The sequence below is a fragment of the Perissodus microlepis genome, chromosome 5, assembly GCF_051167445.1.
Source record: "Perissodus microlepis isolate ML-2025 ecotype Zambia chromosome 5, ASM5116744v1, whole genome shotgun sequence".
NCBI classification, from domain to species: domain Eukaryota; kingdom Metazoa; phylum Chordata; class Actinopteri; order Cichliformes; family Cichlidae; genus Perissodus; species Perissodus microlepis.
The window spans coordinates 32,629,899-32,763,969 of record NC_140465.1 but is presented as its reverse complement, the minus strand read 5'-3'; the positions used below and the strand labels follow the sequence as shown (position 1 = coordinate 32,763,969).

The 134,071-nt window shown below is 38.6% G+C and overlaps 2 protein-coding genes across 3 annotated transcripts; both read right to left on the bottom strand.

The window, feature by feature from the left end:
* Nucleotides 1-10,274: 10,274 nt before the first annotated feature.
* Nucleotides 10,275-25,332, bottom strand: inka2 (inka box actin regulator 2). The gene is made up of 2 exons (XM_084929442.1): nucleotides 24,637-25,332; nucleotides 10,275-13,486 (listed from the first exon to the last, which is right to left on the bottom strand). Exons 1-2 carry the CDS (start codon nucleotides 24,706-24,708, stop codon nucleotides 12,242-12,244), a joined length of 1,317 nt encoding a protein of 438 aa, XP_084785568.1. The 5' UTR covers nucleotides 24,709-25,332; the 3' UTR covers nucleotides 10,275-12,241.
* Nucleotides 25,333-34,464: 9,132 nt separating this feature from the next.
* LOC146387665 (A-type voltage-gated potassium channel KCND3-like) lies at nucleotides 34,465-125,585 on the bottom strand. 2 transcript variants are annotated; one of them, XM_084929440.1, is made up of 8 exons: nucleotides 125,178-125,585; nucleotides 123,137-124,296; nucleotides 58,201-58,363; nucleotides 47,305-47,406; nucleotides 42,040-42,135; nucleotides 40,904-41,005; nucleotides 40,314-40,567; nucleotides 34,465-38,625 (listed from the first exon to the last, which is right to left on the bottom strand). In XM_084929440.1, the coding sequence occupies exons 2-8, from the start codon at nucleotides 124,237-124,239 to the stop codon at nucleotides 38,388-38,390; spliced, it is 2,058 nt and encodes a 685-aa protein (XP_084785566.1). In that variant the 5' UTR covers nucleotides 124,240-124,296; nucleotides 125,178-125,585; the 3' UTR covers nucleotides 34,465-38,387. The 2 variants fall into 2 exon arrangements, with proteins under 2 accessions (XP_084785566.1, XP_084785567.1); XM_084929441.1 differs by lacking the exon at nucleotides 40,904-41,005.
* Between the last annotated feature and the right edge of the window lie 8,486 nt (nucleotides 125,586-134,071).

The following is a 134,071-nucleotide window of genomic DNA, read 5'->3' as shown; positions in this document are numbered from 1 at the left end:
ATTGCCGGGAATAGGCTGTGGTTGTGATACCAGACAGAATAGGGTGTAGTATTCAGTGAGCCCTTCCCTTGAGGCCACATGCTGAGCGAGGAAGAGACGATGGGAAGAAGCAGATAAGCGGTTATAAAAATGATGCCTTCCGTGTTCACCTCTGTTGGCTATGAATTATCTTCACGTGTAACATTTAGTCCTGGAAGTGCACGAAGTCCTTTGATGTTCAAGAAGAAATGTGTATGGTGGTGTGGCAGGTAACATCTTTCTAGAAATGTTTAAACATTCATTGTAGGAAAATTGTAGCAATAACTAAAATACACTGTATATCAAAGATAGACAACGCTTCTACGCTGATGTTTCTTTAATCTACAGTTAGGAGAAAATTCTCTGGTTGCAGAAGAAGTTCAATTGTTTAGCAGTATGAGAAACCTGCCCCTCTCACTTCATTTATTACCTTTGCACTCTTAACACTTCTCTATTGTTACTTTTAAGTCTTCTTCAGTGGACCCGAATCCCTATTTAGTATATTATGGTCCCATTTAGACTAAAATAAATGATAAAACATGGTATGCTTTAGGGTGTGGCTACCCTAATTGGCAAGGCCCTGGCTTTGTTCAGTGTTTAGCTGTTTTAAAAGACTCTCTAAGTAACTGGACAGTCTACATTTTATTTTAAGCCTGTTTTCGTGGGTCAGAACTAGCAGTTCATTCAGTTTCACAGTAAACAGGAAAACAGATAAACCGTGATGACTATGGTAAGCTTAGTCATCAAAGCTCTCATCCAAACATGTTCTGTACACGGGTTAAAACAAAACAAAAACAACAAAAAATACCAAACCCAAATCAAATGGAAAACAAGGATAAGCCTCAAAGCCGCTCCTGTATGAAAACTAGAGAAGAGTTGTAAGGCCTGTCAGACTTTCCAACTGCTTCACCAGCACTGAGAGTGTAGCCTAAACCGGATTTGACGGTTACAGTTAAGAGGAGCTTTCAGCCACTAGCACAACTTACAGTTTATTAAATACTTGTAGCTTCACACAGTACAAGAAAACTGTACACGTTTATGCAATTAACACAACAGCAGTGACTTGGTCAGTTATTTATAGTCATCTGTCATAGCTAGAAAAAAATCAGTGGTGTTGCAGATCTTGTCAAAATTGACAGCGTTCAGATCGATAATGTGTTGTGAATTACTTTTCCTCTAATTAGAGATTTGAGAGATAGATAGTGGGTTTCTCACCTACAGCGTATTGGTTGTCACTTTTACCTTTTCTCCACACACTTCAAATTCAACCAAGTGTAAAAGAAGATTCTGACAGACTGCTTCCCTGTTCTTATTATCATACTGATGCTACACTCAGGATGTTTGTCCTTCAGCTGTTATCATGTAGAAATGTCAAACATGTCTCACTGGTTGGAAATCATTTGCTGAGCAAAAAGGTTTTATATTCCTGTAGAAGACATGTACAGTTAGCACGGGGATCCTTCTCACTCATTAACCAGCCATAATGAAGAACATTAGAAAATGCCTAGATTTAAAATCCATGTGCTTAAAGTATCAAAAATACTGGCTGATATATAGTTGCAGCTATATTTAGGATCTTATGGTTTAGTTAACCTAGGTTACTCACGAAACAGCCAGCTTGTTCTGGGGCATGAGGCAAAAGGGTCAGAACAGTCACAAGATAAACCTGAGCAGCTGTGACAACCCTTTTCCGATTTGTTGACATTTTTCAGATCTTCGCCTTTCTGTGTGAACACAAAACGTTAGCTCTTTGACCTAGAACTGATGTGACCATGTGAGAAGTTTAGAGGGGATTGTCTCCTTTGTGGAACTGCAGTCATGAAATGTGACACGTGAAGTGCTAAACTTACAGACTGGAGGCTGCTGATTTAAAGCATTAAATATAATTCAAAATCCTAATATGTGAGTATCTGGAGATATATGTAGATGTGAGGGTTCTGCAGTGGATGTATAAAGGACAAAAAAGAAGTAGAAGTATTTGATAATTTCTCTGTACACTTCCCATCTTTTCCACTTGAATGAACTGCACCACAGATCCTTCTGTCCTTTATGAGCATATGGTTTTATCATGTGTATGAAAGGCATGATTATTAATTCCGCTTGAATGTGAAGCTCCTATTTGTCTTCTCCAAGGCCGAGGTCTTGCGTCTAACTGTTGAACTTCAGTTAGATAGCTGTGTCACTATTTGCCCCTCTCTATATTTTATACTTGTCGTCTCTTGTGGAAAATAAACTCCGACCCTTTGGTTTGCTTTTATTGATACCCTCGAAGAGACTGTGCTTACTGTTCTTCTTGCAACACTCACCTTTGGCCTGGATACTATATTCTCTCATACAGAAAATTATGTTTCGGGAAAAATGTCTTCTGCCATTGATTCAGACATGGAGGAAAATGTGGGGAGACAGCAGGGGCAGTGAGTGGAGTCTGGGGACTGCTTCAAATGTCAGATAGTGAAGATAAGCTTCAGAACAAACGGTTGGAAAAGAGTGTCTACAAATGACTTTCATTTATAAAAACCCCCCAAACATCCTGATAAGAGAAATACAAAATGGCCACCACTGCTGCTTTACGTTAAGTAACATGAAGCGGTGTTAGATAACTCTGTGGGCATGAGTCAAAACTGGAGATTTGTGTTTAATCTGGATTGATGATTATGAAGAGCCCCCATTGGTTTGCAGTGTATGACTTAATGAAAGCAGGACCCCCTGGGGTGATGTGGGTGCCTGAGTGTGTGTTTGTGTGCAGGAATGACAGAAATAGAGGGGAAATTAATAGAGCAAAGGGTGGAGGAAGGTGGGAGCGGGCATGCCCATCTGTGTGTGGAGTCTATTGGTGTTTAACGAGTACGAGTGCAAACAGCCACTTCATGAGAGCAACACCCTGCAGAGATAAGACCGGCTAAGTACGAGGCTCAATTATTCGCTGTTTGAGGGGTTTAAGGGGCTTCATGAAAATTGATGCTTTTATTGTTAGGAGGGTGGTGAAGTTTATATGGAGGCCGCTGAGCTATTAGCAGGGGTCACCTTTAATCTGAGTGCATGGTGGCCATGTTGGTGGTGGAAGAGTCTTTCCCTCTGACTGCGGAGCGACTGCCATGACTGGCAGCAGGAAACCAGCTCCTGTGTAATGATGAAGAAAGATCTGCACTCATGAAAGGGAAACAAAGCTCCACGCTGCGACTCTGCAGGCTCTCAGATCTGAGGCTGCAGCAAAGGGATGATCTCTTAAATTGTCAGTGAGGAGCAGTGAATAGAAAGTGCGACAGGGGGAAGGAAAAACTCCCTTTTAACAGGAAGAAACCTGTTAAAGGGGAGGGATTGCTTGGCACCGATTCTCTGGAACTCTAGTGAAGGGAAGAACACTATCCATCCATTTTCTTAATTAAGGGTCACACGGTGAGTGAAGCCTATCTCTATGTCACTGAGCAGGAAGCAGGGCACACCTCGGACAGGTTGCAAGTCTATTGCAGTGATAATGTGGAGCGAGAGTTTAGAATCACCAACTTAACCTAATAAGCATCTCTTTGGGTTGTGGGAAGAAGCCAGATTACTTGGAGTAAACTCACACAGCCATGGGACGAACATGCAGGCCCCAGCTGAGTGGAGGGTTCAACCCTTCTTCCTGTGAGGTGACAGTTATAACTTCAATTTAACAGTTCCAGTGCTACATAAATCAAAACAGCCATATACTCACATTTTGCAAATCAAGGTTACTGTGTTTTCTTTATGAGACATTTTGGACACAGTATTTCACAACTGTCAAAGTTCCCCAAATTATGTGGTGGAAATTTCTGTTTTTTAATTGTATCACAACCTAAAAAATAAATAAATAAAAGTCATGAATGAACTGGTAAATGGCACCCAGCAAGTAGGCCAGCAACTTTTGATTGTTTTATATTTTTGGTTATTCTGATATTTCTTATTCTTTCCCAAATTATTCTCTTCTAAAATGTCAGTAAGCAACCCAGGATGATGCTTTCTGGAATAAATCCCAGATGTATATTGAGGCGCAGGATGAAACCATCAGGTCTTAGCTGACCCCCCAAGTAGATTACATGTGCAGGACACAGCAGGAGTCAGAGTCGAGAGCCCTGAAACAACAGCCGTGACGGCACATCTGCCAATCTGTGGTAGAGCTAGAGCAACGTCAGACTACATTTGTACAAGCACACTTGAATTCCTGAGACTTTAAAAACGACTGAAAGTCAGTAGGAAGATCAAAGCATTGGAACATTCCTGCGCATTAGGTTCACCTGTCAGAGCACCTAAAGATATCATCCATGGCTTCGGAGGAGGGTGGTCTGCTGGGAGCTTCATGGTGCTGTCTAACCCCCACCCCCCAAAAAGTTCTCCATGTGTCATGCTGAAATATTCAGCATTTCTGGGATCATTTGGATGAGTTCTCAAACTTTTCCAGCCTTAGTCACTTAATCACATGAGAGTGTGCAGTGGGTCATTCTATAGATTTATGATACTGCTGAGTAATCAAACTAATTGTCATGATCCTGGGTCCTTTTGACCCAGCGTTTTGTGTTTTCTCTTATTGCGATTTTGGTTCTGTTCTTCCTCTGTTTAGTGTTTACTCTGTTCTGCCCGTGTGTTCCTGTATCTAGTCCGCGTTTCTTAGTTTGTGTCCTTTCATGTGTAAGTTCCTGTTTTATTGTGAAGGTCTGCGTCTTATGTGAGTGTTTTCAGTTGCCTCCCTAGTCTCGTCATGTTAATCACTCCCAGCTGTGTTCCCCACCTGTGTGTAATCTCCCTGTGTTCTCTGAGTGTATTTAAGTTGTCTTCTGTCCTAGTAGTTGCTGGTTCGTCTGTGTTGTTTCCCCTCGGTCTCCCTGCATCTCTCCATGTGTATTTTCCCGGACCTCCCTGCATCTTCGTTTCTGGTTTGTTTTGTTAGTTTTACCCAGTTTAGGTTTCCGGTTTCATGTTCACCCACCATTGCTGTTTGTACCCACTCCTGTAAATAAATACTCACCTGCACCAGAGCTGCCGCCTTTTGGGTCCTTTCTACAACTCCACACGTCTGCCACACCGCGGTCGTGACACTAATATACTAAAATTAAAAGTCTGAACAATAATTCTAATATTTGCATAAATGGTAAGTTTGAATGTTGAGACTGTACAATACACACATGTAATATTTACCTGCAAAAATATGTGTTTATGTATATATATCACTTCCACTGCATGTTATGTACATATGTAAAGTTCTTTGAGTGTATTTATAATACACAGGAACATAGTCATTAGTAGAAAGTGCTTTGTATACTTGTAACTTGTGAATTCCCCCACTAACTGTGCATGTACAATGAAACTGTAGGTGTAGCAGTGTTGTGTGAACTATCTTGGAAAAAGTGGGGGATTAATAAAGTCTATGTCCACGTCTCCGGTTATTCCACATTAAAAGGTGTCAAAGTTAATTTTGAACCAGTCTTTGCATCTAATAAATATTAATATTTGACATTTTTGTTTGAGAAGTGACTAAAACGTCAAACTATAGACATTGTTTCTACAACATCTGCTAAAATGAACACTTCTCATTTCAAACTCACTTGATCACCCTATATTCTTAACAATAACTTTATATGTATCTACTTGAACATGTACTTGAAAGGAGAAGATTGAAAGCATATGCTCATTTGCACATTTAAGTGCTATCTTCTGAAGTGTTATGAATGCACTTTTTGAGTAATATGGTTCCTCTAGCACAAGCCCGTGTTAATAATGTTTAATGCAACATCATTTCATGCCTGTGAAGTTCCACTTTGCATGCATTAGCAGACTAAGAGAGGGCAAGACTTATCTTCAGCTATAGGCGCTGCGCTGCAAAGGGGCCAGATGTTAAATCCCTAATAGTTCGCCCTAGATTTAACTCTTGCATTTATCTCTCTGCCAAATCTGGCTCTGCTTTGTGGTTTTAAGATGTAGTCTTTCATTTCCAAAAGTTCGGGGTGTTTATGTGCTACTACAAATGACCGAGGGTTTCACTAGCTTCAGCATGTGTGACTGTGTATATAAAGAAGTCTCGTGTTTCTTGTGGGAACCTGCGGATAGCTGCACTGAGTGACGATTCTGGACTTTTAGTTGCTGACGATTATAAAAAGTGAAACGTGAGCGCATTCCTGAGGGTCGAGGTAGAGCTGTGGGGCTGCACAGCTGAGGGGTTATTGAAAGACAAGTGCTCAGCAGGAAATTAGCCTGCAGTAGGATGCAGAGAGGTCACAGAAACAAGCATGCACACACTAAAGTTCATGGTCCACACTGCCTTCCCGATTCACCTCCCCCACTCATAAAACCATCCACTTATCTCAAAATGTGATCATCATGCAAGCCATTATATTGAAGCATTAAATCACAGTTGACTGTTGAGTTGTAACATGACCCCGTCTTTGTGTTCAGACCTCTCCTGAATCTAAGCGCTGCACATTCTCTGATTTGGAACGTTACAACATTACTGTGCTGCACTGCATTGCGTGCCCCAGATTTGCGGTAGAAGCTGTGTTGTGAGGCAGTGAAAGAGCGACAGCTGACTATCTGGGACCAGAAATAAGAGGGGTGGGTGGGTGAGTGGGGCTTGGGCAAGAGGAGGAGGAGGTGGCAGTCAGATAGTAAGCGTCCACTGCTGGGATCCCTGAGGAAGAGACAGACTACATCTGCAGCTGTTGCATGAGCACATGCACACGTGTTTGTGCACGCACACGCTAACACACAGAGTTTATTCTTTTATTTCAAATGTACCTGATGTCCCCTTTTTTTTTTAAATCTATGATGCTCACTGACCTGTTCGCAGAGTGTTGTGTAATGTTCTAATGTGTTTTGGGAGATGGCACTAAAAGAAGGGAGAGATAATATTTATTTAAATTTCAATCAGACATAAAGATCAGAGAATAGCTTTTTTGTTATTAAGAAAAAATGTGATGAGAAGTAATTTCAAATGGAAAAAAAATCGTTTTAGCGCTACATATTAATTTAAATTAAAGCAAGGATTAATTTTGTAAATTGTGTCATAAAATTAACAAAGAAATTGGTGAAAATGCCGACAACCAATGACGATTTCTTGAAATAGGTTTTGACCAGTTGGGAGTTCAAAAATAAGCACAGTTAATTCAATTTAATTCAATTCAATTCAGCTTATTTATCTAGCACCAAATCACAACAACAGCTGCCTCAAGGCACTTTATATTGTAAGGTGAAGACCCTACAGCAGGGGGTCCAACTCCAGGCCTCGAGGGTCGGTGTCCTGCAGGTTTTAGATCTCACCCTGGGTCAGCACACCTGAATCAAATGACTAGTTTATCACCAGGCCTCTGGAGAACCTCAAGACATGTTGAGGAGGTAATTTAGCCATTTAAATCAGCTGTGTTGGATTAAGCACACATCTTAAACCTGCAGGACATCGGCACTTGAGGCCTGGAGTTGGACACCCCTGCCGTACAGTAATACAGAGAAAACCCCTACAATCAGATGACCTCCCTATGAGCAAGCACATTGCCAACAGCTGTGTAAAAAGCTAAAAGTGTCATATTTAAGAAGGTGTAACTAGTAACAATTTTGCCATTTTAGTTTTAGATTTGACTCATTTAAAACTTTCAGTGATTAAATCTGTTCTGCTCTGTGCTCGTAATGGTGCATCAGGGCTATTACGACACTTTCTCAGTTTTCTAGGATTACAGTGAGGAAAAATGTAATATCCTATAAGATAATAAAGTGGGAAAAATGCTTAATAAAACAGAAGCGGTCATTTGTTTGGCTTGAATCAACAGAATAATGTTCAGCCACAGAATATCATGTAAGAGAGTTATACTATAAATAGGATATAAAAGCCCAGGACCGCAGTCGCAGTAAGAACTGCTTTCTTTTCTTGGACAGAGTGCTCGGGGACAGAAAGATAAACTGATTGATGCAGTTTGATGTGCGTCTCATAAAAAGCATCTCAGGGATTGAGCGTTGTGAAGTGCAGAGCAGCAGAGTTCATGTTAACTTTGCTTATTTATTGAACAGGCTGATGGAGTTATGGTCTGAATTTAGAATCAGTTTGGTGAAGAGTTGATGCTCTGGCTGGAAGTGACTTGCCGGCTTTCCCCTTAGTGAACCTGTTAGACACACAGCACCAACTTACTGTAGTGCAGATGTAGAGGTAAATAAAACCAAATCCCAGAAAATCAGTTCTGTTAATCTTAATGTACCATTTTCAGTGGGAGAAACATTTCACCACTCATATGACGTCTTCAGCCTACATTTTCAGACTTTCTGGGATTTCCTTACTCGGATTATTGAACATGCATCAAGAACTGTTTTCTTCAGAAAATGGACATATAAATAAAATAAAATAAACATATATTTTAATGGTAGCAACAATCAGAGTTAAAATGATGCTGTTAGAACTCACTCAGGTGAGCAGACAACGCATATCCCAAAAGGCCATAGCAGGGACCCGTGTTTGAGTCAAGCATTTACAGAAATATAAAGAATGCTAACTATTTTTTTTAACATCAAAACATATTGTTTTAATATAAAAGAATATATTAAGGGGTTCTATAATATGATGTTATACAAGATTATATGACAATATTATATTTTATCAGATGTTAATTGTCATGGACCCTGTGTTCTTTGTCTCAGTTATTTTATGTTAATATTTGGGTTCTTGAATCAGTTTCATTGTACTTATTTCAGTCAAGTTTGGGTTCCTGCCTCATGGTGTTGGTTGATTTCCTTTTCATATATTTATATAACGCAGATATTTCCTAGTTGATTTCTTTATGACTATATTCTCAGATTTTGTCGGGGCGATCGTGGCTCAAGAGTTGGGAGTTCATCTTGTAATCGGAAGGTTACCGGTTCGAGCCCTGCCTCCGACGGGCTCGGTTGTTGTGTCCTTGGGCAAGGCACTTCACCCGTTGCCTACTGGTGGTGGTCAGAGGGCCCGGTGGCGCCAGTGTCCGGCAGCCTCGCCTCTGTTCCCAGGGCAGCTGTGGCTACAATGTAGCTTGCCATTATCAGTGTGTGAATGGGTGGATGACTGAATGTAGTGTAAAGCTATACAAATACAGGCCATTTACCATTTTGTTAACCTTTGATGTCCAGTTTCTATGTGTGTTAGAGTTGTCATGGTCCTGGGTCATTTTGACCCAGTGTTCTTAGTTTTCCTGTGGTTTTGTATTTTGTTCCTTATGTTCATTGGATTGTTTGGTTTGGTATTTGGATCCCCCCTGTGTCCATGCTGTTATTGTGGTGTTTGTTCTGGTACCGTGTTCCCGTCCTTTGTGTTCTGTGTTCTCCTCATCCCCTCGTGTATTCATCCTTGTTCTCTGCCTCTCTCTCTGTACTCATCTCTGTGTACTGTGTTGTGTTCAAGGTCCACATCTTGGTGTCAGTATTTTCAGGTTCGTGTCCTCCCCGCTCTGTCACGAGTAATTGTCCTCAGCTGCGTTCCCCGTGTGTTCCCACTTCCCTCATTACCTTCTGTGTATTTATGTCAAAGTATCCCTTTGTTCCGTGTTGCGTCGTCCCTCTAGGTTGTGTGCATTTACTGTGTCTTCCCAGCGCCTCAGCTTTATTTGCTCCCAGTATAGTTTTTGTATGACTTCTTATGTTCCTGTTAATAAAGACCTGCCTTTGAGTTCATCCCCGTGTGTCTAGAGCCGTGCATTTGGGTCCTCTCTTGCCGCCGCCGCATGACAAGAGTTGTAATTTTACTTTAAATCTGATTGTGTGAGTTTTAGTTTATTTTGCCTCCCCGTGTTTCCTTATTGTTAACTTTCTGTCTTTGTGGAAAGGGTTTCCTGTTTTTATTTTGGTAGTCATTTTTCTCTCGTGTCCTCTATTTTAGTTTTTATTGTGTGCCATTACCCTAATTAATTTCAGCTGTATCTAGTTTCCAAGTTGTCTCCGCTTCCATTGTTGCCTATTGTGTCTTTCCAGATCGAGCTGGTTAGTGTTCTTGTGCAGAATGTCTGTAAACTTGATCATGTTTACCTTTCATTAGTTTGATTTCTGCTGTTTGCTTTATGTTTTGGACAAATTAATGCCTCTTGAATCTTCCATTTGTTTCCTCTTCCTGCGACACACCCTTTCATTAATTTCCTTGAATATATTATAACTACTGTGTCATAATGTATTAGTTAGCATTACAAGAAAAGATTTACATGGACTGTAATTATATTGCCCAAACATGTCTAGTTTCCGTGTCAGTTCTACAGTAGAGAAAGATGTTGCACAAACGAACACACTGATGCACAAAAGCAGCATTTCATTCTGAAAACAGATTTAATTTACAAAGAGTCAGTGACAGTTTTACAGTGCACATGACACAAGATCACCACTGAAGGTTCGCAGAACCTCGATGAAAAATATCAACAACAGTGCTGAGAATTACACTCAGAAGACAGCTTTAATAGGAAGAAATAAATGTTACAGTTACATATATGTACTACGTGTCATGACATCTCAGACTGCACTTTCTGGCAGAAGAAACTGTCTGTGTGTGTTGAACCCTCAGACTGTGCAGTATATGTATTGACCTGATTACTGAAACAGAGACAGCACCATATGGATCAACCGGCCAAGACACTCAAAACCACCTCTGAGGCCTAATCCCTGCTGGCTAAGATTATTGGTCTGGTATCACATCAAAAACTGAGTGAAAATAATGTTTTTTTCCTTTAATATTAAGTTAAGAATATCAGATTGTCCTTGCATATCAGTGGTCCCTTAATAATAATAACAATAAAAAAACACGAATCAAGAGTGGGCAGTGTCGTCTGTGACCTGAGGGAGTTTGTGAAGGAAGCTGTAGTTTGATTTGAACTGTTATGATTCTGCTTGAAATGAAAAATACTTAAACTGTTTATTATGGTACAATAGAATAAATAATGTAGATTAAATATGACCTCACTGGTTTGTAGTTTAAGTACAAGAGCTGTAGCAATGTTTACACAATCAGCTGTTATGGTGACATTTATCTGCGCAGAATAATGAAAATCATGCGATGGGATATTACAGTAAATGAGTCTTATTGCTGCTGTTTGATGACAAATATGTACAATGTTCTGTACATTTAGCCTGTTCAGTTTGTTGTACCTTTCACAGATTATGGGTCCTATATCTGTTACAGCCCTGTAATGCATTCACCTGCATATATACAGTATATAACACAGTCAGTTAATTCACAAAGCTCTGGGATTAAAGAAGCCTATTTTGCATCTTTAAGCTTGTGGCGAACATACTTTACATAATGTCTGAGTACCAGATGGCTGTCAGTTAGTCAGTACTTGGGGTTGGCTGTGCCATCTTTACCCCCTCCTCTCTCTGCATAGCAGCCCACGAGGACTTTGGTTGACTCAACATTTGCCATGTCTACATAGCAGAGAACTAAAGAGAGTGCTTCCAACATGACAGCAACCACAGCATTTCTGATTACGAGGGACAGATCTCAAAGTTTAATGTACAAAGTTTGAACTAGTCATGCACCGTATTGCTGTTATGCTTTTAAAGCAAGACAAAAAAATATATACTGGAAACCCATTCTGAATGTGGCAGTGCTTTCTCCTGTGTGGCATTCGCTCCCTGAGCAAAGGTGAACAAGAAGAGTTCATGTAGTCATGAGTTTCCAGGTTGTTACAGCCGTTTTGGAAATAAAAGGGAAGCTGAGGACTCTATAGTGGCAGTGCGTTCAGTAACAGCTGTTTGTAGCATCATTTATAAAAACAGTAACCATGCAATTCAACAGTTGGTGTTGCTATTTATAGATGCAAAGAAGTGCAAAGAAGTGTGTCCTGTAGAGCAGAAGTGGAAAAAGTCTGCATTAAAAAGATTTAAATTGATAGTGACATTCTGAGAATGGTGTACCGTCTTTTAGGAGAACATGAAAATCCAGTCATACATGCACACGTGTGAAGGAGTTTGAATAATACAAAAGTTGCAGCATAAACCCTAAAAAAGTCTCATTCTTTCTCAGATGTATCGCAGCATACACTCACACGGACACATCAAGCGAGGTCTGGGTTTTTGGATTGTCAGACGAAATGTTGCCCTGATAATCTCTCAGTCGCAGGAGAAACACGATGTGGGTGTGAATTTAGCGGTTCATTTTTGGAAGATAACTGTGTCCAAGCCTCTCGTTCATTCACGCTCCTTTATCACAGCCAAAATCCTACAGCACCTGTCACACGCTCAATCTGGCGTCACTGTCAGTCTGTTGGCCAGAGACTCTCTGTCAGACCCACACAGCTGTGTTGTAGTCAAACAAGGGCTGCATTTTCTCCAGACCAGTCTCTGGCTGCCTTCTGTCTAAATAAATCCCTGCAAATGGCTGCTGGTAAAACTGGTGCAAGTGTTGGTGGTGGTTCCTCTCTGTCTCTGGAAGATGCATACATGTGCTGCTTTTGCCCTGCTGTCCATTCGCCCAGAACGGCAGGTAAAAGCTGCCTTTTGAACTTTTGGGAAGCAATTTTTTCGGCCTTTTATAGAGGTCACCCTCTGGAAGCTCAGGAGCCACCCAGCCTGGCCTCTCCTTGAGCAGCTTGTCCCGGTCAGGCCGGACACTTCGCAGGAACTTCTTGAAGATGTTTGTGGTGAATGAGAACTTTTTGCAGATCTCCTGTGAGCGGCTGAGGCGTAGAGGGTGAGCTGGGGTGTCTGGTCTTTCTGTCCCACCATCCATTCTCTCCTCTCTCCTCTTTGCCCTTTCTTCTTCTTCTCCTTCCTCCTTGTCCACCTCAGGCAGGTCTAGCCAGTTGCCCACAAGGTCTGCAAATACATTGTCCCCCAGAACTAATGGTTGACGGTTACGACAGCGGCTCATGAGCGAAGAAGTCCAGTCACTGGCGTCATCTGTGCTGTCTTGGGAGTAGTCGCTATCTAAGGAAGGACCCTCTCTTGAGAGACTGTACAGGATTCCAGGCAGGTCCACTATCTGTGCACGACGGGGACGGGGATGGCTAGGGTAGGTCTCTGGTGGAGGATTTCCCACAACTGGTCCACAGAAGTCCACTTGAGGGGCAGTATATCCTGACCACCTTCTCGGTATAGACTCCAGGTCAGTTTCGCTTCTTGCATTTCTTGAGCTCCGTGCACTTCTTTGACTTATTTCACTCTCGCTCTCTAGGCTGGATGACGAGGAGGATGAGGTTTCCAGACTGCTTCTGTTTTCTGATAGACTAGTCGAGTTTCTGCTTTCCAAAGACTGCCTTGAACTCGGCATGTGATTCGGGCTGGGCTCCTCAGACATGGTTTGTCTGAAACAGCAGCTCTGATCCTCTCCTGAAGCTGATGCTGCTGCAGCTGGTGGTTCAGCAGCAGCAGTTGAAGCCGTGTGGGGCATTCCCCGGTTAATAGGCCGCCCTGAAATGTCAAGATTTTCTAGTGCCGTCTGGACCTGAAGGAGCTTGAGTTCCTGAAGGGCTCCCATCATTGAATTCATCTGAGCATGGAGGCCATCTCCAGCTTCTTTCATGGATAACTGCAGAAAGACAGACAGAAAAATAAAGATAAAGGACTGATAGCGGTATTCACATTTACATTTGTGTTTCACACACACAGACAAAAAAATCTCCTTGCACAAGAGCAACTGACAATAGTCATTCATTCCAGCAAATATTAACAGTTATTATCCCTGGTAAAAAATTTGCCAAATTCAACATGGATCTATCTGCTGCGATGACCCCTTATGAATAATGGAGCAGGGTAAAGAAGCTTATTAAAAAGATAAGTTATTGTACTAAGCCTGTTTTTTATCTCTTCACTTGTGGGTTTTAGGGTATGTTTAATTATGTGGTCATGTGACCTAGTTTTGGATGACAGGCTGGGGTCCCATATGGCCAGCGTATGAGAGAGAATCCAACTAGTGACAGCTGTAGAACACACTTGCTTTCATTTAAAAAAAACATCTATAATTTCCTTTTTACTTCCTTTCATTTGATTTATCATATCGGCTTTCTCCTCTGAGCCCATTGTATTCGTGTGTTCTACTCTCTGTGCAGCAGTAATCATCCTCTCTGCTTTTAACCTCCTCCGCCTCTCTTCCTGTTCTCATCTGTTTGAAAGCCTGCGTCACGTGACCTGGACTAACTGTCTTCTCCTGAAGGCAGCCACACAACCCAGAGCCAGCACCCTAACCCGTGTCTTAACTTGCAGCCTTGAATCACTGCATGCCCTCTGAATAACTGTCTTAGATATTATAGGTTTCTCTGCTATGATTTCATAACATGCTACTGATTGATGAATGAAAAATAAAGCATCTGTGAAAAGACATGAGGAAGCATGCAAGGAATTTTGAAAAATTAGTTCACGGGAAATTTTGGTGAAAATCTTGCAGAGCACACCTTCAGATGAACATGACTACACTTCCATAGAGGATGCTCTTAGCCAACCAACAAAAACAAATACCTTTAAACTAAACTTTAAATCTTCAAATAAAATAAATTGCTACTATGAGAATAAACAGGCAGCTGTAATAAAAACCTACACCTTACCTTAAAATAAAATTTAAAAAAAGCAGCAGGTTTTGATCCTCCTGGCTGCACCTCAGTCAGCCCGTCACTGTCTCTCACCTTTCAAAGGGATCAGTCTGACTGCCTCTATATGTATCCCTCTCCAATGGAGGGACACCACTGGGTGTGACAGCCAATCACCACTGCCCATCTAGACTATAATCCCCAAATACAGTGTGTGTGTGTGTGAGGGGGGGTGGATGGGGGGACTCACTCAGGCGGAAAAGGAATAACAATGAAAAGAGCGAGAGGGGTGGTGAGAGTCAGCCATATGAGCAGAGATGGAAAGGGTGGGGGCAAACGGGGAGGAATCCTTTGCCATATGTTTAGATGTCGAAGAGAAAACTGTTGATGGATTCAATTATGAATGACACCATTAGAACATAAGAAGGGGATGCAGAGGGCAGGAGGTTGGATGTACGTGCAACAAAATTAGGCTGCGATACTTAGATCTCCAGGGAACAGTGATTATGCTGATCCTGGGTGGGAAAAGTTGCTGCATAGTGCAGTTGGCATTACAGCATCGTAATCAAAGCTTCTTATTACCGTGTGAGAAGGGATATGAGGGTTTTTTTAATGTGGGAAAATTGACAAATGTGACAAATTCTTAGACAACATTTTGATTTAAAAAGTAAAACACGAGGCATAAAAATGTGTGAAATGTATGGAAAAGTCAGAATTGCTAGCTCAAAATATGCTAAAGTTTTGCCTTTTTTTTAAGGCATATAGTGTTGCTCACTTTGTTAGTCCACTACTTCATCCCAGAATGTGACATCAATTCCTGGCCATTCCTCTGGCACCATGTTTACATTTAGAGAAATGTCTCAGCAACTATTGGATTGATTGTCATTAAATCTGGCACATCATTTACTTCACAGGATGAAGTTAATTACTTGCAGAGCTACCAACATGTCAAATTTTTAATATGCCCTGGTTTTATAACCAAACATGCCACGCTGTTCACATCAGCCTCAGCTTTATAGAGTATGTTCACTGTTAATTAAAAGCTTCAGAAAACGTTTTGAATGCGATTAACATTTAAACCTACTGAACATCAGCATGTTGTCACGGAGCGCCTGTCCGCATGCCCCATTTAGCTTAGACACCACTGTGTCCAAGTGCAGCATCTTGGAGTTCCAGTGACCATGCAGACCCTTAAAGGAAGTTCATGGTTTCTGCATGTCTGTAAATGTCTGCAACACAGGAATTTTGCTGTCTGCTCAAGCAGAAACGGAGCAAGTTCACCAAAAGTGCATGTGCTAGACATTTTTCATGCACAGAATAAATGCACGGCAGCATGGTGGCATGGGGGTCAGCACTGTTGCCTAACAGTAAGAGGGAGCTGGGTTCGAATCTACCATCTGGCTGGGCCCTTCGTGTCTCCACGAGTTCTCTCCGAGCCCTCCAGTAATTTTAAATTAGACCAATGTGTGAATGTGAGTCTGAGTTAAGCCTGCGACAGATTGGCGACCTGTCCAGGGTGTACCCCACCTCTATAATCAGAAGAAAATGAATGGATGGATTATAAATATGACAACATCTGCTCTGCTTTCATTTAGCACTTGCACAACTTCAATAATGAATTTACAAAATTTAACCATATCAAAACATTTTTAGAGAAATTTCATATGTCACACAGATGCAGTGATTTAATTATTGCAAACTATTCTGCATATTGTGTTCTTAAATTATTAATGAATATATAAAATAGACCAACTTTCCTTTTCTTTCTTTGCTAATATAGAAAAGAAAGAAAATAATATTTCTATATATATAATATATAGAAATATTAGCTCACAGTGTCATAAAGTTTAAAGAGCAAAAGAAAAATCTCTTCATTGAAAACACTGGTTTATTACATGTTTGTCATTCATCCAATTTGGACTGTCTACATACACTTGAAGCACAGTGACCTGGCTTTGACACCAATACACTATCCTTTACCATCAGCAGTAAATCTCTGCATTAAAACACTTGGCTTATCACGACATATGGCTGAGTAGATGCACGCGGGCGTGAATAACCTCTAAGATCAGATAATAAGCCTATCAATGCACATGCAGGGATGACAGGCCTCTGAGCTTCCCGCTGGCTCGCTAAATTAGGAAGTGAAGGTACATGTAATTAGCACAATCAGGTTGTCTCTTGTCTTTGTGCCTTTCACATATGGCTGACTTCATTAGCTGTAATTGTCTGCGTCCTGGGAAAGGCCGGGAAAGGGTGCATAATTATGGTTTACTTTCTGACACAAGAAAAATCAACAAGACTTGAGGCAAAAGGGGAGTTATGTATTTATCATTGCATTTTTGGAGCCTTCAGTAAAGTTTATCCCAGGATCAGGATTACTTTAATGTATTAAATTTGCTTTTGTAATATCATCTTCTAGGTATGCAGACTCAAAGAGCTGCACCTGTTTACACACGCTAACCTCAAACACGGCAGTTTAACATTCACGTGCAACTTTTCCATTATCCCTAAAATGCAGACACTCCCCACAGTTATTTAAAAACATAGTGTTGTTTACTGGCATTTCTATTCTAAGGCAATATTAATAATTCATACTATGCTCTGGGGAACAAACAGGGGAACAGCAGTAAGCCAAACCCTATTATTCTACCTTTAACATGCCAACTAACTCCAGGCACTCCGCTGCCATTTCAAAGCTGAACTTTGTGGCCCAAATATGTCAGCCTTTTCATCCCTCATCCGATATCTTACTCAGAATGCCAAAACTGACTTAAAAATGTTGTCCTGCGGCGGTTTCTTGTTTAGACACAGATGTTACGGAAATCCTAAGATGTCTCACTTTTACAATGTGTGAATCAGCCCAGGGCCTGGCAGACCTGAGAGGACCTACATGTGCACCTTAAGGGTTTAAGGACAAAAACGGAGATGAGAAATAATGTCTGTCTAATCTAATTTAACAAGAGAACTGGGATGAAATTGGTGCTGCAGGGAATTGTTGTACTGCCCAGAAACACTTTAATCATTAATGCAGTCTTGTGAAGTTTGGTTAAATCTTCTTTTTTCCCTTTATTTAATCGAGAGAGTATGCACTTCTTTGAGAATTTGAAAAATCTGAAAAAAATAAGACAAACATTTAATCCCCCCCCAAAACCCCCTAAACCCTCTACTTTCTCTTCTGGCTGCAGTGATGTTAGCCAAGGAGACATAATTGCCAATCAAGGGCTGAATGCTTCAGAGTTTAAGAACAAAGGCTGGCAGCCTTCAATTAATACTGAATAGAGGCTTATTAAAAAGTGGCGGGCTATTTAATTAAGAGCTTTAAAAAGAAGTTTATAGGTGATTCTTTATTTCAGAGCCACATGTCAGATCTTTCTAACTGTGAAGTCGCTTCTAGAAAACCATTCAATATACATGCAAGTGGATTAAATACCACAAAGTATAAATAAATCAGTGCTCCTGCTCTGCTGTCTGTCAAGATCAAGTTCTGCCTTGATCATGGTTTCGGTATTACCTCATGTCAGTTATGGAGGGAAAAATAAATGCGCTGTGCAAACACACTGAGCTCACACATCCACGCAAGTCCAGACTTGCCTCAGTAGAACGAAGTCAGTGTACTTTTTTAGAGCATGGATGCTGTGTTCAGATTATTAGGAGGAAAATAAACCCAAACAAGTAATCAAACAAACTAGTGCTCTATTCTGCCTACAAAATGCAGGCTATTCACTGTTGTTGTTTGTTAGTAGCTGAAGGGGGGAGGCCAAGGTTATCAGACCCAAAAGGTCTTCCTGTTTGGAAGGCGCTGACCAGCAGCAGCATCTATAGTGTGTACTCCCCTTCCTCCACCTCCACCCCTAATTAAATATGAATGGTGATCTGTGTGGGTCAAGGACAGGAATGGGTTCTCTGTCTGGGGGATACACACAAGGTCTCTGTGGCTGAACTGCTGTGGATGGCCCCGAGGTCACGATAAAGAGGGCAATAAATCTGCACAGCATTTAGTGAAAGAAATAAATTACTATGCACATGGCAATGAATGCCTCTTTGACAAAAAAAAGGTTATATGGTGACTCTGTTTGGCCCGTATGTCCTCCGGGTCGCATTCAGGAGACGAAGAAGTGTGAATGATAAACATAAAAGCCTTCTTGTACTTTAATTTTAGAAGATGTTCTCATTTTTAGGAAAATGTTTTGCTTCTCCTCCCTACTCAGATAATAGAGCTGTCTCTTTATGGTTTAACGAAACTATCTGCAACACTTAGGGGTAAATGAAAATGGGGAACTAGGTGAACCACAACTTTTAAAATGAACCAGTCGAGAGCAAATATAACTGTTTGTAGGTCCTGCTGGCCAACAAAGACTCCCTGATGACCTTTTCAGAAAAAGGGAGGTGGTTTAATAGCTTGTTTCCTGCTTGAGCTCATTTATGCTGCCGTGGGAGATGTAGGATGATTAGGATCCATATCATCATCTTTGGCAGATGATATCTGGAAACGGTCTGGGACCCAATCTGTTGTTGTCCTGGCGGGAACTCCTCACTGGAAGCAATAATCGTCACGTAGAAGCTCGATAGCACAGGAGTTGACGTCAGCACCTCGTGTGGGGGCAGTGAAAGTGCTCATCCAATTCTCAGCCCCCCTCTAAGATCAAAAGGAGCGCTAAATCACACAAGCCTTTCCTAAAGAAAATAAATGTGTTTTTTTTCTGTGTGCATCATCTAGTACATTTTTCAACTGAAAGTGAATGGCTGTGCAAAGCCTTTAATGCAGTGTTTTTTAAGCCATTTAAAATGTGCAGCTTATTTACAGTTTTTCAATTTGGAATTTGAAACATTTTGGATATTTATACTTGTACTGTATTGGATTGCTAAGTCATAAATGCCTTTTTGATTTAAAGGAATTCATCTTCAGTATTTTTTATATTGTATTTTCATTTTTAAAATACTGGAAATGCTTATAATGACCGACTTCTGTAATATGAAAGTGGATCTAGAGAATTCTCCAAAAGTTGATTCTGTTCATCTGGACGTAGCGTATCCAAGTCACTTGGATGAGTGACGAAACATTTCTCCCACAAAACGCTACGTCCAGATGAACAGAATCAACTTTTGGAGATTTACTTACCTGGATTATTGAGCATGCATCAAGAAGATCTAGAGAAGTATCTCTTAAATCTTGTTTTTAGCTTTTGGCCACTTTTGACCCAAAACCCTTGGATAAACTTACTCTACTGAATGACTGTCAGTGTTACTGGCTAGACAGTAAACACGGAAAGGCTAATTGCTGCTGAGGGGAAGGTCAAATCCCTCAGGAGATGGTAAAGATCAAAACAGGGCTGAAAGATGAGCGAATGTATTGGAGTTACTTTTATCTGGAGGTCAGAGAAAAACAAAATCTTAAATTCTAATATTGAGGTGTCGGCTGTTGTTAAAATGAACAGCTGTTTGATAATAGATGTTTCAATTTGTGGTTTGTTCTGAACCCTCAGTGCTGTATATATGTTATTTTTAAAATAACATATATACAGTTTTAGGCCCTCTTCTCTTTATAATATACATCCTCCCTCTAGGTACCATTTTCCGCAAATTTGATCTTCAGTTTCACTGTTTTGCTGATGACACCCAGTTATATCTCTCTTGCAAACCTGATTCCTCCCTCCGATAGACATTCTTCCCTTACAGAATGTCTATCCGAGTTAAAATCCTGGTTTACCTCTAATTTTCTAAAGCTCAATGAGGATAAAACTGAGATCCTCCTTATTGGCACCAAATCCAACCTTTTGAAGGCAAACCATTTCTCACTCACCATCGATAACTCCACAGTTTTCCCTTCTCCTCAGGTTAAGAGCCTTGGTGTCATCCTAGACAGTTCACTTTCCTATAAATCTCACATCAATAATCTCACCCGTTCTGCCTACTTCCATCTACGTAACATTAACAGATTGCTTCCTTCTCTTTCCACCCAGTCTACGTCTATTCTTGTCCATAGTCTTGTTACCTCCCGTATTGACTACTGAAATTCTCTTTTGCATGGTCTCCCCCAAAAATCCCTCCGTAAGCTTCAGCTGGTTCAGAACTCTGCTGCTCGCATTATCACCAGAACCCCCTCCTACCAGCACATCACCCCTGTTCTTCAGGAACTTCACTGGCTCCCTGTGAAATTCCGGATAATTTTCAAACTTCTTCTGCTCACCTTCAAGGCCATTCATAACCTCGCTCCTCCTTACCTTTCTGACCTGTTAACCACCACCTGTTCTGCCCGTTCACTTCGCTCTTCTTCTTCTATCCAGCTTACTGTACCTTCCTTCTGCCTCACCACCATGGGAAGCAGAGCTTTCAGCTGCTCTGCTCCCAGGCTGTGGAACTCTCTGCCCCCAGAAATAAGAAACATTGGTTCTCTCCCCCAGTTTAAATCCCAACTCAAAACTCAAATCTGCATATTCATTGTGAATCCACTGTTTGTTAATTTTATCTTGTGCTTTTATTTTATTGTTCTTATTCTGCCATTGTTTTACTAAGTGTTTTATCCTATTGTAAAGTGTCCTTGGGTGACTTGAAAGGCGCTCATAAATAAAATTTATTATTATTATTTTTAAAAAGAACAAATTTATAAATATAACTTCAACAGTGTCAGACAAGATGTAATGCAAAGGTCAGAGCATAGAGAATACTGATCTATACCTCACACATTGTTTCCAGTGAACGTATAAGGTAAGGAGGTCAGGACTTGATCTTACACTAACAGGATTGCACGTGTGGTCACAACAGCAGCATTAACTTAACTTGTTCACTCTGCATCCAAGAAAAAAAAGGCCAAAATAAATCTGATATCTTGGGCAGTGATTTCATTTTCCATTCTGTGAACCATGAAAAAGCCAGTTACGTGTGCAGAGTCATAATGATAAACAGGCTTTGTTAAAGGTTTGTAGCTCAGTCTCAAACACAATGATCACCCACGCAAACCCCACAGCTGCCACCAAGAGTTGGTCCAATTTTAGCCGAGGGGAAGGAAGGGCAGTTTGGAGAACGGGAGCCACAGGGGGAGACACAAAACAAACGGGCTTAAAGTTAAGCCACAACCCTGCTTTGTGTACAGCTTTCAGCTCCAACGCCCAAAAGGTAACAAAGAACTTTCCAGAAGACACATCAGGCTTGGCACTCGGGTGCATTTCTCTCAGATTTCATGACTTCATGGTTGCTGGCTTTGGTGTTGAATTCCAAGGTGACAGTCATGTTTGAAATTCGCCTCAGGTGTGAAAGAGAAAAAGGGGGCACGCTGCATGTGAAGTCGACTTCAGCGGCGATGATATGAAACGCTCTGATTTATGTTTTAGTGTCTGATGCTGCTAACCAGGTGTGAACCCTACATTTAGACAATGTGAGTCAAAGACGTGTCACCGTTTGCATTTTCAACATCAAGTAGGCAGGAAGAGCTTATGTTTTCTTTGTCATGTCTGTCTGTTTGCTGCACCAATCATGAGTCATGCATAGGCTTGAAATGATTTCATTGTTGTCATTACTGTCTATCCTCAGGATTTCAGAGGACTCTTGTATTTCTTTTAAAGAATAAAGTTAAACGACTGTTTTCAGTTTGAGTCACACAGGAAGACAGATGGTGCTATATACCTGACTGTCAGGTTTGATATTTAATGGATTTGTTGTGATGGACATGGTCAGCAGTTGAAGAAATTAGACCCCGAGCTTTTCAAGTTTGAGGGTCAAATTTTCAAGTGTGACCTGTCTGTACCTCCCACAAGGACCCAGACCCTCAACTGCTGACACAGTGCCCACACTTTCATATCACACTCCTGTTGTAGAGCTGACAGGACATCAGGGTTTGGGTTTCAGTGTGTCTAACGTGAAACACTGAAATCATGCTGGCATTCACGTGACTTTCGTATAGCCTTTGAATGCCACACTCAGGCTTCTTTGTTGCTACAGACACAAACAAACTCAACTATGTAGATTTTCTTGTTTCATTGTAACTTTTTAGTCAGGAGTATTAGAATATATCAGGTAAAGGTTTAAAGGACTATACTATTATTTTTGCTCCTTCCATTCAGTAACGTTCACTGCATGCCATTTTTCAAGACATGCACAATCAGCTCAAGCTCTTACATGCATTTTTCTACCAGCTTTTGCCTATTTTCATTCATATCTATAAGATATGACATACAGCTAGCAGACATTTAAAACTTAGCCTGGTTCCAGCCCTCATACAACTGACATTTGTGCTCCTTACCAACTTTTTTCTTCCAATTCCAGATGGAAAGTAAGAAAAAAAAATGTAAAATGGACACAAAAGGCTGATACTGCTAAACACAACCCAACACAGAGAAAGAGAAATGGCATATTTCTTTGACTTATGTGATAAAAGTAAACTCTGCAAAAAATATTACTACTGGCCTCTGCTCTGACTGGACGTAATGTTGGCAAGATGGAAAAGTTACTCCCTGCTGAATGGTTGGGATAAAATCTAAACTTCTCCCAACAGAAAATAGATACCATAAACACAGAGGCTATAATTAAGTGAAAGTGATATCTGGCTTGATTGGAAAGCTACATTTCTGTGCTGTTTTTGAGTAAATAGTGTTATAATTGAGTTAAATCAGTCTGCACTGCATTGCGTTGCAAACAAATGACAAATGTGAATACGAACTTGTTGTTGATTGTGATGGATTGTGTAGCTTGAGTTCTGTTGCTTTTATGCTGCACGGAAATGAATGAAAACACAGCAGGAAAAAACAAAACATCATGCAAAATGGTTTTTGGAATGATTTAAGGTCATGCTGTTTGTAGTAAGTGTTCCAAAACATGCGTAACTGGTATGGTCCAAAATTGCTGACTTCAAAGCCACAAATTCGCAAGAGATGTCCAGGAGACGCTTGACTCGGCATCACAGCTGTAAGTCGGCTGTTAGATGTTTGTGATCTCTGTGTTGCTGATAGAGCCGGTTTTACCGCTCTCCACTGAACACTGGATGAAAATCAGTCACAGTGGAAAGGAAAGTGACAACCTTGGCATAGACACCCCTTATTTCTGAACAACAGATTGCATCCCACATGGTCTTGAGAGCAGGGGGAGACTGCCTCAGCTTTTTAACTGGCATCTGCTCCCCGTTCTCCTGTTTGATCCTCGGCATGGCATGACACTTTTTCTATTATGTTACCAAACTGCGATGTGGCAGCCCTAACACAACATGTCCTTCTGGCATCAACGTCAACTCCCCTTAAATCTCAAGTGCCACTTCACAGACGTGTGGCTAATTTGGAGCAGCAAATCATGAAGTCACAGAGCAGATTAAGCTGCAAAACATGCAGCCACGCAAGGCCTTTCTGCAGGCCAGTGGCTGGACAAAAAGGGGGGAAAAAATCAGTCGCTGCTTTGAAGATGATTCCAAATGAAATCTGTGCCAGTTAAGGCTCCTCAGAAAATGGGTCTACAGTGTGTCACTGCCAGATGATTTTGGGCACGAGGGTGAAGCTTACAGATTTTGTTTTTACATTTCAAAGAAGAGGAAAGAAATGGCAGACTAAATGTACTCACATCAAACATGGTAGATGAGAGGAGACATGAAAATATTAAATAACGGAGTCTAACAAATTCATTTAGAGCATGGAAACGTGATGAAACTCAATGTGACTGCCAATTTCACTCACTCCCCTGTGAGAGCTGGAGCTCCGAACAGTCTGTTGCAACACATGATTAAATTTACTACAAGGCACCAAGAATAGTGTGAACCTTAAATCGCTTTCTTTCAAGAATCCATAACCCAGCGCAGAGTATTTATGACAAGAAAAAACCGTCTTGAGCTCATTAAGCTTAAAACATCTGTCCCAGATGCGTGGACAGAGAGGAGGGAAGTGTACACATGCCTCTGGTGTGCTCAGAGCTTTAAGCCCACACAGATTAATGCGATTTAAAAAGACACACATGCACCCTCAGCTGAAAACTAGACTCCAGAATATTAGACTTGGAAATGTAGAAATGTTTCAGGACACATAGCGCGCAATAAAGCGACATTTCTAAATTTAAAATGTGAAAATTGTTAAATATTTAATTTAAAACGCGTATAAGCGGTAAAAATGCTCAAAATACACACGAATAAAGTAAAACAGCGGTCCAGGGTAACAACACAAGAAGATACAACGGAACCTACCAGCTCTTGCTTCAGTCGCCTCAGACACGCATCCATGTTTTTGCTTTCTTGTTTGGCGAGCCGCTGTTCCATTTTTCTTTCTTTCTTGCTTTTTTCTTGAAAGACAGGAATTCAGCTGAACCGCTTCGCCAGTCCCTGCTCAAACATGACTATAGACGCTTTAAGAAGAGCAGAAAACAATTGGCAATTGAAGAGGCGCAGATCCTGCCGAGGAATGCGCGCGCGGCTCAAAATGACGCGAATCTCGTGGTTTAAATCCTGATGACGAAAATCTGTTTACTCCAAAAAAATTAATAAATAATACAAAAATGATAATGTGGCTGCACCAACAGACTGGGTCCGGGTTTCTTTCTTTCAGTGGCCCCTGCTTGGCTGCTGTCAGTGTCGTGTGTGTTGCTCAGCCTGTTTTTTTCCCCCTGCTGCTATTTTCTCATTCAAGAGGAGCGCTTACGTTGGCCATCCAATTTCCTCCAATGAGCGAGCCTCTCAGGGCGGACTGAATCTCATTCAAGCCAGGATAAAACGCGGATCCATCATTTACTATGTGCGAGCAGAACTGTCCACAGCAGCTCAAAAGAGAGACCGACCATCTGGAAATATCCAAATAAAGGCTGAAAGATAAGATAGTTGGGTTTGCTGAAAGAGCGCATTTTCCATAAAACAGACAAATATATTCAGCAGTCCCTGTTGCATTACAATGGACTGAAAGAGGATGTGTTTAAGAGAAACCATACGCGTCCATAGGAACAGTTTCCTGGCCACCTTCGCTGCGCAGAGAGGAAACACCTGAGCTGTGGGGTTTTGTTGCAAGACACGGGTATGATTAGAATAAGGGAAGGAAGTATTGCACATACAAAGAAGCAAATGTGGAAGTTGCTGTAAACATTCCCTGCCTCGCAGAATAGACTGGATTCATCTGAAAGTTTGCACATGCAGCTCGTGTTCAATTTGCAATCTAGAGATGCCAAGAAAACTTGATGAGGTCTCCTTTACTTCAAAATGATTTACTTTATATGACAACTACTATACCAAAGAAAGCAAAAGGAAGAAACTTTAGGTAAATTACATTAACAATAAAAAATAAGATTATTTATAATGAGGAAGAATTACATTCCTCGTAAAATCCCAAGAGGATGCTAAATGGTGCATGGTGTCACCAGCTGTCATTAATTTTATTTTAATTCAGTATTTCCCCCTGTGTGATTTAGAGAAATACTTTCAAACAACTTCCCCCAATGAATAAATAAATAACAATTAGAGAGATACTCCGTGATTTTGAGTTTGCGTGGTTATAATGAGCCAGAATTGAAAGAAAATCACCAGTCACCCGTTTTGTTTTCTGCCAGGGATGAGCTTTGCCTGACATTCAGGAAACTTTGTGCCCTCTGACCTGCTTTCGGTCATGTTGAAGGTTCAGTTCAGTGTATCTTGCATGATATTGGTGATGCTTCCCAGATGGATGCAGAGAGAAAGGGGAGGAAGCAGCTCTATCTCAGATTCCAAAAGCAATGAAACTCAGAAAATAAATAAATCATCTGAGTCTGACTCAACATCTGAGAGAAGAGCTTTTAACTGACTTGTATGTTTTATTCTCATATTCTTTATAAACATTCAGTGTCTGGAAATGATAACAGAGTCTTCTTCTGTGTTTTACAGCAGATTTATTACTCTGTGTCTGTTCAGTGTCATTTTGACAGCAGATTTAGACCTTCATTGATTTTTCAATTAATAATAACAATAAAGAGCAACCTATTCCAGATACAGGATGTGATCCTCACCGTTCTCACTCTAATCTGGAAGGAGTGTTGAGAAACAGTGTTGAATCCAGTTTCTGTGAGATTACTAAAAGCCTCTTTGTGATTTCACAAACATCTAGCCTGTCTCCTTCTGACCGACATAACGCAAAATATTGTCTAGACAGTCCTGATGACTAACTTTCAAAACACTCTCTTGGTCTAAAAGTGAACACACGATTGTCCTAACAACACTTTCTAATTCAGTTCAATTAAATTTTATTTTACTATGCCAAATCACAACAACAGTCTCCTCAAGGTGCTATATATTGTAAGGTAGACCCTACAATAACACATACAGAGAAAAACCCAACAATCATATGACCCCCTATGAGCAAGTGCTTTGGTGACAGTGGGGAGGAAAAACTCCCTTTTAACAGGAAGAAACCTCCGACAGAACTGGGGTCAGGGAGGGGCGGGGCCATCTGCCATGGGAGAGAGAAGGAAGACAGGATAAAAGACGCTGTGGAAGAGAGACAGAGATTAATAACAAGTAATGATTTAATGCAGAGAGGTCTATTAACACATAGTGAGTGAGAATGGTGACTGAATAAGAAATACTCAATGCATCATGGGAATCCCCCAGCAGCCTACACCTATTGCAGCATAACTAAGGGAAGATTCAGGATCACCTGAGCCAGCCCTAACTATATGCTTTAGCAAAAAGGAAAGTTTTAAGCCAAATCTTAAAAGTAGAGATAGTTTCTGTCTCCCGAATTCGACCTGAAAACTGAAGGCTCTGCCTCCCATTCTACTTTTAAATACTCTATGAACAACAAGTAAGCCTGCAGAACAAGAGCGAAGTGCTCTAATGGGGTGATATGTTACTAAGGTCACTAAGATAAGATGGGGCCTGATTATTTGAGACCTTGTATTTGAGGAACAGGATTTTGAATTCAAGTCTGGGTTTAACAGGAGAAGCCAATATAGGAGAAATATATACTTTCTAGTCCCAGTCAGGACTCTTGCTCCAGCATTTTGGATTAACTGAAGGCTCTTCAGGATCCTGATAATAACGAATTACAGTAGACCAGCCTAGAAGTAATAAATGCATGAACTAGTTTTTCAGCATCACTCTGGGACAGGATGTTTCAAATTTTAGAGATAAATTTTTAACAATCTTGTATGTCAACAAAAAACTGCAGGGACAGCACTGTTGCATCACAGCCCCAGGAAAGGAAGACCAAGAGTCACCTCTGCTGCTGAGGATAAATTAATCTGAGTCACCAGCCTCAGAAATGACAGGTAAACAGCACTTCAAATTAGAGCCCAGATAAATGCCACACAGAGTTCCAGTAACAGGCACATGTCTACATCAACTGTTCAGAGGAGACTGTGCGAATCCTTTACGGTCAGACAGCTGCTAAGAAACCACTACTAAGGAAAAGCAACAAGCAAAAGAGATTTGTTTGGGCAAAGAAACACAAGGAATGGACATTAGACCAGTGGAAATCTGTGCTTTGGTCTGATGAGTCCAAATTTGAGATCTTTGGTTCCACTTGGCGTGTCTTTGTGCGACACAGAAAAAGTGAATGGATGGTCTCTGCATACATGGTTCCCACTGTGAAGCACGGAGGAGAAGGTGGTGTGGGCTTGCTTTGCTGGTGACACTGTTGGGGATTTATTTAAAATTGAAGGCACACTGAACCAGCATGGTTACCACAGCACTCTGCAGCGACATGGCCATCCAGTTTGCGTTTAGTTGGAGCATCATTTATTTTTCAACAGGACAATGACCCCAAGCACACCTCCAGGCTGCGTAAGGGCTATTTGTCCAAGGAGGAGAGTGATGGAGCGCTGCACCTGATGGCCTGGCCTCCACAGTCACCTGACCTAAACCCAATCGAGATGGTTTGAGATGGACTACAGAGTGAAGGCAAAAGGGCCAACAAGTGCTCAGCATCTCTGGGAACTCCTTCAAGACTGTTGGAAAACCATTTCAGGTGACGACCTCATGAAGCTCATCGAGAGAATGCCAAGAGTGTGCAAAGCAGTAATCAAAGCCAAGCGTGGCTAGTTTGAAGAATCTACAATATAAAACATGTTTTGAGTTATTTCACACTTTTTGGTTTTACTTCATAATTCCAAATGTATTTATTCATATTTTTCATGCCTTCAGTGAGAATCTACAATGTAAATAGTCATGAAAATAAACCGTCCAAAGACATGCAGTTTGTGAGGATAGGTTAATTGGTTAATCCAAAATTGCCCATAGGTGTGAATGTGAGCGAGAGTGGTTGTCTGTCCCTGTGTGTTGGCCCTGCAACAGACTGGCGACCTGTCTAGGGTGTACCCTGCCTCTTGCCCTATGACAGCTGGGATAGGCTCCAGCACCCACCGCGACCCTGAAAAGCATAAGTGAATGGATGGATGATCTGAGAGCACTCATCATTAAGAGTTTTTTTTTTTTTTTTGCAGTACCAGATTAAAAGGGACTTTTTCTCCTGCATGCCAGCTTTAGTCAAATGTTTCAGTCACATGGTAAAAAATGACTCCATCAAACTTTCTTTGTGCCTGCAAACTAATTTTTTTTTAAAGGAAACTCATATGAGAATGAGTGTACTGTCCTCCTCAGGACTGATATGATGACACATGTGTCTATTTAACATTTAGCAGGCTGGTTCGTGATCAAGCAGATTCATAGCAAATGTGATCCAGACCTGCAGCTGTTTCTTGTTCACGAGCCTACTTCCTCCCAGCTGTCAGCATGAGCATACACTAGATAAGGCAGCGTCTCCTCAGATCACTCAGCACGGCAACACAGGCTGCACAGCGGCAACTGCCTAACTGCACATCAGCACAGAAAGTTTTATGATCCTCACTGTGACTCACTTACTGTGATGACTTTTTTGGTTTTTGCGTTCAGGCCAAAAAGGAATTTAATCACTGAGAAAAGAAAAAGCATAACAGTATGTGGATTGTGACTATTGTCATTAAAAAATCAGAACAATAAGCCAATTACAGAGCTGCTCTGCTGAAAATAAGACCCTAAACCATGAAGCTAAAACATACTGCACATCCATTCATCCATCCAGTCCAATGCAATCATGTGCATCTCTTCATTTTAAGTGGCCAGAGACTTGTTTAGCAATGAAAGCAGTGAAAGATGACTTTTGATATCTCTAGTTGCTTTGCCAGCATCTTACCACCTCGAACAGAGCACTTATGTGGAAAGCTACGCAAAGGCTACTGCACATGTTACTACAAGTTGCGCCTTTGGATTGCCTTTAACCAAATGTACAACATTTGAACAAGTTTGGCTAACAAGCTCTCTACATGTGCATGCCAGTGTGCAAAATCCTGTAGGACTCAGACGTTAATCACACTAATCATCTTTTCTTTCAAATAGCTTCTGATAGTTTTTAAGAACCCCTACGCTGGTTGAAATCCCACTATTATCAAAACATAAGATGTAAAATTACTTGCTGAAGTCAATCAGTGTAAACTGAGGGTTAACTGTGCCATCAGAACCAGTCATCTCGCTTCAAAGCTCAAATAAATTATACACCTGGTCTTTTAATGGCGGTATTGTGTGTGTGAGTGCGGTTCTCTCCGTGTGTTAAGTTACTTCATTTTACTGAACTGCACAAAATGCATGCTTTCATGTTTTGCATTATAAACAGCAGGCACAGGGATGATGTAATATCTGCCAGTTACTGTGAAAACCGGTAGAAATTTAAAGCTGTTGTTCTAAAACATGTAATAAAACCACATCGGCGCTCTGAGCTGACAGGTTATTTCTTTGGACCGCGGCACACAAAGGAGCTGATGAATGGTGTGTTTGTGAGAAGATTATGTAACTTGCACAACTTCATAATAACAGTAACAACAGTACTTGCATAATTTTGTTAGTATGTGGTAATTGTGATGTTTTTCTTATCGATGTAGAAGACAGTTTTTTTTTTATTCAAATTTCACTGGTTCAAAAGCCTCACAGAATAACAAGTTGATTTTATCTGTAGAAAGATTTCATTTTTCATGTTCCCAATTACTACTTTAGTTTATTATCAAAGTTTGCAGAAATATGGGAACTGTTAAATGTGAATTATGTTTTATGAACACATCAGTGTCTTAATTAGCAAAATAAGCATGGAAGATTTATCTAGTTTAATAAAAAGGACATCAAAATGATTACATTTTATACTACATATGATCTAAATGGGTCTAAATTAAGGGCTAATATGTACTGTGATAACCAACCATTTGGTAGTGTTGCATGGTCTACCAAATATTTTAGTGCACTGCCATCTAAAGGCTCGAATGGATAATTACAGGGCTTGCGGTAATCATGGTTAAAATTAATTAATCATGATCTGCAAACGATTTGGTCCAAATAGTTCCACAGCTCCGTTCTCAGTTCTCCAATCCAAGCATTAAAAGGTCACTTTTCCAAAACAGCTTTATGTCAGTGCGATTTGATATGAAACATCAATTTTTATTTTTATGTCTTAATATTTTCAAACGTTTCTATAAACTGTGCCAAAGACATCATCAGTCACTGGATTAAAATAAAATAATAACATGAGAATAAATTAAGTTCTCACAGGAGCAGGGTGGTGATCAGCATTTAACAGCAGTATAACACACTGCTTAGATATTCAAAATAATTCTGCTGACTATCTCTTTTTAGTCTTCCTCCTTCCTCTTTCCTCTTTCCTCTTTATTCTTTTGTCTCAGTCTCTGTGGAGTTACCAAAGAGTGAATGTACCAGTAAAACAGATTTTATAACCCAATTAAAGGCTGATATGCATCACTTTATAACAATATTCTGATATGAATATGAGGTACTGCTGGCCATTGAAGTGCAACATCCCTCTGACTCACTGGAGCTGTACTGTACTGTTAAAGTAATACAATTAAAGTAATAAAATACATTAGTTCCTTGGCAAATAGCAGTATGGCACCAGACTACTGAATAAGAAAGCTAAAGTTAGCTCATGGTCTCTATCTAGCATACATTAGCTAACTTTTTGGACACTATTTAAAGATCAGATGTACATCAGAAGACGTTTTTCACATCACAGCAATTACCCTGCATTTTAAGAACAATTTGCACTTCAGCTTGCAAATGTTTAAGATAAAATGTGTTTAAAATTAGCCTGTGAAATTACATCTTCATCCTCTTTCAGCAGCAAGACAGGTCCTATTTAACAATTTATGTTTTAATTTATGTTTACATCATGACAGTGAGAAAACTAGGCATTTAAACCTGATTTCCTTGTAACCTTTACCTTCTGCAAAAGTTGAGAATATATATAAAATTAGAGCCATCAGTCAGAAAATAATATCAAAATACACTATTATTGCTACCATACCTTAGTTATTTTTATGGGTGGTATGTCTCCTCCTTGAATCGCTACCTTATCGTGGTGGAGGGGTTTGTGTGTCCCAGGGATCCCAGGCTTTTGCCCCCTGGTAGGGTCTCCCATGGCAAATTGGTCCTGGGTGAGGGACCAGACAAAGAGCGATTCAGAAGACCCTTATGAAAAGAACATCGAGGGAACAGTTTACCCTGCCCGGGATAGGGTTACCGGGGCCCCGCCCTGGAGCCAGGCCCGGGGAGGGTGCCCGAGGGCGAGCGTCTGGTGGCCGGGCCTTAGTTCATGGGGCCCGGCCGGGCACAGCGGAGAGGAGACATGGGCCCATCCTCCCGCAGGCCCACCACCCGCAGGAGGCGCCATAGGGGTCGGGTGCATTGTGTGCCGGGTGGCGGCCAGGAGCGGAGGCCCTGGCGGACTGACCCCCGGCTGCCAAGACTGGCAATAAGGACAGTATCTCGGGGTCTTGTTCGCGAGTGATGGGAGAAGGGAGCCGGAGATCGACAGACGGATTGGGGCTGCAGCTGCAGTAATGCAGACGCTGCACCGGTCCGTCGTGGTGAAGAGGGAGCTGAGTGTAAAAGCGAAGCTCTCAGTTTACCGGTCGATCTACGTCCCTACCCTCACCTATGGCCACGAGCTGTGGGTAGTGACCGAAAGAACGAGATCGCGGATACAAGCGGCAGAAATGAGCTTCCTCCGAAGGGTGGCTGGCCTCTCCCTTAGAGATAGGGTGAGAAGTTCGGCCATCTGGGAGGGGCTCAGAGTAGAGCCGCTGCTGCTCCACATCGAAAGGAGCCAGCTGAGGTGGTTCGGGCATCTGACAAGGATGCCCCCTGGGCGCCTCCAGGGTGAGGTGTTCCAGGCATGTCCCACCGGGAGGAGGCCCCGGGGCAGACCCAGGACACGCTGGAGAGATTATATCTCTCGGCTGGCCTGGGAACGCCTTGGTGTTCCCCCGGATAAGCTGGAGGAGGTGGCTGGGGAGAGGGAGGTCTGGGCCTCTTTGCTTAGGCTGCTGCCCCCGTGACCCGGCCTTGGATAAAGCGGATGAAGATGGATGGATGGATGGATGTTGAAATTTAGGGGTACCAGAAAACAGGGTCTAAACTCACAACAGCCTGTACCTAGTGCAAAATTTTACCAATCTAGTAATGCATAAAACTGAAGTGGCATTTACTTTAATATTTTCAAAGCAGGTTTGTAAAGATGTGTTTGTTGGGTATGTTTGCGTTTACTTCAAGCAGTGTTAGTCATTGAGTTTGAGTCATGCAGTTCTTCTGTGTGCTGACGTCAGTCACACAACCACTAATGGCAAATATTAAGCTTCAAATGGTTGTCAAGACCACACATGTGGCTGAGAGTAAGCTGACATCAAAACACTCGTGCACACATGAAAGAGGTGTTTTAGAAAAATAACATGACTCAAACAGCATTTTAACGTAATATGATATGTAATTTATGCAGCGTTTAAATTCTGTTTTTCAAAGCATTCCTATCATGTCTGCTGCTTTAAGTGATGTGTTTACTTAACTGGGCTAGTTTTATCATTGAATAATACATCATCTGATTGCTACAAATTAAATTCTGTTTCATAATGAAGCACCTTCCCTGCTAAAATCACCACATGCTGAGTAACTGGCTGTTTTATAACAAATAAATCCTAAGAAGTGCATTAAAATAAACGAACTTGTCCTCAATTACTAAAAGATTTGTTAACATGAAAAGTTTTCTGTATCTGCTAAAACTCTGCAAGATTAAAAGAACATTAAAATGTTGTTGTATTAAAATAAATGTGGTCGCATGATCTTAGATACAGCCTACAACCTTACCCATTGAATAAATTGCATTAGTTTTGGTGATAAAATATTTAATGTGTGTTTGGTAATATGTTTAGTAAACACAGTGGCATCGATTCCACAAAGGCTGATTCATACCTTCATCTCGTGAGGCATTTACTAATGTGCAGACAGATTCATGTTTGTGGTTATGTAAAATATTGAAGGGTGTAACATTTTGGCAATGCTAATCCTGCTTTTGAGAATATGAAGCGTACATGAACAAACATTCAGTGGTTTTTAAAGCTCTATTTTATAGTCACAAGAAGAAATGTGGTGTTTATTCACAACAAAATAAATGTAACTGACACAATAAAAGATTCTGCAGAATATTGGGTTGAATAGACTTAATGGATAAAAGTATCCGGGCACATGACGCTCTGTTTTCAGTCCTATAGCCATGCAGCTATGCAGTCTGCTTTCACGAACATTTATGACCGAACAGGCCGTTCTCACTACATTTGAGTAATACCACACTAGATATTACATGATCAGCTGTGGTATTATTGCAAAGTGGAACCAGAGCAAGTCAGCCATGAAGTAGCAGACCACATAAAGTTACCGACTTTATGCGGGGTCACTGTGCCAGTGCCGAAGTGAATATTGTGCAAAAGTCTGTGTATGTATGATGCATACATGGGCTCCGCTTGAAGTCTGTGAAATACTATGTCAGTAATTCCACTTTTATAAAGCTCGACTTGAGTTGGAGATTTAAGTGTAAAATATAAGAGATGATGTGATTTATTCCTAAATTTAAACAAGATTGGGCTCATCTTGAAATTCCAATCTGTGTAAAATGAAACAATGAAACCAAAATAAAAATGCAGATTTCTATGCAATGCAAAGATACTGGTGACGGGAGCGAGAAGAAAGACAGCGTTTGACTGTTGTGGCAGAGTTTAATTTTCTGACACTTCATAGTTCTTATAACAAACAAACTGACAGAATACCGTACACACAGCAAACAGACAGAAAAAGCTCAGTTCAAAAGATAAAAAGAATAAGAAACAACACAAACAGCAATGCCAAGACTTTTAGAAAACAGACCTCAACAACGCCTTTGAAGTAAAGTCCATCAGATAATCACAACAAAAATCTTCATATATGAGTCACTCTGGTGTGAGAAAGGTGATTTCTCTTAATATACATTTTTAAAAAAGGTGAACGTGGTCTATGATGCTGCAAAAAAGCCTTAATATGTAAATACTGTTTTAATGGTAACCAAGATCCAGCTTATGAACACCACGGCCGGGCAGATGCTCAATATTTCCAACAATAACGAGACAAAAAATGTCTAAAGGGTTTGTTTTTGTAAAGCAGCATAAATAATACCACTACTTTGTTGTTCTTACAAAGGACGGAAAAGTGACCATTTTCACACAATACTTTCACCTCGTTGTTAAAACGTGACAAAATACAGAAATGCAACACAAAAAATACCAGTACAGCAAAAAAGACCTCACTTGGTACCTCATGATTGAGAAGCACATTAAGTTAAATAATCAAGTTCCACGTTAACAAACCAAACCAAGAGACAAATAAACACATTATGTAATTGATACAGATAACTATAGCACACTTGGCACAAACTATTCCAAACACGCATCTACCGACTTCAAATGTGCAACAGTGTGCAGCTAGTAGATTTAGAAATGATAATCCAGTGAGGAGTAAGGCCAGAAATCAGTCCTACGGGGCTCAGCTCATTTTGATTTAGTGTTAGAAAGTATCTCTGCTGCCATCCTGTGAGCATCTCTGAGACTGACCGACTTATTAGCTGCATATTCTTTAGAATGAGTTTGTTTTTGGCCTTAAAAACAGCAGTTTGACAAAACTATGCCAACTCCAGGGTCACTTACATGTGCTGTTTATCCTGCTCAGAAGCTGGTATAATATTGGTTTAACTGGCTTTCAAGATAAACACATTTAATGTAAGAAAAAAACATGTTTAAGGTGGAAATCACTGAAAACATTAAGGGGATTAAGTTATTTTATTTTTCTAAACGTTTTAGAAGATATGAGTTGTGCTTAGTGTCTTATGAACAGCACACAAATATTTCAAGACATCAGTGAAATCACATCTTTTCAGAGACATTTAGAGAAGAAACAGAGGGCTACAAATATGTCAAAAAGAAAGTAAAAAAAAAAAAAAAATCAACTAAAATTTTTAAGGTAAGACAGAATACCTGAAAAACCAAATAATTTTTAGCTCTGGGTATTTTATCTACGCTTAAAATATTTTCAAATATTCAGCGGATTTCGTTTTAGTTTTAGTTTTATAATGCCGAACCGAACACAGATACGTTCCATTCCTGTAATTGTCCAGGTCGAGTGGTACTCAACCTTCATGGCATTCAATACCCAAACATTCATGATGAACATGCACAGTATTATTTTCCATTTCAGTGTCCTGCTCAACCTTCAACCTGAGTGGCAGCAGCACAGTGGGCATAAAGCGTCAGTGCGCTATCAAATTCATACAAGCACTTAACCACAATTTATTTTTTAATATGAATTTTGTAGGTTGTTTGTCAGGATAAGCCCGGCAATATTCTCTGTTTCTGTTCCATAAGATGGCAACAATGTAACAATGAATTTAACCTAGCCCAGTAATCCTCAAAGTCTGGGCTGCAGCCCACTTGTACCCACAGTATAATATAATAAATAAAGTTTAACCTTATTTTTAGTTACAAAAAATTAAGATTTTTTTATGATGGCTATTTAAATGTAAACATCCTATCAATTCATGCCATGTATGTGACCTAATTTGATCTGTTTCCCCAATGTTGCCAATGGCAGGAAAAAAGGTGAAATGCAATGATTTAAAACCGGCAAATCAAGAGACGATCAAAGTGAATCTGTGCAAACACAACGATTTCCAATCTTAAGTTGTGAAAAAAAATTTGAAAATACTTTTTTTGATATTTGAAATTAAATTGTGGTGTTATTAAGATTGGAAATTGCTACAGTCACACCAGGAAAGAGTGCTTGGAGAGCATGACACCAAAGATATTGTGAGTTTGTGCAGTTGACTTGGAATCTTGCTTCCTTCAAAATGGCTTTTTCAAAGATGGGGACCAGGTCTGCAACCCCAGTTACTGTCTTCAGTTTGCTGTCAGTTTGTGACAGAAGGGGCTCCAGTTGGCAAATTGTGAATCTGTTGCTGTCTGTTGCAAATCTGTTGCTATCTACATACACAGAAATTTACATTCAACAGAAATTTAAATGAACTACTTACATTCAGAGTCCAGTTACAACCTCAACCTCGTTGCTGCAGGACAGCGAAATGATATAGATACAGCTTTGCTTTTATTTAGGAATACAAGCAGTTGGCAACAATTTGTGTTAAAATCAACTGCAAAGAGATGAGGCACAGATGAGTCCTGCACAGACTGACTCAGATTGATTGCTACTTGTTGGCAATCTGTCTACATTTATAAATTAGACGGTAATTATTTGCAAGCTTTAACCAGTCTGTCTGAGAGTGACTGGAGTCGGTTTGAGTCAGACTGTTTGGACACAGGTTGCCTCGGAGCACGTAACCTACAAAATCCCCTTACAATCAAAATTGGGCACCCAGTTAGTTTTTGAAACTACCTGCAATCGGTTGCTGAATGCAACAGTTTTACTGTAGTGTGACTGAGCCATAAACGATACTTCATTCTGGGACACTGTCGATACAATCATGTTATTCAGTATCCTGGCCTTACTAACACTTGCTGTTGTACTGAAACCAAATGTTGTAGTATTTCCCCTCCCAAAATATGCCATGTTATATACCTTTTATTATTATCACTGTTTCACTGCATGGCTTGTTTCTTCTTTACATTAACATGTCAGAACCCTCGTGTACATTGTCCTTCTGCTGTACAAACTACTGCAACACATATATTAATCTGCAGGAGAAAATTATTTAAAACAAGTTATTTTCCTGTGTTTTTGTAACACAAACAGTTAAGATTAGGATGAATGAATTTCAACTAATCAAGTGGTTGGTTTTGGTCTTTTCATGGGATGTACTGTAACCTCATCCTTCAACATTAAATTACACATTTGCTTTATAGTAATTCTCCGGTCAGCTCAAGGCTGAGAACCACTGCTCTGTTTCAATGCAGTACGAAGACCGTCAGCCTTCAGTCCACATTCAGTGGGATTTTTCAAATACAACTAAAATCACAGTTTGGTTTGAGGAATCAACATAATGTATCGATACAATTATCCAACGAAAACAAAGAAACGCTGTTTCCAGTCTGCAACAAATGAAATACACATTTCAGGGATGATATTAGCAGCATCAGGCATGGCGACTTTAAACTAAAACAGTTTATGTTTCTCAAAATACTATAGACAATCACATAACACAAACATGACCAATCAGATTCAACAGCTTTGTTCTTCAGTATTTAATCCAACAAATCTTCTTTTTCACTGTGAATTCACGTCAAATTTACTGTGAATTTGTGATGGTCAACAGGGTTTGCTGATGTTTCTGCCAGTTGCACAATATCATCAGTTATTTTCCACCATCTCCACTGCTGTAGGAAACGTTTAGAAATGCAGCAGCTCTCATCGTATCTACAGTACATACACGACATGACACGAGCGTGATTCTCAGGTCACATATCTACAGTCCTCTACCTCAATAATGTCTCCATAACTGGTGAGTCCTCTGGAGTACACCTCTCTTCTCACTGACCCTGTATTAGGGAACATGGTACGTCCATGAATGTAGTGTTACCTGCTTCCTCCTCCTCTTCTTTTCTTCCCCCTGTTGGGGTGAGTTACATCTGTCAGCCACACAGTCACAGAGCCGAGACTTTGACGATGTTGGCGCCAGCTGAGCTTGTTGTGGTCTGAATGCTCAAGGGTGGTGGGTGACTTGGAGGTTGGGGCGGCCTCCGCTGTGGGGGCCCGTGGAGCCCGTCTCCATCAGGGGTTAAAGCAGGGGGTGTTGGGAGGCTGATGATGGCTGTGGTGATCCGGCCACTTCTGCAGTTGATCCTGCTGCTCTCGTCAGTTTTAAGGTTGAGGTTGGAGCGGCTGTTAAGTATAATTAAATGTGGTTAATGTCTAGTACAAACAGTAGTAATTGCATATGTAATTACATCATTTTTTAAGCAAAACATGTTCTGTAATTTCTATAATGTTTTTGTAAATTTGGGCAGGAAATGAAGATTCTGGAGAAATTTATATACCAAAGTTTTATCAGTTAACTGCACTCACAGTCAGCTTTATTATTTATGCCTAAATAAATCTTTAAAACAACACTTTATGACTTTATGGACAGAAGTACTGGGCCACCTACACATTACACCTACAGGAGCTTTTATGACACCCCATTATAAATTCATAGGCATTAAAATGGTCTCCCCTTTGCAGCAATAATGGCTTCTACTCTTCTGCGATGACTTTCTACAAGATTTTGAAGTGTATCTGGGAATTCTTGCCAATTCAACCGGGAGAACATTTGTGAGGTCAGACACTGATGAGGGGTATGACTCACAATCTCCACTCTTGTTCATCCCAAAGGTGTTTAATGGGCTCTGTGTGGGTCACTCAAGGTCTTCAGCACTATCAGCTGATCATAATGTTATGGCCCATGCTTTGCGCACTGGGATACAGTCATGCTGGAAGAGAAAAGGGTCTTCCCCAAACTGATTTTTTCAACACTGAAGCATAGATCAGTCCAAACCAGACCAGACCAATCCTAAAAATAAACAACCCTATAACGTAAAATTCGGTGGAGGAGGGGTCTGGCATTTGCCAAACCAAGACTAATCCGTCATTCTGCCTGGAACTCCACAGAACATATTTCCACTGCTCCAGAATCCAGGGGCAGTGGACTTTACACCACTCCAGCAGACGCTTGGCATTGTTCTCACATGCTGCTCTCCAGACGTGAAAACTCATTCCACGAAGCTCCCGTCAGACAGTTTCTATGCTATCCCAGAGGAGGTTTGGAACTCTGCAGTTATTCAGTCAGCAGAGCATTGGTAAGTTTTAAGCCCTGTGTGCCTCAGCACTTTGTAACTTTACGTGGTCTGACACTTAGTAGCTGAATTGCGGTGGGTCCTAAATGCTTCCACTTTGCAATTTGCATACCACTTACAGTTTATCGATGAATATTAGAACGGAAGATATTTCAGACAGACTTGTTGCAACAATGGTATCCTAGTACCGTACCGTGCTCAAATTAATTGAGATCTTTAGAACGACACATTCTTTCACAAAGGTTTGTGAAGGCACAAGTCTAAATGCTCGATTTTATACATCTGTAGCGATGGGACTGAAAACACCTGGACCAAATACCTTTGTCCATATAGTGTATCTAGTGATGCATTTGAGAAGTAAAATATGAAACATGTGAGTCCTTAAAAGACCTTTTATTTTGAGTGGAATTTGTGTAATAAAGCTGTACAAAACTAAAATGACATTTTTAAAAGTTAATGTACTCTGTTAGTTAAAAAGTACAATTAATTTCTCAAAGATATATTTTATTTAATTAGATTATTTAAATGCAGCTGGATTAATGTTGACAATTGTCTATTCAGATCCATCTATTAAATGTCTAGAGTCGGGTGAGGGACTTCAAAGTGTACCCCAGAGATGTGTTTTGGAGTGAAAGATTAATGCTTGCACACATAAAACAGTTTCAATGGCCAAACAACAGGAGTTTGAAATTTTTGCCAAACCTCTGATGCTTGCCCCTGCATCTGTTTTTGTTTCACCTGGCGGTGTGCGACAGTGGGTCACCACACTGTATGTGGATGGCACTGAGCTCCTGCAGCGGGCCCTGGTGTGTTGAATGGGTGATGGGCAGGCTGGTGTTAGGCAGAGGAACATTTCTCTTTCTCTTTCGACTACAACAGGTACGTGTGGAGCTGTCATGGCTGGATACAGAGGGACTGCGTGAGGGATAGGTCTGCAGAGCCGTTTCCAAACAGTTCTGCTCGTATATCTGCTCGTCCACAAACTCGTGAGCCTGGAGAGAAAAAGATGAATGAAAAAAACATGGGGATAGCAAAACAGGAGAGAGGAAAAACAGCAGTCTGTAAAAAGGCTACACAACAGAGTTATAGGACTTGTTGCCCAGTTGTACTTCACTTATAATTTTACAAAAGGAACCACACCAAAACAAATATAATTTAAAGAAATTATAAAAATAACCTTCATCTTATCATACAAAAATCATGCACCTGGCTGATTTCCTTTATTGGCTGCCTGGATAACACTGTCAGTGTTTAATACAGATCTTAGCCAACATCTTTTGCAACAGTAGCTTTAAAGACTTTACAGTGGATGCAGATTTGAGACAAACCTTTACATGATGATCTAAATCCTGTCCTGTCCTCAAACTGTAGTACGAACCAGTGTCTTCTGTGTCTTGTTGCACAGGTCTGCACAGGTTACCATAGCTAAACTTTAACACAAGTATACCACAGACCAGGTTTAAGTGAACTTAGGGGTAGTTACGTTTAACAGATACTGTGAATATTCCTTTAATATCATAATTTAAGTTCAAGAGTAGTTTCATCCTCATACAGAGACTAAAGGAATACATAAATGTCCAACATTATGATGTACAACTGTTAGCTTGAAGCCAGAAAGTTCTAATTCAAGCTCGACTGACTATCACAAGTATAAACTGACGTATTCTGTCTAATAGGGAACCTTAAATTAAATGTGATTCAGTACTGAAAGGAAACTCATTTAAATGTTGAATCTTTACTTCATTGTCATGCCTGAAAATCTGAACAACTGTGTACAAAAACTCAGTTTGAATAAATATAAAACAATATAGAAATGTGAAAAACAGTGATAACATCGCAAAACACAGTAATACATTACAAGCGACAACACAGAGAAAATAATAAAAGAGAGTATTCCTCTGTCCAAATACACACTGGTGTGCCGTCAGTGACGCCTCATCTGTGTGAACTGCATGACAAAATTGTGGTGGGCAGTTCAGAAACCAGGTTCACTGCAGTGTAGCTGATTTGGCATCGTAATATGCCAAATGTAGTTTATGGTGCAGCTGAGTTGTAAAACCCTGCAAGTTCCAGTTTTTACAGACCCACTCTAAACCCCACACCCACAAAGTCCCATAACAACTGTCAACCTGGCGTGCAAACATTATGACATTTTTTTAAATTTATTTATTTTACCAAGAATGTGTTTTTTTGCTTCCAGCTGAACTCAAACCACAGATTTGAGAGCAAGGAACACCTTACTGTGACAATGACAGACATTTTTGGCAATGCCCTAAACACCTTTTTTCATCTGTTTTGGGGGAAGTTGGCAGCTACATGCAAAGTCAGTGTGAAGAGCAAGCATTTGGAAAAGGTAACATTTGGAAAATCTAAAAAAGTTTTATCGCTAGCTTCATTAATGTTAGCCAAGTTTTCAGCCATAGCTATACAGTGGACATGTATATTTATAACAGAGTGCACTTACTGTTGTTTTCTCCAGACAGTGCAGTAGGTGGTGGTGTTGGCTCTCTAACAGAGAGATGGACTTCTGGGTCAGCTTCTGCTCATCCTCTTCTGTACCCTGATTGTACACACACACACACACACACACACACACACACAGTAGATATTAGTAGGTATTATGAAATTATTCAGGAAGTTGCCCTTGGACATAAATCTCTAAACATAAAGACCCAGATGCTGAGATTACTCTTTGATATTTACTCAATACTTAATACTTTGAAAATGAACTTTTAGTAATGAAGTAGTAATAAAAAGCCAGAGGTTCTGCTTCATGGCATTCAGTTTCATCTGAACTCTTCTTGTTCATGTTTGATGAGTTTCTCCTCATTTCAGTTATGAACAGGTAGACAACAGCTCCTGCCAGTTGCTTTCAAATAATTTACTTGTTACATAGTGAACCACATTCCTGTTTAGAGTGAATTGATCCCTTATCTTTAGGTCTGCTTAGCAAGTGGTTTGTCCACTTTCTCCAATTTGTAATTTATTTCCTATTTTGTAGTTTTTTTAAAAAAAAAAAATCCGCCTACTGTTTTTCTTTGATTTGTTTCCTTGTTTAAGCAAGCAGCAAAATAACTTCCAATTTCAGTTTATTGAGCAAACAACATACAAATTATAAAACCGTGCTACTACGAATCCTCTAACTTAATTGTCTAAGTAGGTACTGCTGAGTGTTATTTGATGCTGGAGGCAGCTAAACAGTTATTGATGTCAGAAGCTTCAGAATGAAGAGAGATCACAGAGTTTGAGGAAGGGAAAAAACCCCCACAGAAGCAGAAACTTATGGAACCCTTTCTTGGTATTTTTCCTGACAGGCTTAGTTTGAAATTCAGCCTTTAATATTCCTTTGTCTCAAAGTAACTGCAATTGCCAAATAACATGAAAACTGAAAATGGTTAATTCTCTCCCCACACTGTTCATTGTTACTCAGAGGATTGGGGTAGGAGGCGAACCAGCCCAAGGACTCTCATTTGGATTCCAGGAACATGAACAACACAGTCACGTGGGCACGTTTTCCGATCGCTGGATTTGTGCATTTACCCTCTGGCAGAGGACCTATACACACATAATATAGATACAGAGCGAGATTCAATGGTCTTTCATGTAAATAAAGAAGCTGACTTTGTGTAGTCAGTAAAAGGAAGCTGATCACGATAACCGTGCTGCCAATGAATGATAGGACAATAACTAAATGTGTTTTTTCCCAATGTATTTGTAATAAAAAACTCCCCCTAAAGCAGTGGTTCCCGTATTTTGTTATATTTTGTTTTCAAACTCCATTGCATTTAGTACATTTAGTAAACAACTAAACAAATACAAGTAAACTGCAGTAAATTACAAGTAGCAATGAAATAAACTACTAACTGTTTTACGTCCACATCTACACGGGTATTTTTGAAAACGCAGCTGTTTCTACGCGTTTGGGCCTTTCGTCCACACGTAAGTGGTGTTTCGAATCACCAAAAACTGAGATTTTTTTAAAAACTCAGGCTACGCCCACATGTACACGGGTATTTTTAAAAACACCGATTTTTCTATGTGTTTGCACCTTTTGTCCACACTTTGGGAACCTCTGCCCTAAAGTATTCAGTGTTATTCATGTGATGTCCAAAACTATAACAGTAATAATGAGATGTGTAAAATTATATGAACATCTCTTTTTGAGGGACTGAGTAAATGAAATAATCCAAAAATTAATTGTCTCGATTAAAGATGTATTCAGGGATGCAGGACTCTTTTTATAGGTTATTTTATTAATTTTGTTACTTTGTAGCAACTCAATTTATTTATTTCGGATTCAAGAAGGTCTTCTACTATCTGGGCATTTTTCAATATCCTCAAAGTGGATGTATGACCCAAATGTCAAGTTCCTGGAGATGTCATTAGAGGGCTGTGATTTGTCAGTCTGGCCATCGAACTGATGTTGTAACTGCACTATTCAATCACATATTACCGAATCAGTTAGAGAATGACATTAATGCTCTTTATCCAGTGTTAAGTTACTTCTGTATTCTGGGGCTGGCCTGGCCATTGCCTCAATGGAAGTGTGAAGGGTAATGTCAGTTAGTTTGGCATTTAGCTGTGAGTCCAGGATATATAGAGTGCTATGTGCTGTGGCCTCAGTCACACAGGCCTAGACCAGCTGGTCACCATCTGGCAATCACTGGTCATGAGGATTAAATGTGTATTCCTTGAATACGCCTCACCTTTGTCACAAGGTGAAATAAGTCACAAAGAGGTTACACTGAACACCTGCAAACACTTGCCAACTGCTCTCTCCAAGTGGTAGTGAAAACAGAGAGTTGTACCTCAAAGTAAAAGGCATAACTTGATTTTGAAGGCAAACTTTCTCCATTTTTGGTAATAGTTAGGTTATAATTGCAGACAAGATTTTCTATACAGAACACAACAGCAGTTGTCTCAAGGCACTTTATAATGTAAGGTAAAGACCCCACAATAATACAGAGAAAACCCCAACAATCAGACGACCACCTATGAGCAAGCACTTGGTGACAGCGGGAAGGAAAAACTCCCACTCCCAAAACTACCATAACTGTGGGCGGCCATGGCAACCTGCTAACGACCAAAGCCATCCGAAAGAGGTAATCGGTGCAGCATCGTCTTTGCAACCAGTTTCACCAAGTGACTCATAATAACCTCCATGCACCCAGTTTTCCTGGTGAGCTGTGGATACCGGATCTCTAGGCCTTTGTGATTGAGGTCTAAGCTAGCTGTTGAATCACTACAGCAGTGCCTCCCTTTAAAGTTGGGTCTGCTTGTTGTCACTGTTTGTGCAATTATACATATGTTGAATATAAATAATACAATTGTGAAGCTTCCCACCTTTTTTCCTTTCATTTGCTGAGTAACCAGTGAAATAATAAATATAGTTTTATTTAAGCTGATGTCTGAGTTGTTGCATACTTCTATAGCACATTGATCAAGATAGCACCTAAACTCAGATCTTTTTCAAGATTCAAGATTCAAAGTGTTTATTGTCATGTGTACAGAAGAAATAGCATTTCTCTGTGCAATGAAATTCTTCCTTTGGTGTCCATACACAAATGCCAAGTTAGGTAAGGGTTAAAGGAACAAGATAATAAAGATAAAAATAAGGATAAAAAAATAATGAAAGATAAATAAATAAGTACAAAAATAAGTAAGTGAAGACAAGTGAGGTATGCATATGTCGATGTAGATGGATGTACAAAGGAGCTTAATGTGTTGTGTTCAAAGTGTGCTGATGTACAAATCGCAGTTGGGGTCGGTCAGCTGTTCAGGAGTTTTATAGCATATATTCTGGATGTATGCTGCTGTTTGAAAAAAAGCCATTGTTTCTTAATAACAATTAAAATAAATATCTTGTGTTTCACCTTTTTGAGCTGCCAGACAGATAATTCAGACTTATTTCAACAGACTTATTTATGTATCCTTACTTTCTGTAAAAGGAAAAAGTTCTTTATTTATTTTTTTCTGAAATGGAGAACCTTCAAAAATAAGTGGGTGACATAAGGTATAATACCTATGAAAAATTTGATTTGGTCTAAGCGCATTATCAAGACTAGGAACACTCAGCTCCTGGGGCGGAAAGTTGATCATTTTGGAAACCTGAAAGTGTGCTAATGCATAGCTGATGGCATGGGAATGCAGGAAGTACAAATATATGTTTATATACATATTTCAAGGCTTGATGGCATCAAGTAAATGAGTGATCCACTCATTTACTTTATATATATTGTCCTATTTCACTACAGCCTTCTTTTTTTGCGTTCTTGTATGTGCTGATTTTTGTATAAGTGAAGCTGGCTTTTATGGGTGTGTGGCTTCTTTCTTTGTTTCTTTAGTGCATGACGCACCATTCCTCTGTGATACTGTTTTGAGCAGTTTTTTATAGATTTAAATGACTCCTGGAAAAAAGATCAGATAAGAGATAAAGCTGTAATGCCTTCGTATGCAAGATTACCATAAAACTCAACAGGATTATCAATACCCGTGATCTAAGTAACAAATGAAAAAAGCCAAGATGCAACCAGACCCCGAGTGAACTTCTAGTCTAACTAATGACTGTGACAGAATCAGTGATTTTTGTCATATATCTCCACTCACTCCTACCTCGGACCCACGCAGCGTCACCGACTGTCAGAATTGACACCATCGTAATTTGATGCGCCAGGACTCTGGCAGCTTCATCACAGACACGAAAAGGAAAGGGGGGGTGCTCAGTGCTCACAGATGGCATTTATATGATAATTCTAACCACTTGCAGACACCCATGAGCTTTCACACTGGACTCTATTAGGTCCAAATGGATTTTAGTAACCATCTGCAAGGAGGGGAGTGTGTCACTGAAAACACGAGCGATGGTCTAGATGGATGGGATTCAGGCAATTTGCTCACACGTTACCTAACACATTTTTCCACGGTGGTTATAAAATATATATATATTGTATAAAAGAGATGAGTAAATGTAGAGTGGGGGATGATTGATTCAAAAAGTAGAAAGTTCTGATCTTTACGCGCAGACATGCATTACAGTAGAGTAAATAATTATTTATGTCCTCTGAGAAACAGACTGATGCATGTTGCAGAAACTGAATTTCAAAACTACTTTCAAGTTAATCTCTATTGTCTCCACTGTTTCATTGTTCAGTGGCTCCGTTTTGCTTTGAAGCCTCCTTTAATGCACTAACAACCTAATTATCACCAAGAGCGACTCGACAAGCAAGTAAGAACAATCTTACATCCTAGATAACCTCAGCTTACTGTTTTCACAGACACGGATTAAATCAAGTCTCAGACTGATGAACAACCAAAAAAAGCACTTTGTGTTATTACACAGATAACACTCACATGGGGCATTATTAGCCTCTGCTATCACCTCTGCCCTGCATAACAACAAGAATGTAATGGCTCCAACTTCTTTTTTTATAGCCTCTAAATTACTTTTAAATTGTTCTCTGTTTATTTGACAGTAATTGTTGCCACTTTGCTTGTGTTTGCGTACTGCAGATGTGAAGTTGTTGCCTCCAAGCAACTGAGTTGCAGTGAACTGAAATAATTAGTACATGGGCGTTTGACAAGGAACAATATGATTAATACTGAATTACAACCTGCTGGCATTGCACCATTTTTAATGAGCACACTTCATTAAAACAGCTTCCAAGAAATCATCGCGCCCACTTTGCTGTTGGTGGATCTTCGCATTCAGAGGGTCAGGGGTCTTTCTCACCGTCAGCTCCAGCAGTTCGTTGAGAAGTCCGTTGCGTTTGCTCTGAAGGAAGGCGTTGGCGCTGCCGGACTTGGCTATTCTTATCCTGGCCAGTCTGGCTTTCTGGGTGTGGGAAGAAGAAGAAGTCACAGCATCAGACAAGGTAGGCGGGAGGTCGGAGAAGATGACTAATACCTATTTAATGATGAGAATCTGCCAACTCATCACACAAACTCTGTAGTAATTTTCACAGCTACTACATGACTGCTCTTATCTCTGCATTTTCAAGTTTCTCTCTTTCATTATATATGACAGAGACTGCTGTCATGTTCTTGTGTCTGTAACATGCTGCTACTGAGTATGTCTGTAAGTCGGCACCCAAACAATACACTCATTTGGGATTGCTGAAAATGTAATTTCAAGTCTGAAATGAGCATAAATATGTTGCTATCTAGCTGCTGCAGATTTTTGCTCACATTTAGCTGAAATCCCAGTAGTGATGTTGGGCGATAAGGCCTGGCTCAGTTTCCAGTTTTTCCCAAAGATGCTGACTGAGGCTGAAGTCACCAGCTAGAAAAAGGTTTTAGACAGCAAATTCTACAATAATGGCTTGTCTTTGTGTTTGGGGGAAACATGATAGGATTTCAAGTTACTGGAGGCTTATACCAACTCTAGATTAAAGGTGTGCAAGAATATGAGGACCTTTAAACAAGTTTAAAACAGTTAAACAATATGTAAATACTTTGATCAGTTTTTAGTCTAACACAGTGCTCTTTTTAAATATATAAAGATCTCTTATGTTTTATAGAGAAAACAACAATCAAAATCATGAAAGCAATTCTTGGGTAGTTGTAGCTTTAATTGGGATGTCTAACAACAATTTTGCCAAGGCAGTGTAGATTGAATCAAAAAGCTTTTTTTTAAATGAATGTCTTCTTTTAACTTGTTATTCTTTCATCTGTAACTTTAGCCCTTATATTTTCTGATTCTTTACAGCTTCGCTTTTTCTAGTTTTTCCTTCCAGTCCATTGATACCGAGTTTTTTTTAATTTTTTATAATTCTTTTTATTTGGATCCTTGGAAGAGCAGCAAACTCTGACTAATCATAAATAAAGAATGAAGAATCACAATGATCTCTTTGAAACTCCAATTTTTGGCAGAAAGTTGTGAGACTTTTGAGTCTGAACCCTTCAGATTGATTTTTCTAAAACAGGATAAAACTAAAGAGTTGGTCCACCAAGAAAAGCAACAACAACAAAAAATGGGCTCAAACTAAGAAAAATATAAATGCAACATGAAGCCAAGTCTTGCATTTAATGGTGTTGCAAGCACAAATTGATAATTTGCTGCATTAGTGCCAATTATTCCCATGAGAACCTACTGAGTTCACAACATTGCAAAGTCTGTTTGCCAACATTTATCAGTTTATTTTATTCCCTTTCTGTTGCAGCAAAAAGATAAAATTGCTTTAAATAACAGATAAAATAATAGAACAAAGGAGACAGGAAATGAGAGAGACATTGCATTTAGGATTTCATAAAATGAAGAGGATATTATGACAACTGTAAGGTGAGCTTTATCTTTAACCTCACCCCACTGTGCTCTCTCTCTCTCACCCCCTTTATATACATTTAAGAAACAGGATATACTGAAGAACATCTGCTCTCCAGACATGATTCAAAAGTAATATTTAGACGCTTCAAAAACTGCCTGTCAAACTTGTGAAGTTGTATGAAAAGCTGGAACCTGAGAGGTAATAATAGTGCTTGTGTATGTACGTGGTCAGTATGTGAAACAGGGGTAAAATGGGAGGATCATTGACTGCTTCTTTCTGCAGCTGAAGAGTGAATGAATTAGGAACCAGTGAAATTACCGTCACAAGCTGCCTGGCTTTATGATTGATCAAAAGTACTACTTGACACAAGAAAGGGAAAAATATGAAAGAATAAGCGTCTCTGATTCTTCTGTAAGTGCAAAAGGTTGCGCTGAGCGTCTGTGATGAGCTGCTGAGCCCAAACAGTTCTCTAAGAAACTTTTACTCTAAACACATGAAAACTCCAGAGGTGTGATTGAGTCTCATTTAGTTCAAAGTTAAAGACAGTGGAAAATATTGAAGCAGATTAAGTCAAACTGGTTTAAAATCAAGTCCCTGAATAGTTAATAAAGGTATCACACATGGATCAATATTTGTCTAGCTGCAATAAAAATGATTTGTTTTCCAACTGAGCACTGTAGTGTTCATTTTTATGCTGTAAACCATTGTGTATGCTCTTGAACGAACTGCAAACCAGGCCTTTTAAAGGTCAATTTGCTTTTGATGGCCTTAAAATCCCATTGATTTAAAAGTTTGTCTGAGCCCCAGAAGGACTGAATAAATCTTTCATTGAAATATTAGTGAAAATGTAACTGAAAATTCTCTACCAATGATAATGAATTTATTGTTTTGTCCTACAAAACTCATCATCATGAAAATGCCAAACAGAAAAATTATGTTTGCCACCAAATAATTTAAAAGTAAGTAAAAAATGTAAATAAATAACTGAAACAAACCGAGGAATTTTCTTACGTCAGATCAGGGGCGCCCAATCCCAGTCCTCGAGAGCTTCCCAGTCCTCGAGAGCTACTGCAGCTTTTAGATGCATCCCTACTCCAACACAGCTGAATCAAATGGTTGGATTACCTCTTCAGCATGCCACCAAGTTTGGCAAAGGCCTAATAACAAGCCATTCATTTGATTCAGGTGTGTTAGAACAAGGATGTATCTAAAAGCTGCAGGATGGTAGCTCTTCAGGACTGGGATTGGACACCCCTGTGTCAGATTGTACCCATGTTCACCACAGTACCTGTCATGGTCCTGGGTCTGTGACTCAGTGTTTTGATTTTGTATTATTATTTTTAGTAGTCTGTAGTCTCTACTTGGTTCATGTTTACTAGTGTTTTGGGTTCTGTATTTCTTGCTCTTAGCTTTTGGTCTCTATGCCCCTCATGTTACTGTGTTCCCTTTGTTCTGTCAGTGTATTTCCTGTTTTACTTTGAAGGTCTGTGTCTGATGTTAGTGTATTCACTTTGCATCCTCCTTGTCTTGTCATATTCATTAGGTTCAGCTGTGTCTCCCATCTGTGTGTAGTTTCCTCCTTGCCCTCTGTGTGTATTTATAAAGTGTGTGTTCTCTTGTGCGCGCCACGGGTCCATCCATGTTAACTCCGTGTTTTCTCCCTGTGTATCTTACCCCGTGTTTGCTCTGCTCTCCATCTCCTTCAGGTTTCAGATTTGTTTGTTTGATCCTTAGTTTTTCTAGTTCAGGTTTTCTTAGTTCTGATTTTGCCTCCCTTGCTTTTGTTTAGCTTTTGTTATCGTAAGTAAAGCTCAGTCGCATCAAGTAAGTGCCTGTATTTTGGGTCCTTCTTCATAACTCCACGCGGCTTGCCTCGCTAGCCGTTACAGTACCCAAGTTCATCATGAAAAGAATGTCTTCAGTTCGTTGTGCCTCATTAATGTATACTAAGAAAGTGTACTAGGAAAATACTACTGTATATTAGGCTTTGGCTGCACAATTTGCAAGTTTAAAAGTTCAAAAAAAGGTAAAAAGAAAAGAAAAGATGGGCATTAGTAAGTAAGTAAATCTCACTTGAATTTCTTTTTGTGCATAATAATTTGTTACTCTTTAAAAGAAAAGATACAACATGTCAATCTTGTAATCAATGCACAAAAATGTCCGCTGTTACTGTAGCCAAAAAGCTTCTGTCTTTATCCTTTATTCCAAAAAGTCTTTGCGTACATGTTAGCAAGCTGCAGTTTTACTCTAATGTTCATTTTGGATAGAAAGAACTTTTTAATGGCAAGCTTCACATGCAGGTTAAGCTTGTGATTCTCGTTCAGACTATAAATGTGTGCATGCTAATAGCAACAGGTGCAAGCATTACCTGCACATCCTGTAATGAAATCGTACATTATCTGAGACTTCTAGTCTAGCCCAAGACAGACTGGCATTTTTTTCTCATGTTGTTGAAAATCTTTTCTACTTCTAGAATATTTTCCTTGGACTGGAATGGTTAGTTTTTTGTTTTGTTTTTTTTACCTCAGTACCAGATTCATAAATATCCCAAAGGTCTCAGTAGGGATGGGTATCGAAAACCGGTTCTTGTTGAGAACCGGTTCCCAGTGTTTCAATTTCTTGGAATTGTTTGCCAATTTTGCAAACGATTCCCTTATCGATTCCAGTTTCCCCGAATGATGTCACCACGTTGCGGAGCGTCATTTACCTGGCAGGAAACATGGTGGCTCAAACGCTCAAAAGTATGGTTATACTTTTCGAGAACTGATGACAACAGGGCAACTTGCAATACTTGCAAAGTAGATATTTCATTTAAGGGAGGAAACACTACGAATATGCAAAAGCATTTGCTCACAAAACACGCGATGACCTTAAATGAATGTCGTGTTTTTAATTCCGCTCCGGACTCGTGAATCTCAACCCAGCAGCAGTGGTAACGTTTGCACGTCCTCTCCCGTTAATGCGGCAGGTAAATAATCAACTAACAGTGCATATTGTTAGCACGATCTGCCTTATTACAAAACCTGCCATTACTGTGCATTTAGGTGACCATGATGAGAGAGACAGACAGAGTCTGGCTCAGATGCTGGCAGTTCTCGCTGCAGTCTACCGGTAGTGTCTCCTTTCAGGCCAGGATAGACGAATGGAATGGAATCAGAATCGTGAAAATCTTATCAATACCCATCCCTAGGTCTCAGGAAGCTCTTTAGATGTAGGCATGATGATGCTACACATTTCAATAACAAAGAGAATAGAAGACACTGGATGTTTGGTGTCACATATCATTCCCTACGGAGAATCTTACAATTGGCACCCAAGCTGAAATGTGATTGATCTGTTTTAACTTCATTTAACCAGGAAGTTCTACTGAGATCAAATTTCACAAGGGATTCTTGACCGAGGAAGCAAACATTAAATACAACCTCTACAACACAATGTATTGCATACAAATACCCACAACATGAAGCATAAAACACAAGAGAAAAACACCCACAGCTCTAATTCCCCATATTCCCTACAATGCTTTTAAATTCACTAGTGGCCTCTTAAAGTGGCCACGTTAAAAATCCATCAAAATCCCAAAAGTTGAAATTCACTAAACTCAACTTTAGAAGTAAATGCCTCCTAAAGGGTGATGAATAAGTATTTCATGGCTGGGGAAGTTCTTTAAGAAATTACTCTAAAGTTCGGTGTGCCCCGAACGAGCCTCTTCAACATCCTGACTAAAACCCAGTCATGATTGTGGTGATTTTACTTCATCGGTGGTCTCAGTTGACCACACAAATCAGACCTATATGCTCCAACATTACCACCCACAGTCTGACAGTCAGACAGCAGAAAGGTTCAAAATGTTCACCTCCAAGACAAGTGAGCCTTGAAACTACTGCTATATAGAGCCCTCTTCCTGTTTTTTCTTTCTTCTACCCCAATAAGACCTCTCTTACACTTCCTCCTTCTGCTTCCTCGGTCTTCTTTTTATTCTCTTACTCTTTTTACTCTTGTCAGACCTCCATCCCTCTTTCCTCTCTTGCTCCCATCGTCTTGTTTTGCCCTCACGTCTCTGGTCTCAGGACTTTTTTTCCTTAACAACCTGCCATCTCTCAGTGTGGCTCCACTTGACTTTGCTGTCCCATTACCGGTGTGACCTCAGTCCATTTACTGCCTCAACACTTATCGGCACTCTGACTGCACTGTGCTGCAGTGCTGATTTGCTGAAGGAATATAAGAGGAACCTGTCTTTGTCATCTGCACGTTTGGTTTTCAAATTATTGGGGAATTAGGAACATTAGTATCAGGGCAGGGGTTGTTTCTGTGGCTAGTTATATCCTCAGTGGGTTACTGAACTTCAAGACAGACTGTACTTTGCACTGAGGCATACACTCCAGTAGTTAGCAGGCAATAACTATCATTAAGCCCAATTTGGTTTCTCTACTTTCTATTTAATGACTGAGAAGCTACGATGGATACACGAGAAGACCTTTTTGTAAAATCAAATCCCCTGATGACTACATAATTGTAATAGGAGCCGAGAGCAGTGTGTGGTTATAGAAGAATGAAGACGAATGAGATCTGGAGAGAAATGGGAGGCCAGAACATATAAAGTAATTAAAGGAAAAGGAATTTTTGAACAGAGTCAACATAACAGATATTTCCCCTTGATTTTTCTTCCTATTGTTTTAAGTTATATTAAAGGCAGAAGAAGAAGAAGTTACTTCATTAGATCAAAAATAGCTCACTGGGGGACACTGTACAAAAACCATGAGCAGTAGTCCATAATTCATTTATATTTTGCTGGAAAAACAATGAATTGTTTCACTGGTTTATTGAAACATGTGCCAGCATATATATACAGCCATCTTTATTCTTCAGTACAGACTGAACTCTAAGAGGGAAACTTTCCTGTAGTCTTCAGGAATACCCCCAACCCCCCAGAACATTTAAATCTCTTGGCTGCCTTTTGTTCCCAGACTGTTCTAGTTAATGTCAGGGTCCAGGCTCTGGGCAGGCTGGTCTACGACTGTTAGTGTTGCTTAGTTTTTCTGCCCAGATCCCCAACATCACCTTTGACAAGGTCCCCAACGCCACTTGCTGAAATGAAGCTGCAAACCAGCTGCTGTGTTTAACAGATGATTGTAGACACTCTTGTACCTCCTTTGTACATATTGACAATGAAACAGACAAAATAAACTCAGCTATGTTCCAACCTGTTTCCTCTCCTGCCATTATCTTGTGAGTACAAATTGTGTCTCCTCTTGTCCTTTGTCATGTCCTCCTTCATGTTTGTGTGTCCTCCTACTTTGTGTTTCCTGGTGTTTAGTTTTCCTGCTCCTGCCCTGCATTTGTGTTGGATTTCATTGTTGTTTTAGTTCATTCCTGTATTCAGAGTCCTGCATCTGGGTCTGTGTTTTTTGCCTGCTATAACCGTCATATGTCAAGAGGAGCTTCTTGACAGCCACCCTTCCACCATTTCTAATGAGGCTTCGGTGAACAGTAGATGTATCAATTGAAGGGCCAAATGCATCTCTCAGGGTTGGTGTCGGTGTCTTGTGCTATTTTCTAAGGACATCACTTTGACATACTGTTCATTTGCTCTTTTAGGCCTGCCACTTTTTCTTTTGTCCTCCACTTATGCACTTTAATCATTTTGTTACCGACACACTGCACACTAAATAATCTAAATATTCTAAATCAGTGGTCCCCAACCCCCGGGCGTTTGGTACCGGGCCGCGAGAGTTGAGGCTCGGGTGTGAAATGTATGGTTTTCAGGGTTTTTATCAGTTTTTAGCGTTATTTTGTTATCGTTTTTATCGTTAACTCTGTTTTCCTGGGTCTTTTCACGTGTGTTATGAATAAATCTTCTTTTTTTCGGTACCGGTACTAGTTTTATTTTGTTGTATTTATCTGCGACACCTTAAAGGCCGGTCCCTGAAAATATTGTCAGGCATAAACCGGTCCGTGGCGCAAAAAAGGTTGGGGACCGCGATCTAAATAGCAAAAACACTATTTTATGCTAATTAACCATGTTGTTTTTAGCATCTTTTAATAGATTCAACTAAAGAAGTAGCAAGAAATTATATATTTTTGGGATGGGTTCTTGTTTCTTGTGCCTAAAATTTATAATCTAGAACTGGTTTGTTGCTAACATGTTTATTAGGTGTAAGCACAACACTGGCTCATCCCTTGAGTTAGGTGCCTTTTTTCTGCTTGAATGATTCACAGGTCAGTGTTAAGAGGCTTAAAAAGCAAAAACATTCCTCTGAAAGTGGTCAGATAGAAAGACTGGAAAAACTGAAAATGAGTGAAAAAGCAGACAATGACCAAGATAAACTAAAGCTTCACAAAAACACCAACGTGTGTGAGGGATATTTTTATTGTGTAATAGGATTAAATCCATTTAAAGCCATGACAGAATGTAGCTTGTCATGTTGAAATACCAGAACAAGTTATTTTTTCATTTCCTATTAATTGCAAGGTAACAATTTTTTTTAATATATTACCAAGTCCAGACCTACGTTCTTTTTTTAAAATTTGTTTTATTTACGTGACACTTTAGATACAAACATTTATGCTAAATTACTATATTAAAGCCACCTATAGACCTTAACTCTAATTGCTGAATCAGATTTCTTTCTAAGCACTTTGGCACTTCCGTGTTTGCTTACATTTTGTTGTCCTGTCCGTTGTTTCAACTTTGAACATTAGTTTTTAAGCCTTTAAGCTTTTAAAATGTGAATAATGGTTTACTTGCATCAGGGATTTCTATTGAGGGAAGATCCTCAACGACCACCAAAATGTTATTTCTTTTTAATTATCCTTTAACAACTTAATAATGTTTTTGTAAATTAATTCCTCATTGAGAGTGGGCTATGTTTCCCAGAGAGCCTCCTCACTGCTTTAATAGGCACTATAAGCCTGAAAAGCATCAAAAAGCTAAAAGAACTTCATTAGTGTGAAGAGTTTATGGTCCCTTTGTGGTCTAAAAATGTTTTACAACCACTGAAAGATGATATCTAAAAAAAAAATCCTTCAAGATCAATATAAAAAGCAACTTGCACAACAAATGCATGGAAAAAAAAGCTGCTGGGTCATGGAGTATATTTGGTCAGCCCTACTGTCAGTCGCTGTTGCTTAGCAACAGTACGACCATGCCCACTTAAGCATGTCAATATCAAAACAATAGACATTCTGTCAATGAACAAGTAACTACGCATCTGTTATGAAAGTGTTACAGAAGAAGTGCTGCAGAGGTCGTATTTTCTGTATACCACATCAGTGGGAAACAGTGTTTTAAAGTAGCAATGACACAATAAAATAATTTAGTGCGTCATATTTTTATGAAACATACACAACTGGGCAGCCTTTCGAAAATATTATGAAACCAGATGTAAGTACACAAGGTTTTTCTCAATTTCTTGAATGTAAATATTACCAAGAGTGACTGAGGTTTGATCTAACAGGATGAATCCAACTTCACCAGTTCACCAATTCATTGCCTCTATCAGACCTATTTTACTCAGAACTGAGCCTCACTGGACTCAATAAAGGTGCGAGAGAGCCCATGCTGTTGTGTTTGAACTGATTGAAATCAGTATATTAATTAGAAAACCACACACCTAGGATTCTAATATCAGTAAGGATTCAAATCACACTTTTCCCTCCTCAATTAGCTATCAGCAGCTGCTCTCTAACTTAATAGCGCTCTTATCTAGCCCCATAGAAAGGTCAAGCCTACTGGGGGAATTGTAGTGAATGGCTGGCTAACATTTGGTACTTAGTGTGTGTCTAAGAAACACACAACTTGTGTGTGAGTGTGTCTAAAAGTATGTTAAGTTAATGTGCATCTGAAGGGCAACACATTTCTTGTGTGTATGATGGTGCTGAAAAATGTGGGATGAATTATGGTGAAGGACATTCATTTGCAAAGCAGTTGTACAGTTCCAAATTGGGGTCAGTCCCTTTCACCAGCACCTTTTTTTAAGTTGGTAAAATACCCGTGTGCCTTCCATATGAACGAAACTCATCTGTCATCAAGATCTTTAAACTCACATCCATTATTTTAATGATGTGAATAAAACAAAAGGACTTTCAAACGTTTTTATTCCCATTTTAGGACTAACTATTAGTACTCATCCAAAAGTTTTACTCAACATTTCATCCTCCCATTTATTCTCATTAACTTAATAATGTGTCATATTGCACTACAACTTCGGCCTTTTGAAAATAAAGAGCATGCACTCCTCTGGTAATATTTGCACATGATTTAACACAGCCACTGATTTCCTTAGGGGTGCAACAATATTCATATCGATATTTAACCATTCGATACAGTGCTTTCGGTTCGGTATGCATATGTATCGAACAACACAAAATGTTTAATTTATTTTTATCAACTTTCCTTCTGACGATGCTGTCTGTGTTGAGCGCTCAGTGGATCTGCGCTCGACAGTGCAGCCTAGGCGGAGTAGTCGAACGCAGATTCACTGACCGCAGGGCAAGCTAGCGAGACAGAAGTTAAGCTCTCGTTGCAACAGGGCAAATTGAACCTCCCCCACCCTAATTCAGATCTGGCGTTTGGAACTATTTTGGTTTTCATGTGAGGTATGACCCTGAAGGTAAGCCCGTCATGGACAAAAGTAAAACAGTATGTCGGATGTGCCACGCAATGCTCAATTACATGGGTGGGAACTAGTGCGTTAGCGCAGTTTGCTCGTTAACGTGTTGACGCCGTCCAGCCCCACGCACGGGGCGATCCGCGGTAGCTCGTTAACGGAGATTTGCCGTGTTGTGGCGTTAACGTCATTTCAACGAGATTAACGCTGACAGCACTAGTGGGAACACAACGAATATGACTGCACATTTACGCCGACATCATCCTAGTGCAAAGACAAGTGGAAGCAGACAAAAACAACAAGCACGCATGCTACAAACTTTACCCGAGTCATTTAGACAGCCATTAGCACATGATTCTCCTTATGGGGACCTGTTTAATATGCTGCTGAGAATATAGCCCAGAAGAAGCGTATAGTATAGCTTTTATTTTGGAAAGAGCCATTTCTCTGTAATAAACGGTCTTTTCCAAAGATGAGTAATTTCTTGATCAGATAGATTTATTTTTTTATTACTTTGTTGTTTCAGCAACATTAAATTTAAAAACTGTACTTTTGAGTTAAAATATATATTTATAATTTTAATAAATGACAAATTAAAAAGGCATGAACATTTTTTTTTGTATCGAAAAAATATCAAACTGTGTCACCAAAGTATCGAACTGAACGGAACCGTGAATTTTGTGTATCGTTGCACCCCTAATATTCATTGTTGAAGACTGTCGAAGCACATGAGATAAAGACACTAACTTGTACCTTCTGAGCACGCCGTTTATCTGCTCTCTGGTTCTGGTGGTAGATGCGGCTGAAGTTGGAGACAATGACAGGGACGGGCAGAGCGATCACCAGGACGCCACTCAGGGAGCAGATGGAGCCAAAGATCTTTCCAGCAATTGTCTTTGGCACCATGTCCCCATACCTACAAAAGGAGATAAATGAGAAAGGTTAGGAAAAAGATGAACGTTGATGCATAGTTTCAAATGCACTTTACTGTGTAATTATATGCACCTATTTTAATGTGTTTTGAATATGTGCATGAAGAAACGAGAAAAAAAGAAAGAAAAGAAAACACTTTGTATAAAAAGTCCTTGCTCTTTGACTGATGTGAAAAAAAGCTGGCATATTAAAAGAAATGCTATAGTTTTTGAATACACTTGATATTGTGGTGCTTGCTTCTGCTACTGTAGACAAAGCAGCAATTCACACTGCCTGCCACTCATCAGAAAGGTCAAAAAATACAGAATAAACACTGCAGTGGAAAACTGTAAGGACTCCCTTTTCAAGTCTGGACTTTTGTTACACATCACTATAGCAGAAGCAAAACTGAAACAAGGCACATGAGACGAGGGACTGACAAAATAAAACAGGAAGTAGCACGCATACGACATGCAAGCGTAAAATCGGGATGGGGATAAACAAACATGGGCACATGAGACAGGGGAAACACGAAAAAGAACATGGGGACAGGTAAGGGAGACAGAACACCAAGACTGTCCTGGCCCCTAGCCCTGCCAGTGTAGCAGAAATGATGACGGATGATGATGGCAGCAGCAGCCGTTCTTCTCTGGGCGAGTAGCTTAATGTTGTTCGTATGTAATTTACGTTGAGTAGGCTAACCACTAGAGGTGGGAATCACCATACATCCCACGATACGATATTATCACAATACTTAACGCACGATACGATATTATTGCAATTTTTTAAAATATTTTGCGATATTCAGATTCTGTACATAAAGGTAAACTTTATCAATATTCATTTTATCTAATATCAAAGTCTCACACTCAGTCTTTCTCTCATTTCATCTCTCAGTTTTATTGTTGACAAACTGAACGGTTTGTATTACAGTCTAGTCCAACTTAACTGAATGCAACCATCTGGTACAATTATAGCTATTCTGAACTATGCAATTTATGAAAACTGTGCAGCCCCTTCAGCAACTGAAGAATTTGAAAGTAAATTAAAACAAAATATAATTTTACATTAAATAAAAAAGTTTTAAACTTAATTAAAATAAAACATGTCTTAAATTAAAATAAGTAAACTGTCATGTTTATTGCTGCCAAAAAAAAAAGTTAAACACATTTGGACAGTGAAGGAATGTCAGGATTCTTGCTCAGAAAAAGGATCAACATGCTCTGAAGTCAGAGCATATAAACTTTTTTTGTAACAAAATATCGATTTCTGCTGTCCCTGTATCGATACATTATTAGCAAACAAAATATCACGATACTACACAGTATCGATTTTTTCCCCCACCCCTACTAACCACATTATTACATTAATGCATGTAAGGTGAACTAGCAAACACCGTCGTAGTTACATGCGGCTGTCTTCTTGTTTGATGGCAGATACTCCCTTCACCCTGGCCAAAAAGGCTAAAATGACCAAAGAAAAAGTGGGAAACAGCTAAACATGAGAGGTTTTTGGACAAAGTTTGTTTTTTCCATTGTTTAAGCACTGCTTCCAGCCAAGAGTGATACCATATATGCCCTCTAGCTGCAGAAAAGGCTAACATTGTTATCTTTTTACAAAAAAACCAGCTAAACATAAGAGGTTTTTGGACAAAGTGTGTGTTCTCCATTCTTTAAGCACCGTTTAAGCAGCGGCACCGTTTCAAAAGTACCGGTTTGGTACTGGTATCAGATAAAACCTAAACGATACCCATCCCTAACCGAGACATGACTGGGATGAGAGAGGGCGAGGGACACTGCGATGAGAGGGGGAGACACAAAGAATAACAAACATGGAAACAATAGATTTAACATGGAAGATGCTGAGGACAAAACATAAAGACAGGTGTAAGAAAACAGGAGGAAAACACTAAACAAGAAACACAGAGACAGGACTGAGGGAACAGGAAAATAAACTGATGACTGATAACCTAAAGTAACTAAAAAAGAAAACCCAACATAATAACATCCAGAAATAGGCCCAGTTCTCAAACTCAAAATGAATTTAGCAAAATTAAAAAGTCTAAAACACAGAACACTGGGTCACCGACCCAAAACCATGACAGTTACATCCTGTCAACGAGCTTAATGAAGGCCAAGTTTTTTTTCATGGTAGTAAATAAATAAGCAAATTGATTTTCTATTTTCCATTTTGTTTCTTAAAGAAATTTGCTCACAACTGAATTATGCACCTTGAATGCAGTGCAATTACTGGCTCCGCATTGCAATTCTCAACCTTGAAAATTGAATTGTTAAGGCAAGCGCCAGAAACATTCTTGTCATGCTGTTATTGCTTTGTCTGAAAGCTCTGCATATTTATATCATTTATCATTTAAAATCGTAGTTGTGAGACACTACAGTTATCACTGAGAACGGAAAATTGTCAATTTCACTATAATAGTCACTCATGGTTAAAGTGGGATATATGCTTTAAACACACAACTGATATCACCTTTTAAGATGCAGTGATGTATTGAAACATGGGCAAACATAAATCGAAACACAGAATATAAGACAAAAACAAAGTCTGTACAATTCCAATAAGCTTGAAAGTCAGTATTTGGTATGACCAGCTTTGTTCTTCAACACAACCTTCTTCGGGAAAAGTTCTCCAGGCTTCTTGAAGGACATTTGAAGCTCTTCTTTGGATATTGGCTGTCTTTTGGTCTGTTCTCTCTAAAATCACTGTTAAATATTATATATAATGTTGGGGTCCGGGCTCTCAGGAGGCCAGTACATGAATGGTAGTGCTCCATGTGTGTGTTTTCTCTCCAGACACTCTATGCTTTTAAGGGATAGGCAGTGTTGGGGATCATTGTCATGCTGAAAAATGAAGTTTTCTCTAATCCAGCATTTTCCACATATAATTCCATGGTGGATCAAAATCTGACAGCACTGTTCTCTGTTCATAATTTCATCAGTTTTAATAAGATCCCCACCATTTGCTGAAATGCAGATTCTATCTGTTATAGATAGCCGTAGACACTGACCTCGGGACATATTGACAGTGACTTGAACCACAAATTTAAATTTTAGATTCATCACTCCACAAGACGTGTTCACACTGATTTTTTTGTCTTGCTTGTGAGTAGTTTGGCATTTCCTCTTTTTTCCCCTCAACAATGGGTTCTTCTGGCTTCGGAGATTAGTCAGAACAGCAGTATAACAGTGAGTGTTTTCAAAGCCATCCACACGGTTCAAATCCACTCGCTGCTGAGACCTTCTCTGTGGCGGCTAGCTGTTCTCTCTGTGCCTTTATGGGTTCCCCCCAGGTATTCTGGCTTCACACTTCAACATGGATGTTAGGTTGAATGATAAATTAGCCATAGGTGTGAACGTCTGTCTCCCTGTTAGCTCTGTGATAGATTAGTAACCTGTCAAGGGTGTACCCTGGCTTTTACCCTATGACACCTAGGATAGGCTCCAGCCCCGTCATAACCCTGAACTGAATATGGGGAAGAAAATGGATGGAAAATGTAATCAGTGGGCGTTCCATTAGTATGTAATTGACCTTGAGAAAAAAAAGTAAATCTAAGAACTAACGGGAAAGACAAGTTAAAGTATATGAGCTACAGCTAATTTTAAAGCTAAATAAACCTAGAATACCTCAAAAAAAAAAAAAAATCAATTCAGCTATAATTATGAAAAATCTGCTTTTGTCATATGTTAAAAATAACACAACCAGTGCTAGCTAAAAGTCCTTAATCACATCATTGTTGCTGCTCTGAACCTTAACTCTGTCCTTGGCCACAAAATGAGTGGAAACAACATCACATGCATGCAGGAACATTAATTATTTCTGTCTTTACACTCATCAATTTTCAGATAAATTATAAATACTTATTATTAAATAAAAAAAAGTACAAGAGTACTGAGCTCTGTACAGCTAAAGGGAAATTAAAAGTCAATTGTTCTTTGTTGGTTCATTGCTTCTGGTCTAGGTATTTATTACTGATTTACTACATCAATAATATGCAGTTATATAATTTTGGACATAGCATTGTACAGAAATCTTTGCTGCTTCTCCTTTCTTTGTTCCCTATTTTAATGCCTGTTGTCGTCTGCTTCTTTTGGGCCCCTGATAATTTGATTACACAGGTGAATGACTGCTGTGACAGGTGGACAGAAGCAGAAAGATAGGACCAGTGCTATCTATGTGGCTCAGACCAGGCATAACAAAGCCTTGCCAGTGGGCTCTGAGGCGAGCAATAAGCCAAGGTGTACTCTCTGGTGAATGCTGTGAGCCATGATGGCATTTGGGGCAACAAATTGATTTAATAACGGACTTCAAGGACGTGCTTGTAAGTTGGCGAGAAGAGACACAAAATCATCACCTGGAGAGGATACTTACATCGACTTTAAGTACTGTGACATGAAACGATGTTCACCAGTGTTTGCTTGTGCACTTTTTTGTGTAAGAAGAAAACAGAGAGGACTATGCTGCATATAGTACCTCTGACCTTGGTCAACCCATTTACATAAGAGTCACTTAAAAAAGGCTCAAGAACCGAGTTGATTTTAATCCTCTAGGCTTCACTGGAACACTTGCACTTGTCAAAAGACCCTTTTTGCTTCCTCTCTGACTGTTTGGCTTCTTTGGCTCCAGAGTTTCCTCTCCACTGCATTCTCGACACCAAGAGACCTATGACAGGTAAGACCCATGCACTGTTGACCACTGGGCCTCTTGAGGGATGCTCTTTACCTATCCACCTTTCTGACTCTTGTTTTTTTGACCTAAAGCTTCCACCGTGGCCCGCTCTCCTTGCCGAAGAGCAGTATAATACCAGTCTTACCCACCTCCTGCTCGCTACCCACAGAATGAAGAGATGAGGGATTATCACAAACGCAGCCGTCTGCTCTGCCTGAGTCAATGTGCGCAGGTAGGGAAGAATATGTTTCTCAAATCCTAATTCAAAATGACTTTCCATTTTTTTCTCTACACAGTAAAGACGAGGACAGATGATTCAGACCAGAAATAACAGAAGTAATGTCAGAAATAATGAAAAAAAGAATTGAACAGACTGCTTTGATTATCTGCTTTTTTAATGAAAGATTTATTAACCACACTGAAATAAATTGGGAAAAACAAAGTCAATGTAGTCCATGCCAAGTTTAGTGATTTTGCAGAATTGCCATTAAAATTTTAAAATTCATCATGCAATTTACAGTACGTTTGATTCATAGAAAAGGATGTGGTGATTTAAACCAGTTTCTAGAGTTCATGGTAATGAATTTTTAACCCTGCTTTGGTCTACCTGCATGTATCTAAAGTAAAGGACTCAGTGGTGAAAAACCAAAGAATACTGAGCTTGTGTTTTATCCATCCCTGTCAAAATAGAAAACTTCAAAGGCATAGCAGCATGAAAGTAGGGGACAGGTTTAGCTATCATCAATTATGATGGCTCCCTATGAATTATTATTTATGTTCACATAAGAAGAATAATAATACATTTTTGTTGCTCTTCATTCACCAAACTGAATTTCGAACAGCTCTTTTTTTCTTTGAGGAAAACTTTCTCTCATGATGTTTCCTGGCAGGCAGGTTGACGCGTACTCCAAGCAGAGAAGAGTCAGAAAAATGAAGGATTATTAACAAACGATGGAGAGATGACCACAGGGCTTGTTGTTATTGTTGCTGAGTCCTGCTCCTGGCTGCCAGACAATGAGACAAATTATTTCACAGTTCGCTTCGCGAGCTGTCTGTCAGCTGATGAGAGACGACATTCTCCTGGCTGTCTCCGACTGCTTTGTTGTAATAATGTTTGACGCTCCTTACCCGCTACGATGTGTCAAATATCATTACGACTGCGAACTGCATTACCGTGAAATATTCAAAACTTAGCTCTCTGCGGCGAGTTAGCTCACATCAGGCCGTCATGTTTCAAAGAGAGATTGGTGCCTAAAAACTTAATGAATTAAGGGTTGTGGTTACTTTTGTGCTGGCATCAATGGATTTTGACCTCGCTTTCATTATGGAGGCACCCCTTCATTCACAGTGATGACTGACTGCTGTGCAAAATAGAAACGTACTTTGTAATGAAAAGGTCCATTCTGGTGGAAATGTTTTTTTAAACTTGCTTCCAAATAATTGCTGATGATTTGACTGGATCAGTCTGGGGGTGAAAAATTATCTACAACCACAGAATGTTGCATATCCTCATGTGCCAATGCTCCATAAGCTACGTTTAGAACAATTTTATCTGTGTGTCTGTAAAAACTGAGCCACCTTATTAATTTTAGTGAAGTCACTTTCTTCTTGTGGGAGATGGTGCCAATACTGTACAGAAGTTGTGCCTAAACACTCAAGGCTGCAGCAGATGAATTTGAAGGGAATGTATTATTTTTCCTGTTTACTCTTGTGATTTTCAGGCATAAAACAACTGCCAGCATGAAAAAAATCCTACCTAATGTTGCAGTATTATAGAGAGTTTTGGTGTTTGAATAACAGAACTGTAATTTTTCAGTCTTTTCTGACTGGATTTGTTCATATTTAGTTTTTCATATTCTTATTCCTAGCGCTACTACAAGGATAATTATCTCAAAGGTCAATCAAGAACTACCAAAGAACATAGTATTTTCTCTCATCTGAATCCCTGTCTAGAGGAATCACATGACTTCAGTAATAAACAGTATATCAAAAATGTCATGTTAGGCCTCATTTACACAGGACTAGAGACCAGTCAGCAACACCTTGCAACCTTTGGTTAGGCCTAATATTTGTATTCAACCACTGCTTGGTGGTTAGGGTTGCTTGCTGGTCGTTGCTTTCACTAGGTGAAAGTGGTTGCAAAAAAGGTGCTGCACCATCATTGCTTTGCTTACTGGCAGGCTACCATGGTAACATGTAGGTGGATGGAAGACGTTGACTTATCTGCCAACAGTGGCAAACTGCTCGCTGAGCGATAGTGAAACTTGGAAAAAGTGTGACACAAAGCCGAATGTAGAATGTTTGCCTTCGGTTACTGCATTTCTACTGCTGTAACTAGCACATTTCAAAAGCCATGATTCACTTCTGCTTGGGGAGTACCTGGACAGTTTGCACAGAGCATGCACACTATGGGCAAACGCTGCAATCTGCTGACAAAAAAGCAATTGCAAGGAGGCTTGTGGTGCAGCACCATACACCTGTATCCAACCAATTTCACTTAGATGCTGCCAGTAACGACCATTCGCCAACTGGCCAGTGAATAGACATGTTTCTCCAGTGTGCAGGGGTTGCCAAGAGCCTGCCAAGCGATCTCTGTGGCCTAACGCTTCACAACCTATTTCTGAGATCATGTTGTAAGCATAATAGTTTGCCAAGCAAGACAATTTAAAACACTAATGTGGCTGGACTATCGTAATTAACTTTTACTTGGTTATCCTAAAAGCCTTTAGTTCATCCAAAATACTACAGAGAGAGTACTAACAGAGACTAGAAAAAGAGAGCATATTTCTCCCATACTGGCTTCTCTTTGTTGGCTCCCTGTTAAATCCAGAATTAAATATAAAATTCTTTTCCTCACATAGAAGGTCTTGAATAATCAGGCCCCATCTTATCAAAATGACCTTATAGTACCGTATCACCCCAATAAAACACTTCAATCTCGGACTGCAGGCTTACTTGTTGTTCCTAGAGTGTTTAAAAGTAGAATGGGAGGGAGAGCCTTTAACTTTTAGGCCCCTCTTCTATGGAACCAACTCCCAGTTTGGATTCTGGAGAAAGACACTCTCCTTTTAAGATTAGGTTTAAAACTTTCCTTTCTGATAAAGCATAGGGCTGGCTCAGGTGACCTTGATTCATCTCTTGGTTACACTGCAATAGGGCGAGGCTGCTAAGGGTGAAGATGATGCATTGTTTCTTTTCACTCACTATGTGTTTATATACATTTCTGCATTTAATTATGAATTATTATTAATCTGTGGCTCTCTTCCACAGTGTGTCTTTCCCCCCTCTCTTCCCCCCAACCAGTGGCAGATGACCACCCCTTCCCTGAGCCTGGTTCTGCTTCCTGTTAAAATTGAGTTTTTCCTTCCCACTGTTTCTAAGTGCTTTCTCAAAGGTGGTCATTTGTTAGATTGGGTTTTCTTGGGGTATTATTATAAGCAACTGTTGTTGTAATTTGATGCTGTATAATAAAATTACATTAAAAAAACAGAAATTAATATGTCTTTACTTTTAGCATTTGAGACATGTCTCAATTTCCATGGTTGTTTCATAAAAAGTTGCATACTAGCAAAGTTTCACATCTGAGTGGAGAAGCAGACTGGGAGCTAGAAATGTGACAGCTGCAATTCCAAATGTTGTAAGTTATAAATCTCCTCACTCAATTATAATCAATTAAACATCCAACTCAGTCAGAAAATATACTTCCAATGGTGTACCGGCCAGGCAGGTGCCTATCTGCCAGATAAGCATTCATTTTTGTTTTTCTTCACCTGTTAAAATGAAATAAATGAAGATAAAAACATAAATAGTGAACTGATCAGTGACAGGTTGACTAAATGGTGTAGTGAGGTACAAAACACAGCAGTACAACCTTTCTTTGGTTAATGGACATCTGCATCAGAAGGACTCATTTCCTTGCTTTGTCCTCCTGCCTCATTTTAAAATTAAGACAGTAGCAGGTGGGAAAAATCATTTATTTAGTCTTGTGTTTAATCGTTTGAAATTGCTTGTTTTGGACTTTATTAAAAGAAGCTGCTGTTGCTTCAGCAACGTGTGACAGGAACAACATGATCCAGATAGTTATGATGGATATAAAATCAAAGAGATTCGAATGGACAAGCTGCAAAAAGCCACTATTGTTGGTGAATGGCTTTGCTTATGAAAAGCAGACTTTGGCACAGCCAAACCTCCATTTGGAGGTCCAACATTGTTACAGCTATGATAAAGAACATTTAAAATCATTATCACACGAGGAAACAGGCCAAAACTAGTTCTTAATTATACAGGGCCTGTGTTATTCTTGGTTTGACAGTTTACTCCGAGCTTACACTTTAATTTATCATTCCTATTTTCTATTCATGAAGATTAATCACCTCTATGGGAGTATCTAGAAAAATACGCTGAAAATCTGTAAAACAACCATTGTTGCTGGTCATCAATCAGTGCACACACTCTCACATGGGCCACTCTTAGCAAATGAAGCCAGCACCAAGCGCCAAAGCAAAAAAAAGTACAACCCTGCAATTCTCTGAAAATTTCCACTTTTGGAAGCTCCCTTCAAAACCAAGTCACAGCTATAGAGCCACCAGTAAATAATTAAAGCATCTTATCTGTCTGTCTGTCTATATCTATTTATATATACACCACACACACACCTCAAACTAACAAAACTCTTTGGTTTTAAATCTCTACAGCAAGAGAAGCAAATCAAAACCACCTGGAAAACACCCAACAGATGCAACTTATGAAGCAGTGGAGAAAGTGGCAGATGGGCGGTCACTCAAGGATTCTAATACTACCTGCAAAGTGATGTAAATTGTTTCTAATACTGCAGCTGAAGTGATTCCCAGAACTGATTTAATGGACTACTCTAAACTAGCAGCATATAATAAATAAATTACACCTTGATGCTGCAAGACTGCCGAGTCTTTTTATATTGTGAGAGGAAAAATTAAAGAGAAAAATGAACTTCAAAAATTTTAAAGCCCATTTTTAACTAAAACTCATTTCGGTGCTTGTAATGACACAGAATGCAGCACTTGGCAAAAAAGGGCTCTAAATTTGAGTTCATTATTATTCAAGAAATTCATTACACGTTGTAAACAGTGAAATGTCTCTGTTGTCCATCTGGAGCAATTAATTTAAAATTAACAAGTCATCTGTCAGCTTATAAACAGTTTTTCAGGTGGTTTCCATGGATGAAAAGACATATTTTATAATATAAGTTTATTTTAATTCCACAAAGTGAGACTGAATTCATTTTCTAAAATAAAGTAGCAATTTTGAAAGATAAGGCAACAGCTATTATTACCTTATGTTAAACACTGTCTTTAAATCTGCCACATGCACATGTAAAGTTTTGAAAACAGTAATTTAGGTGGATTATCCTTTCATGTCTTTAAAGGATTAACTATAACAAATTTATATAAATCTCCTGCACATTTGCTAAGCTGCTCAATCCTGATTGCTTTTGGTAAGAGGCACACATTTGCTGTGTGACAGCGCAGGTTAACACAAGATCTCTGCATGATGTTTATATAATCTGCCTTGAATCTGAATAGCCCTAACAGTACGCTACAAGAATGAGTGTTGGATAATCTCATTGTAGATACAAGTACACAGCTTAGAGAATGTCAATCCACTTTGTCAGGCACTCCAACAATCGCCTAAACAAAGACACAATGAGAAGGCCCTCTTTCAAACACATGAAAGGACCAAAACTTTGTGTTAAATAAAACAAACTATCCTGTCATAACTGATGCACTGCGATAATTGGACACCAATTGGAGGCTGGTGTAGCAGGTCAAAGCTGAACCAGCAGAACTTTTCTGTAAATCTATTTTTTCTGTCTTAAATTTTGCCATTTATTTTTATGTCATTTGATTATTTTAGTCAACAGCTGTTGCTTTTTAAGTGCGCTATATAAGCAAACTTGAGTTGACTTAAAAAATTATTTTTTTTAACACTTTTGTTTTCTTTTTCTCTCAGTTTGCCAAATGTCTGTATATTAAAAAATGTACTAAAAACAAATTTATAATTTTGCTTTTGGTTGATTTTTATTTTTAGGTTTTAGCTTCTGTGAAGCACTTTGTGATTTTTATCTTGAAAGGTGCTATATAAATAAAGTTTTACTTTACTTTTACTATAATAATCTGAAAACATGCTTTACTCGTTAGAGTATGAGCTACAACTGTGCGAGGAACTTAAAGATGCTAACGTTAACTCTAACACTGCATTAAACACAAACTACACAATGTCAATAGGCACAAAAACACGCTAATATTTGCTGTATGAAATATAAGATTGTATAAGAGTTGCCCTTGGGCTTTTTATAACCTTTCAAGTAACACTGCTTCAGTGTTTGAGAACAGATCATGAAATAGCAAAGTTGCATGAATAACTTAAAACACTGCTGAGAGATGCTGTGTACTGAGAATGAGTAAAATTACCGCAGTTTTCTTTCCCTGCAGCTAAAGCAGCATTCACAGGTCAAACAGCACCCTGCAGCTCCACCATGTTTGTTGCTCTCTCTTTCACATTTCAGGACACATTTACGACCCTTTTCTTTTCCCCTCATCAGTGCGGGGCCAACCCTGAAACCAATCTGCCCTACTAAATCTCACAGAAGTGAACATGAGAAATGGGTGACTTTACCATCTATCCAGGAAGGACTGCAAGCTTATACAACCTGCCATACTGATATTCACACACAAGCTCACCTTCCTGTTTTCTACTAAAGGCAAACAGGAGACGGTGTGATAACAACGGAAACAAGCACTAGGAATGAAAAGGGAAAGGGAGGGGGTGGAATGGGATTAAAAATGAGGAAAAGAAACAATTTCATGTCTGTTGTTATACACACAAGCATGTGAGAGATGTGGGATATTAGTTCGTGTGACCTCCTGCCACTGGAAAGAAAACACCATCCATCATGACCTCTGTGAGCTCCTTTTCAAATTAGAGGCTGGTTCATTTTAACAGGGCAAGTTAACATTGAGGACAAGCTAACCTGCCAAAGTGGGCTGATCTAAATGGCCCCAACAATAGTGAGTTTATTTAAAAGCATGAATAAAGAGGGTTCAACCATAGTTCAGTGTTAGCAGAGGATGATGTATGAGATTCCAAAAGCTGCACAATAGCTAAAAATGAAAGTAGAGAATTAAGCGTTTTGTTAAAGAAAAAAAATCTACTCACAGAAAAACTTCCTAAGCAAGTACTAATGTTGATTTGCACTACCCAGTAATGTCACTGTCCTTTTCTTTGTTGTTCATTTGTTTTTTCTTTCCAGTATTCTTCTGTTGGTTTGTAGTATTTGCAGTTATAGTGGATTTTTACAGCACACCACAGATTTACAGCTGCATTTTGACATACTATGAAGACGTAAATCACTTAGGATACAATCTGGGTTTTTTCCCTCTTGATCTCATCAAAGCCTTACAACTACACTGCCCAGTAAATAACCTCTGACTAATTATTCAGAGATTCAATGCAAGTGGTAGAGTACAGTAGTCTGAGACAGCCTGAAAAACGGATAGTGTGGGCTACAGAGGTCGAGCAAGCTCATTTCTTACTCTGAACCACAAGGTATTTTAATTAATTTAGCATTTCACAAAGTTGCATTGCATAAGAACATAAGAAGAAATGCTTTGCTTTAATATTACAACCCTATAAGGCATGCCCAGCTGTACGCCGCAGCCAGGTTGTCAGTCCAGGTCTAACACAGAAAGACAAAAAAACATTCACACTCCTATTAACAACCAATTAAGGATCACCAGTTAAACTACCACGCATATTTTTGTGCAGCGGGCTAATAAATCAAAAATGTCAATTCATGTGAATTATTCCCTCCCACAAAGGAGGCTCTTGAGTCAGGGACCACTAAACCGTAATGACAATCACACACTGTTCTCTTAATTTGAAATGCTCTTCTTACCAGTGCACCAATCACTATTAGTTCCTCCCACAAGAACTGAGCAGCACTATTGAGTGATGGTTTCCTTTTATGTTGCAGTGACAATTTGATGCATCCAAAAGACTAATCCACATTTGGAGAACAGGCCCCAGGTTGTCACTGTCCTCCATCTGCTTCCTTCTTTTTCATCCGCTCTGTTATTCTTTTTTCTCATCAATATTTTTCAGTCACCATTGTTACTCGAGACCATGCAGTTCTGAAAAGTAGTATTTCAGTGTGCTCAGTCAAGACATTGCCTTCATGCTTAGTGGCCATGCTTCAATCTAAAAACGTACCATTTTCAAAAAGACTGGAGAAACAAACACTGACTTATTAACAAGGCCCAGGTAGAATTCTGATTGTTCCTAAAAGATGCTCTACACACATTTGTTACTTTACTATTGGTAGGTTTACTGATTATGACGGTCATCCCATTCTCTTTTTTGTCTGGGAGACTTACAAAAATCTAACCAGCATTAAATACGTTTTATTGTACAACTTAAACAAGTGTAGCATGAAACATATATTTTGTGTTTCTCCTCCATCCTAAAGGACTATATTTCTGAATCCTATATTCTCTGTTTGTTTCTTCTTGTTTTAGACTGCACGGGCTTCTTTGTGGAGTTCTCCCTGCACTTTTAGGGAGGTCTCATTGACAATTTTAGCTACACAATCATAAGAAGAAATGACGCATGGTGTCCTGAGGATATGACAGGAAATTCTTATTTATTTTTTATTTTTTTGTATTTCACTCTGCTGTAGAAATGCAGAACTGTTTCCAGCTCTGAGAGGTGCTCAGTCAGTAGAACATTCTGAATCACTAGTGTATCAGCGGTGGGCAAGGGAACAGAATTTGTCTACTTTCATTTACAATGATATAAAAAGTCCACACAGAAACAACATAAAGCCGCTAAGCCTTGAAGAAACAGAAGATCTTTTCAGATGTCTAAACATGCACATAAAGCACGATGTCATTCAGGAGGCTCTACTTTAACTGGCTTTCATGGAGTTCTTCCTAATGGTGAACTGAGAGTTTGAACTATTGCACTATACAGTACGAGTGCAGTGAATGACAGACATACTTACGAGTGCCAAATGATTAAAATTTCAGCATGTTTTGGATGCTTCAGGATGATGAAATACTGGGCAAAAACCAACTGAATGCTTGCAAAGACTTTAAGTATTTTAATCAAGGACTTATGCTTTTGAATGCCAACACTTCAAATCCTTTTGGTATAAAATGTCTTTATCTGACAAGTCAGAGCATTGTTGGAGCTCTCTTTTCTATTGAGTTATTTCTTTTGCAGACAAACAGCAACACAAAACTCAGAGGAAAAGCTCAATATTTGGGGCTTGATAGCCTGTAATTGTACTGGATATCTACAACACCTTAGAGTATTGTTATAATACTTTAGGGTGAATTATGTTGTTTCTGTGAAGGTAGATGTGACCAAATAATCCTTCACTATTTTATTCAAAAATTAAACCTGGTCCTTGTTTACAGTGCACAAATATAATGCCTTTTCCCTTTATTATATGCTCTTATATGTTAGACAAATGCAGCCAACAATTTTAAATCACAAACTTTTTTTATTTTTCAATCTTCTACTTCTCCTCCTCTTCCTCCTGGCCTTAATCACCATCACCATGAGTGTATCCAGTGGAAGGAGCTATAGCTTTTGATCAATGGCTCTTGAATTTTTGCCAGCATGATGTGATGGAATGCCACACAATTAGCAGTGGATCTGGGGAACTTGCCTCCTGTGTCATATCAGGGGCAAAGAAATGAAAATGTGGCAATTAATAAGCAGGAAGTCCTGTTCTGTCATTCATTCCCCAATGGCTCAATCTGGTAATTCTGTGACTGAGCTCCATCACTGAAGATATGACACACTCTCTATGCAGTGACTGTGCAGGGACCAGAACTACTATCAAAGAATAAGTGGATATAGATGCAGTGACAAAGCTAACATGGTGATGATTAGCAGCTGCATCACATTCCCATGGTCAACATCTAATTTTAGTGGGTAAGAGTCATATTATTAGTTAATTAGCAATAAAAACTTAATTAGAACTAATAGTGAGACCATTAGTTTTGTGGGTATTTAAAAAAAGTAAAAACAAAATTGCTCTCTATAAAATGTCTTAAAGACATAAAGATTTCACAAAAAACATAAAATTTGAGGCCGCATTAATGCGGTTATGGCGTTAACGTCATTTTTTACGAGATTGGCACTGACAGCACTAATAAAAGCATAAACTAAACTCAATATATTGATTGTTTTAGGAATTTCATGTTTTTGCTGGAAAATAATACTTTGTATATTCACAGTATAGTAACCACACAAGCAGTTAATGGGCCTTTTTACCAAACTACAGGTTATTGTGGAGAGTTAGTCACAGGTTATCAGTCTTATACTGCTTAGGTAAAGGAAGGGTTACTTATTCACTTAAGAGCTAGTTTTGAGATTCAAGACAGTATTTTCTCAGGCTGGCGTGACACAATATTCTTCAAGAGAACGTCCTGGTACTTTTAAACAAGTATCAGACTGTAGCCAGACAAGTAAAGAAGCTGCATTACAAAGACCAAAACAACACAGACAACTTAAAGACCGGGGAAGAACTTGGCAGGAAAAATCCAAAACTAAATGAGAGGAAACAGAAAGTAGGGACCTGCTATCCACCCAGATGGTAAACCAGACGCAGCTGGTGACTAGCAAGTATGTGTGTTGAGTGGTTTACTGGATTACGGCCACCAGTCTGGACAAGACTCTCCAAACAGCTGCTCAATACAGGTCATCTTCAAAATAAAGGATTTTGACCATTAAAGGACTATTTTCACAAACTCTCTCCAGTCCAATGACTTAACACTGCACCTTTGCTTCATTTGGTATGGTGGCATCAATGGAAATAAGTCACCCTGCCCTCCCTGTGAAAGCGTCACTTGCTAGATAATGGGAGCCACGGGTCCACAGCGTTGAAGCCAACATAGTGGATCGGGAGAAATACGTGGTCATAAAATGCATCAAAAAATAAAAATAAAAAAAAATCCTGCAGCCAGGTGTAAGCTTTTAATACTAAACAAAACTCACAACAAAGAACAGATGGATTGACATTTATGGAATGCTTTTATTGCACTGACATCATCAACTCTAGTAAGGTTATCTGCACTTCACCTGTCTCCTCTCTGCTCTGCTCAAAGTCTGTTGTACCATGACAAACAAAGGGAAGCAGAAGAGAAACACAAAAAAATGTTAAAAAAGCAAACAGAAGAGAGGAGAAAAATAAAATAGCGACCGCCTTACTGAAATGAAAAAAGCGCATAAAAACAAAGGACTTTATCAAATAGCTAATAATATGTTGCCAATGTTAGATAAACCTTGTTTCCTATCCCCAACTCTGACAAGTTTGTCAGGGGCAAAGAATTTATTCTTTAGGTCTGTAAAACCTTGGCTGTCTGAATCCGTGTTTTATTGGCACAGCACTGCGCAAGGTGGAATTACACAGACGTGGTTTTGACTGCCTGTTTCGATTATGCGAATAAGGTCACTAGAGTGAGTCTTTTCAAGAAGGAATGCAGTAATATTTCATGCTTGGTTGTCTGAATGATATACTGTGTTAAATAATAATAAATAAAAGAAAAATATCCCTATGTGATGTGACAAGAACGGCTGGTGAATTTTAAATCCACAATGCTGCAAAAGCAAAACTGTCAACAGGAAGGGCTTAACAGAAGAGACAGCACTGAGATCAATATCATGAAGGCTCGCTGCAGAGGTGTAAATCGGTATTACTATGAAGTAGTACCTGCACACTGTGCTTGTTCAAATTTCCAAACAGTATATTTTACCAGAATTTACTTCCCACCTCAGTTTACCTCTGTTTGGCTGAGAAACGTCCTACTGATGAGCCAGTACTGGTTGCATTGCTCTCCAGTAACACACGTCTCCCTTTCCACGTGTCGGCCTTTACTGGTGGTATATCCCTTCTCACGTTCAACCTCCAATCAGCTGTCTCTCCCATTAGGTTCCATTAGAGAGTGTGAGATGAGAACAGAAATGAAAAAAGCTTTCTTTGGGATCTTTTTAAAAAGCCTCCTAAGTAGGTTAAATGAGAAAGTAGGCTGCCAGAAAGGCTCCAGAGACCCAAGGAGCTACTGTTGTATCACTCGAGAGGAGTGGCATCCCACTTCAGGAGTCTACATAAAGAGATAGAGGATGGGAAAGGAGAGATGAGGTATTTGTGATGAAGCAGTCTGAGCGTAATTGGCCTCAAATGTATCAGCTGGAGTGAGGAGATGGCACATGTATTGCTTTGAGCAACACACAGTATCGATGTAGGCAATTCATTTAGGCTCCAAGCATTATTATGATAATATCTTGGAAATAAAACGACTCCCTTGTTAATTTTTAAGGTTTTTTGGCCCTTGGTGGTTCTGTGGTGGATGCTTCTGAAATATTCCTTCTTAAGGTGGGAGAAGCCACAGTCTATATGTGGCTTTGCAGCAATAGAAGACTCCTCTCTGGTATCATATAAAATAGAGAAATATCCTATGCATTTGAAATGTAAATTTCCCTTCCATATCATGATATCCCATATACACACTGCTGGGATAAGTTCCTTTCATTGCCAGTCCTAGATAAACAAAGAAACACATATATAAATACATAATTTTTTTCCAAAGATTTTATCTTTAGGCATTTTCACTTATATTTTGGACAGGAGCTTAGTGTAGACAAAGGGAGAGCCAAGAGTTGCTGGATGTAAATGTTCACAAAGAGATATACTGTGATGCTGGCGAGCAAAGAAACCTTTTTGAGTTTTCTTTGGTCACAGAACATTACAAGTGCTAAATCAGTGACTAAAGCATATGAGACATGAATTTATGCATTTTATTATTATTATCACTAATACTATTGTTATTTTCCCCCCAGTGCACAGCAGGAAATGGTAACCATGTAACCACTCTGTGTCATACTTTTGTTTCTCTCTGTTTCTCTGTTTTGTGTCTCAGTGGTTCAAAGGTGTGACAAATCATGTTTTTTGAGAGCCATCTATCATCAGCAATAATTAAGCTATAGTTAAAGAAAAAAAAAGATGGCATCAGAATATTTGAAGAAGATGGCATAACATAAAAAAAAATCGTATATGTGCACAAATCAAGTGGAGATAAAGGTGATAATATTTACAGACTGTCAACAGGATTGTTTGGAACACCTACTTCACTCAAAATCCACCCAAATAAATTCCAGCGAAACAGAAAGGAGGTGCTTTAATGAGATACTTTAATTAAAATCTGGAGACAAAGATGGAATCTAATTTACAGGTAAAAACAGCAGTTCAGCAGAGTTTTTTTTATAAGGGATACAAAACTAATAACAGAAAAGGATTTCGTGTAGAGAAAGAAATGACAGCTTGAACTGTAAAAACAACTGTTTGCAGTTCAACAATTTACTGAAAAAGTACTCCTACTCATTCAAATTCTTATTCACATATTCACTGAAATTGTATAAAACTGAATGGTTAAAAAGGCTGGACAAAAAACTTTTTTGAAAAAATGATATAAAATACTTGGCCTTTGCGTCCAATAATGCAGCAAGAAACTGAAAGAAAAGGAAATATGATTTTATCAAGCATGAATACAAACTGGCGTTAAGTGAGTTTTACGGAGGTCAAAATGCATAAAAAACTGTTTCTAGAAATTTCATCATTAAGTCAACCTTGGAAAGCCTGAGGAGGCTTTCCAAGATATGCAGTACTTCAGTGCTTTTTCATTAATATTAGAAAAATGATTCACTCTAATACAAAAATGACTGACAGATATAGTTTTGTCAGAATAAAAGATACGTAGTGTCGCAAATGTCAAGAACATAAAAGTGGTTCAACCATATTTTAGTATCATAGACACTGGAGCCATACATGAATATAGTTAGCTAAAATATGAACACAATCTTTTTTCCTATCACTGCATCTTAATAGAGATGTACACCCTACCCACAGCCATCTGTAAAGCTCATTCACAACAGCAATGACTTTCTTTCCTCTGATGTTTCTAATTAAGGAATCTGAGCTTCAGGCAATTTGTTTTCCCTTGCTGGTTCAGTAGACCGTGCCCCTACGCCGACTGAATTCACACATGATGAAAAAAAAATAAAAATAACAAGACAGGATAAACTTCTTTGCATATTCTTTGAACCCAAAGTAAAACATTCAGATTGCAATTATTCCTGCTAGATTAGTAAACCTGCCTACTCATCATCCAAATACAACTGGGAGTCTACAGCGGTGAACTTCTCCTCTCTGTTGACACTTTAGAGTAAAAATGTATTGAATGACAACAATCTAAAAGTGGCTGGTGTGACAAAAATACAGAGAATTTTGCATTTTAAAGTTTTTTAATTTTTTCTGTTTGGTTGATTCTCCCCATTCATTTTTCTCCTGGCTTCCCAAATGCAGCTGTGTTACAAGATTTGGAACTGATAGTAGATTTGTGCTGTATCAAGTCTCACTCCTCACCAAATGGCAGAAACACACCAACACAGTATACTACAATAGGTAGAAGGCTATTAAAGTAATCTACTCATTCTAAAGTAATGTGCAAATGTGCAAATGTTTGACCCTAAAAGCAAGACACAGACAGCATGTGTTGTGCTATAAGTGCTGTTGTACACCTAGAACACACATTTTTGCTTCATAATGTACCTGCATACCAACGATATCAGTTGTAGCTGAACAGCAACATTCCAGTATTGTTTTGTTTTTTTACAGTCTCCACATAAAGAAACAGAGCGCCTGTTTTCTTCTAAACACTTCCAACATGTGTCTGGGATGTCAGGGGACCAAAGATTCAGCTTTTCAGGGTTGATATAAGTTCTCATTAACCACTTGCACTGTAATAGCTTTATTCTCGCATTCACTGATTGCTTTGAGACTTTAAGCACGCTGTTTCCCAATCAGCTTCTCGTATGTTTTCTTCTCCATGCCTCCAACCAATCTATGGTGGTCTTTTTATCATAATACATCAGTTGTGAAGAACATAGAAATTTTACCCTTCTGGTTTAGATTTTTAGGTGTGAGATTTTCAGTATGTGATAGTGCTGTTTTGGGTGTTAAAGGTTTATATTGGATGAAATAAAGTCTCTTAAAGAAATACATTTGGGGAATGTTTAAGTTTGACAAAGTTTGACATTTTATAACAGTTCATATGGATGATTTCCATTTGGGGCTCCATGGGAGCTGTTTTATGTTAGTATTTGCAATTTTGTTATGGAAGAAAGTGGGCTGATTTGTAGGTGTGCACGTGTTGCTCACCTCTGAAATGTAGTAAACTGACTGGCCTTTCTTTGGAATGAATAAAAATAAGGGCAAATAAACTGGAAATAATTCGTTAAAGGACAATAATATATATCCCAACTTTTATATCAACCAGTTTACTGCTGAAGATATTTGATGCAATAAGCTAAAATATAGACTAGAACTAGATCTGCGGATTGTAGGAAGGCTGCATCTTAAATCACCTTCTAGTTTTCAATTTTTAACTTGTGCTGAATAATAAAGAAACATAACACATACATGAAAAACTGTGTGTATGTACTACATGTACACATACCTACATCGTTAACTACCAGTCAGTGTAGATTAATTATTCCTAATGCTTAAAATCTGATCTTGCAACTTCCAGGTAACAGATCAGCAAATGAGAAATAAATTAGATTTTCCTGAAATATGAGCATTTCTAACACAGCTACAAACTGTAATATAGCAGTGAGGTATAGCAAATTAGACTTGAAATTCAATATTGTTACATTAAATTATTAGAAGGAATGATTGTTATGATATTAGCTGCAGGGCAACTGATCCTTTGCTGTCAGGCGAGGTCAGTCAGCAGACATTTCAAATCAGTTACTACGGCAATAGGCAGCTAAATTGTGAAGCACAATAGCTGCACCCCAGACAAGGACTTTGTTATAATGTCAGTTTTAGGTGTACATTTAGGTAATTCCAAGACTATTACCATCTGTTTGTGCTTGTCGCTCCATGTCCTAGGCCTTTAAACAAACACTATTTACTTTGCCATTTCCCTGAGCAAACATCTGCTCAGCTGTGATAGGTTTTAAATATTAGGCAGAAAAGCTTCCCCGAGCTACCTGGCAGTCTCAGAATAAATTATAGTTGACATTTTCCATGAGGGTGATAATGCAGCGATTCTGTGCCGCTGGAAAACAGTTTATTTTCTTGTGTTATTTACATATGGGCTTCTTCCCCCTTTTGCTCGGCTTTCCTTAATGTGTGTGTCAGCTGTGAATGAATGAATACACTGTATGAATACAGACTTGTGGACTTACCATTTGTGTCCCTGCAATTTTCAACATGTTTCTTGACTTTGTCTCTCACCTTGTATTTCATTTTAGTCTCTTCATCTTCCGGTCTTATCTCTCAATCACTCTCTCTCTATGAGTCCATCCAACTGCAGGCAAAAGTGTGAGCAGTATGTAATATGAGTAACCCTACAGGGAAAGAAGATGTAGATCTGGTACATGAGGAGAATAAAGATGGCATGGAGTCTGTCAAGTTTTCCTAGCTCTCCATAGCTTAAAGACTTATTTCATTTCATTATAGTCTTTAATGTATTTTTATGGTATACTTCTCACATTACTAAATATTTCAGTGCTTAACAAATGTCTTACACTACTAACCAGTGTAAAGTTTATACCACAGCTGCCCAAATTTAACAGTTTTGTTAATTACAAAATTATTTTTTGTTTCTGTGATGGTTAATCCACCAGTGTGATCAAGCTATTTAATGGAAATTATATTTTTTAATGCTAAAATATAATTATGGTTCTTATCCATGAATTTTAAATTTACTGTTTTATAAAAACAATCTGAAAAAATAGTAAAGCACATTATTATTTTTGATTAGGATGGCAAATTGCAGTTATTTACTTTCATTCATGAACAACAAAATTCATTTTAGGTTTTGAATGCTTGTTTGATTTCCAGTGTGCTGGCTCATGTCTGTATATATAACCATTCATTCAGCTTTTTCTTTTCCAAATAAATAACAATATAATTTTTTTTTAGCATGAACCAGGTTTTGACAGATTTCTATAATGTTTTTGTTTTTACTTGTTTTTATGATTGTTGACTTGTTGTGCTATAACTGTCTATAGTTATGCTAATGCTCTAATGCTAAGCTTTACCATTTGTATACAAACAAGCGTGACAGTAATATGGCAGCTCTGTTGTTAGTTTCTTGTTTCTTGTTAGTTGTTAGTTTTCTGTAGTTTCTCGCATTCTACCCTGCTCCACCATTAAAAAAAATCAACACTAGGATCTAACTGGGTAAGAGCCTCTCGTTGGACACCTACTGCAGTGATTATCCAATTACCACATTGGAAGACATATCCCATTTTCTTGGAAAAGGTGTTATTCTATATCGGAAGGGTCAAATTACTGGCTGGCATCAAGCCACAATACAACTAAGGAGATTGAAAATGACCAACATTGGGTAAAGAGCTGTCCAATGCATCACTGAAAACATGGATGCACAGTGGTCTGTCATCTTTAATGAGAAATGTGGTCAGAAAAAATTCTCTTGACGCAAGCATTTAGTGAAATCAGATTGTAAAAAAATTGAATATTGCACCTTTCTACATATACGATGCAAAGAAAACTCAAGGGATTGGGACCAAACAGCTGTGTAGCATTAAGTAAGCAACTTATGAATGAAGTTACTACTCCATCATGCCTAGTGTCTACTATACAAGCCCATGAGTGCAGGGTTATAGTCTGGGATTGCTTCAGTTAGTCAGATCTAGGTTCAGCAATGTCATGTGCCCAGAAAATGTTGCCAAACTACCAAAATACACTGAATCACAAGGTTTTTCTATCAATGGATTTTGTTCTGCCCTGATGGTATTGGCATATTCCAAGATGACAATGCCAGGATTCATCAGGCTCAGACTGTGAAACTGTGGTTCAGGGAGCATGAGACATCATTTTCACACATGGATTGGCCACCACAGAGTCCAGACTTTAACCCCTTTGACAGAATTTGGGATGTGCTGGAGAAAACTTTACACTGTGGTCCAACTCTCCCATCATTAATACAAAATGTTGGTAAAATATAAAAAGTGTCTCTCTGGATGGCTTATTAAATTATGCCACAGCAAATGTGTGCCATTATCAGAGGTAAAGGCAGTCCAATGAAATGTTAGAGTGACTGCTTTTAGCCAGCGGTGTACACTGAAGCAGTGTTGTGTGACTTATCGTTCATCCCTACCTTGCTGTGTGAATCTTCACAATCATAAATGCATGTTACCATTATTTAAAAAAGGAGACACATGGCACCTGAAAAAATCCTGAAACGACACTTTGCAATTCTTATTTGTTTCGTTTTAGCCCACGTTTAATAATGCTGAAAGAACAAGTCAAAATGTGTTTTACCAATGCATAAATCTTTTGCTCTCACCAGTCGTTATAATGATCCAGTATTAAATTTTAGAAGCTTGGAGAGTTCCTCTGGGATAGAGGATGGTGAATCTCACAAGAGCTGGATATCTGAGTGAACTACATCAAAATTAAATAAATCTAAAATAAACTTGTAGTTAAGTGCTTTGCCTCTTCTGGTCAAATAGAGAGCTAATCAGACCTTTGTTTCAAATGCCAGATTAATATTGCACTGGACTTTAATAGTATACTTTTAAAAGGTATGCCCATTTAATCAGATCAGGTGAGAATAATGCCGTTTTTATTAGTTTTACTGTATTTCACGAATTTCACCGTGATGCACCAAACCACTTTTCTTTACTGTGGGACAAATGCATCACAGAGCATGTTGGGAGAAGCCAATAAACATGATAAATGAACACATCGGCACTGTGTATGTGCCTCCGTGCCTCTTTCTGATTACATACAATATTGTCATCATCTAACTGTCACACATGATGATGTGTTTGCAGGCTGCAGTTAGTGTTTGGACATTGTGGATGGAGAAGAGAGGTGACCACATGCATGATGAATATCGTTACTACCATGAATGATTAAGAATGTGAGGTACAAATCCTGCTTAATGCTTACTGTAAGGTGGATTTTATAAATTGAAAATTTATATCCACTGGGCTAACAGCAAGATTTGATGATTACAATAATCCATCAAAAAGCCTTTTAGTTTTTCATTTTGAAAGTCTTTCATACCTGGTTTATTGGATATGGTGTGAGGAGTTAAGTGCAACAGTTAAAAAGACTACAGTCTTTAAACCTCGACCGGAGGCCTGCAGAGTTGGCAAAGAGAAAAAACTGCAATGGTCAAACGCCTCATCTGTGTTGCTCTAGAATTTAATTACTATTACTATTAATTACTATTTAATTACTATTTAATTTCTATGATTTATATGAGCTAGACAGAAAATGTTCTTGTCTAAGTGTCTGAATTACAGACTGTATATAAAACAAGAATTTCTCTTTAAAAGTGAAGCTAATGCATAAGTGCCTTACACCTGGATTCTTTCTAAAGGTGAAAAAACTTCCTGTAGTTGCTAAAACAGGTCAGACTGTATAGATGTCAGGGTTAAAAAAAAACCTGCTGCCGACGTCATTTATGAGATCGGTACTTTCCTGATAGTTGTGATTGCCGGTTTTGAGTATTTTATCTAACATCATGCTAAATTTTTAAATTAAGGTCCAGTTTATAGTAAAATAGAGTTAGGGTGTGTCCGTCTTTTTTTAAATTAATAATTTACTTATACAGCAGGAGCTTGGAAGTACTGAGCAGTGTAACTAAAATTTGTTTCAAAGTATTCTTACAGCAAATCTGTAAAGCGTATCTTTAAAACAAACTCCAAAGTTTTGACTTAACGAATTAACCTGTCATTAGAAAAAACAGCCTTTTAATCTTGAGTAACACATGCTCTTACCTTGACCTGGTCCCCTGTCGCTATGTACAGATGAGCTGCTTGAGACTTGAAGCCATGTGACAGAAATAACAGAAAAATATATTTCATTTCTGAAACCCCCCAAAACAGCTGACACAGCTCCTCTTGGTCACATTTTGTAGCATCTTTGCTCATTTTTTCATCATCCTCCATCTGTCTTCATTGTTTTTGAATGCAGAGGCAGAGCCACTACCTGCTGGTAGCACACTGTCACACCACCTGGCCAATTAGCTAGCATTATCCAGCATGCTGTTTATAAATGTTGCAAATCGTCTGCTTTATAAATTGTGAATCATGATGCTTGTCCTTTTAAAAACAATACAATGTGGAGTGTTAACTATCATTTAATTTTTCTCAATTTTTTGCATCATATGAAGCACGTGCTATAAATATAGTTCTCAATTCAGCATGCTTCACAGTGCTCCTAGAGGTCAGTGCTCCAGCCCAAGCGAAAGCTTTACAAGTAAGTACATGAACCAATGGATGACATTATGGTGGCTATATGGATTATTAATTCAGAGTAGTGTATAATCTGGTAATAAAGAGTACATTGTTTTTTTTATTAGCTTGCAAAAAATTTGCAAATGCATACATAAAACAAGTACACAAAACTTACACATTTTGCTCCATTTTATTAATAGGACTATGGCAGCTATGTTAATGTTGAACCTCTTATACTATCTATAGTGTAAGGCATATCTGAAAATAAATCTAAGCTTTTTTCCCCCTTTTTCACTGCTAGGCTTCTATTTTGAAGTGTGCCAGGGGACGAAATGTCCATTTTAATCTCCTGAGATCAGTTCCAAGTCTCTGACAAGGTGGGAAGAGGAAAGCAATGCAGGGTACGCTTAATAAAGACACAGAGGTGAAATAAAAGTATGAGACTCATTTTGAACAAATCCCTTTTGTAGCTGGAGGCTTGAGGATATAAGATGAAAGAAATGCAAAGCCATATCACAAAAGTAAAGATAAAGCGAACATCTCCATATTTCAATGTATAGCAGGAAAAGGGAAACACGTTTCCATGTATGTACACGCGGCCCTTCCCGACAGCCAAAAATAAAACAAAAGACAAAGCATAACAGTTAGAAATATACTATTATCGATTCCTCTGAAGCTGCATACTCCCCCTCACGCCACCATCATCCCCCTGCTTTCATCTTGCAGAAGCTGGGGTTGGTGAGAGAGAACAGAACGTGCTTGTGCTTTTCAGAGCTCTCCACCCACCGTGGTCCACAGCAGGGGGAGTCTATAACTCCAATGTACCCTCCCCATCCCACTCAAGCTCTGAGGCTTCATGTAGTACCCTTTCAGCCTGACCTCAGCCTTTAACAGCAAGTACAAAACCATAAAGAGACCACCTCCCTGGATGCCATTGCATTGCACCAAAGCCTCAATTACCGAAACAATTTTAGGTGAATTCAGGGAAAACTGTCAGAGGTGAGGAAGGTAATATCTTGCATTCTGACCTCAAAGGTAAGTTAGCTGAAATGATTTCTAACATCTAGCAATAACGAGCCAACTGTGTTATATAGGTTTCATTTCAATTAAAGTGTTGTTCTCCCTTGTAGAGACCTGTATCCCTATTTTCATAAGATATTACATGTATAGAAAAAAAATAACAAGGATGTAGCTTCCAGCTCTTTAAAAGTGAAGCTAATCCAAAAGGGCATCTTTCTAAAGGTGAAAAAATTCCTGTAGTTGCTAAAAAACGTCAAATTGAAGAGTAGTCTTGGTAAAAAAAAAAAGTATGTAGAGTAAACAATTAATTATCTGTTAGGTAAATGCCAAAATATGTAAAAAAAAAATTTCTCTGAAAATACACAAAAACAGATCGACCATTTCTCCAGTGCCAGTGACACAATACAAAGGGCAACGCAGGCATGAACATCCAATAAAAGCATTTGAACTTTAAGTTTGTTCACTGGTGCTCTGTTGACAGGTGAGCAGCTACAATTGAAATCAAATAACTTAGTCAACCTTTGCCAGCACTCACTGGTACTGAGTGCAATTAGAACAAGTAATTTACAAATCACCTTGTTTTGCTGTCTGGGGGCATCTACGGTGTCCAGCTGTCACTGGGAGAACGAGACGTTTGTTTATCGCAATCAAACAGAGCAGGCAAAAGCACCAGATTTCACAAATTACATCCAGCCACTTAGGTGCACCTATCCTACTTGGGAAGGAAAAAAACTGCAACAGCGCACTAAGATCAAGACACTAGTGAATTCAGAGAATGAGAGATGAACCTGTTTTCTGTTGTATACACAGGAAAACAGAAATTAATCCCAGGACACACTGTAAAGAGAAACTCATACAGGAAGTAATCATTTCATTTCCTCCCTCGCCTGTCTCTTTTCAGAATTCAATTTATTCTAACTCTTAATACAAGACATGCCCCAGAGGACTTTAGAGGTCAAAATTATTAACTTTTTTAAAGAAATTGCTCTCTCCAGTATCTCTAGCTTTTAGTGTTTAAGCTGTGTATATGTGTGAGAGCAAAAGGTTCACGCTCCCCTATTCTACACATACAAATACAGACACTTACTATGGAGCTCTGAAAACTGCAGCCATGAAAAATAAAAGCTTTTTTTTCTCATTTTCAAAAAGCAGTCACACAATTAATCCTGAATTCAATAAACATATTGCAGCATTGACGTATTGTAAGAATATATTAAATCCCGTGTGAATGAATGCTTACATATATTTACCAGCCAAAGCTGATATACTTAATCAGAATGAAAGGTAAAAAGAAATAGGGGTGATAGACCTTGTTTTCCAGTCTAGAAAGGCAATGGTCTTCTATATAAATATAGTCTGTTGTTAGGTTGTTGCTAGGTAACATGGCATTAACTGATATATATATTTATCTTTGCAGATATAAATTACTGTAGCCAAATTAAAATGATACAACGCTTTCACAAGGTACTATACTGTTGATGCAGAAATGCTACAAATGGCTAATTTTGCCCTGTTGGCAGGTGGTTGCTAGGTGATGCTAATGTGGCAGTATGTCTTATAGATAAGAACCTTAGTGGTCTAAGATATACCTGTTTTCCAAGTTTGGTTGCTCAAATCCTGATTGTGTAGGAGGAATTGGGGGAGAGATGGACAGAAAGTCAGCTCACATTCAAAGTCATCTTCTTGTGCACCTCAGGATCATTTGCAACAGCTGCTATGTTTGAATTCTCAGTCCTGTTATGTTTCCTTGTACCCCTGTGTTGCATGCAGGATCTCCTTTCTTTCAAAAAAGCAGTCTTTTGAATTTAGTGGAATTCTACACTTACAGTGGGATACCGTGACATTAAATCACAGTGTGCAACATGATGAATGTCGGAGAAAACGATGCGCATTCTTTCACTCTCATTTCTCACCTGATTTGCTTCCTTTGTGTTTGAGATTGTGGAAAGAAACAAACAAAAAACTGTTCAGTTTTAGCCAGATCGCCAGTTTAATGAGCCTTCAAGCAGGTAATCATAGTTTGAAACAAAACTGACTGTTTACTCTCAGCACACGTTTGAAGTCCCTGGTGAGATTACAGACTGATCTAAAAATAATAACCACACTGGAAGCTGTCTGGATATGCCAGAGAGGATGACCTTTATTGGGAGATCATCCAATTATACATTTTTTAGGGTCATTTTCTCAGAATGTTTCAATCACACTTTGATATTAGTCTATATTTGTTAGTCTATTCGTTTCTTATTTAATTCTATACACTATGTGAGGTTATGTGAGGTTAGCATAACTGTAATTCAGTTGTTTTTACATGACAATAAATTGAAAATCTTGAATTGAAAATGGTGACTGTGAGGAGCTGAGTGAATACTAACTGAGGCAGACTGTAGTGTGCAGCTTCTTTAAAACTCATCCAAATAGTATGAAGAAATTTTTCAAAGCCCTGTTTTTCACTCTGTATGTGTATGCCTCATGTCCTACACGCAGAGCAGAGCGAAGCGGTCAAGAAAAAGGGAAACAATGTTAAAAACAAGTCGTAAGATGCTATGTTTTTTCTCTAAGAGCTAACAGAACTATCATGAAGTCCTTGGCCCAACATCCAATATTTGATATTTCTGCAGGTCTACAGATTCCTATCCTGGCATGTGTCATTCTGTCATACACAAAAGAGTGAAATACAGTCATAATCCATAATCCAGACAATCCAACTGAATATTGTCTTTGAACTGCTATCGCCCAGTTTTCACTTAAAACTTTTCACTGATTTAAGCGTCTGGGCAATTTACAATTCAGCCTGCCAGCTGCTCAGAAATGGGGCAACAAGACTGATTTTAAAATTTTGGAGCTGGAGCCAGGGATATTTATTATTCAGAAGCTGGGCATAATTTTCACAGACTAGCAGCACACAGTATTTTCTGTATCAGAATACAAAGCATTTTAAAGACTATTCATAGTTTAACTCTGATTTTTAATCTTATGTATTAGGTCAAGTGGGTGCACATGTTTTGCCCTTCATTTTAGAGATTTGCAGCTGTGCGATTTTGCAGAAAGCATGAGAACACATGATTAGAAACCTAATTTCACATCTGGTGTGACAGCTATGGCATCATGTGGAGCTTGTGAGTAGTCACAACACTACTCATAAGCTCCACATGAATGCACATTCCAACTAAGACCACACTGAACTCAGTGTTCGTGGAAGTCCCTGAAGGATCACGGAGCGGTGTGATCAGGCACTCATCTGGCTCAGCCTCTGCCTGCAGCCCAAGGGACCTAGCCTTGTATTAATGGCATGACAGTATATGTACACTGTACTACCACAGAATTAAACTAGCTTTAACAGGTGGCCTATTTGGCTACAGCACTTTAATTAATACCAACGAGGCTTTCAGCTTTGAGTTTTGGGTTCATCACTCAGTCAACTGTGTTTTTGTATATTTTGTTTTTCAGCTGCTTATGGCTGATTTGAAATATTGCCTCAGAGATTATCACTCTCTTTCATCCAGAGCAGTTCAAGAAGAGTTTTGATTGACTTGGCAATAACTGCACGGGAAAATCATAATGAAATTTAGGCGACATACAACAAACACACATCATTTGTGTTGTGTTTTTCTCTCACTAAGGAAGAGAATCAATTATAAAGCCAAAAGTAACAAATATCTGAACATACAGTACAGTTTAAAAATTCGTATTTTAATATTAGATGTTTATAAAGCATGTAATTGTATACAGTTTTCCACAATTAATCATAAAATGGCATAAAAAACAGTTCACAGAGCCTACATTTTTAACAAATCCAAAATTCTCATTACACTGTAGTTGGTGCATTTTTACAACATTTCTAATATCATCCATGACCTAGATTTTCTAAATGTATGTTTTTTTCTTCTTCTGTCATTTCACACTCTATTACAGCACTACTTATTTCACCATTACCCGGCAGTGCTGTCTGTGAGAACGCAAGTGTCTGACTCAGCAGATCAGACATTTATTGGTCGTCATTCTGATTGTGATCTAGTGAGAATAGAGCAGGTAATTTCACAGTATCCCACTGGGATTCACGTGTTTCCCGTTCTGCAAAGTCTACCCAGAATTTTCAGTAGCGGGGAGACATCAGACTCGAGTTCATGTCCTGACTTGAGTTCACGTGTGAAAATAGCTTTATTTGGCTTTCTGATTTTTAATGTTCTGTTCCAAATATTGTAAATTCAACATCACTGCAGATTCTCTCAAACTGCAAAGTATTTAAACTACACACAGTGACCAAGTTTCATTAATGATGCACTGATTCTGAAGCCTGTTTACCCTGCTCTTCTACATGACAGTGCAATTAATCAAATTTTTATTTTCAATTAGAATTTTGACTTCCACCAATTCTGCAATTATGCTAATTATTATTCCTTTTCGTAATAGTGCTCTTTTTTTGTGTCGAGGTATAAATGCAGATCACCTCTTTCTGCCCACTCTAAAAGCTCAAACTAACTCCCCACCATACTGAAGCAGGTTTAGCTCAGGTGCATGGAAAACGATGGAAAAAGGCCCATGTCAATAAAAATGTAATTAAAAGTTTAACAAGTGCATGACGTTTCAAAAGTAACCGTGCCCTGAGCGATGACCATAATAAATTGGTACCTCTTCATGCTGGGTCTGGCTGTAATCTGAGAAAGTGACGTTAGCTGGTAGCAGAGATAGAGAGGCTAGCTACTTTCACAATAATACAACACAAGTATATGCAGGATATTATCAAACATGCTTTCAATTACCTGCATTGAAAGAGACAAAGAAAAACAAACAACTCTTCCTGGTTTTTACCTTTAAGCAAAACAGCTATTTTATTTGTGTTGTTATTGCATTTTGGAAGTCTGAGTGAGACTGAATTAATTCAAAATTGCCACTGCAGTGCTTTTTCCTGTCATTAGTTTTACACCCTGATTGCATTTATGTCATTATTCATTAGGCTTTAAATCCAGGTTGCACCAATTATTGTTTTTCTTTGATTTTGAGAAAAAAAATGAACGTGTGCCTGTGTGTGGACTTTGTTGGCACTGTGGAAATGTGGGGCTCATTCTTATACAGGTCTGCTTCAAATGTCCTAAAGTAATCAATCATATTCACTTAAAAAATGAAATTAACCTCCCAACAAACATAGATGTTTACATCTGCGCTGTAACTGCAATAAGTTAATTAACCGATTCGCACTACAACCTGCTTTGCCTCTTATCTGTAGTTATTTTTATTTAATTTAATAACTGTACAGTACTCTCTGTATAAAGTAACCATTGTCCTTAATGTAAATATGTAAGAAAAATTGTGTATGTTTCTGTTCCGTGTCCTGTGTACTGTTTGTTTGTATATGTGTCTTTTTGGCTGCTGTTACAACCAAATTTCCCCTTGTGGGACAATTAAAGGATTATTCTATTCTATTCTATTCTATTCTATTCTATTCTATTCTATTCTAACCAGCAAGAATACATCAACCTCTAAATGCAATGCAACAAAACCGCCTAAAGGTCACAGAATTAATTTCAAGTCTTAGACTTAATGACACACGATGCTCTTTAGGGTGTCAGCCTTCCTGACATGAGCATATTAAAAGTGGTAATGCCTTATTGTGGCTCCCAATTTAGACTTGTTAAGTTGTTTTAGCATCTTGCTTCACTAGTTGTACTGTTCATTTATGATACTACATGCACAGACAGACACACACATGCACCTATCTTTCTTTGCATTTTTCAAATAACAGACTTGAATGTTAACAGAATATTAGTTGGCCAACGTCTTATTGATGAGGTTGTGATTGCTTTGCCTGCTGGATACCACCTGTTTGGGTGTGGGTGGACATCTATCAGTGATGCTGACGTACACAATCATTACCATCAATGCCTTCCACTCCCTTCTCTGTTTAAACGCAATAACAACATCAGGGATTGCCATGTGTAACTTTTCCTTAAGTAGAACCACATCAAGTACCTCCTGACACTGCATACATATCAGAGCATTGGCTCTCTGCCTGATCTCAGCACCGCAAATGATCTAGTATGAGCTCTGCATCTATAGAAGTTCTTGGAGTTAATTAGCATCAATATTTTTGTAGTGGCTCTTTAGGAAAGGGTACATATCAATCTTAATGTGTTTCTGAACACCAGCTGCTTTATGACTTTACCTGTTTGCTACAAGGATCTGTTGCAACACTGAGTCATTATGTTACGCATATTTCCGAAGCTAATAAATATTAGATTGAGAAAATAGGGTCTAATGGGCTCTGAATGCAGAATTTGGAGCAGAAGGAGTGGGATGGAGAAAAACAGACAAAAAGACAGACGCAAGATATGAGAGTTTTGATTGGTGGGCTCGATAAGTTCATTTGAAAGCCTGGAACATTCATTGTGCTCAAGTGGTCATCTTGTGGCTCATTTGTAAGAGGGCTGAGCCATCATCATCAACCACTCAACCATTAACACAATGCAGTCCCCCTGTTTCTCATCTCTGCTTGCTGATACTTGGCTGTGTGTGAATCAGAGATGTTTAAAAAAACACAGAGAAAAGCTGGCCGGATCAACAGCACTAGAAGTTCTGTTTTGACCACTCAAACAGCAGATGCTGTAAATGCGTGGGATCTAAAAAAGAAGTACAATGAATGACATAAAACATGTATAGGTTTAAAGTGTTTCTGTGTTAATAAGCAGTCGGGTTGCTTTAAACTCAAACAACAAGGTGCTCCAAACTCATCAGTGGAAATCTAGTAAAGTACTGAAGTACAATTGTGCATTACTTATATTTTACTTGAATATTTCCTCTTCATTACACAAAATTCAGTCAAAGCATCACAGAACCTGTAATGTGCACAAAATATAATTAACAAAATAAATATCATGGCAAAGTCAAAGATTTACAGTTATTTGTATCTGATGCTGCAGACTAAAGAAGGAGATAAGGACTCATATCAGTTGGCTAGGCAGAGAGACTGAGCTGAAAAGCATACGCAGCAGGTTAGGCTGATTAAGGATAGAAATGGAAACGTAGTCACAAGTGAAAAGAGTGTGTTGAGAAGGTGGAAGGAGTATTTTGAGAAACTGGTAAATGAAGAAACTAAGAGAGAGAGGAGGATGGATGGAGGCGCAGAGGATTTCTAAGGAGCAAGTGAGGGCAGCTATGATAAGGAGTGAAAATGGAGTTAGCTCAGATGGCAAACCTGTGAAGATATGGAAATGTCTACGAGAGAGGGCAGCAGACTTTTTTAATGAGACTGTTTAATACAATCGTGCAAAGTGAGAAAATGCCAGAGGAATGGAAAAGAAGTGGACTGATACCAATTTTCAAGAAAAAGTGTGATGTGCAAAGTTAGCTAGTAACCACAGATGGAAAAAACTGAACAGCCATACCATGAAAATATAGGAAAAGAGAAAAGCTAGGTCAAGAACAGATGATCAGTGAACAGTAGTATGACTTTATTGAGAGAGCTGGTGTGAATGAGGAGAATGCTTGGGAGGCAGATGATGTGCTGTGGTCACCCCTAAAGGGAAGAGCTGAAAGAATAACTCAGTAGATTTCAACTAGGGGAAACATTTTTAGTTAATGGGTCGTCTAGATTTGATGTCATATTACCGTTATGTTCACTTCCACAACTGAATATTGATTATTATAGATTAACCTTCTGTTAATAAGCAGTAAAGCATTTTTTAAGATATCTACTAAAATTTGCATCCCTTCAGGCTCTCAATATTCCACTTTTGATTGTTAATATCTGTTGTGCTAAAATGCTACAAAATGTTAATCTAGCTCATAAGATGCTTTTTGGGGCATTTTCACCTTTAGTGGGCAATTTATCCTGAAGAGGCTGACAGTGAACATGAGGCAAAAAACATGTACATATTTAAGATATTGCTGTTAAGAGGTGTAAACCTTAGAAGACTGTGTAGGGTATGGAGTAATTGCTGCTCCATCTGATTTATCACTGCTGATGACTGCAGATGATGAGACTGCATCTAAAATTTAACACAACCCATTCGAAAAGTGATAAATGGTGAGATACCAGACAACAAAACAGAGAACGAAAAAGATATTTCAGCAAATAAAATACAGTTCTCTTTTTGTCAGTGGTATTATTTTCTGTTCAGTGCATTACACCGAGTTATACTTGTTTACACAACATTCTTACCTGTGTATATTCTAACTCTGTTACTGTATCTAAAAAATGTAAAATTATATAAACATTCACTAAATGATTTTCAAAATCTTTTTTGTCATTTTTTTAAAATCTTTTTTTAAGCTCACATTAAACTATTTATATAAGCTATTCAGCTATATATATATATATATATATATATATATATATATATATATATATTCATATTTAACAGTCACATAGATGGGTCTCAGCATAAAAGAGGGTACCAATTATAAATCTTTGTCTAACTAAAGAAGTTAGACTAAGTATGGAAAGTTGTGCAGAAAACATTTTGCAGCTCAGTCTTGTAAAACTATGAGTTTGACACATTGGCAGGATGAAGTCAGAACCCAAAACGAGTGGCTTCAAAATTGTTATAGATATACTTTATGTTATAATGAAAATGTAAACTGTAATGTAAAAGTTTAGTTAGATCATTTGCCTTAAAATTGATAAAGAATGCCATTTTTGGGGAAAAATCGATACCTGAAGAGCTTTTCTTATGGCAGCAGCAATACTGTTTCGGAGCCCAAACTCCCACAGTCACATTGCTTTCCAGGAAAAGCACCAAACAAGGCAGCCTGTCTATTGTGTTGAGGACAGTAGAGGAACACATTCCTGACAGCTCAAGGGACTGAAGCATTGTGCTGCTGCTTCGTCTGAAGAGACAATGACAGACGAGAAAAGGCCACAGGAGACAATTTAAACTGAGTCGGTTCGTCTCCATGGTGACTCCCTGCTTTGAAAAGCTGCCCTGGTTCTTCCAGTCTGACTTGGTGCTAACAAGAGGTGTTGTCTATGCTTAAGTCTAAGCATAGACAACACCTCACAATGATGAGGTCTTATAGGAATCATCATGAGTTATTGGAACTTTAAAATAAGTTGGGAAATGTGTTTATAAACCTCCATAACTTTTCTTTTTGGTCAGACAATTGACATTTCAGTAAGATGAACAGATGAAAACCAGATGTTCAGTAAAGTTTAGATCCAGAATCTTAGCTGTAGACATGTTGTATACACCAACTGTAATATGTTTTTGTTATTGCATTTCTTTGAAGTTCTGAAGCTCTGTGGTTGCAGCTGTAAAGATAGTTAAAGCCACTGAAGCTATTTAAAAGCTAAAATCGTGGCACTTCACTTATGCTCATTTCATGATTTGACATCAGAACATTATGAACTGTGAGAGGTTTGAGGGCATAAATGGGTGGAAATAGGTGGAATTATTCCACGTAGTATAAGTGCAGTGAACTCTGTGAATTCTTTCAAGAAGAAACATCTTTGAACACCTTGAATGAAATGAGAAAAAGAAACATTTGGTTACCTTGTTATCATGAACCTAGAAGAGTCAAAAAATGGTTCAGTGACATTGTGAAGCCCAACCAGAACCAGTCTTCTGATTCAGCTTGATTGTGGAAAAAGAGCAACTACCCAATGACTTTCATTTATGTAGTCCAATTCGTGTTCTTCTATTCTTCTTGTGAGAGTTTCCTCCTAACTGAGAACTATCTTCCAGTTCTTATGCGTGCTTTCTTCCACAGACGGAACAGTAGAATTGTGTAAGTGCAGCCACTTCTGTGCAGATATACTAACAAGGAGAGCTAAATATCAGGCAGTTTTCTTCCCTTTTTCAGATAAGATGAGCAGGGGTCACACCACTGGGAGAAGAGCGAATCGTACTTAGCCTTTGCATACATCAAGAATGATTCTGCCAGTATAAATCTTGGAAAAAATTCTGAAACACAGCATCTACCAGATACTTAATATGGATGGCATTACCTTCCCCTCCGAATCTACTGTGAGGAATCTTGGAGTAATTTTTGACCAGGACATGTTTTTTCAACACACACATTAACTCTCATCCTACCGACCTAACATGTAACATACATGGACTGCAGACTGAGGTCCCTGGGGACCCCTAGAATTATTTACTGTAAGAAACAATCATAATAGCAAAATCATAATAACAGCAAAACTATCTTCTCAGAGCAATATTAGTTGTGTAATACACGTCGATACCATTAATTTGTATATTTTCTAACATGGAAAGCTATGCTTTTCTTCAATACAACCTGCAGCTTTTATTCAAAGTACAAAGGCTTTTTCTTTAGCCATCCTTTCCACTCTGGTATCCCTTAGTTTTCAGTAATATCAAGTAATTATTTGTGCTGGATTTACATGATGAAACCAGTCAGGGTCATTTTCACTATAAAATAACTGAAATAAACATGCTAACATAATAAACACCGGCCAGTCCAGAGATGTAATCTCTCCAGTCTGTCCTGGATCTGCTCGGGCTGAAACATCTCACCTAGGAGTCCAGGAGGCATCCTTGTCAGACACCCATCCCACCTTAGCTGGCTCCTTTGGTAAAGAGGAGTAGTGGGTATACAGTATTCAGAACCCCTCCCAAATGAATACATTTCTGCCACTTGTATTCAGTCTCATTCTTTCAGTCACTACCCAAAGCTTGTGACATAGTTAGATGAAGATTCAAACGCAGATTGATCTGTAACTTAGCAGCTTCATTTTCAACATGCCAGCACAACATCCTCATCACTGCTCCACACTCACACTATACATGAACAGGACACGAGATACTCTCTGCTCTGTCTACAAAAAGTAATGAACAGAATCTTGGACAAAGGGCAGCCCTGCTAGATACCAACAACCACCAGGAATGAATCAGACTTTTTGCGGACAGTGTGGTCCAAGCTGTCACTTTGGTTGTACAGGGACCAGAAACAACTAAAGCTAAACACACAATACAGAAATAACATCTACTCTGCCTCATGCTATGCTCAGGGTATGCTGGTATATCACTAGAAGAGCAAACAGTTTCTATCTTCCTGTCATTGTTTCAGGAACAAACGTTAACAATCTTTTCAGTGTTACGTTAAGTATTTTTTCAGTATTTTTCAGAGACGTGTCTGACAGTAACAAGCTTTTTGTTTTTTTTAAACATTTTTTATTGTTCAACAAAACCTTTTGAGTTAATTTGCTATAAATGTCATACTGTCAGAAAAATACTCGCAAATATTATGTTTATAGTGCTCTTAGAAAGACAGTTAAAGTGATATCTTTTATTTTATTAAAATGTATTTATTATTATTATTTATTTATTAAAATGTGCCAGCTGTTAGCTTTGTTAGCCCAGTCAAATTTAGTATTAATATTTATGTTACCAACCTTATGGACATTTTCAAATCACACATGTGGAACCAGTGTGGTCCACTGCATAGAGGTCTACTCTAGTACATGTAGAGTATATGTGTTTTTGAATATGCTATAACTGTGGTATAACAAGGTCTACAAGTAGGTGACATATACCGGACAACAACCCATACAAAGAAAAAAAGCACAATAAAGTAGTGAAAAGTGGCATTATTGTACTATTATTGTATTATTATTGTAATTTATTAAAAGTGCCAAGTTAGGGCTTATCTGTCTGGAAAAAAAAATCTTGTGAAAAGAACACTCCTTTATCTCAACATGCTTTCCACAGCAGGAGACTAGGACATTACACACACGCTTACTCGTCAATGATGGGATTAGAGAGACATGCTGTATCATGTACGTAAGAGTATGACTGCCCAGCATGCTGGCTAACTGAGTCAGCCAGGGAGTACTCAGATACACTGCACAGAAACAAACCAATGAAGAGGCACTGAGAGAGCAAAGATGCTACTGTGCATATGTCTGCAACAGTTAAGGCTCTTGCAGAGTGAACACAGGCGTCCTGCAGAGCCTCTGATCCTGTTGTGTTGTGTGGTTGTCTAATAGGCAATGAGACAAACACTATTTTGAAAGAAAGTTATTTGTGTCAGATGAAAACTTCTTACATCTGTCTGATGGTGGCTATATGCCAAACATAATGAGCGTGCACCAAGCACAGCAGGTGAGATGACTCTTATGCGTCACTCTTTAAAAGGCGAGAGAAAAGAGACAACCCTCACCCTAAAAGAGCTGTTCATGCTGTTAGGAACAGTATGTACAGTAAAAAGATGGTTTTAGACGTAAAGTAGCAATGCTCCCATCCATATGATATTAAGGGAGGATGGCAAGCACATATGTCATTCACTATCTTAACTGAAGTCGAGATTAAAATTAAAAGAGAGTATTTTAAGAGGTTTGTGCTACTGGATTAAAAAGGGACTGCAGTTGCTTACAGCAGCTCTCCATCCCTTGGACCCTTTAAGGAAATGCTTTATTTAAAGTGCACTGTTTGTACCCAAGACATAATCTCTCCAGTTTATTCGTCATGAGAAATAGCTGATTTAATACAGACGACACATGGATGTAAAAAGTGGGAAACTGAAATCTTTTCCGCCAGTTTATGCCAAAACCAAGTGTTCTACAAGTGGCACTCTGATAAATGGAAGGAGGCTATTATGATCAGGTCACCCAGATAAAACCACCCCTTGCAGAAACCTTTCTGCATAGTGACTTCAAAGAAACTTCTACACAGTTGGAGATGGTGTGCAAAGCAAGAGAATGGCTGATATATTAACTGCATGTGCTAATACAGTGCTCCTGTCAACGTGCAGGAATCTTCTGTTCTTATGAATGATTGGCAGCTTTCTGCTTTTTGGATGTGAATGAATCACCAGGATGCATATTGTTGAGCACATGTTGATGGGCAACATGTGGGATGGCCACTATTAAGATGCACATGTTGAATGGAAATGCCATTTTCTTTATAGAGAAGAGATTTTCTCCTGGCAGCCCTTAAACACAAACCATAGTTATTCAATCTTTTTTGATCTTACTGAATAATTAACATTAAAGTCTAACATTTAACATGCTAACTGAGGCCTGCAGAGTCTAAGACGTAGCTTTTGGGGTTTTGCACTTTCTCTGAGCATTGCACAACCTGACCTTGGGGTGAATTTGCTGATATGTCAACTCCTGGGAATATGTGACATTGTGTTAACACACACCTGAATGCTCCAGACCAGCACACTGCCAGAACATCTGCTTTTATCTGGCTGCGACCCTTTTAATTCCCAGCAGTAAGGGTGTATTAAATATTTCACAGGATTGCATTTAGTCCTGTGAAAACATAGTTTTTCTTTCTTTTGTTTTATTTCATATTTTGAGCAACTTAATGTTTTGTGGTTCATCTCATTGCAATTTTAAATTCTTAAGAATATCACAACGAAAATCAGGTAAAGCACATTTTACTCATATAGTACATATAGCATAAAACTATATACACATATAGTATTATATGTATATGTACTTTATGCATACTACTATGGGCCAGACTACCTACAACTTTGCATTCTGCTTCTTCTGTGGGATTCATCACACAGACACAGCATCCTGTGAGGACAGTTGGCATTACATATATGGCACAGTCTTTTTTGCATATGTATTTAAGCCAACTTTGCACAAATAATTGGAGTGAATATCAATCAACATCATGATGCTTTCACTTTGAATCAGTCAGGGTAGGTTTTGCTAGTAGTTACAGGTATATTAAAGGAAACCTGGTGATAAGAGTGAGAGTAGACAAAGGTGGGCACGCCACAAACAATATATATAGCTGATCATCCCAAATAATTTATTTAAACACTCAATCAAAATAAGTGTCAGTGGTTAAGTTGTTGCATAAATAGAGTTCAAATCTGCTGCAAGTTATAAAAGATATATTTCCCTAAGTTCTGTGATAAAGTAGTGACACTAGCTGAATACCTGAATAAATATTGTAATTGTAATGATTATTTGTGCTAAGAGTCTGGGTTCTTAATATAGCCTTTGTGTTAAGAAAAGGTTGTTTTTTTAAAAATCAAATATGAATAACTACACATGCATAAATGTTTCAAAAAGAAACAGTTGTAATGTTATTTAAAGTTGTTGCACACATTATATATTTAAAAAAGCTTTATTTCTCTTCCATTACCAGAATATAAACCGTATAAACATTTTGGTAATGGAAGCTTCGGATTAACAGAGGATACCACAATAATTACAAGGTGGATTTTATTTTGAAGGTGAAACTGAAATATACTGAAGTACAAGAACGTCTAACATTTTATAACTTCAGAGAATAAAAACAAACAGTTTGAGCTCAGTACATGATATTCTCTCTTATGCTTGAGTGGCATCTGCCAAAGACCAAGATTATTGCTTCTCAGTAAGCCTGGGTTCCATCTTCTCAATCCTTTCTTAAATTATTAAAACAAAAATGTTCAGATACTACAAGCAGAGATGTGCTCTCCGGAGGCGGCAAACACAAGAAAAATCAATAGTGGCAATCACTGCTAGATGTGAGGTGACAGCTATGTGGAAAACAAATCTATGCAATCTCCTGAAGAGTTTTATAAAGAATTGATAAAAGGTAATTCACAGCAGCAGAATAAATAGAAACAAAATGGTCTTGTTTGGCACACACACAGAGCCATGAGCAGCAGCAGGGAGCGTGTGTGCACTCTTTATATTTGACCCTTTGCCACTAAGAAGAGCCATCAAATTACACCAAAAGTGCAACTGACATTGGTGCCTCATTATGGGCCACTTAGAAAAATGCAAAAACCACAGCGGTGTCCAAACAAGCAAATCAAGAATACACAATAGCATAATGAGACCAATAATAAGTTTAATAGCCCAGGAAGTAAAGGCCTGGAACTGTCATTGAGTTCAGTGCTGAACTTCTGGGTTCAGATGAGACAGGGGTACATAGCTGAAGCTGTGGAAGAGTTAGATTACATAAAACACAGAGGACTCCATAGACAGATGTGCACACAATGACAGAACATTAATAGGAAGCTTCTTTTTGTTTTGCACTTTCTTTTATAATTACCGTAGAATCAAGGCCATTTTTGTTGCCACATGTAGCAAATAATCAATCTGTGGTTGATGGGTTATGTGACTTTATCAAGTGGAAAGAAACATTCAGTACTGTGCAAAAGTTTTAGGCAGGTGTGAAACAAATGCTGTAAACAAAGAACGCTTTCAGAAATATAAATGATTTTTTATTTTCCCCAAATATATTCTGCAGCAGGACGACGACCCCAAACATAAAGCTAAAGTCATTAAGAACTATCTTCAGAGTAAAGAAGAACAAGAAGTACTGGAAGTGATGCTATGGGCTCCACAGAGCCCTGATCTCAACATCACCGAGCATGCCTGGGATTACATAAATAGAGGCAGAAGGATGTGAGGAAGCCTACATCCACAGAAGATCTGTGGTTAGTTCTCCAAAATGTTTGGAACAACCTACCAGGCAAGATCCTTCAAATACTGTGTGCTAGTGTACCTAGAAGAAGGCAAAGGGTGGTCACACCAAATATTGATCTGATTTTGATTTCTCCTTTGTTCATTCTCTGCATTTTGTTGATTGATGAAAATAAGTTACATTTTTGAAAGCATTCTTTGTTTACTGCATTTTTCCTCACCTGCCTAAAACTTTTGCACAGTACTGTATATTCAACGTTTAAGTGATGTAACAGAAGTGAAGACATTGTTTTATAATTTTGACCTCTGACTATTAACGGCTGACCGGGCATCAGCATTCTAAACTGCTCAGTCAGGCAGAAGTGGAACTGCAGAACATACTGTACAGTAGCATAATGCTGCTAAAAATACTACACAATCACTCCCAAAAGGGAGTATATGAGTAAATGCTTTTTGATGTAAAGAAGTCTAAATCAGATATGCACTCATTGGCCACTTTCTTAGGTAAAATTCTTCAACTGCTCATTAACGCAAAGCCAATCAGATGTCAGCAACATTCACTGTCAGTGCATTAGGGATGTAGACATGGTCAAGACAGCCTGCTGGAGTTCAAACTGAGCATAAGAATAAGGAAGAAAGCTGATTTAGGTTACTTTGAATGTAGCATGCTTCTTAGTGGCAGAAACTGCTGATCTACTGGGATTTTTTCACACAAACATGTCTAGAGTTTACAGAGTGTGGATAGGAAAAGAGAAACTATTCGGTGAGCCGCAGTTCTCTGAGTGAAAATGCATTGTTGATGTCAGAGGTCAGAGAAGAATGGCCAGACTGCTTCAGGCTGATAGGAAGGCAACAGTAACCAGAACTCATTATAACCAAGGTATGCAGAAGAGCATATCTGAAGGCATAACACAATGTAGCAGATGGGTTACAGCAGCAGACAACTGGTGGTGGTGGTATCTATCTATCTATCTATCTATCTATCTATCTATCTATCTATCTATCTATCTATCTATCTATCTATCTATCTATCTATCTATATGAGAGAGAGAGATACAAATGATGATACTGGACAGAGTCACGGTTCATGATTACTCTGTTGCTCACATGAAAAAGGAATACCAATCTTCCAGCTCAAAACTGCAATTTATTATGGAGCGCTCCGAAATGGGTGCAGGGTTTTGAAATTCAAATTTGATATGCAATTTACTTGATCAATTTAGTTCTCCAGTTGGTTCCAGCTTGTTGCTATGTCCTGTTGACCACTCAATAACATTTCAATGGCTTTAAAATTGTTTTTTTAGTTTCTACATGTTTCCTATTTCTTTTTCAAAAAGAAAATGTATTTTCCTGTTCTAGGAAAAAGGTGAAAGTACGAGGCCAAATGTATCAAAAAGGGAAAAAAAGGTTAATTGAATAGTCAAACTGCAAAAGACTGAAAGGCTGAGTGTTGGTGGGACAGCCAAAAAAGCTAAAATGCATGTGCTTGTGTAAGTGAACAGCTATCATGAGATAGTATTTTTAGAAATGCACTGAAACCACATTTTATTGACAGTTAAAAAGTACTGTTTAACAATATTTGCTTGTTCAAATACACAAAATTTGCCTTAAATAGACTATCAGCTCAGTTTCACCTCTTTGAGCTGAAACTTTTTCTGTTGGAACATTTTGGAATTCATAAACAAGTTCCACCCAGGCTGGGAAGTCAGCACAGACAAGGAATAAAGGTATACATTAAAGGTATGCTTGAGGAAAAATAAATGCCTTGCTGATGCTTATGGCTGAAACTGCTTGGTGCGTCTATGAAGATATGTCATTTGGTCTCATCTGTGGGCCATGCCTGTGTGTATTTCACATTTATCAGTCTACTTTTTAAGCTTTTTAGCTTGACATTTTTAACTATCTAAAAGGATTTAACACAGCTGCATGGTGAATTCAACAGATGCAATTCAACACTCGTCAAAAATATAACAGTCGGACAAATTTCAGCACATGGTCATTACCACTCCTGTCATTACAGATTAGCAGTAGATAAGCAGAACACACCAATAATTACTCATCTGGTCATAATGATCTCTGCAGTGACTCCAGCAGTTCAACAAAGGACAAAATATAGAGAGCATGAGCAAGACAATAACACGAAGGCACCGTATAAAGATCAAAGTTCAGAGACGAGAGAAGCATCAAAAATGAAGACATGTTACTGGAAACAGACATAAAATCAACATGTTAATTATGAGGGAAGCAATTCATGCTGCACAAAACAATTTTGTTTAACCAGCCGTATTCATAATGATCTTTATGTCTATGCTGAATATAATCAATGTCATTATCACCAAAACAAGAGATTAAGGGCTGTTCTAATCAACACACTTACAGTAAATAAAGAAAAATGAAAATGTCATGAATTAATGTATTTGTGAGTTCTGACAAAATAATTTACATAACGATGCAATGATGCAATAATCATTAGTCAACAAAATGACGATTAACATAAATAACATTGCCTGAACAGGATGCTTTAGTGCCAGATGATTAAAAAAACAAATAAATAAAAATGAAACAACAAGAAGATTACCAAACGATCCTCAGTGGCTGAACATGCCCTGTAACTGCAGTAAATGCAGTTTGAATATGTAATCATGTTTGTCTGACAAACCTTGAAGAGGCTTCTTGTGGTGAAAGGACATATAGAAGTCAGCTTGGTCTGTAGATGCCAACATAATTGGCATCCAGAGCAGCTGATTCACTTCAAGAGAGATGCGACATGTTGAAGTGGCCACAGACAGAGCCGGGCCCCTGTTTGACAGACGATAACAATTCTAAATGGAGGGTCTGACTCTGTAAGAATGGTAATCAAAGCACAGCTCAAGGCTCCTGTTTATCTGTTTATTTATACTTTGAATGATATCATAGCTGTAGAAGATTTGAAAAGTAGGCAATACTTGAAAACAGTTAAAAAAAAACCTAAAGCAAACTATCACAAGATCAAGACTTGTTGGAATTTCATCAAAAAAGCTGTGGTTGTATTGTTTACTAGCCCAGTGGCATATTAACCTAACCAGCGCAAACAATCTGCAAACATCATGTAAAGGCAGTAATCTGTGAGACACATCTGTTTCATTCTTTAGTATGTTTCCACTGTTTCATATTTAAAAGTAATGTCGCTGTTCACTGGTGGCTCACAGGCAGTTTAGAAAAACAGCACAGCTGGAGACATTAAAAAGCAAAATCAGGCCAGCTGTCAGACTGTCACCATACAGTCCTTTTAGCAACTGTTAGCAAGCGCGCCTTTTATTTTTGACGTTAATTGTTGCATTAGCATAGCGTCACAGGCCACTCAGCTTCTATGCTCTCAAGGGTTTAAATGCTTTGACAAAGCGATGGCTTAATAGCTACGATGTCCAGCTGAGTGACAGCTTTCACATTTTAGCATCATTATACAACTACTGTATATTTTGGTTTGTTAAACTATCTCAAGGGAGCAAGTTTACACTAACAAAAGAAGTGGTAGTTCACTGTCTCAACAATTAGCTTTCTCATACATAACTTTTTTGTTGTTGTTACATATCGTGTGGTAAAAATGGTTCATTCCTCATTTTTAAAAAATACTTGTTTTGGAATATTCATTACTTGGTAATTAGGGCCAGTGTTTAATGCAAAAATACGAAATGAGTCAACATGTGTATAATTACTAATGAATGACTTCTGAAATTTAACACAGTACTTTTGACTAATGACAAACTACCAACATTTATATCAGATGGAGGGAAATTTCCAGGGTAGGGAATGGAAAATGTCAGCGGGGAGGAGTGGGGGGAAATAAAAGATTAAACACCTTGAACATGTCGCAGCTTCACTACTGGAGCTTTTGCAACAACTGCACAAACAAAAATCATGACTTCCTACAGGGTGGCATGATGGTTAGCACTGTTGCCTTTTTGCAAGAAGGTATGTGTCCTTTCCATGTGGAGTTTACATTTTCCCTGTGCCTGTGTGGGTTGTCTATGGATACTCTGGCTTCTACCTACAGTCCAAAGACATGGTTAGGTTACCTGGTGCTTCCAAATCAGCTGTAGGTTTTAACGGTTGTCTGTTTCTCTATGACAAACTGGCAACCTGCCCAGGATGTACTTCACTTTTTTGGCTTTCCTGTGGAAGTTCCAACCACTTATGACGTCAACTGGATCACTCCTATGCAAATACAAAATGAGTCAGTTTACAAATTTTTCAAAAGGTTTGAGACTGAAATAATTACTTTTTCTCTTCATAAGCTCGAGAGCGCAGTGATGCTCCTCACTCCAATAAATTCATGGAATACTACTTAAATTATGTGTTTGTATTTGATTAACTATTTTGATCTGTGTTCAAATGAATGCTTTCAGAAATCACTAGTGGAAATGTGATAGCATTTTCCCAGTTTATGAAAGCATAGACTGAATAAAAAACAGGTACAGGTAGAGATGATCAGAAAACTCTCTTATTACATGTTAACATCAGACATTGGTTTGCTAATGAGGCCAGATTAAGGTATAATTATGGTAATCACCACTTTGCTTTTTCAAACTGGTGCTTAAATTAGCCAGAAAAGTAACAGAATAAGTAACATTGTCATTCACTAATCATGGCACAATATAAATGCAACACCCCTCTTCCATATGAATATGCTGTTTGTCCTCATTATAACTGATTTAAATGATGTAATGTTGATTACTTTTGACATCCATTGAGAAAGCTTCTTTTACTTCCTTCATGACTTGACTTGCAAGTCTGATATTGAATAAAAAATAACACTTGATTCAAAACATGTATGGAAAACCAACACTTTGTATTATTTAACCATCTGCTGAACTCTGGCTGAATATAAACTGATATTTAAAGGTGAGGTTAAAAAAAGAAGGAACTGAGTCTGTATCCTAGAGCTACATTTGAGACAGTAATGGAAAACATAAATAAGCATGCTGGTGTTATTTATAATGTCAGTTAGATATATGCACTGGAGGCTTGGACACACACACACACACACACACACACACACACACACCAAGTAACATTCATTTACATATCATTTAAATTAGCTCACACAAAATTCTACAATCAGACTTTTCTAATTCTTTCTTTGTTTCATGCATTTTATTTTATCTTTAAGGTACGCTCAGTTAACCTTGACGCTCCACTCAGATAATGTAACTGTACCAGTCCTGTTCCCCTGTCTGCATCCACCTTCACATCACATTGAAGGTTATTAATACATTTTCTTTACCTTTTCTGTGAGCCAAAACCTTGCCAGCTGTGTAGTGAGATAAGGGCCAAGCATCTAAAAATAACGCACTTATTCGGGGTGAAGAGCATGCTGTGTCATTCAAGGTTCGTCTTTGTGTCCTGATACAAACATCTTGAGATAACTTGCAGGGAGCTATACTAGATACAATCACATCTTCTATCCTCCTTGCTCCCTTTTGTCCTTTTCTTTTTAATTTGATGTTCACCTACTTCCTTTTTCCTTTTTGCCTTTCTACTACTTGCTTTCTTTTTCCTACCTTCTCTCATCTATCACTTCCCAATGTCACATTCTTCAGAGAATTTTATCTAAAAATGTTTTCGAATTTCCAATCCTTCTTCCCTTTGTACATGTTGATTTTCCCCTAACCTAATTTTACATAATCTTCCTACACTTCCCCTCACTTTGTCGAACGTTGTGTGCCAAATTCAATCATATACACTCACTCAGCCAAGTGCAACAGACTGCTCCTACTCTCTCAGAGGGTGAGATCATACAGCAAGCAAAACATGTCATGGACAATTTCACAAACATGTAGAGCAGACAGCCTAACTTTTTTTGTGTATTTTTCACATTAAGTAGCAGAGAATCAAACTTAAACTTGTTTAAAGGAGGCAAACTTGTGCCTTTGTCACAAAAGTTGCCATATGCTATTAAACAGCCATCCTTTTAGTGTTCGGTGTAAGACAATCCATAGCGACAGACAGACAGACAGACATGTACACACAGTTAAACTGTTAAACCAGTGGTTCCCAAACTTTTTTTGCTAGGCCCCCCTTTGTTTTACAAGAAAAATGTTCGCGCCCCCCCGTCCACGCACAAACACATCCTCCAACCACACACACCCATATTTTGCTCAATTGCGGTTTATTTCACACCTCAAACATTCAGTAAACAATTAAGCAAATACAAGTAATCTGCAATAAATTACAGGTAGTAATAAAATAAACTACTAACTCTTTTATGCTACGTCCACACCTACACGGGTATTTTTGAAAACGCAGCTGTTTCGTCCACACGTAAACGGCGTTTTGAATCACCGAGATTTTTTAAAACTCCTTTTTTGCGTTTATGTGTGGACGAGGAATACAGAGTTCGTTGCAACGTCAAAGGTATGTGCCTTTTTTCACGTCACGCTGTGCGCCACGTTATTGTTTACATGAGATGAAATGCAGAATGGCAGATAGAGACAAAATACTGTTACTGTTAATCTGACTATCTTCAGTTTTTACACGCAGTTACTGTCTCTCCATTTAGAAAGGCAGTGTGATAATCACGGTGTGATTATTTTACGTGTAGTTGTTTTTTTTCCTGTGTAATAATATTCAACATTGCTATCAATACATTTTTCAAAAAATGCCTCTCTGCGCAAAATGGATTTAAAAACATAAACAGCTGTGGGATACTGTTTGTCCGTGATTTGTACAGGGGGAACAAATCGTAGCAGGATCAGCCTGATATTATTTGTATCCCGCTGTAACTTTACTGTATAAAGAGCTAACATCTCCAAAATGTCAGGAGTAGTTATTCATTACAAGAAGTGTTTGTGAACTAAAAATCAAGAATGTGGGATACTGTTTGTCCGTGATTTGAAGAGGCCAGCGCGTGCTCCTGACCAAGGGAAAACCAATTCTGCAGGGGAGACCTACCTTGGCACTTGTGCAGGTGAAACCAAAGGGCAGATATGCTTCACCATATTTTCTAGTCTTTGGCTTAGAATGAAGTTGGTTTGGAAACATATTCAGTGATGCTTCATCTCCTGCTTTGCGTTTGTGTGGGCGCCCTGTGCTAGCAGTGTCCAAGCGGATTTTTTCTCCCCCTTTTCATACCATGCTCCCACCTGCAATGGCTCTGCGCCCCCCCCCCCTAGGGGGCGGGCCCCACACTTTGGGAAACTCTGTGTTAAACTAACATTTAAAATGTATATTCATTCCAATCCATATGAGTTAGAGCTTATATTTATATTAATATAATTATTATTTATTTTAATTTAGATTCACACTGGTATAAAATGGCCTAATAAAAATGTTTACAGCTTCTAGCAAAAATTGTGATCTTCAACTCTTTTACTTTGTAGCAACTTTACTTTTTAAACAAACCAAATTCTGACTTTGTGAAACACACCTAAAACAAATTAAAAAATTATATTTAATTAATGTTTTTCCCCAGATTATTCAGAGAAAAAAGTATGAAAGGCTGTAAGCCTTAGAGGTGCCATACCTCATGGTCCGTACCTCAGGCTGTTGCACCTCTTAGGTCGTGCAGCCTGAGGTATGAACTTCTCTACTGAAAAATATTTTTCATCCAGCTGGTTCCAACTTTCTCATAATTGTAACTGACAGATCAGCTGTAATTTTTTCCCATGGGTTACACCACTAGTGTCCCTGCAGCTCGCTAAAAAAGCAATCCCTCCATATTTTTGCTATGACTGGCACATAATCCACCTGGTTTGTCTGTGTTCTTAATTACTGTTTTATCATAGTATAAGATGTGATCCCAGGTGTTATGTTGCCTGGTGCAATGTTACCCAACAGGGCCTAACCCCAACCAAATAGCTTCACCCACTTTTGGGCTCACCACCGGTAGGATCTCATCTCTTTGGTGGAGGAGGCCCAAGCTTCTAATGTTGAGAGATACAGGCAGTCGGGTTTACGTCAAGGCGTGGCTAAAGAGGGGTGGGTGTACTTCTGTCCAACCATTTTGGTTCGTGTATGTTAGCGTTTCTTCCATGTCCATTTAGGTCAGGGAATGGACTCTGAGCATCATGTGTGCTTACAGGCCAAACATCAGCTCAGAGTACCTGGAGTACTGGAGTCTCAGGGTAGGTTACTGGAAAGTGTTCCATCTGGGAGACTTCAGTTCTCAAGTGGTCATTGAGAGGGAAACCTGGAGTAGTGTGAGGGAGAATGACCTGCGCTGGCTGAACCAGAGAGGTGTATGTTACTGAACTTCGGTGTTTGTTTGTCTGTAACAAATACAAATTTTGATCATGATGGTAGTCATAAATACACTTGTCACCAGGACACGGTAGGTTTCAGGCTGATAATCAATTTCTTTTTTTACTGTGGTCATCTGTGACTGCATGTCTTGGACATTTGGGTGAAGACAGCAGCTTATAGTCTTTATGTCTATATCACAGTTTTAGTAGTTTATCAAATGTAAACATACCGTTAGTCACATACACTTTACATTTGCATGGATCGTCTTCCGTGGCAAACGGCACATGTTTATATGTAGCCTGTAAGTGAAGCACTGTGGCAGACTCTCTGTGGAGGGTTTTGTAACACACTCCCACTTATGACTTATGACACTTAATGTGACGGCACCTCCACGCAAAACACGCAACTTGAATGGAAGTGGGTAGAGAGCGCGTGCACTATAAGTCATGGTTAAAGGAGGCCTGCTGACAGCTCTTGTTTACAGCAGAAATACTTTTACAAGTAATCTGTCATGAAACAAATTTGAAACCTAAAAATGTAGCGTTTTCAAAATGCAATGACTAGAAAGAAAAGAAAGAACTTTATAATAAGCTTTTGTATAAAGAGGTTTTCAGCTGTATCAATAATCATTTTTATGGCTATATTCAGACTATATGAAGAGAACGTTTTCCCCTCACTGCTTAAAAACTAATAGTGAATGGACTGCAGTATGTTTATTACTGCAGCTTAACTGTTAGCAATCAGGCCTTACTGGCAACAGAGCACAAAAAAATCAGGGCCAGAAAGAAAAAAGAGATGAAAGAAAAGAAGATGAAAGAAAAAAAATTGGAGTCCAGGGACAGCAGAGAACGAGAGTGAATAGTTCAGCCTTTTCAAGCTGGATTTCTATGAAGATAGATAAAGGACTGTTCAGTAATGCCCCAACTGCTTGTTTTAGGCAAGTGGTGTCATAAAAAAACTGACTTTTGAAATAAAAATAACTGAGAAGTTTTTACAGAGCCTGTGGACTGATGATGTAAACCTATTAGATGTCTAAGAGGGAGAGAAATGGTACAAAAAACTCAGTTTAAGGTTGCAAAACTGTGACTATAAATGTATTAATTCTTTATTATTATTATTTTTATAAAATGCCGCAGTTGTTAAGACACACTAGCCAGCACTGAACACAAAAAATATCATTTTGAACAAACTGAGGTAGTTATTACCTTTTACAAAAAGAAAACTGAATGTATCTCAGGGGTTCCAGGCCAAAAACATCCTTTTAGTGGGAGTATACTATGCTTCTCAGCATCTACAAGATGTGCAAGTAAGCAACAGCTTCCCAGTTTTCCACAACTGTTTAATTTCCAGATTATAACTTTACCTGCCAGTGTTCCTGTCACTGGATGTTTATACCTGGGTTATGCAGAAGTAGGTGGAATTCTTTGACAATAATAAAAAGAAATGTAATGGGTTTAGTATTACATTATATTTCTGACAAGCTCGTTAGCCTTCTCACTCCTAGACATGTAATGTCCTCTAGCTATGGCATTTCATACACCATTGTTTATATCATTTGTATTTAGAAAAGCTCTTGTGAGAACTTACTTTATGTTAGATTTACCTTTAAGGTGGTATTTTAATAGGTTATTGTAAGGTAACATCTTCCAACCAAGGATAATTGCTTTATCGTAGTAAAAAAGTGAATACCCTTCTTCTCTTCTTCTGGTGCATTTAACCTCCTAGGACCTGTGGACATCACATTTAAGGGTTATTTAGACCAAAATACTGAATTTTGCTCTACAAGGGCCTGATATCCACTTACGAGGACATTATACTGCCACTGTTCTATCAAAATTTTAAACGAATATCCTCATATGTGGCTCTTATTTTTAAATGCATGCCATGGAAGAGTTCAGGTCTTAGGAGGATAAGCAAACATTTTTCTTAAAAGCATTAGCCTAAAAGTGAGGCTAGTTTTGTACACAGATAATAATGAGGATTGTTAGTATGACTATTAATCCTGCTTCTGCATATATTGCCTCATGATTCATGCAGAAAAAACACAACTTGATAATTGGATAAGCAATTTTTTGTACACTATGCTGTGCTGCTGCTCCACTAGAGAAATGATGTAAGCACACTGCTGGCTAAACATAGTTTGAAAAAAAAAAAAAAAAACCCTTTGCAATGTTACCTGCCAGTTTCTCTTGTTCCCTGCTATCAAACTAGTATCTGAATTTCATATGGGACGAAGCTTTGGTCATTTTACAATCCCAGTAAGAGAAAGAGAAAAATGTCAAGAGAGTGTAGGGGTTGTTAAGCTTGCCAGAGACCACTATCCTTTGCAAGTTTAATTCCTTTTAAATGAGTTTAGGTGTTAAATGAACCCGTACTGGAGCTAAATTAAATTCCACAGCTATCATTAGAAAGGTTTCTATTAAAGAGCCTTGTGTTGGGAAATTGGCTCCAAGAGCATCTTGGCCCGATAAAGGCAGGAATACTTCTAATTTCCTACTAGCTGCACTCATTTTGACCCCAGGGGTTCTGCAAGGCAGGAAAATAGCCCATTAATTTTGTCTGAAAGCAGACTGCCATAGAAAACTACAACAATCTGTAACAACGTCAGATGATTTGTGTGAAGGAATAATCGCACTTAGAAACTAGAAAGCACTGCCTCCCAGTTCTGTTTCAGCTTGGCACAGAGATCCTGCATTATTAACAAACGTATGACATTCCACAATTAATTGACATTTATTGCTTTCTAAAATGCAATCCAGCTCCCCACTTTTGTTACCAATGATCCATAATTAACTGCAAACACAATTTGCAAGTACTAGGGAAATAGACAGATTAACATAACAAGCAGAGGCTAGAAATCAAATTCGCATCCCATTTTCTTGCACAGTCATAATCACGTTTCCATGGAAAAACTAAGAATCCTTCAGATATTACATGCAGTCTTTAAAAAACTATAATACTCAGCTTCTTTTACAGACTGTTAATTCAGTCCCAACATGAGAGGCTTTGTTCTTCCCAGTGTTAATTAATCCCTTTACACATAACTGAGTGTTGAACTAAGAAAGGATTTAAGAGTTAAAATCAGGTCTAAGATTGTTGCTTTTTTTATTGCTTTCTTTATCATTAAAAACTTAGTGCTACAGACTTACTCATTATAATTTAACGTTACCCTTGGGATCCGTGGTGAAGTTGAGCAATTAAACCTATTTAGATTTTGTGAAATATTCATAGGGTGCACAAAGAATAAGAGTTTTGGAAATGCTCAAAACAACAAAAATGTTTATGTGATCCTATGCTGAAATATTATTAATAATAACATTCAAAAAGACAAACACTGTGTGATCTGAGCTCTTTTTGGGGACGTGTGAATAATTTTGTCAGTGCCTCCTAAGACTACTAAATAAATCACTGAATGTATTTTGCACATTTTGCAAATATAAACCTGCAGGTGTATTGATGTGAACCTGCCATAGTTATGCTGTTGTTTGGTTTACGTAAGAAAACAGCTGGTATGAGATCAGGAAACTATGGTATTATGACTAGGGGATGAGGATGATTGGTTAGAATAGGTACCCCATGGTGAAGGTCAAAGAAACCAGACTTGACTATTGGAAAAGGAAATCTAGCAGTGCAGAGATTGGTATCTTGGGACAGAACCTTGAGAAGTCATTATTACAACATGGTTTGTCACCTGAGCCATGTGTTGTTATTGCATAAAAAACGAATCCCAGTTTTCATGGATTGCAAACACACATGCTGAGCTTTACACTTAAGGCAAATATTTGCAGAGAGGAGCATTGGAGCAATATATGATATACACATATCAGTTATCAAGTCTGTTGCTGTTTATTTGTTTTTTGGTTGAATTTTGCTGTTTTAATTTTACTGATTAAGTGGTCTCCCTCCTTGAAAATGTATTTCAGTATCAATAATTAACCTTTAAAACACAATTAAAGGCATGTGCTAAGTGGAAGTGCTAGTTGGATTGAGGCCACATTATGCATATTATTATTGTATTAATATTTGTCTTTCACAAAACTGCCCAGTTTCCAATTGACACACTAGTTTAAGAGGTATTTTGTCACTGTTGGATGAAAACCACACGGTGGTACCTTCTTGCTTTTTTAATGAGTTGACGCTGGTTATGTTGTTTGTGTTCTGCTGTTCAAGTGTGACTTGCCAATGCAGTGCCTTGGAGACCCGGTTCCTTTCTGAGATAAAAAGTTATTCTGGAGCCTGCCATTGCAAATTTTTCACCAACCCCACCACACCTTACAGGTTGGCCCTTATAAGCATACATTTGTTCATTTGCTTTCACTTGAGTCAGTTTTATCTGGGTTTGAACTCAAATAACCCAATTTAAGTAATGTGTTTGCAGAACCTTCCTGAAAAGTTTCACACGCACCTTCACTTATATATCAGCCATCGTCAAATGCTGGACTGACGGTAACCAGTGGAAAAAAAATTAATTCCCACCTTCACGGGCAAATAAATTTACATTAGGCAATCCTTCATGGTTCTACAGTGTAATTTGAGCCTAATGGACACACTGAAAAATTAATCCCTATCTTGATCGATGATGAAAATAATGATTAGTTTCCTCTTCAGGTCTGCATGTTTATGGTTGTGTGGTTTAGGAATTTGAGCACTGTATTAAAAATAAAACACTGAAGCAACGTCTATGACAGGAGTGACTTTGGCGAGTTTTGTTTGTCTTTCTCACCCTATTCATTTTTCCCAATACTAGAACAAAGAGCGCTTTTGAACAGGAAGCACAACTCATCTGACCTCTCTAGTCCTGCCTTTGGCCCCTAGGCCCAGTCTACTTTATCTAATAGAGATGTTGAGCAGAGAACACAGAGGGAAGCGAGCTTAAAGTCTCTCTGAAGAAAGAAGCAGATTATATATAGCCACTGATTAAGGCAGAGATGGGAACATGACCTACATGCATAACAACATTTTCTCTCACTTTCTGCTACAGAACAAGCCTCCGTCCAGGACCAGGACTCTACAACTGGGAGAATCACTCTAATTATAACACCAGAGTCAGATTTCAATGCACACCTCATTAATATTTCTCTCATTATTGGGTTAATAATGTTTTTAGAGGTGTGGGAGACTTGGGAGAGATGATACCTCACCAGTGAACCTTTGCTTTCAGTGCACCTGTCACGCAGGTAAAAATGACTGCTTTCATGCATTGTGTCTGGATCATGTATCAGATTATAGTTGAAACTGCTAACTCCCTTTCACACACAGTGCATGTGCTCTCAAAATAGCTGTTCCCCTGGGAGACTCATGGGGGATGAGGGGAGGATGGGGGAGAAAAAGACAGTGGGAGGGAGAAAGAGAGCGGGAGAGAGGGATTTCTCCTTCCTCATCAATCTTTCGGATCCTGTCCCACTGATGCCGGTGCCCGCGTATCCGACAGCGCCAGCGTCGGCAGGCAGCCGCAGGGAGCAGACCTTGCTGAGATTCAATCCAGATTCTTTTATCAGCCACCTGAGGTTGATTTAACACCCCTGTTCCTGGACAGTGAAAGTGGCTGATTATACAGCCAGTCAGTCCCTTTCCCCCCTCATCTCCCTCAGCTCCAGCCCATTACCCAGAACTGCTGTGTTGTGCTGTCTGGGCTCATGAAGACGTGGAGAGGGCGCAGGGAGGCAGGTCATAAACCCGACAAGATCAAAGGCAATAACTATTTATCCGTGTAAATGAATCAAAATCTGAATGTGCATATGTGCTCTTTGGGGTTATAATTTAAATGCAGCTGATAAATAATTGACAGACTCAATTATTGGCTATCAACATCAAAGACAAAAGAAATTGGTAACTGAGTATTTTTTTATGCAAATCTTAATGGCTTTTTTAAAAATTCCAACCCATAACATAATAGCCCACATCCAATATTTTTGTAAAGGTGCTTGTTGTTTTGTATATTGTGTTTCTGGACTTTGTAGCAGTCTCACAGAAATATGATCGCTAACCAAATTGAATGCAGTAACCATTTCACCTTATGCTGAACTATAAGGGTACTTCACTGAATAAGTGTATTCATCATTAGAATCACCGTGTTGAAGCTGGGCATGAGCTGTGATACTCAAAAGGTTGTGTATTTCTAACGTGACAATGTGGTTGTTGAAAGATGTCGGAATAGATCTAATAAAAGACAAGTGTAGAATTTCAGTGGTTTTGAAGCTGTTTCAATCTAGGGAGAATATTCAGATCCCCTTTGTTACAACTTTGAGAAAATATGCAGCTTTAGGTTGTATTTAGGCTAAAGCTGAAATTCTATCAGAGGGTTTAGACTGAATGTTTTTTTTTTTATATGGTATAAAGTGTGTTTTTAGCTAGTGCAGATGGGTGTTTGCTTGCAAGTTCAATGGTAACTTTATTGTCCCCAATGGGCAATTGATTTTCCTTATGTCCACACATGATACAACCCCCCCTCCCCTCAAAAAACATTACCTACATTACCTAAAGATAAAAATAAAAATAAACTTACAGCAAGTTGTATATTGTGCAATAGAAACTTTTTCATATCAATATCTGCTAAAAGCATTTTTTTTGATAAATAAAAAATGGAAATACAAACTTAAACTGATTTGAAAACAAACACTGTAAATGGTTTTTATAGCATTTATAACATATAAATAATAAAACACAGACAAGCAAACATAAACGAGTGCAGATAGATTTTCTCAGAAATCAAACAGACCAGTTCAAACAGAACTCAAGGGAATAAAAAACAGTGTTAGATAAAAGATTTTCTTCTCCAGAGCTTTTTATATGCATTGACAGATGGGATATTGGTGACCTCATCACCTGAGCATATGTTCCTTCAGTAGGTGAACAGACTGACAGGCGACAGGCAGGAGGGAACACTGCGCCTCATGAAAGGCTGGTGAGTTTGTTCAGTTGCAGTTGTACTCATATGTACATATTTACCCATACTAATTGAAATATAAGAAGCTTTAGAGAGTGGGGGTGGGTGATGTACAGGCAGAAACATTTGAACTACTTTCACCTGACTTCCTTTGATTTTATAGGTGTGGGTGTAAGCTGTAAAAACAAAGGGTGTACTCTACTGTGTCTTTGCTTGTTTTTTGGTTCCCCTTTTAAATATAGAGTTTTTGTTAGAAGTTTACATCATGACCTTATATGTATGGTTATTTATATACGGTTAAATGTAAAGGTTATTTGGCACTTTTTTATAATTTCTTTAAACTGTTCTTTTTTCAGGGTGGATTAGCTGTACAGCATACATTTTCAATGACTCTAACAAATAATAATTGGATGCACAAGTTTGAATTTATTTCGAATTTTCTGTAATCCACACAAGTATACATACAGTCTCTGATATATACATACACCCAGTAATATACGGTTAAATGTTCATTCGCAAGGTGCAGGTCAGATCAGACGATTTTAGTAGCCAGCAAGCCTTTGGGCATAATTCTGACTGGATATTTGACTTGATGAATCAGTAAAGTTTATTTAAGTTTGATAGTGTGTTGCAAAGAATGAGGTTGGGGCTTTGGGAAAGCCAGTCCAAAACCTTAGCTTGTTTTATCATGAGCATGGCCTTAACCGCACCATACTTGAGAGTTGGTACAGAGTTCTTAGGTTTAAAGCCTCACCTTTACACTTCCAAACATACCTATTGTAAGGCAATCGGATTGTCCATATGGGCGGCAGCAAATTTCAGTCAAGCTTAAATGTGTCAATTTGGAGCAGAATCTTCCTTTGTTGGGACCCTCTCATTCCACGGCAATTCAAAACTTGTTTCATTGTGGACAGTAATGCTGGTATTCAAGCAGTTTGCAGTTCATGGAAGACTTGGTAGATCCTGAGTTGTTGCTGAACATCCTAACCAATTTCCTCTCATGTGAGGGTGACCATTTGGGTGGCGATAAACTATACTTACATGCAACTGTTTGTACAGATGATCCTCAAATCTGCAGTTGCATAGAAACGGCTTCAAGCAACCTTCTCCCAACTTGTGTAGATATATAGTTCTCCTTCTTAGGGCCTCAATGAATTCCATGGAATGTCCCATCGTTCTGAGTGTTACTGTTATTGTTGGGTCATTAAAATATTAAGTGCCTTGACGTCTTGTGATCTGGCACTATATAAAACTAAACTGAATGAAATTGAAATTGGTCAGTCCAGTGTGTGCAGTCAAACAAATCGCTTTTATTCAGATAAAGAGAAATTGCTAGTTGTAGTCAACCAAGACCACTAACGAGAAGCTAACAGGCCTTGGCCTTGGCAAATTAAAAGACACTTTAGAACATTCAGCTCCACTTATTAAAAGTTTAAATGATTGTATGTGTATATTTGATCCTATACGTATTTGACCCTGTGTGGATTACAGAAAATACAAAATAAAGCCAAATTCTAGTTGTTTAAAGTCATTAAAGATATATGCTGTATAATCATTCCACCCTCAAAAAAGAACATTTCAAAGAAATAATTAAAAAGCCCAAAATTACCTTGATGAGTTTGTGAATCTATTCTGATTTATGTCTACTTTATGATGTGTACTATTGCACACGTGCAGCCCACCTCAACATAGGGGAAATGGTGAAGTGATTATGATATTACTCAAGCTGAATACAACTCTTATATTATTTTAAGATTTACTATACAATATTATACACTATAAATATATACAATATACAGTAAATTACACAATAGAATATATTTTACAATATTGCAACGGATCTCAGTGTTACTTTGCCTAAAAGCACAGGGGACAATGACTCAGATTAAAATTAATCTTTTACTTACAGAGTCAATAATACTGAACAGATCTTTTTCAGGTAATTATACAAAACCCTATGGTATAAACTATTGTATGAACTGTATGGTATAGTTTATCTTTATACTGATCTATACCCTGACTTTAGGGCTGTTCGATATAACAATATATATCGGATGATATAAAAACATCTATTGTTTTATTTTACGCTATTGTTTGTTTCGTGGTGTCGCAAAATAAACTGTTTACGGCAATATTTTTTCATCGTTTTGATGGTCACTGTAGTGGCTATATTAATTTCTTAAAGTTCTCTCTTTCTCTTATATTTAATATAACCACACTACAGACGGACAAGTGCCTGTTTTTATGCGTTGTGGTTAGCAACAACGACGGTAACAGCATCGCGCAGTGTTGCCAACTCCTCAGTAAGGAAAATCGCTATTGGCTGTCCTAAAAGTCGCTAAATGACGTCATCGCCTAATTTGCATAATTGGTCATGCTAATATAATTGTAACCTACGTTGTTGGAGAGAGAAATAACATCGTGCAAGAGACATAAAGTGAGTAAAAAACGTCCTAAATGCATTTAGAGTTTATTTAGAACTACGAATTAAATTTATTTTAGCAATTATTGTTTTTTTTAATGTCACAATTCCAACCCTGCTCCTTTATCCGGGCTTGGACCGGCAAAAGTGACCTGAAATAGGCACTCTGGTGGAGTTACTTTGTGTGTGTGTGTGTGTGTGTGTGTGTGTGTGTGTGTGTGTTTATAAGTAGTTTTAAACCTGATCCACAAAACAGCATAACAGAAAAAGAAGAACTGACTGCGTTACAGTCAGTGCGGGAGCAGCGGCTTCGCTCATGCGCGATTCATTTGCAGTTCGGACGCACAGGTGTGAACATCTTCTGCCCTGATAGCAGCTGGGGGAGGACTATCCTCCGCCGGTGAGCGCTTTGGCATGGGCGAGGTGCCCACGGCAGCACCCGCTGCTTGTTGAGAGTAAGAGCGATACGCGCTTTCACGTCAAAAAGTCGTCATAAATAAGTCTCCAATAACACCAGAAAAAGTCGCCAGATTTGTCGCTAGTCGCTTTTTAGAAAAAAAGTCGCTAAGGGGGTCTGAAAACTCGCTAAATATAGCGACAAAGTCGCTAAGTTGGCAACACTGGCATCGCGTGTCCGCTTGTTTATGTTCCACATAAACCTTTCACAATAAAGCTCAAGATCCTGTTGAGACTTTTCAAAATAAACTGAATCACGTGAAAGAGCAGATTATTTACGGATGAGAATTTAAAAAAAAGAGCCGCCAGGTGCTAAAAAATAAACCTTAGACTCAAACGTTAGAACAGGCTGTTCCCCGCAGCACGCCGTGTAATAAATACCCACAAAGAAAACGGCGGCCGTTACAACTTATGTCTAAAAATGTATCGTTTCATGCATCGGTTAAAACACTCGACTCCAGCTACATGACGCGCAGCTGGAAACACTTCCCGCAAGACGAGCTGCCCGAGATTCACAGAATTTACAGAAAATGTTACATTTGTGTGATTTATATCGTTATCGGGACGATAGAATTCTTATATCGGGATATGAGATTTTGGTCATATCGCACAACCCTAATCTATACCCTGACTTCATACATTCGATTTGCTGCAGAATTATTTCCAACAGTATCCAATGTTAGTTTTTGTAATAGGTATTGAATTTCAGCCCTTGAATTCAGCACTTACAAAATGATGTGTGTGTTTGCTTTGAACGCGCATCAATTGATAGTTTTCCCAATTACAAATAATTGTCCTTGGGTAGTGATGAGGATCACTTTGTCAGAGCTGTAGATAGACTCTCAGTGTCACTGCCCATTGTGCATCACACATAATGGGTCTTTGTGAAAACACATTGTTCAGGTTTACAATTTACATAATGCTTTCACCTTGGCATTTGTATCCTTTAGTATGTGTGATACAAAAGAAAGCACTTGTACCACACACAGCAAACCACACAAATATTGCACAGGTAAGGTCAGGCAGCCTGTCTGGCTTTACACAGCACAGAGACTAACAGGACTATTATGGTCCATGCTTGTCTTTCACACAATGCTGTATATACAACAAAACAGAAAAAAGGCTGTTTGCCACAAGTCAAGCTGGGAAATGTCTAGTTCAGGAAGTTTTAGGTCGACTAGCAAAACATGTCATTTGACTCCTGACCAGGAATCTAACCATACTTTATTTCATTTTAGTTTAGGAAAAAGGCAGAAGCTCGTGACATTTGCAGTGTAGTTATCTGTAGTAATCTGGTGCAGCATGACAACTCCCACACATGCTGTCCAATCCAGTATTTATGGTTTTCTCAATGACTCAATGATAAACAAAATGAAATGTGAAAATAAAAATTATTATGTCACTAAACATAAATATTTGTTGTTTCTAGACAATATAAATCCTGATAGACGGTAAAAAGCCATTTTTCTATTAGGTTTTAAACTCTATGTGTAAAAGAAAACTTCCACATATAAATTAAAGCTAGAGCTGGGCGATATAAGATTTTTTCATATCACGATATGTTTTTTTCATTTCAGGCGATAACGATATATATCACGATATAAGCCAAATAACTATATTTGTAAGATTTAAATGTGCCGTTGCTCACAAGTAAAATGTGAAATAATCAGCAGCTTGTTTTGATTTAAATATTTATTTCCCATAATAAGTTCAACAGGGTAGATGTACTTAAGGAACATGAGACTTTTTCAGATAAATAAAGGCAAATATTGCAAACTACACAAAAGGCAGCCGCTAAAGCGTTTAAGTTTCAAAATAGAACAAACAAAACAGACTACTAAATTGTCAATTCCACTTAAAAACAAAATATTAATTCTAAAAATAAATCTTAGTTTGTTTTACAGAAGAACAGAAAAAATTGACTAACTTTTGTCAATATCAAATAAACTGAGAACTAAAAGGAAATTCTCGATCTCTCCTTGTTGTATAGCTTAGCTTTTCAAACAGTTTTAACAGTTACTTTAGTCTGACAAAAGCCGAATGACGAATTAGCGCTTCCAGTCAGAGATTGAGCATGCAGCGGTTTATTGTATTTCCAGACTTGCTTTTGGCACAATTTACAGTGCGCGCTACTCTGTTTTTGTCAGACTTGAAATAGCCGAAATACCTTCACACTACGGAACTTCTATGGCTCTTCCGTTCAACAATCTCTCCGGCATTGGAATCATCATCATCTGTTTTCTCTTCGGTAACGCTCTCGGTTGATTTTTCTCTAGTCGGCACACTCATTTCCATTACCCGGGCGGCACGGTGGCTGGCTGCTTCCCAAACAAATACACATGTGCGGCTTGGCACTTGTGCTGTACGTAACAAGTCACGTGACGTGACGCGGCGGCTGTGATTGGTTCAGCTCTGCGCTACTTAATTTGGATTGGCTGTTCTTCTTTTTTTTTAAGAGGACAAGAGCAGTGAGGCCTATCGCAATAGTTTAATTTTTCTATCGAGAAAAAGTTATTTCGCAATACATATCGTTATCGTTCTATCGCCCAGCTCTAATTAAAGCCATTCTTTGGTTCATCCAGCAGCACTAATATCTGCACAAACAATATCACTTTCACCAAACGGGACAATTCAAAGTCCTAACTAAAGCTAAGATATGGCTTTTGTAGTCAAATAGATAAATAAAACAAATGGTTAAAGTGCAAAGTTAGTTACTTTGCTTTGAATTAGAGATGATTTCCTGTAGTGAAACAAAAAGGAAATTCTCAGTGATTGAATAGTCAGTGCTACATCAATGAGGTTTCAACATCAATCAATTATTTTCATTGGTGGGAGGAACAGGCTATCCGTCCGTGTCTTTACCGTCTTGAACTCATCTAACCTTGTGCCTTCGTCTCGCTGGGATGTAGGAACAGGTCATGGTCAGTCAAGCTAATGCTTGTGATTCCTCCAAATATGCCACTTTGCATTTCAGAAGCTCCCCACAAGTAGCTCTGCTAAAAGTACACTGATGGAAGCAACGGCAACCTGCACAGAGCTGATGAGCTGGGCAGCAAGTCAGACACATGAACAGCATAGAACATCTGGTCAGTTTAAAAAGAAATGTTATGGAAATGTAGACTTCATTTCAAAGAAGATCTCAGCAAGGCTGCATTTCTCTATGAGGATGGCCAACTCAGTAACAAATGGTAAGCTGACTGGTCTGCAATAGGATGTTACACAAGATTTTCTGCTTAACGCTTGTTTTAGAGAATGAGAATATCAGAATTGTCGGATTTCATAATTTCTTGTCTAATCTAATCAGATCATTACAGCAGACAACCAGTGACACCTTGTGACAGTGTCACTCTCACATGTGAGGCCTCCTGTTCTTAATCAATACAGAAAAATTAAAAGGGGAATTCGTAGTTCATAGCACCTATTAGCTTTATTCCTTGATAGGAATAAAGATCAGTGTAGGTTAAAGTAATTTAATGTTGTAAATACAATTCTCAATGTCTATTTATTAGGTTTATAAATATGTATAAATAAAAGTTTATTAAGGCTAGCAGGCTACCCCCCAGCAATCGGGGGCTGTACAACATAACCATATTTATCAAATGATGAAAGAAAAATGTCTATCCTTGTGGTCATTATATAAAATTATCAATTCACTACATTTACAGACATTATTGTAATAATTGGTTAAAGAATTGGTAAAATTTCAGTGAGTAAGGCATTTTTTTAGAGTTTTTCCTTATTTTTTAAGTTGATCAAATATTGTAAAAGAGCTGAAATAATTAATGAAATGTAGAGTACATATGTATTTTTAATAAACGTTCAAAAAGTTCTCGATTCTCACTTGTTGATAATTAGAAAATACATATCTTTGTGGTCACATAAATCAAACAATGTAAAATCCAACCCATTAGTTCTAGTATAGTAATAGCATCTTTCAATGTTTCTCTAAAAAAATCCAACTCATAGAAGTTTCAAAAATATTCATAATAACTGGTTACCACCAGTTATTATGAATATTATTATCTTAAGTCCATTTTTCACAATTTATTAAATTCTCAAAGACTCATATAAACTTTGTCTTTTTATCCTGAAGTTTAGTCCTGCATTGCTTTCACTGAAATCACATGAGGTGGGAATCTTTTCACAGTTGCTGTGGAGAGAATGAAAAATGACAGAGGCCAAAAATGTTTTCAATACATATAAAATGTAGGTATTCCTTTTAGACAGACTTAAAACGATAGGCATTTCCTTTAACGCGTTTCCTGCTCACTTGAAAGCGATTTATATTCAAAAATACATTTACATTACTCATGTGAGTCACAAAAACCATTAAAATAATTTTGTGTCATGTCATTTCTTTCCAAAAGCACATTTTCCATTTACATACTTAGCATTATCTACAAAGAGAGCCTGAGGGAAGAATGCATTTTTAGGAACTCGTAATTATTCTTCAATTCTGCTTCTTTAATAGAGTAGTACACTCGACCAAACTTCGGGAACACTTTTAAGTTCACCTTGCCATTCATGGCACAGAATCTCAGCGAGCTCGAAAGAAAGATTAAGAGCAGAGTGGAATCATAATAAAGGTGACAGAGGATGCCTCATGGGACGCTTTGCCTCCAGGCGTACAGAAGAAAATCTCACTTTATAATGCAGTTAAATTATTTCACGCTCGCAAAGCATTTTTTAACTGAAGCTTTAGCTATGCATACGGAGCTCCTGGTTTAGCCCCAATTAGCAAAAGGAAAATTTGTTGAAAAAACTGTAGAAAAGCTATTGTTTGTCCTCTGAAAACAATCAAACTTACTATTTATTCAAAGATGATTAGAAGTCATGCCATAAGAGTGTGGAGGTGGAAAAGAGTTGTTAGTTAATTGGAGGGTTATGAATAGAACTGTTTGTTTCAATATTAGTAAAAATGTTCAAATGTTTTGGTTGTGGCAACCTAATGACATATGGAAACTTTTTTTCCATGAATTTACACTGATCAAAAAAGAAACTACAAGATGTGGCTCTGCATGAGCTGCACATCCCTTGCACAAATACAAATCTATTATCTGAGCATCTACTTGTGTATTGCATGTATTCAAACAGTGTCTTCTTATTTGGAGAGCTCTAACTAAGGCAAACAAAACGCCATGAATGTTTGTGCTGATAGATAAATGCTACACTCCCCACCATTAATCACACTGGCAGTTTCAAATAAGCTGTGGCGTACTGAAGTATGGGGGAAGGCTGTCTTAATGCTCATTTGAAATTCAAAGTGGTTTTCATAAATTATTCAGTTTATTAAAATCATAAGCAACTCTGTTATAATTCCACAAACAAAATACACATATACCACAACGTGTAACTGTGTGTGAATGCATTTACCTGTGTCAGTGTGCGTGTGTGGGGGTTGCATGTGTCTATTACTCACCCCAGCGTCGTCATGGTGACAATAGTGTACCAGAATGAAGCTGGGATGCTGGTGAACTTGCTGGAGCTGGAGCCCTTCTCTGCATAAAACATGACCGTGGCAAAGATGATGATGGCCATGGTGAGTGAGAAGAGGAGGAAGCCCAGCTCCGAAGCGCAGCTCTTGAGCGTATAACCCAGGATCCGCAGGCCTTGCGAGTGGCGGGAGAACTTGAAGATACGAAACACTCGAAACACACGCAGTGTCACGAAGGCGCCGCTGACATCCTCGTTGTTGGTCATCACTAGACCAATATAATATGGCAAGATAGCCACCACGTCGATGATGCTCATCACAGAGCGCATGAAGCGGTAACGACTAGGTGCGGCAAACAAGCGCAACAGATACTCCACGGTGAAAATCATAACACAGGCGGTGTCCATGCAGAAGAACGCAACAGTGTAGCGTTCGCCACATGGCATGTCTTTCTGATTGGCAGTAGCACCACAGGGCACGGTCTCCACCACATTCGTAATGACCGAGACAGCAATGAAGAACCCAGTGACATAGTAAAAGACCAGGGCCATGGTGGAGGTGTGGGGGTTTTCGAAGGCGCGCCACATGGTCTCTCTGAAGTTCATGTTGGGCATCTTCAGGTCCATATTCTCTTCCTGATCATCCTGCAGCCGCTCTAAGTTCTCCCTCTTTCTGTCCTTGTATTCTTCATAGCAGCAGTCACCGATGATCTCAGGTATGATGCCAAAGAAAGTCAGCTCCTCATCATAGGCCGAGATGCACTCGTGACGAGGATAATGGAGCTTTCCCGTTCGGTAAAAGTTGAGAATGCTTCTGAAGGCGTCAGGGTCCCGGTCGAAAAAGTACTCCTTGGTTTCCTCGTTGTAAAAGAAATCTTTCTCAGAACTGCCCAGTAGGGTGTCTGGGTAGCGGTCCAATGTTGTTCTCCAGGTCTGAAAACGACGGCCGCTGACATTGAGGATGATAAGTTCATCTTGTTTCTTGCTGTTGTCTCTTGGCGCTATTGGCATGGGGCAGTTGGCCACAGGCATCCAGCCAATTGCTGCAGCCCTGGCAAAGGGGAGCCACGCTGCTACTCCTGTTGCCATTGTGAAGCAAAGTCTTCCACACCTTCAGACTTAACTGTCCTGAAAATGATCTGGCATCTGAAGAAGAAAACACAAAAAAGGGAACGTGGATAATTAACAGCAACACATTCAGTCTTCAACCAAATGACCAGTGCTGACCATCAAGGTGATGTGTACCATCATGCTTATTTTACTATGAGTTTCAAAACATTTTTTCTCTCTGTTAAATCTCCTTTCACTTTCAGCAGTCTCTTGTTTAAATATCTGAAAGTGTCATCTATACAAAATGCCACCTGAGCTGCTAAAAATGGAAAGAACAGCTAAAGGTGGATGTAAAAGTTTGTGTGAAATGTAAAATCTGATTTCTATGAAAAAAATAAAATGTGCACGAGTTCGACTTAGACCACAATTAATTGGTATGCATGTGAATCAAATGACTCGCCTTTTGTGTCCAAGCCTATGTCGAAAAGGAACAATTAGATGTACAATTTAACCAGCATCAGCGACATTAAGAAACAACTATAAGGCTTCTGTTCTGAGCAGCTTTATTAACTATCCTACGGTGAAAAACAGTGACAGCCAAACCTGTTGAATCTAAATAAGGAGGAAATCTACTTCAGAGTTCTCCATGCGCTGATAACGTTACGCGGTTTTCCCTGTTAGAATTTTAAAGTACATAAATTACACAATGACCTGATGATGTTTCTTTACTGACTTGTATTACCTGGTCGAGTATAAGCGAACATCTTGTGTCCGTGCATGTTATACTCAAAACGTGACAAAAAGTGATTCTGTAACGTTCACGCCTTAGAAACACCGCTTTTCGCCTCCAGCGCACGAATCGCACAACTTCCCCAACAAACGCATATATTCACCTGATAAATGCACATTTCTAAATATATCAGCCCTTCCAAAGATAAGAACTGAATAAAAGGGTCGGTGAAAACAGGAATACTCACAGAAAAGGAGATGGAGTGGAGGAGGGAACAAAATCCCAACTCTTCCAAACCGAGTCCTCAGTTGTAAGTGAGAAAGGATGAGCTCGGATCCATCCAGCGAGCTGAGGCAGCGAGCAACACCTCTCTTCTTCACCTCGGTCGATCGGCAGACTCCCGCACCGAGCAGAGCGAAAAAAACGCGACTGAAAGCAGCAGAATTAACCGCAAGACTCTGAAGAAACGGTCTGTGTCTGACGGATTCTACATCCTGCCTTCTTTGATTCCCCGTCACTGTTTGAAAAAGTGAAATGTGATGGAGAGGAGACGCACGCTTCCCTTCCTTCACCACAAAGTACAATGTACGACTCGCTCGCTGTGCCAGCTCCGTGTCATCAGTCCTCCTCCCCTCTGCCTCACTTTGCCATCATCTGTGACAGACTTCAACTCACTTGGCACTTCCAGTATGGTGGTGATGCACTGTAAAGCAGAACGTGACGTTGTGATGCAGGAAACTGGACTTGATTAATCAATCAACTTTAAAATTTCAAGTTATTATGTATTTGTTTACTTATTATTATTTTTATAATCTCAAAATGAAAAACCCTATTGGCAGACAAGAAACTTCAATTCTTCTTCTATTATTATTATTATTATTATTATTATTATTATTATTATTATTATTATTATTATGAATAATTCCCCTTTGCACATGTTTCATGCCATGCAGGCCTAATGTTTTACACCCCGCCTTAACCTGCTTGGTACCCTTGTTAACGTTTGACCTTAACAATATTCAGGTTTTTGCATTTTAAAAAAAGGGAAAAGTTTGCATTAGAAAGCTGGAAGGGTAGCAGGAAGGTGGCAAAAACACATCTAACTTTTACCTCAAAGCCACTTTAAAGTTTTATTTTAATTTCTTGTTTACTTTCATTTTTTATTTATGGTAGGTGACATTTTGGCATATAACTGCTTGTTAGGGATAGGACAACAACGTGTTTTTAGTTAAAATACAGCTTTTTACTAAATTAAACACACAAAGCTCAGTGTTTGTTTTCAGGTACTACTTTCCATCATGAGTACAGGTGGGACACCCGTGGTGCATATTATGCAGTGATTAACACAGCAGCTAGAGGTCACGTCACTTTAAAACATCACCATGTACTCTAGGACGTAATATTAAAAACTGCTGTCTTGTATTTTCATTTAAACGATGTTAAATTACCTTAAAATGCATCGTGGTGTAATGTAATAAAGTGCTGTTACATACAGTCATGTGAAAAAGACTTTTTACAGGACCCTGTGCAACCCTTTGAAAGCCTGGGTATACCCCATTATTCAGTAGCTTGTATTGCAGCTAAACTACATTTAGCTGCAATAATTTGAAGTAATAAATTTCAGTATGACTTTAACATGCTTTAACATCATTATGGAGGAATTTTGGCCCACTTTTCTTCTAAATGTTGCTTCAGTTCATTAGAGTTTGTGAGCATTTGTTTATGCAAGTCCCACCACAGCATTTTAGGCCAGTTGAGGTCTGGATTTTGACAGGGCCATTGCTGCACCTTGATGCTTTTGCAGCCATTCTGTTGTAGATTTGCTGTTGTGCTTGGGATCATTTTCTTCTTGTATGATCCAAGTTCAGCCAAGCTTTAGTTGCTAGAGAGATAGCCTAACATTTGCCTCCTGAACACTTTGGTATACATGGTTCATGGTTAACTGAATGACTCCAAGGTGACTAGGTCCCATGGCTGCAAATCAAGATTCAAATTGTCATCCCTCCACCAGAGTGCTTTGTGCTGATCTGCTCTGTATGTTTTCATCAAGCTTGGTGCTGCGTATTATGGCAAAACATTTCCACTATGGTCTCATCTTTCTGAAGGACATCTTTTGATTTGTTAAGATGCAACCTTGCAAACCCAAGCTTTATGGCATGCTCTTTTAAGAGAGACAAAGCTTTTTCTTGGAATCCCTTCCAAACAAGCCATACATATTCAGACTTGTTCCAGCTGTATTGTTATGAACTTTAAGATTTAACGTACTAGCTGAGGCCTGTAGATTCTGAGATGAAGCTCTTTATTTTATTCATTGAATTTCATTCTAGGATACTGGCATACATTAAACACAATGGCGCATTTAGACCACAAACAGTCCATAAGGGAGTGTTCTTGTAATGTAGCAGCCTTACTCTTTCATCCATGCTACACTACATGATTTATAAAGAAATGATATTGGCGTTGTGAAAAACTAAACGTCAATTACACGTTCTGAATAATGCAATATGCCGAAAGAAATCACCTTAAATTTGTGCCATTTGATGACTCATTTGATGATGAGTGGTAATTTCAAAACACATAATTTGGGCAGACTTAAAATACAAGCAGTAATGCAAAAAGTCTTCAGTAATAATCAAAACAGTGTGATGCAGTTTATTATACCTTAGTGATGCATATTCCTGGAAGAATTTTCTATTAAATCCAGACAACCCAGCTGACACAGAGCAGACTGTCCAGATATTTTTGTTGGTACATAAAAGCAAAGTACCGCATGAACAATTTAGAGTAGTAGCTAGCTAAAATCACAGGACACCTCTCATTATGATTTTTTTTAACACAGTTAATGTGAAAGAAATACAGGGCAGGATTATAATGCAGCAATCCAATTGTTAAATGCTTTTAACTATTGGTCTCTTATACTGTACAAGAGAATAACATTAATATAAAGCAGCACCAAAAACTCTGTCCTCTATAATTTTTCCTCAAATAAGCCTTCATCTTCAAACTGTGAGCCAAAGCAGAGAGGGGGTGTCAAAGGAAGCCCTACAGAGCCTCGCCATCAGCTAGGAAGAAGCAGCAATCCCCACTAGTTATTTCTATCTTACACTTTAATCCCAGGCAGCATGGTCTGAACGTATAGACGCCTCAGGGGACTGCTGGGACTGGACGAGGAAGGCCTTTGAATGGATGGCCTTGTGTGTGGCTGTTGGAGGGGAGAGTCAGAGGGAGAAAATGAAAGGGAGAGAGAGGCTGTGTGGCTTTGGTATTAAGACAGATAGGCTATTGATGGACTCCAGTACATTCAGATATTCAGATCAAGTTCTGCCACATGATGTACAATATTCATGAATTGAGGATTTTAAATTTTAAGTTGCATGGATTTTTCACACAGGGGTTTGCTTTTGTTTTATCTACCATGTTATGGTGCTGTGGCACATTTGTAAACCAGTTTTCCAATTTTCCAAGATAAATCTGTAAAATTTAGTGTAAACATAGAAGTTTATGCGTTGTATGTTATGTGATATGCACACCAAGTCAAATAAAATGTAGGTAAATGTGCACTATTCCAAAATCTATCACTGTTCCCTGCATAACAAAGACAAAAAAATAAATGAAAACATCCAGCCTAAAAATAAAGACTAATGCAATTGTTATCATTGTCTGCATCAGAATTATATATTAATATATTTAATAATTTGACATACTATTACCTCAATCTGTCAATTGCCTGATGATTTCTCATACTCTTTACTGTGACACGTTCAAAGCTTTTGGGTGCCAGCTGAACTTTAGAGAATACATTTATTAGCAATTTTTCACAGTACTTTGCATTAACTAGTGACAGTAGAGACTTTCAAATATTCACCAAAATATAGGATAACGGGAAAATGTTGTTTAAAATTAATTGTGTGGATATTTTTTTGACAAAATTGCATTTTTGGCAATGTGCTCTTTTTTCATTGATAAAATTGTAACAGCATATTAAGGTTTAGTTTAATCTTTGTAGTTAGATTAAAAAAAAATACTGGTGCATTCAGACTATATGCGTCATACGTTCCAATCTTTCACAATGACTGGGAAATATCTTAAATAGTTAACTGCCCATAAGGCTGAGCTTTGAAGGTTTTTCTTATGTCACTGTCCTTCACCTGGGGCAATGCTTGCTGAGTGCATGACAGATATTTGTATGTCATTTAGAGATTGTCAAAAACAATCTCTACAAGAGTACCACATTTATTTGGATTGATTTAAACTTGAGTGTGTGTGTGTGTGTGTGTGTGTGTGTGTGTGTGGGAGGGGGGGGGGGGGGCATAGTTGTTGGTGACAGATGAGCTGTTCTGAGCATTTCAGAACCTGCTAATCAGCTGCATTTTCCCCACACAACAGAGAACGTTCTAAAAAAAGAGAAAATATCCAGTGAGCATTCACTCTGTGTGGGAAAATGTGTTGTTGATGCCAGAGGAGAATGGCCAGAATGCTTTAAATTGATAGGAAGTTAACAGCAACTCATTAGAACCAAGAAATACAGAAGAGCATCTCTAAATGCAGAAGAGCATCTCTAAATGCAGAAGAGCATCTCTAAATGCTAAACATATCAAACCTTGAGGCAGATGGGCTACAGCACAGGTGCCACTCCTCTCAGTTAAGAACAGGAAACTGTGGATAGAATTTACACAGATTCACTAAAACTGGATAGCAGAAGATTGGAGAAATGTTGTTTGGTCTAATAAGCTTCAATTCAGTTCACATGGTAGGATCAGAATTTGTCAAAATCGACATGAAAGCATGGATCCATTCTGCCCTGTATCAGTGGTTCAGGCTGCTGGTAGGTATAATGTTGTGCGGGTTATTTTCTTCACACACTTTGGGGCCATTAATACCAACTGAGCATAATTTAAACACCACAGCCTATCTGAGTATTATTACTGACCATGTCCATCCATTTTTGATTGTGTCCCCATTGTCTCATGGCTGCTTCCAGCCAGATAAGGCACTGTTCCACATCATCTCCAGCTGGTTTCTCGAACATGGAATGAGTTCACTATACTCAAATGGCCTCCACATTCACTAGAGCTCAGTGCAACAGAGCACCTTTTGGGATGTGGTGGAATAGGAGATCACGGATGTGAAACCAACAGATCTGCAGCAAATATGTGATGTTATCATATCAATATGAACCAAAATCTCAGAGGAATGTTTCCAGCACTTTCTGAATCTATGCAATGATCCAACTCATCCAACTCAGTACTAGCAAGGTGTACCTATAGTGGGCAGTGAGTTAGTTTCAGGTTTGCATGGACATTTTTTTTCTCTGTACTTCAACTGCTGTATTAGTCCACAAGGAAAATAAAAATAATTCAAGGTCTCAAACACATATGAAGTATTATGTGTGCAGAAGTATTAACAGCTGAAACGATGGTCATGCTTGCTTAACTTGCAACTTTAACATACTAGAACTCTGACTTCACCTTCACGGTCAGAATACACTTGAATAAATGAAATGATTAACAATGTCGTCTTCATGCAAAATGAACTATTATCACCTAACAGCCATTCTCACTGATTGTTGGTTAATAACTTATGTTTAGGATTTAAAAAAAAAGAATCATTAACATAAATAAACAGGTGGTAATTATGTTGCGTTTGAATCAAGAGAATCCAAACTGCTTAAATGAAATTATTTAATATAAAAAGTGTGACAGAACATTTTTATTCATTGCTGCAGTGATCCGAAGCTCACAACAGCATTTGAGCTTTTATCTGGAACTTTTTGTTTTTAAACTAGCACAGCCTACAGCCTTTTCAGTTTTTTTGATTCTCTTTCACAGACATCATCAGTGAGAATTTTACTGCCTAAAAGGCTCAAAAACATTTGTGATCTGAAAGAAATGAAAAGGAAGAAGTTACAGGACTTGTAAACATAAAGCGGCTACGTAACACATTCCCTTTAAGAACTGGTGAAGATCAAAGCAGAAAAGGGGAAAGAAGCACAAGCAACACAACTCCAGGTCAATGCAATTTTGCTAATATGTTGCAGACATATGAATATATTTGATTATATTACTATACTTGCATTGTAGATATGTATTTGCCTTTATAGCATATTTAATATTTTGTGTATAAGCCCAGCGAATGCACATGGAGATTAACTGTTAGCAAAATCTAGTGCAAGGCAACTTTTCTCTTGTGAGATCAATATTTTAGTGGATGGTTCCTGACAAATAATGAATAAAACTAAAACTATTCACATTAGCTTTATGAAGTGATGATACATTAGTGTTGTGTTGATAGGCTGCTAAGAACTATATCAAAGGGAAAAAAAATGATTAATGCATGATTGAAGCATCAAGGATAATTGATTTTATTTTTAAAAGGGATTATTTGCATCCATTTACTTTGTGATGCCATGATGAAAACCCATAACATGATATTTTCATAGTTTACTCTGCACCGTCTCACACGGCACAGCTCATATACATAATATCCCTCGATATATGACCCATGATGATTGCAAATGATTTCATTTGGACTTTCTGCCAAGCCTCAGTCCAATGAATATTAATCATGAGTACAAATGTTGTAAATATAGTGGTTTTAATGTCCCTCTTTATTTGGTAAAACCCTTTCTACAGCAATTACTACAGCCATTAAACATTCGTTACTGCAAGATGTATGGTACTGTTATTCAAGATACATGCAGTGGAAATTCAAAATGGAATAAAGGCAGATAGTTCTTCCTTGTTGAAGTTAAGAAACCCATTTTAATAGCTGTTAGAAAAAGAAATACATAAACAGTAGGTTGAAAGGGGGATTGAAAAAAGGTAGCAGTCAAGAAAAGGAAATAAAGGCAATGAGGTGGACATGGGCCAAAGGTGTTTTCTGATCAGTTTCAATGCATGAACAACTGGAGAAGCAGAGCAAGAAGGTAAAACATGTAGAAAAGATAGTGAAATCGTGACTATGTCAAATACAAAGATTGCATTTACAAAGGAGAGAAAGCAGCTCAGATAATCAGTTTGCTATAGAGCCAGAAAAAGAGAACAAAAAACAATGTGGGTGTGGATTAATAAATTCACAGGGACCCCAGTAGCCTTGATTGTACTTGAGTAGTCATCTTATGACTCACTTACAAAACATCAAAGCCCACCACTCATTATCCAAAACATAAAGCCACACTACAGAGTAACAAGCATGTGAATCCCGTTCATCGAGCCTACTGCAGGGATGCAAAGAAAATGCACAATCTGAAAAGACTCATCAACTGTAGTGTTGACCAACATCTTAGGACCGGCTGCTGTGTAGCAGCTGCTCATGAAAGCCCACCACTTAGAGAGAAATGATTTTGACTCTGGGAACCTCTTAAGCTTTGAACAGCAGAGCAAATAAACACCACACAAAAATCCTGCGTGAAATTCATAACAGCCGATAGTGCACGCACAAAACAGATTCAAATCAGGTGGGGGTGGGATGAGGAATTCAAATGTAAACGCAGTACCCCGCCATAAGGATGAAATGGTGAATAGAAAGCTTTGTGGCAGAGTGTTAAAGCTTGTTTGTCAACAGCAAATGGACCCAGAAAATGCAGGTGTGTTAAAGTAACAGACAATTTAAGCAATTAGACACTAAAGCATTGATGGTAGTCGACTCTAATGGTGATGCAAATGATCCTTTCTGAAGGTTGTTTGTTTATGACATACTTCTGTGGATATTCAGTGGTAAATTTTACATTTGCATTCACCCATGTTTTTAAATTATATACAGCCTATGGAAAACCCATCAGCAGCAGGGCTGACACAGACCCATCTATTGATGCTGTAACTGTCAAATGAATAACTCCAACCCACCATTTAAAGGACAAAGCCAACTTTGCAATCTGAAAGCAAATGTGTGAAGATGCAGAGCACTGATTGTTTATGTGGTGAAAAAGCCCCAGCAAAAGAGACAAAACCTTGTACTGTACAATAGAGAAAATTAAGAGGAGATATAGTGATTCTACCATTATATTTCAATGCCCTTCAGAAAATCGCAACGTTATCGTAGTTCAGTGCTTTAATTAAAACTCTAATGAGCACACTGGATGGTCCAAGAACTCCAAGGCTGATTTATGACAAAGTTATAAATTACACAGAGTAATGAATATTTTCAATTATAGCAGTCCTGGCTGACAAAATCATCAGCCTCAGTGCGTTCAAATGTGACAAACCTCACTCTCTGAAAGTTTAGTGTGATTTCATGTGAAAGGCACAAGAATGTTCTAATTCTTGTCTTGTATTACAGCAACATGTATGCCCACACACACGCACATAAAAACGTGCTGATAGATGAAAATGCTAAAACAGTAGGATCTTATAGCCCAACCTCCTGTTGGGTTACTAATCGTCTGCATCATAATAATATGTACCAGTTCCTCAAAAACATCAAAGCACTAAGCATTATGACTTTAAATCTCACTTTTAAATAAAATGTGCTAAAATACTCAAAAATGTTGACATTAGTGTTTGAATTATACTTAAATGCAAAATAGCAGATTATTATGTATCTACACGTTTGACACACACTGACAAACATCAGCATGTGTGCAAGATTTCACAGTTTTCTAATAGTTTTAATTATTTCACTCAATTCCACAGACGTGAACCTCATGGTGACTCACCAGAATAAATCAGAGGAAAAAATGGATGCAAGTTTCATATTTCATGTGAATTAACCTGCATCAAAGCAGTGAGCTGACTGGTCGAGAGACCAACATTATGTTCCCTTATTGTTCAGTCATACTAGCTTAAAAATAAGTGACTGCAATCACCTTGCACCTAGTTGCCTGGTGGTCGGACTCAGACTGACTGCAAATATACAATACAATGTATTACAACAGCATTAGATAAAATCCTATGCAAACCTCTGCAAAGGCTTCCAAATATGTCAAAAAATATATAAATATAAAAATATAAAAAGTTACATAAAACACAAAAATATAAAAAACATACAAAAATTCTAACAGAAATTCTGAAGAGGAAAGCGAAAGACATCATACTGCACACAGAGACATTTTCACATTCTGCAGGAAATCACGGCACAATGCATTCCCCTAAAAAATGCACTGGTCCCAGCAGTCTTTAGTGCAGTCATGACCTTTGAATAAAG

Coding starts and splice junctions, on each gene's coding strand:
- LOC146387665 (XM_084929440.1), bottom strand. CDS start 124,239: ATGGCAACAGGAGTAGCAGCGTGGCTCCCCTTTGCCAGGGCTGCAGCA. Junction 58,364..123,136: donor GTCACCATGACGACGCTGGG/GTGAGTAATAGA, acceptor CTCCTTTTGTAG/GTATGGGGACATGGTGCCAA. Junction 41,006..42,039: donor ACTGTCTGGAGAAAACAACA/GTAAGTGCACTC, acceptor CTTGTGTTAAAG/TTTAGCTATGGTAACCTGTG.
- inka2 (XM_084929442.1), bottom strand. CDS start 24,708: ATGGAACAGCGGCTCGCCAAACAAGAAAGCAAAAACATGGATGCGTGT. Junction 13,487..24,636: donor GGCGACTGAAGCAAGAGCTG/GTAGGTTCCGTT, acceptor GTCTTTCTGCAG/TTATCCATGAAAGAAGCTGG.